The sequence below is a fragment of the Lygodium microphyllum genome, chromosome 14 (assembly GCF_053477565.2).
Source record: "Lygodium microphyllum isolate KBCC chromosome 14, Lygodium_microphyllum_v1.1.10, whole genome shotgun sequence".
NCBI lineage: Eukaryota > Viridiplantae > Streptophyta > Polypodiopsida > Schizaeales > Lygodiaceae > Lygodium > Lygodium microphyllum.
In genome coordinates this window covers 45,351,006-45,495,184 of record NC_141148.1, presented here as the reverse complement: position 1 = coordinate 45,495,184, position 144,179 = coordinate 45,351,006, and the positions used below count along the sequence as shown (strand labels likewise).

At 40.8% G+C, this 144,179-nt stretch overlaps 1 protein-coding gene across 6 annotated transcripts; it reads right to left on the bottom strand.

Annotated features, from left to right (window-relative positions):
* Nucleotides 1–41,585: 41,585 nt before the first annotated feature.
* LOC148025557 (SET domain-containing protein) lies at nt 41,586–122,119 on the bottom strand. 6 transcript variants are annotated; one of them, XM_087692775.1, is made up of 12 exons: nt 121,969–122,119; nt 121,814–121,888; nt 121,475–121,597; nt 87,762–88,041; nt 78,586–78,704; nt 73,830–73,962; nt 73,629–73,705; nt 73,346–73,543; nt 73,030–73,219; nt 42,503–42,708; nt 42,285–42,370; nt 41,591–42,186 (listed from the first exon to the last, which is right to left on the bottom strand). In XM_087692775.1, exons 1-12 carry the CDS (start codon nt 121,978–121,980, stop codon nt 42,057–42,059), a joined length of 1,629 nt encoding a protein of 542 aa, XP_087548901.1. In that variant the 5' UTR covers nt 121,981–122,119; the 3' UTR covers nt 41,591–42,056. The 6 variants fall into 6 exon arrangements, 5 of the variants coding, with proteins under 5 accessions (XP_087548904.1, XP_087548901.1, XP_087548902.1 ...); XM_087692776.1 differs by having other exon boundaries at nt 121,814–121,883; nt 121,969–122,084; XR_015693120.1 differs by lacking the exons at nt 41,591–42,186; nt 42,285–42,370 and adding an exon at nt 43,539–43,986 and having other exon boundaries at nt 42,572–42,708.
* Nucleotides 122,120–144,179: the final 22,060 nt, after the last annotated feature.

The following is a 144,179-nucleotide window of genomic DNA, read 5'->3' as shown; positions in this document are numbered from 1 at the left end:
TATCGAGAAAGTGAAGGAATGGGTAAAAGAGGCCCAAGAGCACCTAAAAGATGCTGAGCCCATCCTAGAGGACGAGATCAAAGATCTCTCTAGCATAAGCATGCCAGTCTCACCCCCTCTACCAAAATCAAGAGATGCGACTACGCCACAAGCGGTATCGCTCAGGCAAAGCCTTAACACTATAGGCTAGCAAATCAATCACGGCCATTGAACAGGACAATCCGGAATAGGAGAAAGACGAGCAGCCAATGACTTCCTTACCATGCTAGTGACCACCCCTAGGACGCTGAGCGTGGGAGACCTACTTAAGCAACATCCCACTCTATGGCAAGACTTGAAGCAGTGGGTTGAAGGATCACAAGAGCAAGCTGCCGCAGACCTGCACCACCATGATGCAGAGACACAAATACCGAGTCTGACGATGCACTCATTGCCTAAGTCCTTGCACGTTAATGCTTTCTGGGAAGGCACCGAGATGCATACGGTCTTACCTGTCTTAGCCCTAGGCGACACAATGAGAAAGAGGATTATAGACGCAAGAGCGGGGATTAGTGTCCTGAGCCACACAGTGCTTCAAACTTGGGGAAACCCGGTCGCCTGTTGAGACCACCAAGTTCAATGTCACACTAGCAAACGGTATGAGAGTAAAACCATTCGGGGTACTTAAAAACTGGCCAGTGAAAATCATAGGCGTCCAATTCTCGGTTGACTTTATAGTCATGAAGGGAGTGGACTACAATATCCTATTAGGCCGACCTTGGATGCGCAATGTCAAAGTCATCGAAGATTGGGGTAATGGCTTAATCTTCCTTGGCAATAGAATGGAAGCTGTGAGGGTAGAGATGGGCACATGGAAGACCTCACCAGTCGACTTGGATGCCATCTCTGCGATGCTTAAAGGTAACACTTAAGTTAAGAAGTCCTATGGGCCCTTAACCAAGTATATCCCATGCCCAGAGGATGAGCGAAACTGGATGCATGTCCTTGCTATGATTGACTTGCCATTCTCAGATCATGAGGCATATGAGCAAGCCATAAAGACAATTGGCAGGTCAAAAGACACACCCTCCGTACACCAGTTTGCATGATGGCAGGAACCCTTCATGGGCGACCTAAACCTGTCACATTCCAAATGCCAAATAACAAGAGGAAACTCCAAGAGATTCTGGAGTATTTGACTGATTTGATTGGTTCTTGGTTCTCTCCTCCTAGACCTCTGCTCTTCCCCTGTCCAACACCATCATTAGTGCTGGTGTAAAATCCATCAAGATGGGGTTACCCTCTTCATTGTATGAGATGCAAGGGTTTATGAATGTTTTATCCTTGTTTGGCTCCTCTAGTAATGTAAATGAGCATCGTACAATGGGTGATCATGATGGGTTCAGGTGGTCTAGGTATCCCCATGGGGTTGATATCCATCCTAGGGACAACTAACTTTGAATAATTGGGTACTAGGAGAGCTAGTGGAGCTCCCCTTTCTGTAATGTAGCAATCTATTCCCTAGGTAGTAAGGTTGATTGTATGGCTATAGGTATGGCAACCACCTCGGTAATCATCAGCAATACATTGCATCATAGCCAAACCTACCATAATTGGCACAGGGTTTGGATCTAGGATCCATGCACTCAGATGGAATGTGGTTTCCTATGAAATTGCACGCATTGCACGTGAGGTCATATGGACCTTCTCATCATCTCTTGAAGCCTAGCCAACTCTAGCTTCACGTCCACCAACTCTTAGCTCAATTCCTTGCGAAGCATGTCTTTAAATATAGTGCACATGAGGCATTGAAAGGTGGCTAGGGCATTAGTCAACCCGACAGGCATGACTATGTAAGGAAAGATGCCCCACTTAGTGGCGAAGGTAGTCTTATGCATGTCGGCAAGATGCACTTGCACTTGATTATATCCAAAGAAGCCGTCCAGAAAGTTGCATGCCTCTTTGCCCGCCACTCTTTTGAGCATGTGCTCAGTGTATGTCAATGGGTAGTTGTCTCTCTTAGTGGCAGTGTTTACCTTCTTGTAGTTGACGCACACTCTAGTCTTTCCATTTTTCTTCATCACTATGACTATGGGCGACACCCAGTCTGTGTGCTAAATTTTGTAAATGAATCCTACTTTCATCAGCTTGTCAATCTCCTCTTTGACTGCATGAGTATGTTTTGGATTCATTGGGTACAGTCGCTGCTTGTCCGGCATTGCATCTGGCGTTATTGGTATGTTATGAGTCACTACACTCAGATCTACCCCCTTAAGTTCTTCTAAGGACCAGGTAAACACGTCTATATACTCTCATAAGAGAGCAACAAGACTCGTCTCCTCTTCCTCAGTCAAGTCATCGGCAATAAAGACCGGTCAAGGTGTCTCCTCGTCCTGTGCTAGGTTCACCTCCTGGACCTTGGCTGGTCTCTCGATGGGTTCACTCGTTTGCCCTTTGAATTTGGCACCCAACAGAATTAATACCCTGTCACCCTTCTTGAATTTCGTAAATCTCTTCAGGAGATCTTACGACTTTCTTTGCTCTTCCGTTTGAGTGTCCCTAGGCTATTTCGCCCTTTCTTCCTTCAACCGTCTGCACCTCGGGTGGATGGGTAGGTCCCCCTTGGTGCATCTGGTCTTGGGGGGTCTAGGTATTTCTGGGTCGCTATCTGAGCTTACTTCCAACTCAGAATTAAACTCGTCATTTTCACTAGAAGAGGTGGTTTCTCCTGGTAGTTGCAGCTCAGAGGGTGACTCTGTTCTAAGCACTGGTGTCGTACCTGGTTGGGTTAGGCATGCTTGTTCGACATCTATGGCTCCTATGTGTTCCAACCAAGCATGGTCACAATCCATGCGTATGACTCCTCGCTCTATCTTAAAGACACCCTTTTTTTGTGGCTTGGAGTTCTCTTGTATCTATTCTATTTCTCGTCCCTCAGTGTCGTATTCCACCATGTCTATCTCACCCTCACTTTTGTCACTGAAAGAATGACAATCTTCATACTTGTCATTGGATTCATCTTCATCCGGCTGCTCATCATCTCCTAGGTTTTGGTATACCTATTGTCTTTGATCGGGGACTAGGGCCTAATTGTACATGAGGTTTAAGTCATGCACCCTTGTCCATTGCCACCTTGGTTCGTCTAACAGATCTTGGAGTGGCTTAAAGTTTGCTGCTGGATTGCTAGCTAGCTTGTGTGTTCACTTGACCTGGAGAGAACACTTAGACAAACTCTGAGCAATCTTTGAGCGGTGTTGCCTATATCGTCTCTCCCTGAACCCCTTAAAGTGCCAGTTCTAGGTGAAATATGGATGCATCCTAGGGTATGTGGTGTCGAAGAATGGCATTGCCATTGACTCCTCGAAAGTCAAGGTTATTGTTGATCTTCCATCCCCAATCAACTATAAGGGAGTTCAATGCTTCTTAGGCCATACGGACTACTATCGACAATTTGTGCTGAACTATGCATTGATTGCCAGACCTTTGTACAAGCTATTGATCATCTTCGAGTGGACTGAAGCATGCCAACGAGTGTATAAGGAATTAAAAAAGGCTCTGACTCTGCACCGATTCTACGAGCCCCAGATTGGACCATTACCTTCCACATGCATATTGATGCTTTGAAATTCATCGTGGGGCAGTGTTGTGCCAACCTGGCGAACACAACCCCGACTATCCAATGAGCTTTGCTAGCAAACAACTCACTGAGACTGAAATGAATTACTCGATGATTGAGAGAGAGGTTTTAGCCATGGTATTTGCTGTAAAGAAGTTTCAGCATTATTTGTTGGCTACACCTTTTACTTTCTTTGTGGACCATAAAGCCTTGCTATATCTAGTAAACAAACCTTGTGCTATAGGATGCATAGTTCGATGGCTTCTTCTGCTTTTAGAATTTGATTTCTTCGTGGTTTTACGGAAGGGAAAACAACAGTACATGGCTGACCACATGTCACGCATCCCCACGGGAGAGGCCATTGGACAAGGCATTGTCGATGAATTACCAGACGCCCATCTGTTTAACCTTTCCAATGAGAGAGATTTATTCAAGGCTGATCTAATGCCATATTGGGCAAATGACATCGTCCAAGTGCTGGAGCACGAACTACTTGAGCGACCGATAGAAAAAGCTTGACTTAGGCGACTTATCCTCAAAATCCACCCCTATCAGTTGATAGTAGGCCAACTATATAGGCTAGGGCAAGACGGGTTGTTACGTAGATGCATATGCGAGCATGAGATGCACGATGTGCTCGCAGAGGCATACATCGGAATTGCTAGAGGGCACTTTAGCGGAGACACGATAGCCCGCAAGGTGCTGCAGTCTCAACTATGGTGGCCCGTGCTTTTTCGCGAATCAGTATTGTGACGAGTGTCAGCGGACAAAGGTCCCGATTCGCAAGGATCAAATGGAGTTGACGCCAATCATTGCATGACAACCCTTCAAAAAATGGGAGATTGACTTCATAGGACCCATTAGTCATGCAGCACAATATTCGCAGGCCAAATATATCATTGTGGCCACAAACTACCTAACGAAATGGGCAGAAGCAAGAGCGACACGAAAGAATGACACGAGAACGAATGCCAAGTTCTTATGGGAGTAGGTGATCTCACGATTCGGCTACCCCATCGAACTAGTCAATGACCAGGGCACGCACTTCATCAATGAAGTGATAGCACATCTTCTATCCACCTTTCTAATCATCCATCGAAAATCCTCTCCATACTACCCTCAGGCAAACGGGCAGGCAGAATCCACAAATAAGATCCTTCTAAACATCCTGACCAAAGTAGTCTCTGCTTTGCATAGTGACTGAGATAACAAGCTAATGGCAACCTTGTGGGCTTACCGTGCAGCTTATAGAATGACTGTCGGCCAGACTCTCTTTAGGTTGACCTATGGGACTGAGGCAATTCTACCAGTAGAATTCTTCGTCCCTAGCCTGAGAATAGCACTTCAAGAACGATGGGAAGGGAAGGAGGCATGGACGTAATGCATGGTTGAACTTGAACGCCTCTTGGAAACTCGCCTTCTAGCCACTCATGTGCTCATATGCGAGAAGGCACGACACAAGAGCTAGTTTGACTAGCATGTCAAACAACGCGACTTTGAACAGGGCAACTTAGTGCTCTTGTACTTGGTTAAAGGACACAAGCAGAAAATGAAATTTAGAGGTATTGGGCCTTTCAAAGTTCGTGCAATCAGTCGAACTAACAGCGTTGAGCTCAAGACTCTAGACGGCGAGGGCATAGGCTTCTTCAATGGAAGTCACATTAAGAAGTACTACCCTCCCACGCATCCATTGCATGAGCCACCAATGTTAGAACCCCCTGTCAAGGTACGAGTCGCCACAATCACGGAGATTGATGATGAGGATGAGGAAGCCGTAAAACCCGCATACCTCCACATCATGGTCATTGCCAAGCAAACATGCACCTTCAACACCTTGATCGACGAGGGAGCAAACTTCAATGTCTTAACTCACGATCATTGGACCCAACTTGGTAAACCACCACTACAGCCCACTAATGCCAAATTAAGCCCATATGGAAGCCGCTCATACGCACTTCTCGGCAAGTGCAAGGCCGCTCTTGCTATCGAGTCTGAGACTGTACCTATGATCTTTTACACATTGCCAAACACTAAAGACGCAGGCACGGAGTCGCTGCTAGGGTGAATCTTCAAGAAGAAAACTCACTGCAATGTCGATTATGAGTTGCAGGACATCCACCTCGCCATAGGCAATGTCCGCATTATTACAGCCTTTAGTAAGGGTTATGCAACATCATCAAAGTCCGCAAGGCCACCGATAGAAATATTCGTAGCCAAGTCTACGGAGGGGGGTAGTGCTCGCCCACCATCCACCAAATCTCACAAGCCGCCACTCACAGCAGCAAAAGCTAAGGCCTAAAATCCTAAATTTCAATGGAGACCTAAACAACCACAACCGCCGCCTAGGAGTGGACGCTCACGTCCTCATAACACAAGCAACTCTAAACCCAGGAGGCCGAGACGCAGTTACAGAAATCGAAGCATGATCAAGCTAAGATGGGTTCCTAAAGCCCTCTTACACGTGCAAGGCTACTATGAGGGAAATACCTGGATATGGATCCCTAAGGCCCAAATGGCCCAAGACACTACTCACACACCGCCCTTAAGCTTGATCACCCTGACCCCCATTGAACCTCACAACCAGAAGCCACTCAAGAAGAGCTTTGAGATGAAGGACATGGGGCAAGCCTCACATATTATTGGGTTACGCATCACACACAATCACTTTTGGGAGCTCCTCTACTTATCATATAAGGAATATACAAAAAAGATTCTTAAGCACTTCCATATGCAGGATATTAAGCCTATTAGTTGTTATTTACCTTCCCATGTGAAGGTCAATTAGGGAAATTGCACATGAGTACAAGGATGAGATGGCCAAGATTCCTTATGCACTTGCAGTGGGCAATTTGATGTATGCCATGATAACCACTTGCCTTGATATAACATTTTTAGTGGGAGTTGTGGCATGCTATATGGCCACACCTAGCTACTCATATTGGAATGTTGCAAAGGGTATCATGAGATATCTAAAAGGCACTATAGATATGAGCATTTTCTATGGTGGTTGAGATACTATAGTCGTGGGTTATAATGACTCTGACCATGCAGGACATGTAGATAGTAGGAAGTCCACCTCTAGGTATGTCTTGACTTTTGCTGGAGGTGTAGTTTCTTGGATATCTAGGATGCAAAAATGTAGGTGAGGCTTGCAAGGAGGGCCTATAGTTAGGCTATTTGGTGGAAAACCTTAGTATCTCTCTTAGTCCTAGATTGTATTCAGACTCTATGAGTACTATTCAGTTGGTCAAGAATTTGGACATCCATACAAAGACAAAGCACATTGAGGTACGCTATCACTTCATTAGGGAGGTGGTAGAGTACAAGTCTATTGAGCTTATCAAGATCTCAATTGACAAAAATCATGTAGATCTACTCACTCACTCTCATAATGGAATGTTTTTCCTTCCTTAGGAAGATGATGGATGTAGGATGAGATGATATCTTTCTTCATCCTGTTGTACTTTATGTACATTTATACTTTGTCACTTTTTCTTGTTCTCTCCACTAGAGGCACATTCGCCTTTAAGTGGGAGGTTGTTGGGGGTGAAAACACCTATGCCTATGTCACCTTGTATTTTTTAACTTCACATAGCATGTCCGCACACTTGTACATTGTAAGTAGTGAGCACCCATCATTGTCACTTTATTCTTTATTCTTACACTAACTATTGAATAAGGAAAGACCGATCACACAATGTGAGTATTGGTTCCCACATTACAGTGTCTTTCTCTCTCTTGATCCATGCTCCATCTCTCTTGCTTCTGCTTGCTTGTGCTTTCACTCAAGATTCTCCCTTCAATTAAATATATAAATAAAAGGAAGAGAGTGAAAATAAAGAGTTAGTACCATTATTGACACTAATTTGGCCCTAAAATTAGAGAAAATTGAGCAATTAATAAGGTTTTCTTATTTTTCCATTTTTATCTAGTTAGGATGTGATTAAGAATTAATCTAAATCCTTTCATAGTCCTTTTGGCCTCAAAATTGGCCTTGATGTAGTCTCCTCCACTTTCTAGCCTCAAGACATACCTTTCCATTTAAAGTAGTCCACCATTTTAAGTCACTACTATTTTTAAAACTATCTTTTGTGATATTGTATTGTCTTTTGACTTTAGGATGTACATTCTTAGTAGCCTTTGTTGACTCCACTTGACTTATCTTCTTTCTTCTTTGGCTTGTAGCAATTCATTTTGGGTTAGCATTATCCCCCTTGGTATATAATAATGAATTCCATGGCCCTTGTTGTGGAAGGCACGGTGCAAGAGCACGAATGAAAGATGAGATATATAGGGGACTTGTATAGATGGAAAGGTGATGGATAGGAAGATGAGTTGGTAGCCCTTTGGTAGTCATATTCAATGGTTCTTCAAGTCTATTTAGTGTTTCTTACAAGTACAAAGTGCTCTCTTGAGGGTTATACATATAGGGTTATTGGACAAGTGTGTGAATTGAGGGATGGGTCTAACACTAGAGAGTTGAAACTTTTGAGTATATCTCAAACTTAAGAACCCAATCATCCTAAGGGGTTGATGCAATGCAATGGAGTCCAAGAAGAAAAATCTATTAAGCAAGCTTGAGATGTATTTTCCCTTTTTGCGCCATAGAATGTGAACTAGGGGATGGCCTAGGGACCTAGAGCTAGATTGGAGGCCACCAAATGTCTCTAACTTGAAGACCACTAATGCACTGATAGTGTATGCATCTAATTTGTGAAAGGAGCTTTTACTCTCTTATTATTCTTTATTCTTTTTTAGTCCTTAAGAAGTGGGTGAAATGAATGAGAAAGGCTAGCCACGTGAAAGCATGATATGGTTTACCCATTAGGTAGTGTTTCTAACACTGGAATTTACTATACAGGTTGAGTATTAAATAGAGATCTTAAAACTGATTATAGAGAATTCTAGAACTGTGTACATATGTTTGAGTTCGATCCCATGAATGCTGATTAACAAGTGCATGTGGCCATTGGTAATAAATTTCATTTAGAAATATATGAGTACAATCAGAGATTGAGGAAGAAAAAGATGAGAACAATGCATGAATCAAATCTCATTCATGTCCTTCAACAAGTTTAGATAGTATGCCAATGGGAATGTTGCATGAAGAATGAGCCAAGCCATGGGACTATGATCAATTTTGGCATTGATATCAAGCTTTCTATCTTCATACAAAGTCTTTTTTGACAAACTAGGATAATGAGAAGTAAAACTAGGGAGAAATTTAGACATTTTATGGAAGTTGGAATAAGTAAAAAGTCTTTATTATTAACATTTTGTATCATTAGGAAATCATAGCTTCTATGCTTTGTTGGGTCATATGAAGCTTCATGCTACCTTGGATGAGGAATAAGATGTCAAAATCCACTCTATCTTGTATTGTAGCCTTATAGAAAGCATGGTATTTCTCGTCAAGGTCATTGTGATGCCATGTTGGTTGCTCTCGATATGCATCTTTAGGCTTCAATGTAAGCTTGACTTCCAAAGCACTATATTGAGGTTCTTGATAAGCCAAGTAGTCTTGACTATTTTTAATAGAGACACTATAATTCCATCATTTGTGTAGACTTTCTTCTTGTCCATTCCTAGCATCCCATAGACATCTCTCTTTGGCCTCTTCCCCAGCTTGTCCACTAGCCCCAAGGCCTTCTCCATGATTTCTTGGCTAAGTTCAATTTCCACCCTTCTAGTGACATCTCCTTGTCTGATTGTTATCGTGCCACTATTCTTCTAGGCATCAAAGGTCTTCAGGAACTCAGTGCATTTGCTATGGTCTATGTCTTGGCCCAACTTCTCCAAGTACTTGGCAAGATTGCATTGTTTTATTATCCATCTGACTGTCTCTTTCACCAACTCCCCCAGGTTGTGGATGTTGCAGTATTTCAATTGGTTGAAGGTGTGTATCTCCATGGCTAAGTTGTATTTTCCATGTTTCTCCTCCGAGAATGGGAGCTTATTGATTTTATTTTGTTGACCTACAATTTGGGTTCTTGTCACCACACAACAACCTAAATTAAGTTCTCCTTAAAGGATATTTCTTGCATGGAAGGTAAAGTGATTAGAAAAAATATATCAAATGATGAAATATATAAATCACAAAATGAGAACTTCCACATCAATCAATCCATACATTTCACGCAAGAAGTTCATGGAGTATATTTACTAAAAGAAGAATAAATTTCCATTTATCATTTTTTCTTTTGAAGTTTAATTCCTATTTCAATTTTTCATTCACCTTCCATTTTACACTCTCTCCCTTGGAAATGATGAAAATTCTTCCTAGGATCTCTCCCTTGGAAATGATGAAAATTCTTCCTAGGATTGTGGAAGTAAAAGTTGAAGGGCCTTTAGTGCATTTTTGGTGTGCCTTACTATTTCAAGAGCCAATCATAAAACTTTGGGTTATATTCTAATACCGCATGGCAATCCATATCTTGTGGATGAATGTCCACTTGTGTGATATAAGTCAATACATCAATCAAGAGGTTACCCGAGTTGATTCGGCTTGCAATGTGGAGTTTCTCCTCCATTGGGATCCTATCCAAGTATGGATGTAGCATGATACTATCGTATAATGGCCAATTCTTGTCATGGCTAATACCCTAAATGAAGTTAGGGCCACATATGTCTAGTCATAGTTGGAAGTCTTGATGGCATGTTGTTGATCCACATTGGTCATGATTTGATAACCCTCTTGAGCCCATGAAATGTGCAGAGTATACCAAGACTCAACTAATCATTGGAGCTCAGCAAGTTCCTGTGGTGGCATAGGAAATTTGCTCTTCTTGTAGGATGTGATTAAGTGTTTGATGAAGGCTTATTCTCGTGAGATTTCATTGGCAAACATCTCTTCTGCAATGGTGGAGGTCTTAGTGAAGATGAATTCATATTCTTCCCAAGAACACAGCAAGGAATGTACCTCTTTTGTTATGGGTTTGTCAAGTAGGCCTAGGTCCAAACATTCGTAACTTCTAGCAAACAATGTGAAAGTTGAGTCCAATTGTCACATGCACATTACTAATTCATTCCCTATGTCCATTGCCATGTTGAAAGCCGCTTTAAGAATGGATCATTGTTGATGTGATGGCCTAAGGCCCGATGATGGCTTTGGTTTAGTTAGACTGGACAAGTTGGTACATGGTATTTCCACTTTGGGATTCTCATTGGGTTTGGTGAGCTTGGTTTGAGAAGTTTGGACTTTGGTTTCACCCTTTATCATCGATTTTTGCAGTGTTAATCACATCATAATTATTCAATGGGAGCTCATTAATGATTGGGTGCACATTGACACAGTTGAGAATTTGGTTAATAAACCATTTGAGCACTCATGGATTGAGTACCCTTCCTCTTGGTTTTCTCCTACCCTGTTCTGATTTATATTTCTATGTATTATTTTTTGGAGCATGAGATGGAGGGGCATACATGCCACTTGTGAGTTTAGATAGCCACACCAAGGTATTACCTTTGTAGTAACCTTGGCACACAATAGCGCTTTTGGAACCTAGCCATCCTAGTTACTTATGAACCATAGGAGTGCCAACTCCTCCGTTTAGGTCTAGAATGTGGGGCATGAAAACTATGAGTTCCAAATGATTGACTTTTTTAAGGTTATGGTCTATGCTTGGGGACCCATTGGAATGTTTGGTCCGTAGCTTTGGGTGTGGTCTCTAGATGGTGGTGGGACTTCACAATGGGCATATGTTGTGGTGCACTACCCCCCTCCTTAGGGCTGAGTGGCACTATAGGCTTTTGCATGGCTATGGTATCCTTTTACTGAAAGCCATTACTATTCGTGTGCATGTGAGAAGTGAGCTTTTGGAGTGAGATTTTTTGGCAACCTCAAGTTTTATTCCGCATAGTCCACTTGGTCTTTTTTTTTCTTTTGGGCATATTCAAGCACCAATGCTGCTCCTCTATTGCCACCACCACCTTCACCACGACCACGACCATGACCACGACCACCACCACCATGACCACCACCACCACCACCACTACCACCACTAGCACCGCAACCGCCACCACTACAACTTAATTTCCATCTCGTCATTAGATCAACAACCAATTCTCCTCTCTCTCTCTCTCTCTCTCTCTCTCTCTCTCTCTCTCTCTCTCTCTCTCTCTCTCTCTCTCTCTCTCTCTCTCTCTCTCTCTCTCTCTCTCTCTCTCTCTCCTCGTATGTTGGGGACCAACCATCGACATCTCACTCTCCTCAATAACATTACCACCACTAGCACTGCCACTACACCATTACATCTTACTCTCCTCCTCATTAGAACCACAACCAATTCTCTCTCTCTCTCTCTCTCTCTCTCTCTCTCTCTCTCTCTCTCTCTCTCTCTCTCTCTCTCTCTCTCTCTCTCTCTCTCTCTCTCTCTCTCTCTCTCTCTCTCTCTCTCAACACTAGTAGTTCTCTCTCCTTAATTGCTTTGCATCACTACATTAAGCTTATGTGATTTTTTTTTGTAATAGTATCACAATGTTAGTGGTTGAATTACACATACACAAGCGATATCACACTCCTTATACATTCACATTCCCTTTCTCTCAATTATTTGCATACATGTTATAATTACATTATGATGTATTAGTACTTCAATTGTGCACACATGAGTAAAACCAAATACACTTACACTTATACATTCCTCTCTCTCTCTCTCTCTCTCTCTCTCTCTCTCTCTCTCTCTCTCTCTCTCTCTCTCTCTCTCTCTCTCTCTCTCTCTCTCTCTCTCTCTCTCTCTCTCTCTCTCTCTCTCTCTCTCTCTCTCTCTCTCTCTCTCTCTCTCTCTCTCTCTCTCTCTCTCTCTCTCTCTCTAACAATGCATTAGTAGTTCTCTCTCCTTAACTTATTTTATTTATGTCACTAAGAATTCTTCATTTTAAACTTCAAAATTTAACAATCAAACATTTTAATATATTGATATATTTTACACTATATTGCATGAACTTACTATAAAAACTAGAAAAAAATATGCTAAATTCACAATGCATTTGCGAGTTAGTGAACTACTAGTCAAAGGAAATGAACATATTTATTGCAAATATTGAATATCAATCCAGATGTCCATTGTTGGAGGGTGAAATGGGTGTTCTCTCTAACAAACTCCTAGACTCCCCCGTGAAAACATGCTAGCTCAATCAAACATGGAAGCATGTATTCCAAGACAACAGTATTGAAGGGATTTTCCTCAGTCAAGTAGGGAAGCATGTGTTTGAAGAGGATGGTATCCATGGGATTTTCTTGAAATGTAAATGGATATGTAAAGGACTTAGGTAGGTTACAATGTATCTTCCTTATGCTATCATCCACAAATAGTATCATTGTAGGGCTAAAGTGTGGCGAATCAATATCATCAAAACATTTTCAAAATTGTGGCTTCACCCTGATTCCTTACCAGTCGAAGAATGAGTTACGAAAAGAAATGCACTGGAGGTATCACTTTCCTATGATCAACCATATTCTCTTTAGAAGAAGACATAAAAGTGTGATATATTCTAAAGAATACATGTGAAATTACTTACCAAAATATGGATCCGTATATCTTTTGCACAATTTTTTCTTCGAGTATGTTTGGTATAATGCCTTCTTGTTGGAGGGGAATTCACCTTTAGGTAGTCGATGAAGATAAAACATCTCAAGTACACCTCATTCCACTTTGCTACTCAATCGGGTGATCCTTATATATGAGCTACTCCTCCTTCAAGTGCACCTAATCTATGCATTTTCTTGGCAAAGTTTGCAATATCCCCTTCTCCAATTACCCACACATGAACCTACCATTCATAGTTCTATTATATATAGAGAACACATCGACAAGATACCATTGCAAATATACTTCTATAGAAGACATGCCAAGTTATGCATGTAGAGAAGTCTCCATACTGCTAACTTGCATGACTTTTGAGACTCAATATCATAATCTAATTTGAAATTCTCTTTATCTCCTATGTGAACGAGAACAATAAATCTTTGTCGAGTTGAATTTTGTAGTGAGAATAGGTTGATAACCTCTCTCACTCTTTCCATTGCCTTCAGGGTTGTAGGCTGATGTTAAAGCCAACTTAATACCCAATTGAGCAAAGAAGTTGCGTGCCTCATCAACATCCAACTCTCCTTTATTTGCAGTTACTTTACCCATACAACCATATCTACAAAACACTTCTTCAAGAAAAAAATGACAAACAGCTTGAGTGGATTTTGTTGTTAAGGCTTTGCCTTCAACTTGATTGGTTAGATCCTCCCTTGCAAGCACTAAATACAGCATATTCCATATTCCTGTAGGCACGGTTACAAGATCAATAACCCATCTATAATGTATAGACAAGGGATAAGTCGGTTGTAATCCATCTCGATGCTTAACCATAGAATACATTTGACACACATAACAAGTTTCAACAAAATATGTTATGTCCCGATACATGTTTTGCCACCAATATTTTTCTTTGACTTTACTAAAGGTTCCCCATATGCCTCTATGGCCACCCCAAAGGCTTTCATGAAATTCCTTCATTACCTGTTGTTGCAATCTTTTGTTACCTAAAACTCGGACAGATACTCCTTTCTTCTTCTTTGTGTGCTTCCATAGATGTCCTTCTTTAAGAAAAAAACCATAAGCTTTCCTCAAGCATATCATCCTCATCAGTCCAAGTCTCCTTCTTCTTCATTGTGCTCAAATATTGGCCGATCTTCAGCCAATCTTCTTCAAGGAAATGAACTAGAACTTGAGCAATGCAATGAGCATGCTAGCTTCTAGTTGATCATCCTATTGTTTTCAGCTTTGGACCAGTATATGCAATAACTGAAAATGTATTTTCAGCAGCCATGGAATGAAATTCAGCAAGTATAGATTCTTCAGCTTCATCTTCTTCCATCAGCTCTTCTTCATTGTCATATCTTGCATGTGATAGCATGATGAAAGATCTAGGACAAGCCTCTCATATACTTGGTATGTGCATTACACGCAATAGATCTCAGGGACTCATCTATCTATTCACAAAGGGAGTACATTCATAAAGTCCTTGAGCGCTTCCACATGCACGATGTTAAGCCTATTTCCTGTCCATTACCTTCTCATGTGAAGGTTTCACAGGCTGATTGTTCGCAAACAGATGAGCAGAAGGCCGAGATTGCAAAGATTCCCTATGCATCAGTCGTGGGCAATCTTATGTATGCCATGATAGCCACCATCCAGATATTGCTTTTGTAGCTAGGGTTGTGGCACGTTATATAGCTATACATGGCAAGAAACATTGGGATGCCGTGAAGGGTATCATGAGGTACCTGAAGGGCACAGTAGATATGTGTCTTTGTTATGGTAGCCTGGATACACGAGTCATGGGGTACACTGACTCTTATTATGCAGGACATGCAAATAGTAGTAAGTCCACTTTTGGCTATGTGTTCAGTTATGCTGGAGGGGCTATCTCTTGGATGTCAAGGGCGCAGAAGTGTACGGCCCTTTCTACTATAGAGGCCAAATATATTGCAGCCACAGAGTTTTGCAGGGAGGCTATCTGGTTAGGCCGTTTGCTTGTAGACATTGGTATGACAGATGCTATGCCTACACTGCATTCGGATTCTATGAGTGTCATTCAGTTGGCCAAGAATCCGTTGGCCTTCCATGCGAAGACGAAACATATTGAGGTGAGGTATCACTTCATTCGCAAGGTCGTTGAGGATAGGTCTGTTGACCTTGTCAAGATTCTGACTAAGTAGAATCCTACAGAATTGCTCGTTGAAGAGCCTCACAATCGAGTGCTTTGCCTTCCTCGGGAGATTGATGGGCATTGGATGAGATGACGTCTTTTTTCTCATCCTGTTGTACATGTGTACATGTTGTACTGTCTTTTCTTTTTTCTCTCTCATTGGGGCAGATTCACCTTTAAGTGGGAGGTTGTTGGGGGTAAAGGCGCCTCAGCCTAGCCACCCGTGTATTACTACACTGACAATACCCGCTATTGCACACTATAGGTGGCAAGTGCCTATCACAATCACTTATTCTTTATTCTTTTAGTGATAGTTTGAATAAAGGAAGGCCCGGCCACACACTACGGTTGTTGGAGTTCCCACTTTTGAGTCTCTCTCTCTCTTGGCTCTTGCTCTCCATCTGCCATAGCTCTCACTAACAAGCTTCTTTCTCCTGGGTTCCACTTCCCTTTCACACACAAAGTGCCCTAAAATGCAACCATGCTTCAACCAAAACTAGCACTTTAAGGGGTTCAATGAGAGAACGTATTGCCTACACCGTTCAAAGACTATTCATATATTTTATAAGTGCTCTCCCCAATTGGTGTGGATACACTAGTCATTAACGAATTCTTCCAATCATTTTATGAGCATATCCTTGATGATGGCACACATGAGGTGCTAGAAGATAGCATGGGTATTGGTCAATCCAAATGGCATGACTATATAGGCAAACACCCCCCATTTGGCAGTGAATGTCATCTTGTGCCTATCATCCAAGAATGGACTTGGTTATAGCCACAGAAGCCATTTAAGAAACTATAGGCTTCATTTTCTGCCACTCTCTCTAGCATGTACTCAATGTATGGTAATGGGTAGTTGTCTCTTTTTGTAGCCATGTTGACCTTTTTACAATTCACGCACACTCGAATCTTCCCTTTCTTTTTCATGACTATCACTATGGGTGATACCATGTCTGTGTGCTCTATCTCATAAATGAATCCTACATTCAGCAGCTTATCAATCTCTTCCTTCATCACTACATGTGCATGCTTAGGATTCATTGCATATGGTTGTTGCCTAACTAGTAATGCATCAAGGGTCATGGGAATATTATGAGCCACGATACTTGGATCTATTCCTTTCAACTCATTTAAGGACCATGCAAACACATCAGAGAATTCCCTTAAGAGTTTTATGAGGTTAGTCTCTTTCTCCTTAGTTAGATCATCTACTATGTACATGGATCGAGGCTTGTCCCCTTTCCTTGCCATGTTGACTTGGTTCTTTAATGGGTTCACTCGCTTATCCTTTCCACTTGGCTCCTACTAGTACCACTATTTGATCACCTATTTAATTATTTCTTCTTTTAGCCTCTTGCACCTTAGGTGGACTGTGAGGTTCTCCTTGGTGTATTTGATACTAGGTGGTCAAGGCATTTTGGGATCACTATCATAGCTCACCTCTAACTTGGATTTGTATTCACAATCCTCATTGGAAGAGATTGTCTCCCTTGGTGGTCGTAGCTTTGAGACTGACTCCACTCCAAATAATGATGTGGTGCTAAGCTGGACTAATCCCACTTGCTCATAATCTACTACCTCTAGGCATTCCAGCCAAGTTTGATTGCAATCTACCTTGGTAACTCCTTTGTTCACTCTAAATGTGTTGACCTCTTAGGGTTTTGAATCAGCTCTGATTTGCTCAATTACTCTTCCATCCATGTCATATTCTATGGTCTCCACTTCCTCTTTGCTTTCCTCACTAATGGAACATTAATCTTTGTATCATTGTCAGAATCCTCATATTCAAACCATGTATTGTTTTTAGGATTCCTGTCCATAAGTTTTTTCTCACTTATCATGAGAGTCCAGTTGTATGACACGTTTAGGTCATGCACCTTAGTCTGTTGCCACCCCTTACTCTCCATGAGATCCTTGAGGGGCTTTATGTTTGCAATTGGGTTACCAGCTAGCTCACTTGACAGGTACTCAAGGATTCTATAGAGTTCTAGTTTGTTAGTTGGGACATGATAGGTGATTGGTGTTGGTTGGCTGATGGAGCTCTTGGCCATCATGCATAGGGGCACTATGGGTAGGTTCAAAGTTGTGCCTTTGTTGGGTTTACTAGCTAAGCCTACATTGTGCCTACATTCATCCCAATCATTCGAGAATGGTAGATCGATGGTTGCCAATACATGCATCCAGTCACGCTCATCCTTAGGACAAGGAATGTACTTAGTTTGGAGTCCATAATCACTTCTATTCTTTGAGTCACCCTTTAGCTTGGTAGAGATGGCACCTAGGTTCACTAGTGAAGTTTTCCAAGTATCCATCTCTACTCGGACTTTTTTGGATCTATTGCCTAAGAGTATTAGGCCATTACCCCAATCCTCTATCACTTGAGCATTCCTCATATAAGGTCTACCTAGTAGGATATCATAATCCACTCCCTTCATGACTATGAAGTTCACAGAGAATTAAATTTACACTATCTTTTAAAGGCCAATCCTTTAGGACTTCAAATGGTCTAATTTTCATTCCATTTACACTATCTTTTAAATGCCAATCCTTTAGGACTTCAAAGGGTCTAACCTTTATTTCATTTGCTAGAGTGACATTGAACCATACAGTTTCCACAGGTAGGTTTTCCCAAGCTTGTAGAACTGCATGGCTAAGTACACTAACTCTTGCTCTTATGTCTACTATCCCCTTCTGCATTGTATCTCCTAGGGCAAGGATAGGTAAGATTGCATGCAACTTAGTGCATTCCCAAAAGGCATTCACTTATGGAGACTTAGATATTGGATTCAGCATTAGGCTTGGTATGTGTGTCACAATGTCATGGTCGGGTGAGTCTTGCGATTCATGTCTATTGGTTCCTTCTACCCATTACTTCAACACTTGCCACAGTGCAGAGTTTTGCCTAAGCCATTCTCCTAGTGGCAATGTTAGAGGAGTTGATATAAGTGTGGTGACAAAATTTCCAACCGTCTTTCCCCTCTCTACTTCCTAAATTTGCTGCCAATGCTCTTGGGCAGGTTGCCTATTCCTAGCATCCATGTTCTTCCCATGTGGTTGTGCATGTAGTGATGTTGCCTCTCGTATTCTCAAGTACGTGGGAGAGATTGGTGAGCTCATGGTTGAGAGTTCATTAATCTCATCCTCAGTGATAGGTTTAGGATCTTGCAAAAGTAAGCTTGTGCTTCTTTTATCCACTTTTTGGCCTTATCCACAACTATCCACAACCTTTAGCTACTAGTTGGGGTCAGGGTACTCTCAAACCTTAGCACTTCCCTTCTCCCTTGTCTTAGGAGTAGATTTTTCTGCTTCTGCCTTCACCAACTCTTCTTTCCTATAGAGGTTGCATCTAGCTTGCTAGGTCTAGGTAATGAAATATTGATATGCTTGATTTGGGCTCGTGTCATGACATTTGTGGGGATGGGTGTGGCATTGTTGTTCGGTGACTCAACATAAAAGAGTTTAAATGGCACAAATGGTATGATTGTCAAACTAGTGGAGAGTTTATGCCTAGGGAAATTGGAAAATAAGTGCGTGACTCCACTTTCAGGACACCTCATTGGCCTTCTCTCTATTTATTTACTTCTTTTCAAGACAGCAGCATGAGATATGTCCTGGATGACAACACGTCCAATATGCTATGGGCTCATGGTTCTGACCTCCTCCTACACCTCTGCCTCTCCCTCTACCTAAATCCATGATTAACACAGGCCTAAATTCCATAAGTATGGGATTACCCTCCTCATCATAAGAGATATAAGGGTTCATGTATGAGTCTTTCTCTTGTGGTTCCTCTGTAAAGTGCATTGGAGCATCGCTTGGTGGATGGGTTACTATAGGTCCTGGTGGTGATCTAGGGATTCATGTTGGGTTGAAATCAATCCTTGGAGTGGTTGGCTTTGAATCATTATGTCCATGTAGAGCCAAAGGGGCTCCCCTTCCAAAATAAGGCTGCTTAACTCCCAAATAGTATGGTTGAGCATAAGGTTGCTAGTATGGAAATCATCTTGGAAATTGGCAAAGCATATCATCATGTGCGAATCTTTCTCAATTGGCACAAGGTCGGATCAAGGATTAGGGCACTCAAATGGCAAGTGGTTCCCTCCACAATGTACAAACTGCACTACATGAGGTCGCACTAGCCTTCATATTGACCCCTGTAGTCTGGTTAGCTTTAGCTATCACTTGGGTCTGGTCAATACTCTTTCCTTTATCTTTCTTTCTAGGGGCCAATCATTCACTAAGTGCTACAGTCATCTCGACATTTCTAAATGTGTTGTTCCCTTGTTGCATAGCCCTAGAGCTTCTCTCTCTGAGCAAGTTATCCACTCGTATAGCCTCCTCAAAAACTTTTACTAGCACATCCCTTTTGCAGGTTTTGAGTTGCTCGCTAAGGCCTTATAGAGTTCTTCCTTGTGAATCCTGTTAATGAATATGGTGGAGGTCATTCTCTCACTTGGGTCACTCGGTTGTAGGTATCCTCTTGTAGAGACTCCTCACATGAGTGAGGTAGTTCCGTATATCCTCTTTATCTTTTTGGTTGACATTCATAAGCTTAACAATGAGGTTATCAGAGTATCTTGCCTTCAAGAATATCTTGATGAAGAGATCCTTCAGATCGTTGAAATTATTGTGTCCGGCATTATCTAGCTAGTAAATCAATCCCATCCCTTGTCTCAAAGACCAAATGCTTGTGCCCATTGGGTGGGGTCCATGAGTTTTTTAGCCTTGCACACTTGCTCAAACTACTCAACGAAGATGTAGGGGTCATTTCCTGCTTGATATTTATCAAGTTTCTTGTTAACTATGGGTATCTTTGTTTGGCTCGTGACATTTAGGGTGATTCCTAGCCCAACTAACAATGATGCTGCTAAGGCTGCCCCACTTTGCTCGGTGCTGGTATTGTCTAGCAATCATTTTTTGAGTAGCTCGCTACTTCTAGGGCTCTCTCCCTATCGGCATTTCCTCCCATCATGTTGCTCCCTGAGATGTCTAAGATCATGTGAATCTCATTGATCTCTCTCTCCTAGCGTAACCTATGAGCTCTTTGCTCCTGGCTATAGCTCACTATATGCTTTAGTGCTATTCTTCCTAGTCTTCTCTCCTCCTCAAGGTCGACTATGATATCAGCTACAAGTCTTCCATGATGTGCTATCCTTGTTTGATGGTCATACTACATGATAACTCACTAGATGTCATCCAAGTACCCTACCATGTTGAAGTCAAGGTCAAGGTTGAGGTGATTCTTGTTTGATCTATATCTACCATGCTAGTTGTCTCTTGACCCACTAGTACTTGTACGAGGTTGACTAGGCCAACTAAAAATGTGTCTCTAATCTTGGCTAGTCCTCCATCCTTCCCTCTGTAGTGTGATGGTTCTATCTTTCCTAGATGTTTGTTCCTGGTGTCTTGGGTCACTCGTTTGGTTTTCAATGTTGCACTCCTACTGGTGGGTTCATTTCTTAGCTTAATCCCCCTTTAGTGTGTTCCTTGTTAATACAATTAATCTACAAACATACACTCACTTACATGCATGAGCTATGCGACTCGATGTGAACTATACGAAATCATGCTTTCCATTTTTCACATGCACTTAAGTGTCTATGATGTAGGGTGTAATCTTCAATGAAGTCAAGCACATACAGTCAGTTTCATGGAGTTGCACTTGGATAAGCTTCTCATGAATATTTTCATTTCTAGGAATTAAAAATCTTTTCTCTTTTTCTCTCTATTCCCTTGTTTCTTGGTTATATAGAGTCTTATCTTTTCCTTCTTTTCTCCTTATTTCCCAAACCTTAATGTCTCAAACCTGATCAAAATACACTTCTCCTACTCTAACCAACACATATAAAGCTTCGTAAACTTGAACTAAATGACAAGAGAGATCAAATGGCCTCTGACTCCCTCACTTTCTACCTAAAGCCAAGTGCCATTTCTAGGATTCGCTCAATTCGGAGCATGCAAGCACTCAAGCTTGAATCCATTGTTGGTCCCAACAATGAAACCAAAATGTCAACGCTCTCGTGAGCACACTGCCAAGACCCACTAATTTCTTATTGCTTCAAGCGTTTCAAGCTAAGAGCTATGGCTACCTCTCACATAGCCATGCACACTCTCCCTCACACAAAAATGTAGTGAGCTTACCTTTGAATTTGATTGAGTTGCCTCCTCCAATGAATCTTCCAGTAGCTCCACAATCCAATATGCGCTTTCAAATGAGCTCTATCACCAAGCTCCAAGCTTTGAACTCCATAGCCATCATGAGAAAGGAGAAGAGAAGAAGGAGAAGATGAAGAGAGGAGAAGAAGAGTTTCTCCACAGTCCCTCACTCTCCCACACACACACTCTCCCTCTCTTCCACACACATACTCTCCCTCTCTCACATTCCCTCTCTCTCCCTCTCTCATACACAAGAATGAAGCAAGAGTAAGAAGCAAGAAGAGAGCAAGTTTGGCCACACACCAAGATGGGCTTCTCCATTCACTTTTTGACTTTTATACATGCCATGTCTCCTCCTTGGGTGGCCATTAACTTTTTGGTCCAACCTTTATCCATTCCTCCATCTTTTTCCTCCCCCTTCCTATTAGCATTGGCCTTAGACCATGCCTCTTATTCTTTATGACTTGCATGGAAGAGAGCTCGATGCTCTTTTAAAAAAATAAATTACAATGTTCCTCGTGATCTTCTTGCCAAAATATTAAGGTGTGCTTATTCTTGTGCGCTTACTCTTACATTTAGAAATTTTCATGTGCTTCGTCTCTTTAGACTTTGTTGATTTGAGTGTGCCTTTGTCTTTCATCTTCTTGTTGCCTTGGGACTGTCTTCCACTTCCAATCTTTCAATATTTTTTTTGTCTTGATCTTCCAAGGGTTAACACATTCTTACTTCTAAATCTAAGCATTGTCTCTTTCTAATCCTTTTCATAAAATTTGGTTCTACACATTGCCTAAAACCTTGCCCTCTATATCTAAGAAAATCATCATAAATTATTAGTCCCATTTTCCTCCCCTTTTGTCTCAATAAACTTCACATTCTCTTCTCACCACAAGAAGACATTATGCATGTGATTCAGAATTATCTCAAGAAAGTCCTCTTCAAAGGATTGTATCTCCATTAAAAATAGCTAAGGACTACTTGGCTTATCAAAAATCTCAATATATTGCTTTGGAAACAAGAATAACATTGAAGCGCAAAAAGCATATTGAGAGAAAGCAACATGGCATCACAATAACCTTGATGCGAACAATCATGCGTAGTTTTCTTTCTATAATGAGTATGCATAGCAAATAGTGCTTTCTATAAGCACTATTTGCTACATCAAATCTCTTATTAATACATCATTTGAGACATGTTTTGCATGGTCTCTTAGCACAAAAATCTTCGTAGAGACAAAGCCACCATTTTCTCAGTAACATCTTTATCTTATTGTCCATTTGAGCTCATATCCTATTATCCCAAGCTATGAGTCTCCTTCTTACCTCTAAATCTCAGTATTGTCCCTTTTTAATCTTGTTCATGAAATTCGGTTCTATTCATTGCCAAAAATCCTACCCTTTCTATCTAAGAAATTCATGATAATTATCAATCCCGATTTCCTTTCCTTCTTTTGTCTCAAATAAATCAAACATTCTCTTCTTCTCACCATAAGAAGACATTATGCATAATCATCTCTCTTACATCATGGGTGTTACTCTCTAAAGCATGGCTACACTTAGTGAAAAAATCTTCACAAAGACAAAAGGCATCATTTTCTCACCAGTAGCATCTTTATCTCATTGTCCATTTGAACTCATATCCTATTATCTCAAGCTATGAGTCTCCTTCTATCATTGCTGTTGCGAGCACATAGCCAAGACCCATGGACCACTTATTGCTTCAAGTGTTTCGAGTTGAGAGCTATGGCTACCTCTCACATAGCCGTGCACACTCTCCCTCACACACAAATGTAGTGATCTTACCTTTGAATCCGATCATGTTGCCTCCTCCCCCACGAATTTGTGAATAGCTCCATGATCCAAGATGCGCTTTCAAAAAAGAGCTCCATTACCAAGCACCAAGCTTCAAACTCCATAGCCATATGCTAGAAAGGAGAAGAGAAGAAGGAGAAGATGAAGAGAGGAGAAGAAGAGCTTCTCCATAGTCCCTCACTCTCCCACACACACACAGTCTCCCTCTCTCACACTCTCTCTCCCCCTCTCTCATATACAAGTATGAAGCAAGAAGAAAGCAAGTTTGGCCACACACCAAGAATAAGCTTCTCCATTCACTTTTTGACTTTTATACATGTCTTATCCCCTCCTTGCATTGGTCTTAGCCTGTGCCTCTCATTCTTTGCATCACTCTTTTACAAAGTAAATTACAATGTGCATGGCACTCTTCTTGCTAAAATATAAAGGTGCATTTATTCTTTTATGCTTCCTCTTACATTTAGAATTTTTCATGTGCTTCGTATCTTTAGATTTTCTTGAGTGCGCCTTTGTCCTCCATCTTCTCTTGCCTTGGGGCTCTATCTTCCACTTCTGATTCCTGGATTTTTTTCATTTGATCTTCCGAGGGTTAACATTACCCCCTCCTAGCTGACTGTCAATCCCAAGCACTTGATGGTATGGACTGAAAATGTTGAGGGTTGGTGTGGAATGGTTCTTGGGGTCTATAGGGAGGTAGGTCATGTTACAGAGATGCCTTGTGAAGCAGGTTTAAAGGTCATTGATATTGAATATAGATGGGTGGTTGAAGAAGGCCTCACAGTATGCAAGTGATGGTGGAATTGGGAGATGGGTGACCTAAGGTGTTGTCCCACACTTGATGAACTAGTTCGTGTAAAGAAAAGTGTTGTGAGTGAATTAGGGAGACAAGTCTGTCAAAATGACTTGCCCTTGATGTGCCCTAGGTTGTGAAGTGGGGGAGGGGCTAGGATGGTCCCTAGGTGTACTGGTTGTGATACTCATAGAATACAAATTGTCATTTTTCTTTCTTTTTCTTTTTTCCACTTCTTTTCTCTTCTTTTCTTTTTCTTTTCTTTGTCTTCTTTTTCTTTTTCTTTTTCTTTTCTCTAATTACAGGGTAGTACGTTAAGTGGCATCTCATTTATGGGTAGGGGCCAAAAAGATGCGGGAAGACTTAAGGGATTTGTGAAGACCCTACGTTGTATGTAGCCCTTCAAGTTAATTCTTATGTTGAGGGGTGTAGTGGACAAAACGGGTGGTTGCACCTAGAGAACCTATTGTCACTCATATCTTCTAATAAGCTCATATAAAATGCTGGCAAAATGGTGGCTCTCATCATGAGGTGGGCCATTGCATAGCTATCTATTCATGTATTGATATCAAAAAAGAGGGATGGTAATTACTCTCCCTTTACAGTAGTAGGCTTTTGTTTTAGTAGTATTTGCAAATGGCAGAGATGATTAAGGTGGTAATGAAAGAAGGGTCTAGGCAAGAGGAGAGTTCTATGAGGAAGCTTGCTATGGATGGGTAAAGGTCACTGTCAGTTAATTTTAAGCATTCTTTTGGAGATGCAGCATTCACATTATAGATCTTAGGAAAGTCATACCTACCATGCACCTCACTATTGAAATCAACTCCAATTCTCCATGGGTAGGGCATGTAGGTAGGATCATTTTGCTTGTATGGTAGTGTGGCATAGAATGCTATCCAAGCATCTAAGTTAGAGTCCCACATGTTTCTATGCCACTTAGGTTGTGTCTCAGAACCTTCCACTTTCCTAGGCACCTCTACTACCTTGTCTTCCAAATAATCTGCAGGCTCCTATTGCCACCTTGTGGGGTGTCTCATTCTCTCCTCCAACCATCTCTTCCCTAGCCTCGCAAGAGCTTTATCATGTCCTCTACCACCCTTGGAGATAATACCCCATCTAGCATTCGAGAGGGAAGTTGAAGGCAAATTCGAAGGGGTGGCTGTGATTTTCACATTGCTCCCACATTGCAAGTTCCTGGATCCAATTCATAGGATCACACTCCTCTCCTTGAGGGATTGCCACATGTGGAACTTGTAGCGACTTTGCTTGGAGATTTCCTCATGCTAGCTCTACCTTCTTCCTTCGCTTGTGCCTCATTTCTACCATTCTCTCGGGGGCGAGGGGGGGAGGGGGGAGGGGGGCATGGCTTCCTCCCCTTGCTCTTCTAATTGTGTTTGTGTTTGTAGAGGGGGGCTTGGTTCATGCAATTGCTCTTCCTCCACGTGGTCATGCTCAAAGTCTGGCCCCTCTTTATGGATTGGCTCTCTTGGCTCTTTAAGGAGAGGCTATGCTCCTTGCTTTGGCTCCCCAAACACTAGCAATTCGAGTTCTTGCTTGGTTAATCTAGCTATGATCAAATGGGCTCTTTGTTCATCCACTCGTAAGCTAGTGCTAGGGTTGGGTGCCTTGGCATGGGGTCCATGTCTAAGTGATCTTCTTGCTAGATCTAATTTTCTTTTTACTTTCTCAATTGCCTCTTCCTCTCTTGAATGGGTTACATTTAGTACTATTTTCAAGAAGGCCTTGTGCTACTTCAATATCCCTATCTCTACCATGCAACTTTACATTCTACCATGATGTGCTCACTCTCTGAATGGGCCAATCGGTAAGTTAAGTCTTTTAATTATATCCTCATTCTTGGCTACCCATTCTTCTAACTTCTCTTTCATATGCTCCAAACCTTGGTTCTGGTATTGGGCTAGGGTAGTGATGACTTGCTCTTGCTCTCGCCATAATATATTCAATTGTTTCTTTTCTTAGTTTCGATGCTCTACTTGTTCCTTTAGGATTGCTTGCTCATGAAGAGCTACATGGAGTTGGTTATGCAATTATGCCATCTTTCTCCTTGCTTCCTGCTCACTTTATACCTTTGCTTCTTGTAGTTCTTTTGATAGATGTTCTCTTTTTTGCTTCAACCTATCGGCCTCTTCTTCAAGGCATTGCTTGCCCTTAAGATACGAGAGCACACTATGTCTCTAGAGCAACGTGACTCTCCCTTTCTTCATCATACAAGTCTTTTAGACTTTCTTTGCCCTACCTTGCCTTTAAATATTCTTTTAATGCCATCACCTCCCTAGTTACTATGGTCATCTACCTTTTTTTTAAAGGCGATAGGTTACGAGGGCATTCTTTTCTTCTTTCAACTTGGTGATTGCGGTCTTTTTTTCTTCATTCATCTTGTCAAGTTGGCTCTATTTTTCTTCTACTAGCTCATCATACTCTTTTGTACTGTGTGCATGGGCTAAGGGCATTGAAGTAGTTGATGCTTCCAGGAAAGGTACCTTTCGGCCCTTGGCATGATTCAGCATCACAATTGTTGCTATTGCTAGGCCTTTAGTTCCTGCAAGTGGGGCTCCTTCGCCGCTTGGTGCAGATGCAAGTTCTTGCACTTTGCTCCTGAGGTACTACACCCAAACCATGACATTGCTTTCATTAAACTGCCCCCTCGATGGTTCCTTGTGTTGAAGTGGGTGTTGGGGCCATGACTAGTGGAATTGCATGCAGAGGAGCCTTTTCCTTGCCTTCCTTCCACCACTGGTCTTTTTTCCACCTCTTCTACAATAGCACTTGTGCTTGGCATGTCCTCCCATGTGGGGCTCATCATAGTTAACTCTTAAGATTGGGAGGGTTGCTCCACTGATCTTATAATGGCCAAAGCTATCTACTTCTCCTCCTCTTATTCAGTCTTTCTTCCTCTTTCTCTTGTCTCTTTTTGCACTCCTCTTCAAGTTTCCTAGATTCCTCTTCTACCCTCCTCTGTAGTTCTTTGTTTTCTTCTATAGCAAATTTGGTTCTCTTGTTAGGGATTTTCAACACAATCCTTTTTCTTTCTCCTTGGCTTGATGGCTTTGAGCCCTGCTATTCGTTGACTATCCTTTCACTTGAGATTTCTTATTTGCTGAGTGTGCCAGTTGGCTTCTTTCTCCTCAGTAACTTGTTCTGCCTTATCCTACTAATCTATTTTGAATTCTTCCTCCCCCAAATTCCCTAGTGAGAATGAGACAGGGGGGCTCATTGGAGTGGGAGACCAATTCTCCTCTTGGATCGGTGATTGTTTGGGGGTTTCCTCCATTACCTCTTCTCTTTCAACCTCCCCCAAGGCTTCCTAGATTATAGCTGTTAGCACCCCTTTGAACCCTACGGTCACTAGATTTTTCCTTTTTCTGATTCCACTATTTTATAGCCGAAGACTCCCCCCTATTGCCATTGGTGCTGTTGCTAGCACCTTTGCTAATGCCTAAATTGTTTTTCGAACGTAGGTAATCCAGTTCACCTCATCTAGTGCATTTGTTGCAAAGCTTTCAAACAAAGACACTCCTATTCTATTCATGAGGGCATTATATAGTTGAATTGAGAAGAGGGTGTGGACCATCTTCACCTACTGATGGTGGGCTTGAGAATAATAGCCAAGCTTGGAAGAAGTGGAAAGAGTACCCACATCATACCAGATGAGTGATGAGGCCAATACCACCAAAATAATGAAGAATATTGAGATAGAGATGTGCTAATCAAGGCATGTTAGCAAAGTAATAGATGCTCGATATGCTCAAGGAAAATGGAATTGCAAGTGTTGACATAATGTTATTGGACAAAAATTGAGGCTAAAGTGACATGGACCTTGAGTGAATGCCAAGAAGTAAAATGAAGGTGATATGGTCAAAGCAAAAGAATATGATTCAAGGGAGTGATACTTAAGAGGAAGTTGATGAATAATTTCATGTGGCATATCCATACTATGATCCATACTTATCATGAGTAAACAAAGGAGATAGCCCTTTTCATGTGCTGATATAGTTTGCTTAGAGGTAAAGTGTTTTTTAGGCTTCCATATTTCACTTTCAAAAGTAAAATTTCCCCTTCAAATTTGCATAAGAGGAATATGATTCAAGGGAGTGATACTTAAGAGGAAGTTGATGAATAATTTCATGTGGCATATCCATACTATGATCCATACTAATCATGAGTACACAAAGGAGTAAACAAAGTAAAATGAAGGTGATATGGTCAAAGCAAAAGAATATGATTCAAGGGAGTGATACTTGAGAGGAAGTTGATGAATAATTTCATGTGGCATATCCATACTATGATCCATACTAATCATGAGTAAACAAAGGAGATAGCCCTTTTCATGTGCTGATATAGTTTGCTTAGAGGTAAAGTGTTTTTTAGGCTTCCATATTTCACTTTCAAAAGTAAAATTTCCCCTTCAAATTTGCATAAGTTGTGCTAGTGTAACACAGAAAATGATTAACTCAGAGATTGAGAGATATTTTTAGAAAAATATGGTGAGTAAAAACAAATTGTGGTATACTATACCTCATCCCAACAAGAAGAATCAAGTCATTTACTTCTCTCACTTTATTCTTTAGAATTTGAACACAATCAGAGTCCAAAAATACCATATCGGATCTTTTGTTAATATCACCAGGAAAAAAGCAACAAACATTGAATCCCTTAGGGCTAGCCCTTTCAAGAAGGGTAGATAACTCCTCTTCAAAATATGGGAGTTGTTCTGCTTCCTTTTCTTCTTCCTTCTTTCTTTTATACTCTCTTCATTTATATGTGTGCTCTTCTGTGGCCTTTTCCTCTTTCTCATATTATCTTGTGTCCTTTACATGCGTAACATCTTCAACCTTCAAACCATGATTTTTTTTTCTTTCTATATGGAGGCACATTTAAAACATTGAAAGCCATCACATCAGAAAGAGGGACTAGCTCAAGGACCTTTGAAAACTTGTATCTCAATCTTCTGAGAATTATCATGTCTTTATCCATAAGCATAAGCCTATGTGCATGAGCAGCATAGATATAAAAATCTTGAGAAAACTCAATCAAAAAATCTTATGTAGCCTCCTGAATATAGTTGAGAGCTATCCTAATCCAATCTAAAAATGTGTAGACTATGCTTGTCACAAATTTCTCTGACAAGCCTCTATAAAGACAGCTTTGAAATTGCATTATTTAGAGCCTTCACTTCACTTCTAATCTCCTTAAGGCACCTCACATGCTGTGAGAACCTTCTTCTTGGCTTTGATTTCCTTGTAAGCTTAGAAGGCTTGGAGGACTGATGGATCTTTAAAACAATACCTCTAGGAGCAACTTTCTGCTTCCTTGCAGTGGCCTTAGTTCTAGCCATCTAAAACATCCAAATAAATAAATAATACAAAAAAATAAGGAAAGATACCCAATCAGTAAAAAGCAAGCAAACACTAATGTTACCGGAGAAACCACACAGATGTTGCCCATTCAGTGAAACCAGAGTCTAAATTCAATTTCATAAAACAATGCACAAGACATATGAAATGTGAGGAGGCCTTTTGGACCAGAGAACTAAACACCATATCACATTTCATACGTCAAAGGAGAAACGATGCATGCCTAAGTCGTATGGAATGCAAGGAACCTTTTTGACTAGAGTACTTAAAACCATATTGCTTTTCATACGTCAATAGAGAAATGATGCACGCTTAAGTCATATGAAATGTGAGGAGCCCTCACATGGAAAAGAGAAATCTCACACCCATCATGTTTCATATGTCACAAAAGGATAAATGCATGCCTAAGTTGTATGAAACGCGAGTTGGCCTTACGTGGAGAAGAGATCCCAACACAATCTTGTGTTTAATATGTATGAATCATGAAATAGCTCTTACCGATGTGAAGAGCCATGGCTCGTCACGTTTCATACTTTTGGCATTTTTGGGGATGATCTAATAGGAATTCTCAAGTGATTCAGAGGTAACTTATATTTGAGCAAAAACCTTACATTCTCAAGTATTCAATGCATATGTTGGGTGATGAAACCTTCTTTAGTAGCCTTGTGCACGGAAGAATAATTCTATAATGTGATCGAATTAGCATTGTGTTGGTATGCTTGAGCAGAGAGAGAGTTTGTCTTCGAAAAAACTCTTTTATGGTTCAGAAATTGGGTTTATAAGGATGTTTCTTTACACGTGTGGCTGTTGTAATGTGTAATTAATTTCACACGTGCGACTATAGACCGTTTTGCATGGAAAGTTGTGCCATGTGTCACTTACTTTTTCAACATGATAGCACTTTTATTGCTCCGATTTTTAAGTTTTAACCATTTTCTTTTTAAGCATACCTCCTTCGAATTAGTGCAATGTACTTTTTGATCAAACGTGTGGTGACCATTTGCATATATATATGAATACTCAGGTTTGAATTTCGGTTACTATTTCTTTCACATATCTTGTATTGTCTTCAACCAACTATTTATCTTGTAAGCATCACAAGCCATAACAAGCACATTCTTATCAAAAACCATTTATTCTTAGGAGCAAGATATGTAAATATCACGTATCACTTTTCTTAATATTTTTCTCTGCAATCCTGAATTTTATGGCATTGAAGATGTTAGTTGGTTTAAGAGGACAATGTTACATCAAGGACTTAGAAATTCAGTAAGGGTTTTACTTTGTTTTTCTATCAATATTGGCCTGATACATGTTAAATGCGAATTCGTCAAGTTTTTGTAATGTTCTTGATGCGTTGTTTTGTTTCAAATTTTCGGTTGTATAAAACACAAATTCATCGTGTTTTTTTATGTTCTTAATGCGTTGTTTTGTTCAAAAGTTTTGGTTGTATAAAACACGAATTCACCTTTTTTTTTTGTCAAAGTGACGTATGAAACACGATTTTGTGAGCTACGAGGCCATCTGAATCATTGTTTTCACGTTTCATGTCGTGAATATTTCATGTTTTCTCTACTACATAAAGTTTCAATTCATTTCATTCATCATGTATATTATAGATTTTAACTAAATTTAATTTCATTCATTCATTTCAATCATTTCATATTGTATATTATAGGTTTTGTAAGGCTAGAGAAAGTTTCAATTCATGCTAAATTTTTTTAGCACTTTCTTTAATCTACTGGATATAAGCGAAGGTTGATTTGTAAATTATCCCCCAAAGTCAATTTTTTGTTTTCTGGATTTTGTTTTGTGAGCAATCAAGATGACTAAAAGGAAGTTGTCTTTAGAGGGAATGGAGGAGGAGGATCTAGAGGATACCTGTGATAAAAAGTTGTTTGATTTTCTTCATACAATTGGAAATACATCTAGATTTATTTACATCAGAGATATGCTCAATGTTTCCTTTAATTTATAAGAGCTTTTAAATGATCTTGAAGATAAACTGAAGGATTTCAAAAAAATTTATGATAGACATGTGGAAGGCCTAGAGATTGAGGGATTTGTCCATTATAGCGATATAATGGAAGCTTCCAATGCTGCTAAAACAACTTTGTAAACAAGGTTTAGCCTTATTGATGGAGAATTCAAGAAGTGGAAAGCATATTGCCCTTTTCATCAGAATCAGTAACAATGTCTTCTTATACAGAAGGATGTTGGATTTCTTGTATATCTTCAATATACGAATAGTTGTTCTTCAGATACAATACAAGAGAAGAAGATGGAGGATATTGCATGCAAAGAAAAAGAAGTTGAAGAGAAGGGTGAAATGTTTTAGGAGGATATTGAGAACCAGTTAGTGCAGGGATTTTATGTTGCTTTGTTTAAAAATGAGAAATTTACAAAAGTGGAAGAAAAGGAGATAGAATTGAGTGGAGAGATTGAAACAAGTTCTCTTGAATGTGTCCCAACATTTCCCAGTTATCTCATCAACAAAAAGAGATATGTATTGCTAAATGATAGGAAATCCTTGGTGTATGGGGTCAAAATGATAAGAATTTTATAGGTTATGAAGAGGTATTGCCACCAACTCTTGATGTTAAGGGAGAGAATTTTCAAGACAGTTCTGTAGCCTTGCATTCTTGTATTAATCAAATCATGGAATATGAAAAGGGGGGGATACCTACAGAGGAAGAATACTTACAAATTCAACAGAGACTTGGTATTGATAACATGGGGTATGAAGAGAAACTGAAGTCTCCATTAGAGGTGAAACCCAAAAGTTCAATAAATCTATACGATGATAGTCTTCTTGAAGAAGATGAAAACCTTAAGGTATGAAAAACAATTCTAAGATATCCTTTGTGATTTATATTAGAGTATGTTATGCATATCTCTACTGACATCTTATACTATTGTGGTTTATTGTGCAGATAGAAATTGAAGATGTAGACAACTTTCTCGGAAGAGCCAAGGACTCAAGACCATTGAAGCTTGGCAAAAGTCAAGGTCTTGGTCATTATATTGGAAGCTTAAATAATCAAACAGTTGCAATTTATCATAGCAATTTGTCAAGCTCTCCAAGCTTACCAATAATGGCTTTGAAAGCTATCTCCAAGGTGATTGGATCCCAAGCTTTCAATAGAGGTTCAGACAAGATAATTTTGGTACAGAAGGAAGAGACTGTAAGAGTTTTTGGCTTCATGCCGGGATACAGTGGATCTAGGGCAGGATAGTTTGGAGTTCTTGCCTCTTATTTGCTCTCCCATGTAGGATTTGCCAAGAATTTAAAGCTCCTTCCAGGCTGTAGGAAACAAGAGTTCCTGAAATGTAGAGGTCTCATCGAGTGGGATGAAACAAAAGATTCCTTTAGAGGACCTAGTGAATTCCTTGAAACTAAAGACTCTTTTGCAACAGAGTCAGACTAAAAGATGTTAAGGGTTTTGGGAAACCCATCTTTTTCCATCTCTTTGTCTAGTTTGTAACCATTCATAATATCTTTGCTTTGCACAAGAGTTTAAATATCCCTCTTTTCTTCTTTGGGTAACAATGGATATAATCCTTGCCAAAGATGATGTATTACGTGATGCAATTGTGCCTTTGAGCTTGAATTTGTGGCAAATTTGTCTATAGAACCATTGAAAGATCTCTAATAAATTGTGTGCTTTGTATCTTTCACCTCCATGTCTTGTGTGTCTAAAGTATTTTGTTATTGCTTAATAATGTGATTTTTTCATACCTTGGGTTGACCAAATAGATAGAGATCCATATTTCTTGATAAAAAAAGGAGCATGGTTGTATAAAATATGCTGCATAGATAACAAATAAAAAAATTCAATTAGAAAATCCTATATGTGTCAAGCAATAAGGAGACATACATATTCAAATTTCTTACCATATAGTGAGTGAAGTGTTGATTACCCCAAGCTTCTTTATTGTTTTTTAAAAAAGATTCAATTGGTTTTTGAAGTCTTTGAGATCATCATCATTCCACTCTGTTTTATCACAATAAAAGAATATTTTGTCTAGTGTTTCCCAAACATTGGCTTTTCTATTCTGAGCTTGTCCATTATCAGCATGATCCTTAACTGCATTGTGTAGGAACTTCCATTGATTGTATCTAATAGTTGAGCCACCATTCCTAGAGTTTACCTTACCAATTCTCCCATAAAAGTCTAGGAACCTTCTAGCCTTCACTCCACCAATAGATGGCTTTTTGGGGACACAATTGCCATCCTTAGATTTTTGACGATCCGATTCAAACAATAGTACCACCATGCAAACCAATTGCATATAAGACTTTTTCAATCTTTGTTATAGCATCTATTCTAGCTAATAATGCCTTCAGCTTCCATGTAAATCCTATATAAAGATGAACAAGCTTTTCAATTATCCTAGAAAGCGCATGAAGTGTATAGATATGGACATTCACTAAAGGAATATCTAAGACTGGCTTAAACTATGGATCCTTGTTGTGCCTAGAGGGTGCTCTATTCCAATTGCTTGAGTTCAACTCTATGACTGGGGACATGCAATATAGGCAAGGAGTTCTAGATTTCGCTCCCTTTGATACATTGTACATACATTTAAGTGTCTTTAAGTTACTAGCTATGTGCCACTCAATCTTATAGTTTCCAAATCCTTCAACAAATACTTATTCTCCTACTTGTTGTCTCTTAATAACATCAAGTATTGGTGTTCGATGAAAAACCCAATACAATATATCAAAATCCTATGTATCTACTTCGAATGCTCCTAGCCACCAGATGTTATGTTCCAATTGAACACTAAATGGCATTGAGTGATTGTAATGATCTGATGAAAGTGCTCTATTCATCAAGGTAATAGAGACCCTCTCTAGTTTTGTACATTTTAGAATCTCACTTTCATCAAGTTTAACCACAAATCTAGCTACTCCTTGTGTCTCTTCTAGTGACAAGTCATAGAATCTAATCACTAAGCATTGTAGGGTGGGCAAGTCAAGGAAAATATTGTTAAAATCATTGAATACAACTTCATTTTTCTTATCCTTAAAGCTAGCCTTGATACGGAAAGGCACACCCAGAATCTCCATTACTTTGTTATTCACTCTCTGTCTAATAGTTCTAATCACAGATGGCCTTAGAAGTATGCAATTACGTACTTGTCCTTGCTTCATATTTGACTATAAAAGCTAGAAAAGTTGTATATAAGCATCTCGATTGATACCAATATTATCTAGTGTCTTCTACCGCGCCCTAACTCAGTATCCAAAGAGAGATCCTTTATAAATGACTCCAAGCATTGTTTCTTTGCCTTTTTAAATTTCTTATTCTCCAAAATATCTTTTGAAACTATTGAAGGAAGAAGATGATAATAAAACTAAGATGCTTTCAAAGAATCTCTTTCACTTACATTCGGTTGAAGAAGATACCTAAACAAAATCAACATCACAAATCAATACAATTAATTATAAACAAAGTCATATTTCATATTTTCAAAGTGAAAAACAATATACCTTGTTGCTTGGATTCTTTTACTACAACCACCTCCTTCTCATCTGAGACTCGCAATATTTCTAAGAGACTTTTGTCGATTTCGAAGTCCTAAAATAGTTTGCTTTCATTGATAAGATTTTATGCATTTCTCCAACAAATGAATCCTCTGTTGATAGCCTTCTAGCTTCTGCAATAACTCATTGTTATGTTTTGATAAAAGATGGTTCTCCAATTTGAGGACATCCTTTTCTGTAACCAAGTTAAGTGTATAGCCTAGAAACCCATTATAACCATCACCAATGAACCTCAACAATGAAGAGCTATTATAGAAAGGCGGAGTGTTATTTTTGCTAGGATCTTTGGGATATAGCCTACCATCTAACCAAAGATCAAGATTCTTCTTTCCTTCAAACCTAAGTATATGTTTCGTAGACTCTGTAATAGTAATGGGTTTTGTTCTCTTCCTTATTGATTCATATTCACTATCCAACTCAATATAAAGATGATAGAGAGGCCTTTTACTAGAGCTACAAAGATCATTGGATGATTGATCCATAGCTAAGGATATGATTGGAAGATTGGATTGAAAAAGTATGCGAATTAGAAACAAGAAGGAAAACAAAAAAGAAACTAGTAAGGATGGGAAAGAAATAAGAGAGTGAGAATGGAGGGAAGCAATCAAACGTCGAACAAAATTCAAATTGAATATTAGTTTTCACTTTAATGAGGATGAGTAAGATCTTCATTATGACAATCTTTGTTGCCTTTATGGCAGCCTAGATTTCTAGGTTTCATGTGACCATGGGAATATCACAACAATGACTTATTAACAATTTTTTATATATTTACTTACCAAAATATAAAAGTTTTTAAAAATATAATAATGCTTTTATTTCTTAAAATATTTTCTCTCTCTAGGATCGCTTACAAGGCATTTTCGAGACCTCAAAACCCCCCTATTGTGTAACCCAACCCTTGTTTTTCAAGAAAAGAAATTTCGATTAATAACACCTTGGCAAGAAGCCTGAGGTAAAATACAAAGGACAAGGAACTCTGTGAGAAGCAACTAAGTATATCACAAATACAATGGTTGTGTGAATAACCAATCCGATGGGTTATAATGCCAAATCATATGAGGGGTAGTATGGAAGGAAGAGTCTACATCCCATGTCCATAAGAAAGCCTCTCTTCCGGTCCCCATCCTCTTATAGCTACCTTGCATCATCTTCCATCTCGTGTGAAGAGTATGTATGATTTTTGTCCACATCCTTGATATCGGCTTAGTTATGGATACATCTAGAATGTCAATAACATGACTGCATCTTATAGTCCACGTATACTATCCTATGATATTGGCAATCAACTCCAATCTATGGCCATGTTCCTAGATCAACTACGCCTACGAGTAATTTGAAGTGGGGATCCTGCCAAAATGTTGTCTAATGATAAGAAAGTAATAGTTCCCCTAAACATCCTCATAGCCACATGCAGTCCCTCTATCTATTACCCATGCCACATCCCCCTAGGTCACCACCGTGGTCTTTGCTATGCCATGAAATTTCATTTTTAAGTCTCTCCTTCAAACCTCAACCCAACTTATTCATATGTACAACACATACACAATATGAACTTGATATTCTAGACTCCCCTCAAGCTCAAGTAAGTTGTATTTCAAGTAGCCCTCTATAGTACATAAGGTTTTCTTTATCTTATAGCTTCGTAAAATTATAGACTACTTGGTCTTGAGTCTCCACAAGGATCAAATCAATCGTGCCCATTAGTACCATCTCACTAATAAAATAATAATATGCATGAGTATAAACTCATTTATTTCCAACTCCACACCACTCTTATTGTCACACTAGAGTCTAAGTGGTTGATCCATATCCAATAAACCTCTTTGTAGTGTTGTTTTTAAAAACCAAATGGCCATATATTATCACAAGACTTTGCCAAAGCACCATCTCCCAAATGGTGGTAGGTGCCATAGAGGCTATGTGCAAAAGCTAGAAGGAATTGATCTCACGATCAGTTGTATTGCCCCGACCCAAAAATCATGCTCTTCTCAAATGTGATGCTAAGCAACCCCACCAACCCAAACGTTTGCAAATCTCATTTCTACCTCATTCAAAACCATAGGACTAAGATGCCAACACCCTTCATGACATGTACTCACATCTGACTACTAGACTACTAATTGATGCAAGACAAATCACAATAGATAAAAGATGGACTTAAGACCAGACATAGAGGTGCAATGCATGGACTTAGATGTGATGGAAAGTAGCCACAACAAGCCAACTTTTGTCTATTCACATTTCTATCTTATTCCAAATTATACAACCAAGATGTTAGCACCCTTCATGTCATGTATTTGGGAAACCTCTACCAATTGGGCTACAACTAATTGGCAATCCTAAACCTTGTAATAGCTTCATCGTCTCACATCCAACAAATGTTAGCCTTTATAATTTGTCTTTTTACAAGGTAATTCCATTATGGGTTGCTTCTTTTGCTCCAAATCAACAATGCACTACCACACCTAAATCCATTGCCACTAATGGATCTCTTATCATAAGCACATCCTATGAAACCTACATCTATGTATCAAACAAATTCAAGCCTCATCCATACTCGTAGAAGAGTCCATACATGTGTGTATCCCTTGACATATCTCATGATCCTCTTGGCCACAAATAAGTGAGTCTTCCATGGCTTTTTCATAAATGCGTTGATGGGACCTATAATATTTTCCAAATCAAGTTGTATGATGGTCAAGTAGATCAAGCTACCAATCATTTACATACATAGAGTTACATTATCCTATCTTAGCTCCACTTTCTACCATAAGCTTCAAATTCTAATCCAAGGGTATATCCATTGGTTTTCATTCCTCCATCAAAACCTTGTCAACATATCCAATGCCAGTTTCCTTTCCATGAGCCGAATATGTTCAAATGTTCTCAACAACTCTACGCCACACATGAACTTCAAATGCCCCAATCCTTCATGTCAAGTCTCTCTATAACATCCTCTTGTCTTCATTGGTCCCATGATCATCATTGCCAACTAGAATCACGTTACCCATATAAATTACTCTCACCACATAACATATCTCTATCTTCCTTTATGAACAAACTATCATCACACTTCCTGATTGTAAATCAAAGTCTATGTTAAGTATGTGCATGATCGCTCATTCCAAGGTCTGGGTACATTCTTTAACACTTATAGAGCTTCCTTTAACCTACAAATATAGGCCAAATAGTTATAGTGTACATTTCCTTCTATTTGCACCATATAGACCTCTTCCATCAAATACCAAAATTCAAGAAGGAATACTTGACATCCATTTCTTGCAATTTCAATCCTTTTGTAATAGCAAGGCAATGGTCTTCGCAATTCCTAGCTTGATAATAGGACTAAACATCTCCTCAAAATCTAAACCATAGCTACTGAGTAATAGCCTTTAGCAACCAATCTTGCCTTGCATCTCCCTATGGGACTATCAAATTCACATTTCAACTTGTAAGTCCTTTTGTAACCAATTTGATTCTTACCTCCATGTAGTTCTCCTAAACTTTAGGTTTGATTAGATTAAATTGCATCCATCTCCTCATCCATAGCAATGCACCAATGCTTTGTCCACAACCACCTCAAACCTACTAGAATCTTCATACCTTGCATCATGTAAGCACAATGTCTAAGAATGTATCAATTATATGTCAACCTATCAACTAGATACCTTAACCTTTGAGATCACCTTACGTCTAGTATGGTGGTTGATTCTCATTCTTGTGAGAAGGTATGTACATGGATTTCTTTGCCCTCATGTGCATAGGCAAACTCTCACAAGAATAAAGCCTGTTAATGCAAGTTGGATGTTGAATCAAACTGAAAAGGGCTAAAGAGGACCAATCAAGGTGCCAAAAAAACTACTTTTATTCAAGAACTTTACCTTTAAGATATAGAACTTTCCATGAATTTCAAAACATCAAGGTAAAGTTATAGAACTTTCCATGAATTTCAAAACCTCTATCCTCACATCACTAGGCTTCTATGTCCAATAAAAGGAAGCTAAAGCTAGCTCTCTCTCTCTCTCTACATTCTCTCTTTTGCTACCCTCCTTTTGTTTTATTCTTTCATTATAACTACTATAGGTATTGCTACTTCCATGTTTATGTAATGGCATGCTTTCTTGGGATTTACACTTATTTGACCCTTTGAACATTTTTGAACTAGAGCATTACATCATTACCGTTCTTTAACCCTAGTATGACCTAAGCCTTCCTAACTAATCATTATCCCCTTCACGTTTTGCTAAAATTTTCTCTAATGTTCAAGCATAATGAGCACTTGCCTCTTCTTTACATTACTAATACTCATAGGCATTCATGTAAATTACTACAATAAATTAGTATATATAGTACTACAAATCTTAGAAAGAGTGCACTCTTGCAGTTATAACTCTCATCACTAACACAAGTTGTAAGGAATTGAAATTTGTTTTTACAAAAGTGGAGTGCAAGAACAATGGAAAGGAAACAACGCTTGGATTGAGCATCTCATAGAAACTAGGCTCTTGGCCATACATGCACTACGCTAGCAACCACTCAAATATTAACTGCAATGCAATGTCAACTCTATCAAGAAACACATCCACTTTACTTCCTAGAGCCACGATGATCTTTTCCTTCAACATAAGAGAGAGCCGCAATCAATCAAGTCAACTCCATCACCTACACCTAGCAAGAAGGGAACTTTTTTACCGAAACTAGCGAGTAGCAAGAGACCCATTCTCCAATCTGAAGTGCAAGATAACCACCAATAACACCCAAAAAAATGAGTTTAACTTACAATAGACTTGACCAAAACACATATTTTGAACCTAACTTTGAACATAATCTTCTTTTTTAACTAAAAATCTGCAAATGAGTGCTCCCTTCCATAACAAAGGCTTATTTTGCAACATTTGTAATCTATTATAGAGCATCATATTTTTAAACCCTTGCATGGCTATCTACCTTCAACACTTTGTACTTTCAAAGAACAAGAAATAATGTTCAAACTGAGACGTCAACATGAAACCATGACAATAGTTCACAAAATTCATTGTATACCAAATTATAGAAAATAAGAGAGGGAATTTTTTTATTGTGTCTTTTGTACAATTCATGTATTGCTTTGGATCATGGTAATTACATTCAAATCAATACATTATTACAACCTATGGAGCAAAATCAATTTGAACTAGCAAGTGAAGAGCAAAGGCAGAGTAGGTAGCACCAACACATTGATTGGTAGCCATAAATGGTTATGATGTATGTTGTGCAAATCTTTAATTCTAATTGTTGCACCTTCAATTCTAGTTGGACCAAAGTTGTCATTTTGGAGACTTGGATCTCACGTTGCCTCCACATTGCCCATAAAATTTTAGGATTAAAAGCTCACATACTAGTGTTCAATGCATTAACGCAGTTTTGATTGCATGTGGTTAAATTAAAATCCCACTTAATTCCATGTTTGAACCTTGATGTACTTTACATTGCTTGTGGGGATGATAGAGAATTACACTCCAATCTTAACTAATGTGGAGCAGTATGTACAATGCTCACAAAAAACATTTTCGATGCCGATACAAAAACCTTCAACCTTCACGGTTTGAGAAATGCTGCTTTATTATAACTATAACCACCCTAGAGTGTAGAATCAAGACACTACCAGTCAATGATCTCTTTAATGTTGCAAGCACATCCCAAGATGCCTTTGATTAATGCATTCTAGATATAAACTACTTGAGTTTTCACCTCATTACCTACCAAGTGACAAAGTATTGCCAATTGATAAAAGGAAAATAGGTTTAGGAAAATAGGTTTCGCCTTCTCTTAGTAGCTTACTTGCCACAGTAGTAGATCATTTCCTTGTACCTGCTCTTGAATAGCTGAGCATGTTCCACAGCTGCTAAAACATTCGGAGTGCAAAAGAGTGGTGATTGATTTTTCAGTTGGAAGTAGATGGGTGTGAAGAAGTATCACCATTATCACCTGCCTGCTCACAGCCAGCAAGAGTGTTGATCTGTGAAAAACTTTCACCACCATCATCACATTATGGACAACTTCTGGCATGGAGAAGGGATTAATGAGCTCTGCGACCACTGCAACCATGTAGACTCTTTGCATTGTTTTCCAATGTATTTGCTTCTCTCAAGCATTCTCTACAGCAAACTCTTTGTTACCACTGGAGCAGGACACCGCTTGTAAGCAATTGGGAGTATTTCCAACTGATAAGGATTTACTTTCAAAATAAGAGTCAGTTCACAAAGAAACTTTATCATTTGATATACAGTTCCGAGTATTGACTTCCATTGCTCTAGTATGTTACTTAAACCTGGAGGTAATCGAGATCCGAAGGAACATAATTGAGAAGAAACACTAATGTTTAGTACTATAATGTTGAAGCAGCTTATTGAATCAGTTTACATCAAGGGAAAAGCTGTTCTATGGTACATATGGCCTTGGAAAATTTGCTAGTCTCTGCATGATGATCTAAGGCATCCTTATTTGTTCTTTGGCCTAAAGATTTTAGATACTGGAACAACAAAATAAGATGCCAGAAAATGGGGATCCCTGAAAGCATCAATTGATGTTAAATCATCTTACGTAAATGTAAGAACGTTGCAAAAAAAACTAAACTGGTGTGAAATCAAGAATATTGCGATAGATTGTTCTGTTGTATATATGGCCTTCTGAACTTTATTCAGTCTTTGAATGCACAAGTTTGAAGTGAAATATTCGCTCGCAAATCATCTATGGAGAAAAAATCAGAAGTCGTAAACTTGGGGTCTTTGAAAGTCTCAAGAGATGTTGAAAGGAGACAACAATGTTGATTGTAAGAGTCTATTTCAGGACATATATTATCACTGGTATATACAACCTCATGGGCTTGATTTGACAGGTTACATGACTCAAACCGAAATCTTTGGACACAGACTAAATCAACAATGTTCACTCTCGGGAAAATAACCAACTGCTACAACCAGTTACCTTGTCAAAAATGAACCAACAAATGTAGGAGGCATTGACTGGAGTCACCAATCATTTTGTCTGTCAATTCTGTGATGAAAGTGAGAAAACTCCACCACTGAACAGATCATATCAAATCTTTCAGCGCCAACATGCAGGACATGCAAGCAGATTGCAGCAGCTTCCTTTGACTCTGCTTGTATTCCATTGCTAAAGTGGTGTCCCATGCTTGTAGTGCATCTGTATCCTCTTTATCACTGGTTAAGAAGAGAAACAAGGCTACTTCAATTTACTTTAAAAACAGTCATCGCCTATTCACAATTACATAATCAAGCTGAAATTTTTTAAATCTTACCTTGAAGATTCACCAAGGGTATCTAGCATGCTTGTCAAAATTGACAGAAGCAATTCATACACATCCTTTTCATTCTTAGAACCTATCTGTAAATGTCAGTAAAGATCATATATGTGATAATTGTCTTTATTCTCTGTAGATTAATTTCTCCCCTACAAAGGAGTATTGCACAGTGGTTACAGCAAATACATATAATGGAGCTAGGGACTAAGTCTTACCACAGCATCTCTCGAAAGAGTAGATAAGTCATCCACTTCAATCTCTTCCATTAAAAGAATATGAATTGTGGCAAGTAAGCGGGTTGGTAATCCATATGGCCTGCTTTGACTGGGTGAATGCCAGCTTCCTCGTATCATGTGAGCTGCCCCTAATTTGAGTCTATCCAACAGCACAAGACGGTTCGGATCGTCTGCTAGGTCAAGGTCTAGATGCGAAAACCAAAAATGAATAAGCTGAAAGCCATTGGCACATAACAGTCTTGCCCACCAGAGATGGGTTAATAGGTGGCTCAAGCTTAAAATCGATCATGTTGCAAATTTTTCCTCCAGGAAATGTGCTACTAATTGTGCATACAGATGAAAAAGACATAATCGCAAAAAATGGCACATCTTCAAATTCATCTTAGATTAGAGACTCTGTATAGATTTGGTGAAGAATCTTATCCATAACATCATCTGGTTAGGAAGAGACAGACTAGAGTGAAACTAGCCTTGGATGTTACTATCTAGCCAAGATTCAGAAGTGGACTTGGGATAATTGACCTGGACTGCCCAAGTAGAGCTTTCCTTGCCCGGCTCCATTAAATGTAAGAGATTTGGGGAGGAGCTTTGAGGTCGGACTTGCAACAGTTATCATTCATGCCTGGAGGCTTGTTTCCTCATGCTTGCTCTAGAGAGCTATTTAGTGTTGAAGAAAGGACGAGCCAGCTTCTTGGTTTCAACAATCCTATTAGATCACAGACTGGGGATGGACTAAAGCATAAGTCTCATTTTCTTGGGGAAATTTTCTGTCAAAGATTGCTGGCACTATTGGAGAGTGATCCACCTGGTAGACCTCCAGACATTCAGAGACAGATTACGACGACTCCAAGGAGATCAAATGATTATGTGATCTACTCACAAGGGGTTCCAAACATGCCAAGGACATCTTTGCCTACCTTACAAACTTTCATAAACTCTCCTCTCTAGATAGGTGGTTCTGAAAAGCCACTCAAGGATCCTTCTAAATCAAAATTGAGGAGGACAGCAGCCTTACGAGGAAGGAGGTTGGTGTTTAATTGATCCTTTTGATTTGTGCCAAAAGTTGAAAGCCCAGAAATTGGATAGCACAGTGGACTAACTTGTCCTTGGTTCCAACTTTGGCAAGCAGATATTTCATTCCCTGGAGAAAAAAAGCCAGACCTTCTGTAGCAGTTGGCAGAGTAACACTGGCAGTGAATGATGCTTCAGTTCCAGATGTTCCAAAAGTGAATATGGTACCATTAGTTCTTTCGGCTGGCAGATTCAGAGATTCCCTCTTTGACTATCCAGATGCATGGGAATCTCTTGAACCATTTCCTGTAATGTAAGATTACAAACTGATGGATAGCCCAAAGACCCAATAACATGACCCTACAGAGGAATTTCACCCAACCAAAAAAGGTGATGCTACAGTTGTTATGTCATTAAAAGCATCTGAGATTTGAGAAAGTAAACTTGTAAACCTGCAATCAAACCAAAACCTTCAGAGCACACACAAGAACGTGACAATATCTTTATTGTTTTGGGGTATACAAAAAGGAGTCAGCAGCACACTGTTTTTGCCAAAGGAAATAAAAAAAGGAATAGTTTGAAAAAAATAAATCTTTGAATTCAATTTTGTCATCTGTAAGGCTTTGACCATTCTATTCAACCACTAAAAAGCTCTGGAAACACTAGAGTATAAAAAGAAAACACCGAGATGAAAACACTCTAAGAACCACATCCCGTTCTTCTTAGATAGAGGATTCACCTTATCCTACGCCATCATGTGAAAGTTGTTTTCATAGTTTAAAGGATGTGTGGCAACTACATAAAACAAGGCACTCAATGTGCAGCCTTGATTAACCAATTTGGCTAAGAACCATAAGGCAGATAAGCCATTCCCCATTTTCAAATGCATGCACGAACACACAAACACCCATGATATCAATGCACGCTCCCACACACAAACACACAATGCCCTGAGCCCTCCATAGTGATAACATAGGTCTCTCTCTTATGTATGCACTCATTTTTCTGTGTAGATAGATATCAAGACAAACACATCTATAGACAGCAAATATGTCTCACACACATTTTTTGTGAAACCACTTCAACACAAAGTCTATTCAAAGGCACAAATGCACACATGCACATATGCACGTGCACACACAAGACGTTCCCCCGACTATAAGCGTGGGTATCATGAAGAACAGAATAAACTAGAAATATGGATATGAGTAAGACTCAGAGATAATAACTAACTGGATTGAATTCTCAATGATTTGTCAGTATAGCATGTTTGTCACCCAATGTGAGTGGCATACTGACTTTGACATCATCCCCACCTTCCTTTGGCTTATCACCAGCAGTCTATTTAGGTTCTCATTTGAGTAATAGCAACCAAGCACAAGGTTGCTACAACATTTTTCAATTGAAGCATCTCTTATTACTTCTATTAAGCATAATATGCTGCAACCTGTCCATCATGTAGTTCCACTTTCTAAGCCTGAAAGGTGCATTCAAGATACTAGTTGTATCCAAATTATCATTAAATTTCATCCATACGAGGAGTTATTATTATAGTCTGTCCACTACGACTGGACTTGTACCAGTCCCCATACAGGATTCTCGGATAGGAAAAGTGCCTTCTTAACCAACTTAGCTTAATCTAATCCAAGCACTAAAGAAGAAAATCAACTTGCTGCCCAGAGTTTGCAGAAATTAGGGTTTCAAAACCCTAATTTTCAAAATTGCAGCAAATCAGCCCTTTTGTATATGGTTGAGGCACCTGGTGCTTGTAGTTTTGTTTCAATGAATTCCTATAAAGGAGGAGGGGTCAGTTCCCCTCTCAACGTGGTGTCGATTCTTTTCTCTCTCTCTATCTTCTAATTTTCATGGTGATAATTGATCGAGTTGGTTAAGTTCAAAGTATTGTTATTCTAACGTTCTCCCGCGCTTACATTGGTATCGGATCAAGGACTTTTCCTTACCGAGAAGGATCTTGAGACAGATGGTATTAAATCTGTAAAGGCCTATCTCAGTATGAAAGGTGTCAATGTTATTGATACAACTAATTCTATGAAAGGTAACATATCGCCTATCATTTGATGATCCATCCATGCAATGACTTCAAAGTCTCATCATACACAAGCTGCCTCCTCTTGTTCCAAGAATCCCTCCATGAAGAAGGGCATAGAGAAAGTCAAAGACCAGCTATTTCATGGTAGTTGAATCTCCAAAGATGCTTTTGGCAAAGGAAAACGATGCTAAAAGAGACTTCAAGCCTAGAGAGAAAAGCATCAAGTTTGACATTTTCTATGGTAAGGGAGATACTCAAAAAGCTGTCTTTTACTAGACAGTTTGATGCCACTTTTGGTGGTGAAGATTATATTAAAAAATAAAAAATTAGAATGGTTAAAATGCATCTGAAGGATGCGGCTTTGAATTGGTAGCTCAAAGTTGTTTAAGGGGAAAAGGAACCCAAGTCTTGGAAAGAGCTTAAGGAGATGTTTAACAAAGAGTTTTTGCCTTCATCCTTTGAAGTCACTGTGCAACAAGAATGGGATGAGCTAAAGCAAAGCCATGGAGAGAATGTTGAAACATATATCAGTAGATTTGCAACTATTTCTTTTAAATTTACATTTCTTAATGAAGTTCCTTCCAATATGGAGATAAGAAAGTTTACCCATAGATTACATCTGACGGTACGACGAGTAAAGCCTCAAAAGAAGAACCACAAAGGGAGAATATCAAAATGTTTGACCAAAAGAAGTCAGATAAACAAAAACCAAAGCATAAGGATGGAGGTAGACCACCTTTGCCATCCAAAAAGATGGCTAACATATCAGCAGTTAGCAAAATATACAAGAGAAGAACGATGTTTCTCTTGTGGGGAAAAAAAGGACACATTGCTAGTTAATGTTCTACTAAAGCAAAGAAGGAAAACCAGCCCCGAAAGACACCTCAAGCAAATGTTGTACCTAAGGACTCCTTGCAATTGGATGAAATCCCATCAAAGAAAAGGAAGCTTTTATGGCTTGGGGTAAGATTGCTAGTCAACTTGTTCTCATTCATTTTGATACATAGGCTACATATCATTATATCCATCCTTAATTATTGAAGTTGTACATCTACCAAAGGAGAGGTTTGGAACACCAAAAATGTCAAGTGTTGCTTTTCAAGAAATGGAGTCAAAAGTTACTCCCATTCTTGGAAAACTATAAATTAAGATAGGAGATTATGTAGATCATGAGAGTTTTCTCATGGGAGATCTTGGTCATTGTGATGTTGTATTAGGAATACCTTGGCATGGAAAAATAGATCCAGCTGTTGACTGGAATCAAATAAGTTTAGATTTCCTTTCAAGGATAAAAATATATCTTTTGATGTGGGAGTAAAAGGAAACTCTATTCCCATCTTATCCCATGTACAAATTTGTAAAGCAATGAAAATTTATATTTCTTTGTACCTGATTTTTGTCGACGATTCTAACAAAGAGTCTAGAATTGAAGAGTCCATCTCAGATATGAGCGAGGACTGAATGAGTTTCTTAAAGGATTATAAAGATTGTTTTGCAGACACTTTACTTGACGAGTTACCACCAGAGAGGCTAGAAGATCATCACATTGATCTCATTCTTGGAAGCTTACCTCCAAATAGACCACCCTATTGTGTGGGTCCAACACAACAAGAGGAGATCATAAAGCAAGTGAATAAGCTCTTGGAGAAGGATCTAATAAGACTCAATTCCTCACCTTTTTGCTCTCTACCACTCTTAGTGTAGAAGAAAGATGGATCTTAACATGTGTGTGTGGACTACACGGCCCTCAACAAGATTACAATTTGGAATAGGTTTCCCATTCTAAGAATTAATGATATTCTAGATAGATTAGATGAATCCCAAGTATTCAGCCGGATTGACTTGAAGAGTGGCTACCATCAAATAAGAATTGCTCCTCAAGATATTCATAAAACAACATTCACGATAACTTTTGGTTTGATGGAAAGAATCTTTAGCGCACATCGCAAGTTTACAGGTACTTTCTTTAATGATACTTTGGTTTATTCAAAAGATAAAGAAAAGCATAAGCAACACTTGAAATAAGTGTTTTAAGAACTCCGCAAACAAAAACTATTGTAAAATGGCCAGAATTGACTAGTATTCATGGAGTTTGAAGTTTCTTGGGATTATACTCTTATTACAAAATTCATAAAAATGGTTTGTAGTGGTTGTTGGACCATTGCATGATTTAACCAAGAAAACATTGGCATTCCGATGGACCAAATTAGAGAATAAAGCTTTTAAAGCTTTAAAGTTCTATAGCAACAAAGAACCTGTTTAGTTATACCTAAATTTATCGAAACCTTTCTTTGTGGAATGTGATGCTTCACGAGACTACATTGGTCCAGTATTAAACCAAGAATAACATGCAATTGCTTATGCAAGCAAAAGATTACAAAATGCAAAAACGAATGCTACTACCTATGAAAAGGAGTTAATGGCCATAATTCAAATTTTAAAAGATTGGCGATATTATCTTTTAGATGGAGAATTTCTCATCAAGACGGCCATGACAGTTTGAGACATTTTCTCAACCAACCAAAGATTTAAGAAAAGCATATTCGATGGGGCCAATTATTTTGTTCAATTTGACTTTCAAATCCTGTATATTCCTAGAAAGCAAAACAAGGTAGTTGATGCTCTACCAAGCAGACCTTAGATTCATGCGATATCCATGATTCATCATACAAATTTTATTAGTATGAGGAACATATATGCTTCTAATGAAAATTTTAAAATCTGGGAGAGTTAACTTGAAAAAAGAGTGAACTTCTATGTTATCAAAGATGTATTTCTTTAGATGAAGAATAAGTTATACATTACTGAAGATTTTAAACCTAAAGTTATGAAAGAATGTCGTACGACTCCTTACATGGCTCATCATGGTATTTTGGCCACAACAAAGGCACTTGAAATGTATTTCTTTTGGCCAAGTCTTCGCGGAGACATTAAACAATTTATCAAAGAATGTATTGTGTTAAGTTTGATCGCAAAAAGCCAACAGGGCTTTTGCAACCATTATCAATTCTGAGACAACCTTGAAAAAGCATTGCTATGGATTTTATTTTTGGCTTGCCGAAATCAATAAAATACAATGATAGCATATGAACTATTATTGACAGATTTAGTAAACAAGCTCATTTCATTCCAGTCAAGAAAACTATCAAGTCTCAACATATGGCTAGAATATTTCTTCAACAAATCTTTAAGTATCATGGATTACCACAATCCATCATAGATCATAGAGATCCATGAACTGCTAATCTTTTTTAGTGCGCTCATTTTGAAAATTTGGGTATAAAGCTTACATTTTTTTCTTATCATGCTCAAACAGATCGCCAAAGTGAGATAGCCAATCTCACAATATTAAATATACTGAAGTGCTATTGCTATGAATTCAACCAACAATGAGAAAAGTATTTAACTTTGGTAGAATATGCTTATAACAACACAATTCATATTTCTACATGTAAAGCACCATTTAAGATCATATATGAAAAACCGCTCTTATTACCTATTCTCAAAACCAAGGAGGAGATATTTCATGCCAATGAGTTTGTGCATGATACGGATATAGCTTTTGCCCAAGTTAGACGAGCTATCCAAAGATCTCAAGAAAAACAAAATAAAGCAGTGGATAAGCATCCTAGGCAATTGATTTTACAAGAAAAAGATTGGGTATAGCTAAAATTTGACAAAGCTCATCTAAGAAGCCCTAACAAGCATTCATCCCAAGTCACTAAGCTCGCAACAAGAATTTATGGGCCATAATGTCATTGAAAAATTAACGATGTTTGTTACCGACTACAACTCCTAGAGCATTGAAAAATTCACGATACTTTTTATATCTATCTTTTGAAGCCTTATAAAAAGTCTCCACCTTTAAAACTTGTAATAGAGAATCCACCTGAAGTAAATGAACAAGAAAATATACTTCAACCAAAGCAAATAGTCTTTCATATGATCAAGAAACGAGAAAAAAACATTTTTAAAAAAGAAAATTTAAAATTTAAAAATTACTCTTATTTAGATTTTAAATGGATACCAAAAGAGTATTTTAAAGACTATCTAGAAATACTTGTGACTTATGAAGAGGCTGTGAGATCAGAAATACTTCAAGCTACGTTTTGAGGACAAGATGAATTTCAAGAGGGAGAGATGTAACAAACCTTTTGTATATCAATTGTTACCAAGACATATTGACTCAATGATTGTAAATTAATATGATACTTGTGTACTTTGAAAGGTGATTTGTATTATTAAAGTATTTTAAAATATAATTAAATGTTCATTTTTCTATTTAAAGGCGGCCAATGGCCAGAACGCCTCATAGTTATACTTGGGTTGTTATTGACAAGATGCCCAAGAGAAATTAAAAGTTTAGTCATGTGGTCAAATTGACTAGAAAGCTCAGATGATTAAGACTTTTACACTCAGATAGTCACATTGACTAGAAGCCCATATAATGAGTGGTTTTAGAAAGTGAAACCAAATGCTCATAATCAAAGAAACAAACCATGAACCGGTGAGCCTATATAATGAAGCTCTCCAAAAGCTAAATTTGGCAACTCCTAAATTTAGAAGGTTACTAGGCTACTATTTTTAAAAGTTGCTCAAATAGAAATTTTGCTCGCATTAAAGGCCCTAGAACTTTGCAAGGAACAATTTTGTCTTCAACAGCTATCTCAAATTCTTAACCATTAAAGAGATTTTTAGAGTAGAAGGTTTGAAAGTTTTTTTCTCTAGAAAAGTGACACGTGGCATCTAGATGAGAACATGTGTCATTTTGAAGAGACAAGTGTCCCTACACTTGTCATTTTCAACAAACACTCGTCATTTGTAGCGTCTACTTTTCACTTTTGAGCACCCAAGCCCCACATCTATATATTGAAGGTCTCTCTCTTCAGTTGGAATAAGCTCTCATGCTGAAATTTCAACCACATGCTTTGTACTCTCCTATCTATCTCTCATCTAAGAAATACTTTCTACTTAGATTAATTTGATCCAAGCACTAAAGAAGAAACTCAACTTGCTGCCTGGAGTTTGCAGAAATTAGGCTTTTAAAACCCTGATTTTCAGAATTGCAACAAATTGACCCTTTTATATATGATTCACCTATCCGGTGCTCGTAATTTTGTTTCAATAAATTCCTATAAAGAGGGAGGGGTCATTTTCCTCTCAACGTGGTGTCAATGGATACCCACCTTTCCCATGGGATGAGATGCACTATTGGCCAGTTGCATACCTCCTCACATCAGCTAGAGATTGAGACTTGCAGATATAGATCCGTCCCATCAGAGGAGCGCATATGCCAGATATGCCAATTAGAGCCAGAGACAGAGGAGTATTATATCTGCCGCTACCCAGCGTATTATGAGATTCGTGGTCGTTTTCACTATCTTTTTAGAGACGGATTTGGACCACTATCCAGAATCATGGATTTCACCGATCAGCGATGCCTTGGCCTCTTTCTTCTTGAGATACGACGGCTTCATGACATGCGCCTCAGGAGTACAGCTGCTCCAGGACACCGAGACCTCCACAGAGGCAACTCACAGACTTCTTTGCAAAGGAGACTCAGAAGACTTCGATACAGTTACAGCCACAGTCCACACGAGAGTCTCTCGCCGCCACAATCTTTACACAAACAAGGAGTATTGATTGATCGAGCCGTTCAGATTAGCAGATCCAGATGTCCTAGGCCTTGACACACACACCGGCAACAGCTTCATAGGCCAATACAGGGGATTATTGCTCGGGCTAGAGCTAGGCCCTCCATACCCACATGAGATTGTACCATTTGGAGCTCGTTGTTACTAGATAGAGATCTATGTTTTAAACATAGCCATAGTTAGTTTCCTTTCTTATCTTGCTTTGTGCTACATATTTTGCCCAGACAGTTGTACCATCATACAGGAGATTATTGCTCAGGCTAGAGCTAGGCCCTCCATACCCACATGAGATTGTACCATTTGGAGCTCATTGTTACTAGATAGAGCTCTATGTTTACACATAGCTATAGTTAGTTTCCTTTCTTATTTTGCTTTGTGCTACATAGTTTGCCCAGACAATTGTACCATCATACACATGATTGTAACTCATGGTCTCATAGGTCATTTTGGCATTTTGTAGACGTTAATATATCATTTCATCTCTCTCTCTCTTTTTTTTTCGTAAATCATCTCTCTCTCTCTCTCTCTCTCTCTCTCTCTCTCTCTCTCTCTCTCTCTCTCTCTCTCTCTCTCTCTCTCTCTCTCTCTCTCTCCTAATTTTCATGGTGATAATTGATTAAGTTGGTTAAGTTCAAAGTATTGTCATTCTCACATTCTTCCCCACGCTTACAATTGGTAACGCTCCGATCAAAGTATATGATCAGAAATCTTCCAAAAATTCGCTTCCTGTCAAGTCACATTTGTGAAGGTTGTTTACATGGTAAGATACATTGATTCTCCTTTCCTAAGGATTCTCAATACTCATTCGCCATCTATTTTGCATCTCCTATATACTGATGCTTGTGGTCTTATGCGGACCAAAATCTATTAGTTGATTTCTATATTTTGTCACATTCAGTGATGACAAATCTCAATTTACTTGGGTACATGGGCTGAAAATCTTTTCTAAATTCTTCTCTTGCTTAAGACTTTTATTGCCATGGCAGAAAATCAAAATGACTTTCACATTCGGACCCTTTGTACCAACAAGGAGAGGTGATCATCTTTCCAAACAATTTTCACAATATCTTCCATATGGAGGTATTCATCATTAATGCATTGTTCCTTACTACCTACAACAAAAAGAAGTTGCGGAACGTAAAAATAGGTTACTCATCGAGATGGCAAGGAGCATACTAAAGAGTAAGAATCTACCTAATTCTTTTTTGTTCGATGCTATTCTATGTGCCACTTATGTTTTGAATAGGCGTCCTGTAACTAGCCTTCCTTCTGTGGATGGGTGGTAAATCCTTGATTACAACTTAATTACAGCAACAAACAATTAATGTAAATCTGAAAATACAAATTTACCTACTGACCATGGACAATGCACACCCAATTGGCCTCGAAATTGGCACCCCCTTTCAGTATTTTTGTAGCTTTATTGAAGAAAAAGTTGATTTACAATGGGATTCTCCCGATCCCCTTCGCAATCCAAACTCCCCTTGCTGTCCAAAATGACCAGGAAGTCTTCAATCTAATTTACTCATTGATTTAAGCACTTAATTGGCCTTTACCCACTTCATAGATGATGGAAATACCCCAAATTCAATGGTTGGCTAGTCCTCCAGCTGAATATAGCCGAAATTCACCTTCAACCCCGAAAAATCCAAGTCTTGGAGCTTCCAATTTCTGGCACACTTCTCGAGGCTCTACTAAACCCTAATTATGCTGTAAATTAGGGTTTATAGTAGAGAAATTTGTAATTTCTCAACCTCCAAGGGTCCAAATGCTGAGATCTTCAGAGCAAGGCTATGAAACGGCTGGAAGATGAGAGAGAAAGCTGTAGAGAGAGAAAATTCAGAGTTTCTTCACGAAAAATTGAAGAAAATCTGTCATTTACTGCTGCTGCCTTGTCCCAACAACTTGTAAATGCAAAGAACTGAAGAAAATCAGTCATTTAATACTGTTGCCCTATCTCAATAGCCTGTAGATGTTGTCACCTGCTGTTGATTGATCTTCTCCAGCCCTTGGCTACATCAAAAGGTCCTCCAATGGCTGCAAATCAGACCAGCAGCATCTCCTCCCTCTCTTTTGCAAGCTGAATACACTAAAAATGCTTCTCTCCAACCTCTAAAGACGTTTTTCAATCTTGCATTGGCATTTTTGACAAGTGGCAACCTTCCCAAATGGTTTTTCCAACATTATCCATAATTAAATATTAGTTTTCAGTCTTTAAATACTGAAAATTAATCTAATAATTATTTTAATGCCTTGAAAAATAATCTGACTGGCTGATAATTAAATTGGCTAGGCAACTTCCATTCCTGAGTGTCTTTGTGTCATCTTTGACCATCAGATTGGCTAAAACGCCACTTCTCTAGTGTCACTAATTGACACTTATGGCCAAATGAATGATCTAGGCTAACAACTAGCACCAGATACCACCAAGTACCTGTGGGGCATAACTTATAGTAACTTTTACCTTTGACATCCTGTGATTTCCTCACGTCCCAGGCTCGTAAATTTACTCGAACCCCAGTTACACCTCACATGTGCAATATTTACTTAATCATGTGATTAAAAATTAATCCACATGTTAAGTGAGACTTCAAAAATACATCTCCTCACGTCATGTCCCACAAGAGCTTTACGCACCATCACTCCTTTTGAGACATGGACTGGCTCCAAGTCTTCTCTCTCTTATATGAGGATTTTCATATCATTAGCATATGTTCATGAGGCTCCTCGCAAAATGCATAAACTAAATGATAAGGTTGTTCGCTATATATTTATTGGATATAGTACTGAAAGTAAAGGGTACCATCTTTATCAACCCTCTACAAGCAAGGTTATTGCCAACCGAGATGTTATCTTCACTGAAACTGCTTCTCACCCCCTGCTCGACTATCAAAACAGCCTATTATTGACACTTCACAAATCTTTGACAGTCTACTACCACTTTTTCATAATGGTTCCATGGCTGATTCTTCTTCTCACCCTTCATTTCCACCACCTACAGATACATTACAGCAGTCCACTCAGCTTAATTTATAGTCACAACAACATCATGATACCTTATCCAAAGAGCAGCCCCCTATTCACGATTACTTGGAGCACACACAGGCTGAAATTCAGCAACCTAAAAGAGTCCCTTGCTAGCTGCTAGACACTCTTCATGATAGCAAGCAACCTCTTTCTTTGGCTACCTACACACGAGCCTCCACTTGTAAGAAATAAGGTAATTTTGGTGGTTGTAGCATGCAATGAAGAACTTCTATGTTATAAATATGCTTTTTCAGATGATCGTTGGGTGGAAGCAATGAAGGCAAAGATCAATTCCATCCATCAAAATGACACTTGGGAGCCATATTAAAAGAAAGTCAGATGGTTCTATTGATAGATACAAAGCCCTTGTTGCCAAGGGCTATGCCCAATAAGGAATCGAATTTGAGGAAACTTTTTCCCCTACCTCTCGTGTTACTACCATCAAGAGTATTCTTGCCCTTAGTGCTCACTTTCATTCGGAGGTGCATCAGCTGGACATCAAGATAGCATTTCTCCATGGATGTCTCACTGAAGAGGTATATGTTTCTCACCCTCCAGGATTTGCACTCAAAGGTTCCAGGCACAAAGTTTGTCGTCTCAAGAATGCTTTGTATGACTTAAAGCAATCTCCACAAGCTTGGTATGCCCGCATACATTCTCATCCATTACATCTTGGATTTCAGAATAGCCCTATTGAGGCTACTCTTTACATTCGGCATCAAGGATTTGAATTTATTATTCCTATGCTTTATGTTGATGACATGCTTGTCACTAGGACCAATGGTGGCCAAATTGTAGTATTTAAGGTTGATTTACAACAAAAATTTGCCATGACATATCTTGGTCTACTTCACTATTATTTGGATATCCAATTTGCTACCATTGAGAGGGGCATCATCATGACACAATCCAAATATATTGGACAACTTCTTCAACACTTTCACTTTGAGGATAACAAGCCCATGTCTACTCTCTTGGAGCCTAGTTTCAAATTCACTTCTGATGATAGTAGCATATCCTTTGATACTACTTTATATCACCAATCTATTGCATACTTGATTTATCTATGTCACACAAGGCCTGATCTTCAATTTGTTGTCTCACAGTCGAGCAAATTTATGCACAACCCTTCAGTACTTCATTAGCAGGCAGTGAAGCATGTCTTTCAGTATTTTAAAGGCACCCAAGATCTTTACATTTTCTGCAAAGCTGATTCTTCACTCTCTTTGTATAGATTCTCGTGTCTCTCACAGTGTCAAGTGCTTCTTCTTGGTACATCTCTTGTTTCTTGGTTCAGCAAGAAACAAACTATAGTTGCTACTTCTAGTTATGAAGCTTAGTACAAAGCAGCGTTTACAACCACAGTGAAGTGTATTTGGCTCCACAAGTTACTTGTTGATCTTCATGTGCACTGTCATGAGGACATATATTTTTGAAGTCTCACTTAACATGTGGATTAATTTTTAATCACATGGTTAAGTAAATGTTACACATGTGAGGTGTAACTGGGGTTAGAGTAAATTTACGAGCCCGGGACGTGAGGAAATCACAGGATGTCAAAGGCAAAAGTTGCTATTAGTTTAGGCCGCACACGTACTTGGTGGTATCTGGTGCCAATTGTTGGCCTAGGTCATTCATTTGGCCATAAGTGTCAATTAGTGACAGTAGAGAAGTGGCGTTTAATGGTATCTAACGCCAATCTAATGGTCAAAGATGACGCATAGACACTCGGGAGAGTAAGATGCCTAGCCAACTTAATTATTGGCCAATCAGATTATTTTTCAGGGCACCAAAATGATTATTAGATTAATTTTCAGTATTTAAAGACTGAAAATAATATTTAATTATGGATAATGCTGAAAAAACCATTTGGAAAGGTTACCACTTGTCAAAAATGCCCATGCAAGACTGAAAAACGTCTTAAGAGGTTGGAGAGAGGCATTTTTAGTGTATTCAACCTGCAAGAGAGAGGGAGGGGATACTGCTGATCTGATATGCAGCCATTGGAGGACCTTCTGAGGCAGCCAAGGGCAGGACAAGACCAATCAACAGCAGGTGGCAACATCTATAGGCTATTGAGACAAGGCAATAGCAATAAATGACTGATTTTCTTCAATTCTTTGCATCTACAAACTATTGTGGCAGGGCAGCAGCTGCATTTGACTGATTTTCAGTCATTCTTCGTAACAAAACTCTGAATTTTCTCTCTCTACAGCTTTCTCTCTCATCTCCCACCCATTTCACAGCCTTGCTTTGAAGATCTCAATATTTGGACCCTTGGAGGCTGAGAAATTACAAATTTCTTTGCTGTAAAACCTAATTTACAGCAAAAAATAGGATTTAGCAGCAACCTCGAGAAGCGTGCCAAAAATTGGAAGCTCTAAGACTTGGATTTTTCAAGGCTAAAGGTGAACTTCAACTAAATTCAAGTGGAGGACTAGCTAACCATTGAATTTGGGGCATTTCCATCGTCTTTGAAGTGAGTGAAGGCCAATTAAGTACCCAAATCAAGGGGTAAAGTAGATTGAAGACTTGCTAGTCACTTTGGACAGCAAGGGAAGTTTGGATTGCGAAGGGGATCGGAAGAATCCCATTATAAATCAACTTTTTCTTCAATAAAGCTAAAGAAATACAAAAAGGGGTGCCAATTTTAGGGCCAATCGGGTGTGCATTATCCAAGATCAGTAGGTAAATTTATATTTTCAGATTTGCATTAATTGTTTGTTATTGTAATTAAGTTGCAATCAGGGATTTACCACCCTATCTGAGGAGGAAGGCTAGTTTCATGGTTCCATTGCCAGAATACCATCAAATCCTTTGAATTGGTGGGCTCATGGTACTTGATTGCAACTTGGGACTATTGCATTATTGCTGAAATTGTTCTCAGCAGTGAATTACAGCAAGCATGTTTTCACATGGTGATATGGGATCAAGTAGAGAGGATGCAACACTCCTTGGTCAATCACCTGGTGAAGGGAGAAATGCAATGACTGATGTTGAAAGGTTCTAAGCATGGACAGCATGCTGAAAATGTGGGAAATGACCCAAACGTTGGCACTTCAATGCATAAAGAGGCTGATGACCAGCAAGGGGCTGAAGAATTTGATGATAGCTTCAAGGATCGAATGCGTACAGCAGCAAATCTTTTTGCTGAATTGGCAAAGGATCCCCAGTTTACTCGATTCTTGAATACCCGAAAGAATGACAGCAAAGGCAAAGAGAAGAAGACACCTTCTACAGCTTTGGGACAGCCACAAGAACCGAAGGAAATGCCCAAGCCTTCTTTAAAAGAGCCCAAAATGCCTGATGAGCACAAACAGTTGATATCCGTGGGGCAGCAAGTGCAAATGCATGGCCAACTTGGTAGTGCCAATCCATGGAAACATGGGCAACAAGGCAATTATGCCAATATTTACATCTAATTCCATGGACAACAGCATATGTTATGATGCCATTGATGTTTTAGCCATGGTTTATGCTTGGTTATGCTATGCTATGGTTTGGTTTTGCCAGATGGGTTGAGCTCATGAGAAATGGACATGTCACATGATAATCTGGCAATGTTTTTGAGATTCTTTGTGAGTCTTATGTTATGGTATGTTGGCTGGTAATTTTCAGCATATATTGGACATATGAAATGGTTGAACAGCAATGCGCAATGTTGTGTTGACTATGATGCCCTATGGAAATTCCAGTGTGGTACTTTGCTTTTGATGCATTTGGCAGTGCAATCGAGGACGATTGCAAGGATTTCAAGGCAGAGGGCTATCATGAGGACATGTATTTTTGAAACCTCACTTAACATGTGGATTAATTTTTAATCGCATCATTAAGTAAATGTTATACATGTGAGATAAAATTGGGATTAGAGTAAATTTACGAGCCCGAGACCTAAGGAAATCACAAGATATCAAAGGCAAAAGTTGCTATAAGTTGTACCGCACAGGTACTTAGTGGTGTCTGGTGCCAGTTGTTGACCTAGGTCATTCATTTGGCCATAAGTGTCAGTTGGTGACAGTAGAGAAGTGACGTTTAATGATACTTAACGCCAATCTAATGGTCAAAGATGACGCAGAGACACTTGGGAGTGGAATATGCCTAGCCAATTTAATTATTGGCCAATCAGATTATTTTTCAGGGCATCGAAATAATTATTAGATTAATTTTCAGTATTTAAAGACTGAAAATTAATATTTCATTATGGACAATGTTGGAAAAACCATTTGGGAAGGCTACCACTTGTCAAAAATACCAATGCAAGATTGAAAAACGTCTTTAGAGGTTGGAGAAAAGCATTTTTAGTGTATTCAACATGCAAGAGAGAGGGAGGAGATGCTACTGGTCTAATATGCAGCCATTGGAGGACCTTCTGAGGCAACCAAGGGTAGGAGAAGACTAATCAACAGCAAATGACAGCATCTACAAGCTGTTGAGATAGAGTAGCAGTAGTAAGTGACTGATTTTCTTCAATTCTTTGCATCTACAAGCTGTTGTGGCAGGGCAGCAGCTGCATTTGACTAATTTTCAGTCATTCTTCGCGACAAAACTCTGAATTTTCTCTCTCTACAGCTTTCTCTCTCATCTCCCACCTATTTCACAGCCTTGCTCCGAAGATCTCAGCATTTGGACCCTTGGAAGCTGAGAAATTGCAAATTTCTCTGTTGTAAACCCTAATTTACAGCAGAAATTAGGATTTAGTAACAACCTCGAGAAGCGTGCTAGAAATTGAAAGCTCCAAGACTTGGATTTTTTAAGGCTGAAGGTGAATTTCAACTAAATTTAGGTGAAGGACTAGCCAACCATTGAATTTGGGGCATTTCCATCGTCTTTAAAGTGGATGAAGACCAATTAAGTGCCCGAATCTTAACCAATCACATCCAAGGAGAACCATGACACAATGGCAACAAAGCCTCAAGAGAAATATGAAAACCCCGAGAACATAAGCAATCCTAGCATTAACCAATCTTAATTGACATGGAAATACCCTTGAGTATGTAGCAACGCTTTGGATATCCATCGCGGCATTGTGTTGGCTCTCCATCGATACCTTTGTCTATGAGGCTTGTGCTTCTTTTGTGGTCTTCTATGATATTTGTAAGTCCAAAGCCTATCCTTGGCATTGTCTCCTGACCTTCTTGTCTCAAGCATGGCCTTGCTCACTGGTTTTCTCTGTTCAACATACACTTGTATCAACTCTTTCAACAAGTCCTTGCTCTCGTTACTAGGCTTGTCTGGTATATTGGAATGTTCATTATCTTTTCCCTGAGGTTTGATAAGGTCGCCCTTACTTAAGGTTGTGATTATCCTCACACCCGGTAGTGTCAAGTGTATCCTCTATGCTACATAATCAACCTCACACTTCGTCGTTCTTTTGAAGGGTCTTCCTAGGAGGGTTTCCTTTCCACAATTAGCACTATTTGAAGGAATATAAAATAGGATAGGCAAGCTTTCAGTTTCGATATTTACAAGGATTTTGCACTTCCTTATAAGTGCTTATAGGTGTCCCCCGTAAGGACTAAGAGTTGCATTAGTCGGTGTGAGCTCTAGTTGGCCTAGTAGGGTCCATGCTTCATAGGTCAAGATATTAAAATCAGCTCCTTCATAGATGAGAGCATCGACACTATACTCTCTTTTTGCAGTGAGTTTGACCCTAAGATAAGCAAGCGGTACTATGTCTTCATCTTCCAAGTCTTGGCTTATAAATTCAAGCCTTCTGATACATGCCTTTGAGTCCCTAACTACATAACCAGATGTGGATTCTCTACTGTAAAAGAGTGGGGATGGACGGGTAGGACACGAGTTAGCATGGGAATACCCAGTTATACTGACGAGGTATATAAGGTGTTGAGAGACCCAGGGCATTAGTTTTATTAATAATCAAGCCTCTTTTTTCCTTCCTTCCAGCTTTCATGGCTTCCCTCCTCTTTCTCTCTATTTTCATGTCTTTCTCTCTCTTCTCCTAGTCTTTCTCTCTCCTCTACTCTCTTCTTCTCTCTTTTCTGCAGTCTTCTTCCTTCTCTCTCTCTCTTTTAGTTAGATTAGATAGATTTCCTTCATTACAGTTGGTATCAGAGCTTAGTTTTTAGATCATTCCTTTCTCTCTTCTTTTAGATTTAGTTCTCTTTTCAGTCTCAGGAAACCCTAAATTTCTCAAGTACACCAAGACAAGTACAACATTGAAGACAACAGCAATCAGGGAGTACTATAGAGATGGCAGCCTTCTTGGGAGTTTGAAAAGAGGTCTTCTCTTTCTTCCTTGTAAGCTTCCTTTTGGAGCTTCCATGGAATACCAAGCCAATATCATTTCATGTCTCTTAGACCTTGTTCCTCCCTTGCAAACGGGTGTTGTCATGGCTTTCTCCACTTCATCCTGAGCGTCTGGAGTACCTGAGCGTCTGGAGTACCCTACAGCCTTGGCATAAGCTGCACCTGCATCATCTGTCAATATGTGCAAAATGATGTTGGTCCACTTGAGGGATGCGGGAGACTTTACATGGGGTCAGGTCTCCTCGGTTTCATCACAGAGCATCTCAGCAGTTCTAAGCTTGAGGTGAGAATGGAGAAGGAGAGCCTGGTCCTGTCCGGCCTTGTACTGAGGGTGCAGCGAATGTGAGACCTCTTCCGGCACCAAAGGCACACTTGTAGAACGAGACCGCCTCAAAGGCGTGTGGGGGGTGGGGGGGGGAACATCCACCACGAGGGGAGGTAGGCAGGCGCAGTACAGAGAGGAACTTCATAAATTTTTTGTTCAGAGCAATGCCTGCCTTTGCATCAAAGATGCTAGACCTCTCATCCCCAACAAAGTCAGTAGAGACCACATCATCCTCAATATATCCAAGGATCCCCTTCATTGAGCTTTCAGAAGCAGCTTTGACTGCTGCCTTAACTTCATCGTAAGAAGCATCTTTTTCCAGTCGGCAAGTCAAATCAACAACTGAAACATTAGGAGTCGGAACTCTAAATGCCATGCCAGTCAACTTGCCATTCAGGGCAGGTAGAACCTTTCCCACTTGCCTTTGCGTTGTCCAGCCCGTCAATACAGGGTGCGATACCTGTAGAGAAAAATGGAATGTGATAAGCCTTTTGAGGCTTTACTCCAGCCATGGTATTCACGCTGATGTCCAAGGGCGTGCAGACAGCTCACAGAGCTGAGCGGCGTGCTGCAGCTCCACTGTCCCAGAGCTTCTCTCACTTGCTCAGCAAGGTCTTTACAACATTTTTCGAACTGCAATATCAAATCTGGAAACATCATAAATCCTTGTAAAGCAGCCTGCAACACAGCAGCAAAGCGAGAGAAAGAAAACTCCCCACTGTCCGACAATTCCTCTGCTGAGACCAGCTCCAGGAATAGCAGGTGCCCTGAACGTGCTAGCCTGGTTGAGACTGGTTAAGACCAGTAAAGCCAAATGTTAAGACCAGTAAAGCCAAATCTTCCAGGTGATTGGATTGGAAGATGGATTCAAGAGGTGTAGCCTTCCTGGAAGCTGATCGAGTACCTGATCTCTAAGACTTGATAGATCAGAATGTCAAGGGAAATCTTCTGGTGTCTACGAATCCAAGGATGCATCAAAGTCTATGTGACAGTCATCTTTTGTGACACACAAAGGAGATTACTCATCTACCTCGTGAAAAAGTCAATGAACACCATGCGAATGTTCCAGAGAATCTGCCTTTCTTGTCTCAGGAAGTTCAAGTCCCCAAATCCATACAGTTGGCCCAGCATCACTAGCAATTGGTCTATCAAGACTGCAACTCTGCTTCAAGTTCATCTATTGCTTTGTTTATAAGCATTATGATGCTTGGTATATGGGACTTTATTACAGACTTGGGGTGCTTTGAAAGTATTTGGCCCAAATATTCAGATCTTATGGGCAATCTTCTCCACCACTTTTGTCAGCAAGTCTAGTTGCAGCTTGTCTAGCCAGGTCCATTCCTCTCAATTAAGAGGATTAATGCTTTTCTGCCTGTAGACAATTTCTTTTTGTGTAAGGCATCAGCACAGAGGGCAATTGTCACCATGGATGACTGAGATTGTCAGAGGTGAGTAGAGATCTTCTTTGCCACTGAGCACAGGCAGGATCTACAGATATGTAAATCTTCTATTGACTGCCCCAATCCAGCATATGGTGCTACTGCTTCTGTGTAATCTTGATCATCAATTAGGAAGGGGATTATCAAGCCTGTCCTCTTCTTCAGGGTCAATATATCTGCGTGTAGCAGGAGACATTGAAAAGAAGCTACTCAAAATTTATGAGGAGCGCAAGGAGTTGTGCTATCTAGTTCAAAGGGGTATGCTGTGATCTCGATAACTGCAATCTGAGAAAAGCAATGCCACTCTTCTTCATGGGCTTGGGTTGTGGACCAGCAATGTGTACCCCCCCAACCATGTTTTAGGTATGCAAACCTTCATCATCAATGCTGTGGCACGTAACTAAGCTCAGAGATTTCAAGCGTTGAAAGGTGCAATTAGCCTACGTGATGGGATTGCAATTCCAGACACTATTGCTAGCATTTCAAATCTCTGACTGATGAGATTATCTGTCTAGATAAAGTACTTGCTACTAGCTTTCATGGGACTTATTTTAATGTGACAATGATGATATTTCTTGGTTGTACACATTGTGAGATTGCCCCATACAACCTGCAAAACAGAATACAGAATTGAAGCTTTCGATTGACAACCTTAAAAGGGAGTGGGATTTTTAATTTATAAAGCTGAGGCATTGAAATTCTGTGCTAAAATCCTGATTTGGAGGGCTATTGATTTTGATAGCCATATCAAGGGTGTTGTATGCAGTGGATACCAACCCATGTATGAGGGGATTCTTAGCATGACATGCAAGACATATACATCATACAATGTGGATTATTCCTATGATAACACGAAGATTGCTCAAGGAGAGCAGATGCCTAGGGTGAAGTCAACAATCATTGGAAACATGGCTACATTGGTTTGCAACTTGCAGTAGCTTGGGTCATGGACAGGAAGGGATTGACCCTCTTCTGAATATTTGTGTCACGTTGTGTCATTGAGATCTGACATCAATACTAGGAACACCCAAGGAGCTTAGTTGTCGTTATTCAAAAGGATTCCAGCAAGCCTTTGTAGTGTTGACTCCAGAGGGTACGACCAAATCTGAGTTAACAATAAGTGAACTTGACAATGGTACTCATAGTGGCATGCCTATGCCTTTGATTGGCAATCTTGGTAATGATGCTTATGATTGGTCTTGAGATGTCATGTCTGGTAAGGTTATGCTCTTGTTGGCAATGTATTAGCCCTAATCAGCAAGGATTTGGTTCATATTGGCAATGATTCCCGCGCACAGTGATGCATGGAAGTTGCAAAGTATTGCAGGGATGCAGACTCAGGGAACTGCTGACAAAAGTCAATTACAGCAAAGCCTTCTTGTGTGACTGAGCATGGACCCCATAGCTCGATTCGAAGAGGGCATCGTCTCCTTCGATTTGAGCCAAAAATCTCCCCATTCCGCCCTAAGGTTTGGGAGATACGCCCAATTTTGTGCTCAGAGGTACTGTGGGACAGGCAGCAATCTTACACAGTCAGCCCACAAAAGTCAATTACAGCAAAGCCCTGATCATTTATTGTCAAAGATATTTTTACATAGCCTCGTAGAGGGGATCGAGAGCTTTAATTTGAATCAGAAAGTTTGGCGGTCGGAGCTTCCTAGCTCAAGATATTGCCATTTCTGTAACAGGGGGTCTAGTGGACTGTACTTAGGATGGCAGGCCACAAGGGAAAAGCAAAGGCCCAAGAGGACTTCCAGCCTGAAATAAGGGACTCCCGTGCCTCAATGAATGATCCTAGCTCAGCCCAAGAAGATCATGAAGACATGTTTAAAGATGGTACCCCCGAGATGGACCGCTTGGCTATGCTTAACCATACTCTATGCCAACATGAGACCCGTCATGCCGACCGGCATCAAGAGTTGGAACAACGCCATAGGGAGATGGAAACCCGCCAAGATCAGCGTCATTCCGAGATGATGGCCAAGATGGACTTACTCATCGAGCGCATGGGCACCCTCATCCCCGCCATCGCACCCTCCTCGGCTCAGCCCAAGGAGCATGTCCCTCCCCGTGAGGCCAACCCCCCTCCTACCTTGGAGACCGGGCGTAGCCCACAAGGTTTTGGTGGCATCCATGGCTTTCCCCATAGCACCTATGAGCTGGGTGAGCCCTCTATGCAACATGATGAACCCATTCTCCCATCACCCATGACGAACCCTTCTAACCCATCCTTGGGACAGCAGCTCCCCCGTAGTGGAAGCTATATGCAAGGGCAAAATGCAAATTTTGGGCAGCATAGTATGCAAGGTGCACATGGGCAGCATGCACATGGTAGTTATGGGCCACAAGGACCCAATGTTCAGTTTGGTTTACATGTATTGCATGGGCAGCATGGAAATTTTGGGCAACAAGGCCCTAATGCACGTGCACATGGGCAGCATGGAAATTTTGGGCAGGAAGGCCCTAATAATCAGTTTAGCCCACATGTAATGCATGGGCAGCATGGCACCCATGGACATTTTGGTCAGCTTCTCACGGACATTATGAGTACCATGACCATTGGCATGGGTTCAATGTGCAAAGGCAAGTGCATGCACCTACTTACGGTCAACATACATATGATGAGTGTGAATATTTTGAGCAGCATGCATCTGATGACTATGTATGTTCTTATGAACTACATTCTGGTCACATACATGGACAACCATCTAGACAGCATTATGTACATGGATAACATCATGCAAATGTATATGAGTATGTACATGGGGAGCAACAGCATTATCAGCAATGGAGAGCTCGATATCATCAGCCACTTGATCATTACTATAAGCGACATGCGCATCCTTATGAGCCACATGATACTTCTCAAGAACCATGCCATGATGAGAGCATCTCACTGCTGCAGGCTCATGAGCAGATGCCCCATCAGCCCAAGGCCCTTAACTTTGAATGCCCAGTAGTAGCCACGCATGTGAAACTCATGGACATGAAATGCCTAGGGATTGATGCAGTGAACGTTGTACTGATTGCAGCCTTATCTGCTCCAGTCCGATTTGACCTAGTGGTTTCCAATGAGTTTATGGACAAGTCAATGCATGCTACCATGTGGGTCAGTAAGGATCTTGTGCCACCATCAGTGCTTGACGATGACACCATGAATTACTTCTATGATACAACGGATGCATTGGATCACAATTCTCCTTTAGACCCCGGTGGTAGTATGGTGACCCATGCTTGTATGGATGACCCTTGTGCTCTTGATGCTTATTATGCAAGTTATCCATTTGATCCCGGGGAACGGAATGGTCTTGGAAAAGCCCTATCCTGATCAGCATTTCACCAATGCAGTTCTTTCCCTACTTCAAGGATGCAATTTTGATTAAGCAGTAGCTAAATTTGCCCCAGTCTGAAATGTAGACAACTTATAGACAGCACACTATTTCAGAACAGTTTTTGCCCTGCATTAATGACAGTCAAGTGTCACCTATATGGCTTGAAAGTACGCTTCATGAGCTTCGTTTTGACATGTCACACGCCTCAATCGGAGCTGCCCATAGGAAGTTATGACCAGTTTTCTCCAGCAGGCCTGTTCTGGACAGCATGTTGTCCACTGTTTGTCAGCCCCTAATTGTCAAGAATTGGAGGCCAAACTCATATGCTATCAACTTGCACATGTCATATACATCATATACACAATTCTATGCCCTAATTCCACATGAGATTAAACTTCCCCATACATATATTCTCCTTTGTAATGCTGAGCAGAGTAGTATTCTGCAAACCCCCCCCCCCCCCCCCCTTTTTTCGTTGTGAGCCATAAGTCCTTTTTTGTTTTGTAGGGCAAAAACCTTTGGGATCGGGATGGAATGTAAAAGAGTGGGGATAGACAGGTAGGACATGGATTAGCATGGGAATACCCAGTTATACTGACAGGGTATATAAGGTATTGAGAGACCCAATTAGGGTATCAGTTTTATTAATAATCAAATCTCTTTTCTCCTTCCTTCTAGCTTTCATGGCTTCCCTCCTCTTTCTCTCTCTTTTCCTGTCTTTCTCTCTCTTCTCCTAGTCTTTCTCTCTCCTCTACTCTCTTCTTCTCTCTCTTCTTCAATCTTCTTCCTTCTCTCTCTCTCTTTTAGTTAGATTAGATAGGACTCCTTCATTATATCTACTGATGTCTTCGGTCGTCTATGCAGTGCCGCTCAAGGTGCATCTATCGTCAGGACTGTCATATCTAGTCATCCTCGTAGCAGTTATAGCTTGATGTTGTTGCATTCTGCTTTGACTAGATGCAATCTGAATGTAATATATACATGTTTTTGTGGTGTGGTCTTTTTGTCCTTGTTGACTAGATTGGCCCATTGAGGTTCTAGGGTCTCTGTTTGGTATCGGCTTTTGGTTGTTGTTTTGCAAGGGAGAATCTATGCTTATGTAGAGCCATTACTACACTGGGATCTAATTTGGAGGGCCTGTCACGGCGCGTGTTTTTTCTCCAACCTACTTGGGAAAGGGGCAGAGGAGCCCCCTCTGCAAGGGTCCGGGGGAAGCAATCCCCCCTGGCCCACAAGGTCATTATGCTAAATACCATGCACAATTTGAATGACCGTTCGTAGCCAAGTTTTGAACTACTTGCTCTAGATTTCAGCCCAATGATAGATCTATAATGTGCTTTCGGCTCTATATGGTCTCTAGGTCAGTTTCGAGGTCTACAAGTTAAAATTTTGAAAAAATCCAAATTCGGCCGAGCAGGTCCGAAATGTAGAGGCCGATTGTCCAATTCGGCTTGTCCAAATGGCCAAGGGCCGAATGTAACTGGTCCGAATGTCAAATTCGGCCAACCCAAATATGGTTGTCCCAGGGCCGAATGGTCGAACGGTAGTGGGCCGAATCAATCGGGCCGAGAGCCGAGTGGTTCATTAGAATGGGTTCGGATTGAACGGCCAAGGACAGAGTCAGGTCGGCCGAGGTCCGAATGGTGATATCCGCAAGGCCGAATGTTAGCTTGTACGAGTGGGGTTGGGCCGAGTCGGCAAGACTGATGACCGAATCAGGTGGGCCAAATGCCTAGTTGGTCCGAATGCTCGATTCAGACAAGCCGAGAGGTGGATACATGAGGGCCAAGGGCCGATTCTAGGACTCGATCCAAAATCGCCGTCACTCGAACGGACCAAACATGGTGCGATTTTGACCAACGCAACAATAAATCACTCGAATCACATGATTTAGGTCACGGCATATCGCACACACCTCCAGATCAAAGCTATGGATAGAGGGAAAAAGTTGTATATACCTCGAATCACAAAAAAAACACCTACATTACTCCAATTTACTTTTCCAAATCCAAAAAATCCAAAACTTACTTGCTAAGGAGATCAAATACCTCTTCAAACTCCCTCGCTTCCTACCTATCTACCTCAAGCACCAGTTCAGGGATGAAACCCTTACTTCGATGCTCGATTTGAAGTGCGCAAGCGCTCAAGGTTGAATCCGTTGGTCCCGGCAATGGAACCAAAATGTAGAGGCTACGAGCTCAAGCTCAACCGCCAAGACCCATGGGCTGCTTATTGTTCAAGCGTTTCAAGCCGAGCATTAATGGCTACCTCTCACATAGCCAACGCACTATCCCTCTCTACGAGTGTAATGAGCTTATCTCTATGCCCGATCAAGTTGCCTCCTCTTCCAAGCACTCCGGTAGCTCCACGATCTAAGTGCAAGCTTCAAGCAAGCTCAATCCTCAAGCTCCACGATCCAAGCTTCATTGCCGCGAGCAAGACAAAAGAAGAGAAGAGAAGAGAAAAAGAGAGGAGAAGATGGAGAGCTTCTTCACCACGGTCCCTCACCCTCACACACTCACTCTCCCTCTCTCAAGCACAAGCTCATGCAAGCAAGAAGAAGAAGAAGAGAGCTACTTTTGGCCACACACAATAATGAGCTTCTCATTCACTTTTTAATTTTATATACAAAACCCTAAATCCCTTTTGGGCGGTCATCCCCTTATCCCCTTTTGTACATGGGCGGCCGTGGCCTAAGCCATTTTTCCCATTGTCCTCCTATCTTCCTAGCTTTCTTCCTACCACCCATCTACCTTTACAATTTGCACAGGTGAGAGCCTAGCGCTCTTAAAATAAATCAAGATGCGCCTTGCGCTCTTTTACAAAAGTATTGACTTGCACTTTTTCTTGTGCGCCTTTCTCCTTGATTTAGGACTTTTCTGCACTTCTTGTGTTTCCATATTTTTCTTGTCACGCCTTCGCCTTCCATTTCACTTTTGCCTTGGCCTTGTCTTCTGCTTTAGATTTTCCGGATTTTCCACCTTATTCATCTAAGGGTTAATATACACTGACAACCAAAGTGCTTTGACCATTGCGCAGAACCTAGTGTTTCATGCCCATACAAAGCATATAGAAGTTTATTACCACTATGTTTATGCCATTTGGAAATACTATAGTCTCAAGCAATTCCATTGGATGCTTTATGAGAGAATAACTTCAGTTCCTAATTTCTTTGCCAAAGTGCACTAGAAATATGTTCACAAGTATTTGTGCCTCACGGTTTCTCATAGTCTTATGTTACACAGCCAAGATAGTTCTAAGCATGTGAATGGATTTAAGATTTTTATTGATATTCGTAAGCACGTCATGGAGACGTGTAGTAGATTGGGTCCATGATCAAGCGACACATGATTAGCCAGCTATATTGGATGAGGACAATTTGAAGGACAAACTGGAGGGTGTTATTTGTATCTCCTTATAGAGAGAGACCTTGTTGAGATGGTTTGCCAAATGAACTACTTAGTGCTAATGTAGAAAATCTAAAAGCTACTCTTTCTCTCATGTGTCAACATGTGCAATGTGCAAAGGATTGACACAATGCCTAAACAGTATGCTCCAATGGTGTCAAAGCACTAGAAGCCAACGTCTATGATACGTGCATTATATCAAACACTATGTAAGTTTTGGTGCAGCAAAAATACTTCCCAATTGTATTCACCTTGAACGATATGGGTATATTGAGCATTAGGATAGTTTGGGCAAACTATTATTAAGTATGCAGCTGAAATTGGTCATATAAATACAACTTTACAAGAAGTGGTAACGGTCCATGTGGGTCATAATAATATGCAACTGAAATCAATCATGTAAGTAAAACTTGACAAGAAGTGGCCACAGTCTGTGATCAAATGCTTTCTTGGTATTGTTACTTTGGAGACAAATATTTAAATGAATTGATGCAGCCTAAAATTCAGGCTATGGAAGAAACAATAAAGCCATCCTAATCAAACGTAGGTGCCTTGTAAACATGACACTATTTCAAAAGCATACAAGTGGGGCTGCTCTAGCGAGACGTCCATTCACAACACCCCCCTTGGATAGATATTGCAAAAGCTGTTCTTGAGGAGATATGGATATTCCATGGCAATGCACAGATTCAAGCCTCTTCGTGGCATGTTCTTAATGCTTCTAGATCAATTACGAGTCCAAACAGTCATTTAGTGCATTTCATTGTTGCTTGGAGGGCTTTATTGTCTTGTTACCTTTGATCTTTCTTCCACAAAAAGAAAATTCTCTTGCTGCTTGGAGCGCTTTGTTGTCTTGTTGTCTTTGATCTTTCTTCCACAAAAAGAAAATTCTCTCAAACAAACTTCGTTCTACTCAGCACAAGGTTAGTGCCCATAATACGAAACGTCTGAAAGGAAAGGGATCAATAGGTCCCTATCTATTCGAGGGAGCTATCTGGTATATGGCTTATCTAACACATCAAGCCAGGTAAGGTATCCCTAAGTGAAAGAAGACACTAGATTCCAAAGCACATAAGGCATCATCCCTCTTCCCCATGCACTCTAAATCACCCTGCAATCTCTCCCATCTTTCTCTAGAAATGTGAAATATCTTTGTTTGAATATAGATGACGGTTGTCAGAAGTAGAGATGTCTTGCTGCCTATAGCCACACTGCATCTCTTTCTCCAAATGCACAAAGCAATGATATTACTGATGACCTCTCATCTGTGGCAGGGTCCTGTCGCCCAATTTGTCTGAGAAACATCAAGAGTGGGACAGTTCATCAATTGTTGGTCTGATATGTGGAAGGTTATGCTCCCCTAGGAGGCTATGCTCTGCACTGTGTCCTATACAATAAGAAAATCTTCATTCGAAGGCCCATGTTGCTGCTTGCCTGGTTAGTGTCACCTTAATCCTGTTCTCCAATACCTTCCAAAAACCTATCAAAAAGGGCTAAGCAATGCCATATCTATTGAAATGATAAGTAGCTACACTGAATCATCATGATCTTGCTCATTTGGATCCTCCCCCCAACCTAAGGAATGTTCAAATCCTTCACCTGAAAAAGATTATACACAAGCTCTGGATCTCTATTTCATCTTCTATCACAGTGAGACACTAACTCTATTCCTCTGACAATCCTCCCTTGTAAGTCTTCCATCCTCCACTATAACCAGCCTTCCTCCTCGGATAGGGTGGTAAATAATCCGATTAAGCACTATTTACAACAATTAACAAATTCACAAAACTAAAATGCACACTTCACCATATAATCTTGGACATTGGACACGCTATTGGCCCCAAAATTGGTGCCCCTTTCAATATTTATTTAACTTAATTGAAAAAGAAGTTGATGTACAATGGGATTTTCCCAACCCCTTTCGGTATTCCAACTCCCCTTGCTATCTAAAATAACTAGCAAATCTTCAATCTGATTTGCCCCTTGATTTGGACAATCAATTGGCCTTCACCCTCTTTGATGGAGATGGAAAATACCCCAAATTCAGTGATTTATTGGTCCCTCCACTTGAATAGGCTAAAAACAACTTCAGCCCTATTGAATCCAAGTCTTGGAGCTTCCAATTTTTGGCATGCTTCCCGAGGTTCTGCTAAACCCTGATCTCTGCTGTAAATTAGGATTTATAGCAGAGAAATCTGCAATTTCTCAGCCTCTAGTGATCTCAATGCTATAATCTTTGGAGCAAGGCTCTAGAAAGGCTGGGAGATGAGAGAGAATGCTAAGGAGAGAGAAATTTCAGACTTCGAGAAGAACTGAAGAAATCTGTCACTTACTGCTGTTGCCCTGTCTCAACTTGTAGATGCAAAGAACTAAAGAAAATCTGTCATTTACTCTTGCTGCCTTGTCTCCACAGCCTGTAGATGCTGTCACCTACTGTTGATTGGTCTTCTCCTACCCCTGGCTGCCTCAGAAGGTCCTCCAATGGCTGCAAATCAGATCAGTAGCATCTCCTCTCTCTCTCTTGCACGTTGAATATACTAAAAATGTCTCTCTCCAGCCTCTAAAGACATTTCTCAGTCTTGCATGGGCATTTTTAACAAGTGGCAACCTTCCCAAATGGTTTTTTTAGTATTATCTATAATTAAATATTAATTTTCAATCTTTCAATATTGAAAGTTAATCTAATAATTATTTGAGTGCCTTGAAAAATAATCTAACTGACCAATAATTGAATTGGCTAGGCAACTTTCATTCCCGAGTGTCCCTACGTCATCTTTGACTATCAGATTGGCGTTAGGTACCATTAAACGCCACTTCCCTAGTGTCACCAACTGACACTTATGGCCAAATGAATGACCTAGGCCAACAACTAGCACCAGATACCACCAAGTATATGTGCGGCATAACTTATAGCAACTTTTGCCTTTGACATCCCGTGATAACCTTGGGTCCCAGGCTCGTAAATTTACTCTAACCCCAATTACACCTCACATGTGCAACATTCACTTAACTATGCGATTAAAAATTAATCCACATGTTAAGTGAGGTTTCAAAAATACATATCCTCATGACATCCACTATGGAAGTAAAAGCTCTCTCTCTGTTGGTCACAATCACCCAAAGCAAGATGTCTCCTTTGGAAAAGATAAGCCATTAGGATAGTCTGGTACAGTACAACTGAGACTACGATAGTGACTTGGATACAATAGCTTGGGTCATGAACAGAGGCCCTACATGTGGATACAAGGATTTCCAAGGCAGCTAATCCTTTCTCATTTCTGGTCCAGCACTTCGGCATGATTTCCCATGCCAAACTTGTCACAGACAGAGTGGGGCTTATTTTGTATTTTTACCTCAGGAACTTTTTTTGCAGTGTTAATGATAGATTTCTCATTTCTTTGCAAAAAAGGGAGGGGAGGTGTAAGGAGCAACTAGAAGCGACAATTGATAAAATACAGAGAAATCAAGAAAGTATGTAAGCACTCAGACAGGTCTGAGAACGTGCACCCATATACATCACACATCTTCTCAAACAAAGAGAATGGAATTTAGGCTTTAAGGAGACTAACAAAATATACATCACTCAGATAGGTCTATGAACGTGCAACTGCATGCATCACACACTCTAATCAAATAACAAGAATGAAATTTAGCCTTTAAGTAGAGACTAATAGAAGAAATCTTTGTAATGCAAAACCATTCGCTTCTCAATTCTGCAAAAAGAAAATGTTAAACTACTAACCAAGGCTGTACCTTCCTTCCATGCTACAAAATTTTCAGACTAGAACAGAAACTATCTGTCCATTATATCCTGCATACTCTTGCAGTTCAGGGACAGATACATACTATTGCCATTAATTGCATCCAGATGAACATAAATTTTTCAATCCAAGTATTAAATTTTGAAACATCAATTGGTGATTGGAGATTGAGATGCAAGCAAGGAATAATTTTAAATGAGGGAATCCCATTAAAGGTAAACTAACTGTCATACCGATTGGAATTGTGTCAAAAGGATTATCGCTGTTAAGCAAGAATCCATAGAATTTCAATAGATGTGAATTTGGGAAAGCTCCATAGCTTAAAAAACACTGTTCTCCAGCTTTGCATGACCTGACTGCACGCAAAGTTAACATTTTCTGCTCTCTGCCAATCTTACTGTAACGTGTGATGTGAGGATAAACCTGAGACAATGAATTGCATCTTTTCAAGACTAAAGTTCAGAATAGTGTATAAAAACGAATAGACATTGGTTTTTTTAAATGAAAAACATAAACAGATATTGGATAATGGGCATAAAAAAAGCATACGCTATGATTCAAAAGCCCTGCCATGGGTACTAGGCAAACTTTGGTTGCACCATCTGGGAAACTAATTGTCAGACCATTGGAGTACCAGAGCTCACATGCCCAAAGGTACATTTCCCATGTAAAATACTCTGGTGGAAATACTCGGGGATAACAATCACTAAGATTAGGAAACAGAGCTCTATACTCTGACTGAAGATGCTGCATGACTCAAACAAGATTGCAAACTTAGTTAGCAGGATCCATGGCAGATTTATACATGCGAGTTACTGAGCATACTGGGTACCTCTTTAGCATGTATTAATTCCTCAAACAAAGTAGTGCCATCAAGGATTTTGAGTGCAGGTAAACCAAAGCTCAAACCTGCAAAACTAGTCATACAACAGATAAAATAAGACTTCTGCATTACCAACAGCAGGATGTCACCTTTATGATTGCTATTTCATGGTATAAGGCATTAATTATGAAACTGGCCTGCATCACTCACCAGTATCAAAAGAATCTGGCAGAGATGCAAAATATGGTGCAAACTTTGATTGCGGATTGTGGCGTTCTCTCATGCTCCAAAGAAGGGTCTTACATTCTCCGGTTAAACCTTCTATATCTTTCAAAGGCAGAAACTGGATAGCAAATGTCTTCAATAAGATATAAACTTCACTAAGCATCATGCAAAACATTCTCAATGATTAGTCAGGATATTGTTTAAACACACTGCCATACTTTAAAGGTACATCATCAATTTTCCAACAAGGAATTTAGAAAATAAAAGTAGAGCCTATACTGCACTCATTCTTCAGCAATGTTGTGTCGAGCATAGTTTTTTCAAACAGCAATCATACGTTGTACGCAGACAGGTATGAAAGTATGATTGGGATCTAAGTAACACCATGGGGCTGAATCATACGTTGTCCTCATTTTAATTTTTAAAAAACAGTAAATATGTATCTAATTCTCATATTGTATACTAAATTGAGTAAGCAAGCTGATGAACTGAATGAAAACTAGAATTCCATTGTTTCAACAGCTTTAGTCTACCAGCAAGGCATTCAATGATCAAGACACAACATTGACTTGTCCAGATCTCATTTCCAATCATTTGAGTCCAGATACAATTAAACCACTGATGGCTACAGCCTACAAGTGAACGAAGTCTAGAAAAGAACATATAGGCCAAAAAAGACTGCCATAAAATCCAAAGGGTTGCATAACAGTAGAGTTTAAAGTCTAAACTGTAATAGAAGGCTAAAGCAAACTATATGGGAAAAAGAATACAACTTCTCAATCATATGATATGTTAGCTCATAAACAAGCCCCGCAGTTGCCCCTTACCTATTTGCAAAGCAAAGGCTCTTTAGAATAGGTCCACATATCTTCAAAATAGTCTTTGGATCCTAGCAAACAATGACCCCCAAAATGATACTAGCCACTTGCATTGCTTTATCAGTGAGACACGCTCTTCTTGTTCCAATCTTCACTCACAACTATGCGTCACCAGCCATTATAGCACCTTTCGTCTAGTAAGTTTACACACATAATACACACGTAAGCAAAGAATATTTGAGCTAGCTTTACTAGCTCCTTTTTGTTGAATTTGCTACATGCTCACAAATACAAAGCATGGAGTTGGGGGGAAAAGGGAGTCGGGGGAGTGCAAGAGAGAGAGCTATGCATGTGTCCTCCTCCTCCTGTGCATGAAGACCAAAGAGTCCTTCACAGGTCCCTAAGATTGAACTTATCAAAGCTTGGACTCCAATACTCATCCTCCTCAATGATGCCACCTTGAGGCTCATCCACAAGTTGCTCTCCCTAAATGATCTCACCTATGACACAATACTCAAAAGATGCACATAGGTGGCCTTGTTTTAGTTTTGACCTATATAATCAATGTTGTAATGAACACATCTCTTGACCAAGCTGGCCCCACCATCACTACAAAAGCACCATCACCATGTGGCCTAGATGTTGTTGAGCTAAGAAATGCATTCCATACTGAGTAACCTCTTAAACAGCCCCAAAACATACTTATTTAATGAAAAATGTAAAAATGGTGCACGGTTCAAGAGCATCACTATCCAACCCTAGGCAACTTGTTTTCAGCCATCGTCATGCTATTTGGAGGTCTCCATTTGTTCCGTCATCATGGCACATGATCAGTCTACATTTTCAGCATCTAGTGCCAAGCAATATGCTACTACTATCTTTCCCACCTATCGATTGCTGCAACACCTACATTTTTGGTGTCCAACAGGCTGCCTACGTCAACAAACACCTCTCCTGTTGTCAACAGACAATTCTTTGCCTTGGGTGACTAGTTTTCAGCCTTCTCTAGTGGTACACTGCTGCATTTACTAAATTTCAGCCTCTGACTGCTGTATTTTGGTGACCAGCCTGTTGTCCTTCATTCAATTATATTTTCATTTCAATTATTTTTTTATTAGAGCATCTCACTACTAACCTCTGTGCTTGCAAATCTTCATCTCTTTGTAGAATTTTGTTTTCTATGTAGAGCTAGCATGCAAGTTTGCACCACTCCTACCTAGACTGGAGACTTGAAACGTGCTCCATTCCATTCATGGTTTCATCATCCTCGGAGTTTTGCTCTTCTACCAGCATGGAGACTTCCCCTTCCAAGGCGGATCATGCAACATCTTTCTTGAAGCTATCATGGCAATGCCTTCTATCTTATTCTTCCAATTGGAATGCTTTCTCACATCATGGTTCTCGACACCACCCAAAGACCAACATCTAGCTCATCTTCCTTCGCTCAACCTTGACATATACGGTTGACAGGGGATTACTACCCCTCTTGATATTCTATAGGTTTTGGCACTTGTCCTCAACATCGGCGTTTCCGCCACTATTGTACCTTCTCCTTTTGCATTGCATGATTTCGTGATCTTTGTAAAGGGCGCTTGGGCAAGTAAACAATTTTCCTACGAGGGACACTGTCTAAGTGGCACCTGTTGCATGAGCATTTCACAGCATATAGCATTCTCATTGTGCAAAGCCCCACTAGATGGATCCTAAGTTGTTTTCACCAACGGTCTCTACACCATACCACCCTTCCCTCGTCATAGACACCCTCGAGTGGATGGGTAGCTTGTCTGTTGTCATGGGTTGGACTAAACCATCCCTTCTCATTCTCTCTTATGGTACCGTTACTTAATCAACCACAAACCCTCTCTCCAAACACCTTTTAACCCAAACCAAAAAAAAAAAACGACAACAAGAAACAAAGTTCATTGTGGTTCCATTCACCTTCCAAGACTTGATAGGCCACTAGGTAGCCGACATGCATCCTTTATCCAATGCCCTATTCCCTCTGGGGTGACTACTTGGACTCCCTTGGTAAAATATCCAATGCCTCAGTAGTCTTGGTAGGCCACTAGGCAACCACCATGCACCCTTTGTCCAATGCCCTTGCTACTTTAGGGTGGGATGCCTTGAGTAATCCTCTGTTGGCCTCCTTTCTAGCCCTCTTTGGAACCTAACATGGGGTGTTAAGCTAAGAAATGCATTCCATGCTGATTAGCCTCTTAAACAGCCCCAAAACATATACAATGCACGTTTTGAGAGAGTTTCTAAGCGAGAGATAGGAGGTACTTCCAAAGTAATGAGTTGTCCACAAATTGTAAGTAAAAGACTGTCAAGTCAGTAGTACACTACTGCTTTTACCACATTTTAGCCTCTAAGTGTTGTATTTTGATGACCAGCCTATTGCCCTTCATTATTCAACACTCTCTCATCTCTAAATGGTGGTTACAGCACTCAGAATCCATCTCCGATGGACATCACTCTGTGACAATACTGCTCTGTCCTTGGGCACTCTATACACTCTTCGCTCATTTACAGTATTCATTCACTTTAGAGTTGTTTTCTTTCTCTCTCCTTTTGCTTATGTTTGTTTCTGTGTTTTTGAGTTTTGAGTTTTGCATTTAGGATTTGAGTTTTGTATGTTTGTGTCTGTATCATTGTGTTTTTGTCGTGGTCGCACACTGAGTTTCCTCAGCGCAAATCCTAGTTAGCTGCTTCACAGTTTTCTTCACAAGTGCTTCCTCTCATGTTTTGTTTTCACTACAACAATTTCACCATGTCATCACCCTCATGTTTATGATGGCCCACCAACCACATAGCAGTACGTATTTACCACATTGACTAAAGGCCACATCAACATGATGGACACACTCATGTGTTCCTCTAAAGGCCTCCTAGAGGCCTTTAGATGGCCCAGCCCAAACCAATGGGTGCTTCCAATAATATCATCACTACATCTAGTACATGTTCTCCTCTATGATGTCCATGATTCTTCATGAGGTCTTATTGTTCCACATTATTGTGACATTTTCTCAAAGAATGACTTATGTAAGTGTAGTGGCAATAGCTAGTACATACTCAATCCATCCCGTCACCATTGTACTTCATAGACATGAGCTTCATGCCTCCAGACTACGGAATCCAAGCTTATGACGATGCACTCCAAAGCCATGATCATATAAGCAAAGGGAAAATGGAACTTTGCCAAAAGGGTTTGTATGCCTCGATCCCTTTAGTGGCACTCTACACTCACCAAACTTGCATCCTTTCACCATATTCCACCATGATCCTCACCTTTCTAAACCGGCACAATTGAAAGCTTCCGATACATTAGACTTTACAAAACTAGCTCTATCCATGCAAGACGCTCCTTCATAGCACCACAACAGTTGATCAAAAATGCCAGGCTCATGAGGGTACAAGTTTTTGCATCCGTCTAGATCCTCAGCCCTTTGGTTCTCTGTGGTTTACAAGTACAAATAAATAGAAGTATGCTCTGCATTATCAGTCTCCAATGTGGAAACACATTACTTCCTCATGCATAACATGGATCAAGCATTTGTAAGTTTCACTTAATTGTACAATGTACTAACAATCAAACCAAACCAAATATTCATCGATTCAAAACTCAATTAAAATGAAGGAAAGGCTAATTGAAGTATGAAAAAGGGAAGGAATTTTTGTCTGTGGCAGCCAGTTTACACAAAGGGAAGGCTACTCAAACTACAAAAAAGAGAGAACTCTCACAATCAACAAACTAGTAGTAGTATAATAGTAAATGTCTCGGTGTAATATACCATATCTGATTTTTGCGCTGTGTTTTCCCAAACTGAATTACAAAAAAGGCAAGATCAATTGGACTGTGACAAAGGGAGAAATTTTCTTCAACCAAAAAGGAGAAAAAGCGTAACAGTAAGCATCTGACATACCATATCTGATTTGTCAGCTGTGTCTTCACATATTATCATATCTAGTGGAATCTCTAGAACAATATCACCCACAGCTATGGTTTCAGTTGCCCTTCCACCTCTTCCTGTTCCTTCAAACACTGTTGTAAACAAGTTACATGTCAACACTAAAGTAAACACATATTCTTATTCTTTTTTTTAAGAAAAAACACTCTCTTTGTTTAATTTAGCTACCACAAAATTAGCCTAGATTATTCCTTAATTACTGGTTAATTTCTTCGAATCTTATACAATCCCAAAATACAAACTTAGATATTAATCCAAAATTGACAAAAGCCTAGGACTTTGGTAGGACAAATGGCTCATCGTCATTCAAGCGCCATCATTTATTATCAGATTGATTCCATTGCCACCAATCTTGCCGTCCGTCACCATCAGCCTTCATCCCATTTCAATGTCTGTGTCATCCTCTACATTCAGTGACTGCACCTTGGGGAGTTGCTGTTGTTTGCTTCCCTTATGTCATCATTCATGCTTCCACATCATCTTTGCTGCTGTGTTTTGGCCTGGTGCTGTTCCACAACATCTCCACAGGACTCAGCTGCTGCTACATTTGCTACCTCACAGTCAACACTGCTGTTGTTGCCCTGATAGACTGCATCCCAGACTTGCCACATCATCAAAACACAATCTACTGCTGCTGTAGTCTTTCCAGGAAGTGTTGCTGGTGTCACACCTCGCCACATCACCATATCAGCCAGATACAGCTGCACTTTAGCCGTCTGCACCTGCCAGAACTGACCAGCTAATTATGCATTCTTCCTTTGGCATATAGTTTGGCTAGTTGCTCACCCTTGAGATCCATCCCAGTACAACACCGTCATGCTGTTTGTGGCCTCATCAATGATCCATCAGCACCCCCTTCAGCCTGCTACTCAAGAGACAAATGCCTGTTCTCTTCCGCCTCTGCTCCTGCTTCATTGCAAATGGTTGGGCATTGTATCATTCACTTGTTCATAACATTATCATTTCATTTCCATTCATTCTGAGCATTCATTTATCAGTTGTGCTGTTACTACACTCTTCTGCGTTCTCTATTATCCCTTGTGTTCTCACATGGTATCAGAGCAGGGTGCTCTTGACATCTAAGCTACCATAAGTATTAGGGTTTTTTTTTTGAAGAGGAGAAAAATTTCTATCAATAAGACTCCTTGGGACAAAATATCCCAAGGCAAAATGCAAAATACAAAGCAGCCCTGTAAGGGACTTCCATATCAAAAAATAAGTAAGTAGGGGAAGTCTATTGCAAAGCATTAGGGCTTTCAAGAGCACATGCTACCATTTAATGTCTCAAACTTCCATAGCAAAGCACTCACATCAAAGCCAAAGCCGTCTCATCCAGTTTCCCCATCTATAGAAGCTGTAAGGAAGTGGTAGCTCCATCCATTAACTTAATAGCCATGGATCATCTCCATATCCCTTCTTCCTCTTGGTGCACTACCCGATGACCTTGTGATTTCAGCATTATCACTCCAAGGTCTAGGGAAGGTACATCTCAGTCCACCAGCCAGCTAGTGAGGGAGAATGTACCATCAAGATTCATGTGCACATTTTGGTCCATGCGAACCAAGTTCTCTCTCTATTGCTCCTTCTAATGTGCAGGTAATGGCTGTAAGTCATTGTGCAGGACCAAACCAATACCAAATGTAAACTTCAATGGCTCAAAAAAGAAAAAGTTCCTATATATGTATACATCAAAGCTTATATTTCATGGCTTCTTGCCCCATCCCCCCCAGACCACCTTGAGAGGCTTGTATACATGATGTATTTGTGATTTGCATCAACTCTAGCTAGTCTGTTGAGCATGAGCAACCCGTTGTAATCAGCCTTCTGAGTAATATATTTAGCCACATTTTAGAAGCCAAAAAAAAAGCATATATTTCACTTCAAATGAGTTTATTATCAGTGCCCCAATCTCAACACCCACCCCTCCCGCACTTTCAGAGTCCTATTCTAAGTTAAGATGTAGACCCATTCTCTGATATACGTTGAATTTTGTTATCATAGGAGGCTTCGGTCCTAACATAGGTTTTAGGTTACCTTTATGTTTCCTCTCAGGTGAGTATCTAACTTATGATGTTGCCATTGCCGGATAGCCCCCCATGCAGTCTACATTTCCCATCACCCTCACTTGTACCAATCTAATTCTTGGTCCCACCGTGCTTAATCCCACTCATGAACAATACATCACCCAGAACACAAGGATTTTACCCCTTCCAACTCTCACTTGGACACTCAATTTGAACATGTACCGATGGCAAGTTGGCCTCATTACACCCACTCAGCAACAACTCCTCCCATTTTATATCAGAATCTTCATTTTTTTCATGGATCCATTGTGCCAAGAATCCCTCTTTCATATGGTGGGCACTTTATGGTGGTCAATCCCCAAGTTTACTCCATTCTTAAACCCAAGAAATCCACCAGGCATATCATCCTCAAAAAGAATAGATTTTGCAGCATTGCCAAAGCCCAGCCATGTCTACAACATATATCATACAAGGTGAGTATCCAAAATGCAACTATGACCAAACCTCAAGCACTCCAAGGGGCAAGTAGACTGGCCCCCATTGGTAGCCAAGAGCACATTCTAATATTGTACATCGTAAAGCCCCTCAACAAGCACCTTTTGGGACTCCCAAAGCCTTCACTAATTGGTATGTTGGACCTTCTTGCATCCTTGATCACTCACAATACACATGATTGTGACATCCTCCTCTCGCCACAACCTACAGGAAGCAAAGTCCAATGGTGCCCCTATGCTTAGGCTAGTCATTTTTTAGGGTCCTTAGGGTAGTTGGCCTACTCATCCAATAGAATCCATCAGCTACTTAGGCATAACGATGCACTAGGATTTGCAAAGAAAAAAGTTGTTCATACGACTAACAAATGAGCTTAGACATGAAAATAGATTGATTGAAATGAAACTCAATCAACAAACCGAGTATATGGAGATATGTGATACAAGGAACCCTGAAGGAAGGGTTGTTGAACTAGCTACAACTATTGAGAGGATATGCTAGGGTTTGAAAGAAAATTGTTGTTTGTAGGACTAGCAAATGAGCTTAGAAATGAAAAGAGATTGAATGGACTGAGACTCAATGAATGAACTACCTATGGAGGTATGTGATACGAGGAACTCAATGCAGAATATGAAGGAATGGTATCGGCAGCAAAATGCACCCAAAGGCATGTAAAAAGATGATGTACCAGCAAGACAGTGGGTTTGCGAGGAGGAACACGGAGTGAACTCAGTAAACACTAAGTAGAGAAGAGGAGGAAAGAAACTCTGATGAATGGAATGATGAAGTTTTGAATCATGGAGTGAATGTGATACAAGGGAACAAGGGTGCCATAGCACAAGGAAGATGATGAAGACAACCACGAACCACGAGCCGAAATGTCCTCCTGAAGGGGTGTGAGGGTAGTGGAGAGGCTAGAGAGAAGAAGTGACGGACTAAATGAATCAGTTGTAAGGAATGAATGAAAGAGTGGCCTATAAATAGGCACAATCAGTCTAGGGTAGCGCCCCTTTTTGGGGCTGCAAACCCTAAACGCAAAACGCAGAAATGCAAAAACGCAAACTGCAAGTGAAGGGTGAAGGGTTTCTCAACACCCCCTCTCAGGCCCAAAAAGAAGGAACAAGAGAAGAGTGAGGTGGAGAAGCAATGCTACATGTTGAAGAATGCTCATCCAGTAGGTACCACTTGGACAGTATCCCTCATGGGAAAATTGTTCACTTGCCCAAGCGCCCTAGTACAAAGATGATGAAATCATGCAATGCATTGAAGGAATGTTGGACTTTGTGTGGAGCCAAGAACCATAAGGATATACCCGTACCCGATCTCGAGAGTTGGCTCCATGCTGACCAAGTAACCAATGCAAGAAAAAGAGGAGAAAGAAGATATAGAGGATCCCTAAGATCCAAGATTTCTACCTGAAAGATAACCTGCAGTAAAAAACAGTAGACAAAGTGAACTAGAGAACTTGAAACTCAACCTCCGAAGAGAACCCACTAGCTCCGTGCATCCATGCAAGAAGCAATACGAAGGCTTCATCACCAAGTTGTTGGCTGAACCTCCAAGGCTCCGATCTAACTAGATCCTCAAGATCCTGGGTATCAATAGGTGAGATGACCGCTGGAAGGAAGCCACCCCATCCAAGTATAGAGAAAGAAGGTAAAAGGCCTCCGCCAAGGAGTGCGAAGGATTGAGTGGGGGGGTGGGGATCCCCTTTGAAATTGGAGAAATAGGAGCCCCCTCTGAAATCGCAGTAGATGTAGATGCCCCCTCGGAGGGCAAAGAAAGATCATCCCCCTCTGAGGTAGATAGAGAATCCAAAAACTCATGGATTGCGGACTCCGAAATGTCTGAGGGTGAAGAAAGTGCCGCCGATCGTGCTGAAGAAGGTATCAAGGGTGGTGAAGAACTCCCAGAGGTGGCCTCTCAAACTTTAGTAGGCAAGGGTGAAGGGTGGGCCTTAGATTGAGCAATGAGTGGACAACAGTCCCTGCTTCTCAATGGAGAAGCACGGGAAGCCAAAGAAGAGAAAGGAGTCAAGCAGCCACTGTCTCTCAAAAGAGCAGACAGACAAGGAGACGATATCAAACAATCATTGTCTCTTGATGGAGCGGACTCCAAAACCGTGGGCCGTGGTAGCCACTATACCTGAAAATAGGTGGGAGAAGACTGCCACTAGCATTGCGATGATCTCCAGGAGGTCCTAGCGCCAATCGATCCTCCATTTGCTCGAAAGGACTTAGTGCACATCGGATGAGTCTTATTGCCTTAAGCATAGTACTTTGATAGTCGATACAGAACGATCTCTGTGGCCCAAAAAGGAGAGGTGGCACAAGAAGTGCCAGGTGGGAGATGCATATACTCCGGGGTGGAGAGCAAAGGTCGAAATTTGCAAGTATTGGTGGTGTGTCCGGTGATGTCATAGTAGAAGCACCCAGTAGTCTGGTCATCTGTTGGTAAAGAAGCCATGGGTACCAATGTGCATTGCTGAAAAAGGAAGAGGTGAAAGAGGTCAGCCACCACGAACCACGAACCGCAATGTCCGCCTTAAGGGGGTGTGAGGGCAGTGTGAAGCACGAACCGCAATGTCCGCCACAGGGGGTGGGAGGGCTAGAAGTGAGCTGCCAGTAGGAGGAGGATGTTACCAACAGTAAGAGATTGCAACTAGTAGAAAAACGCAAGCGAGGAGAGAGAAAGACTAAAAAAGCAGGAAAAACCAGCAGCAGCAGTCAGTATGCTGAAATCAGCTCCGAACAGTGTGTGGTAGGCTGGAAACAAGCACCAGACTGTTATAGATAGCAATGGCCAGCTTGGACTGCGATGTCCTCCGCATCTGGGATGTGGGCAACAAGCTGAAATACCTGAAATCTGCAAAAACCAGATTATTTTCTGAATGGAGAGTGATCAGCAATAGTTGCTCTACTGTAAACAACTGCAAACTGCGGGTGGAAGGCTGAAAACAAGTGGCAGACTGTAGATGACAGCAAGGGACAGTTGAGACTGCAATGTCCTCCGCAAAAGGGGTGTGGGCAGCAAGCTGAAAACACCTAAAACCTGCAAAAACGAGATATTGATACAGTGGAAGAAGAAGAGAAGTGGATGCCGAACCCACCACCGATCTTTGCCATCACTAGAGTGGAGGATCTTTGTCGCTGTTTGAGCAGATCCAGCTCTAATACCATGTCAAAAGACGACATACCAACGAGACAGTAGGGTTTGCGGGGAGGAACACAGAGTGAACTCGGTAAACACTGAGAAGAGAAGAGAAGAGAGAAGAAACTCTAATGAATGGAATGATGAAGTTCTGAATCATGGAGTGAATGTGATACGAGGGAACAAGGGTGCCATAGCACAAGGAAGATGATGAAGATAGCCATGAACCACAAACCAAAATGTCCTTCTAAAGGGGTGTGAGGGTAGAGGAGAGGCTAGAGAGAAGAGGTGATTGACTGAATGAATCAGTCGTAAGGAATGAATGAAAGAGTGGCCTATAAATAGGCTACAAACCCTAAACGCAAAACGCAGAAATGCAAAAACGTAAACTGTGGGTGAAGGGTGAAAGGTTCTCAACAAGGCAGCAGTCCCTAGAGCAATGAATGATGCCAAGGCTGAGGAGAAACAGTGTAGGTTAAAGACATGGCACTTTGATCCTTCAGTGACGTTGAGGCCAAATGCAGCAGATGTTAACAACAAACCAGAAGTTTGGCAGTGGCTGACTGCAAACACAGCTGTGAGCAGGTTGCTTGGCACCTATAGGATGTCACCTGGGTGGAAGACAGAAACCAAGCAGCAGGTATAAAACACTCAGCAATCTAGATGATGTAGTGAAGAAAAAAATAGAACTGATAAGACCACAACCCTGAAGCTTAGAATAAGACACTCAATCCATGGCCACAAGATAACTCATAATGCAAAAACCAAACCACAGTGCAAGATAATCACCAAATAGCTACTCACAGATAAGCTTTCATTGGTTTAGCACTTAAACCACATGTCTGGTGAAGACCGTCCTTGAACCATAAATTCATTTGTATATCAACCCAGAAACATCAAATATTCTAACCATCAACACTTGAAACTATCTGTTTCTCTGTATTATTTGAGACACTTTTACATGAGTTTGACATAAAAAAGGCAAGAAGAGACAGTTTGCTAGTTGAAAATATACATGAGGAAACAGACAGCAATTGCAGGCTGACTCAACCCACAGGACATTCAAGGTGCACCTGCATCCCATATGCATATGTACGAGAAGGCCACAGTAAACATGTCGCTTTATTAAAAGATATCATACTCAGGTCACTCCAGGTGATATATGTGTTATTCAATTGGTGGATCAACTATAACTCCTCACATGAGCTAGATTTCAAAACATGATCTATGTGCCATAACGTGTTTCAAACCCCAGAAGATCCTTATATTCAAAACCCTGAAAATATGTTATAGACACAGGCATCAACAGTAACTGACAGCATCCTTGAGTGGCGGTAATCATACATCATTGTCCAAAAGCATTGTTGTGCAGATGAACACATATCAGCATGCTTAATTGAGCATGGTCATGGTTGCTACACACTGCACAAAAACCAAAATGACAGCAGCCTTTCGTACAATAAAGTGATACTAAACTTAGAATGTTCAAGTCCCCCATGAACCTTGAGAGAGAAAATCATCGAGTCATCTTGAGCAAATTGTGTACTCAACAATTTGCTTTTGTTTACTAAAACCGCTCCATTCCCAAAGACAAAAACACTCAATATCTTGTTTGGTCCAAGCCAAAAGTAGAAATAGAACTGAAAAAACATGATGGCGATACCTTGAACAATTTACAGCATGCAGTGGCCAAGAATACCAAAATCTTGTAGATTTTCTCATTAAAAGTCTCTTAGGAGAGCATTTTGCCTTCCTTAGGAAGGTGATGGAGGTTGGATATCTTGTTGTACTTTATGTACATTTTTACTTTGTCACTTTTTTCTTTCTCTCTCCTCACTAGAGATAGTTTTCCTTTAAGTGAGAGGTTATTGGGGGTAAAGGCACATGTGCATATGCTACCCTTGTATTCACTGTGCTAATAGTACTCACACACCTATACACTATAATGTGGCGAGTGCATAGGATTAACAAGATCTGCTTTATGTTATTCATACGTCAACTCACTAAGCGAGGACAATTACATGGACTTTGACTTGGTGATAGCAAATTGTCTTTGGCACAGGCCCATGTTGTTGACTCTTTCTTCTTAACAGAAACACCCAAGCTGACGTTCAAGTTTTGATGGAGACACTCTTGATCTTTGGTATGGTAACTAAGCTGCATATGAATTTTGCTAAATCATCAATTGCTTCCATTACTTCACTATAATTTGCACAATCTTTTCTGGCCAAGTCAAATCCAAATGCAAGTAATTTCTTGGTAAACTTTGCTGAAGTCCATCTTCTTTTTGAGAGTAAGTTGTTTGGATTCTTTTTCCTCAAAATGTCTCTGAGAGAAAGTTTTGAGAGCAATTTGTCCAGTCCCATTTTGGTCACAATCATTTGGACTTCGCCAACTAGATAGTCAGCCTGTGACTGGCCAGAAAACATTCATGGTCAGACTTGCACTATTCTTTGTACAGACGTTAAGCCATTCCTTTCCAATTTCTTCTCTATGAATTCTTTGTTGTCCACACCTTTGCATCTCTATTTCCATTAGGTGACATGGCTGTAGCATGAATGGATGGACCATGAAACGCTGCATGAGCTGCATATCTCATGTAGGTGAAGGAATAATGGATGGGCACACATAGGATTCAGGACAAGTGGGCTAGGCGACTTAGCATGCATTGCAGGAATGAGCCCATGTGCAAGCATCCAATGTGACACTACAAATGGGTGGGTGCAGCATACATTAGAGTGCAATCTAGGAAAACCAATTTGGATGTATATGGAGGCTATGGCTGGGCAGAGTAGTCATTATTGATCATGATCAGCTTCACAAATGTTTGGTAAACTCTCATTCTCCATATAACTTCCATCAATGTTGAATAATTGCCCACATAAAAATCATCCATCAACATTGAATAACTGCCCATATTACTCATGGAACTTATATGAGTTTGATGTAGGCCATGCTTGCCTATAAAGTTCAGATTGTTCACCATGCAAATTTACTGCAACCTAAAAGAGAAAAAAGTGAAAAAAAGCATTCCTCGACATACTATAGCCACACACATGTAGATGGTAGAATGAGTAGCATTACAATCATATTAGATTGATTGACTTCATCTACATAGAAAAGTTGAAAAGGATTAATCGCACTCATCTTACTTTTTGTCCACAAATCCTTGATGTCAGCATGTGCTTACTGTTTTTGTAAGATTGCCTATAGACTTTAACAGTGTGATTTCACATTAAAAGATTAGGAGAATTAAGTCAGTGCCAACAGCCTAAACATGTGACCATTAATGCACAGAAAAAAGATGGAGTGTAATAATGCTAAATCATTTGTGCCCATACTGAGAAGATTCAAATTTGACTCTTATTAAAGCATTTTTCAGCCATAGAAATAGAATACAACAAATTTTTGACCAAAAACTTATTCCAGCATAAAAAGCACAGATTATGGTTAGAATTGTTTAACCTGCCACATCCAGCTTGCTTTTAATACCATGTGTCTCCGCCCAATCCATGAGTATCCTTTCTTTAGGTCCATTACAAGAAATGTTGTGTCTTGCCACATCCTCGCAATCAGAAGTGTCAAGTCTCTTTAAAGCTATTTCTATCAAAGCTAGAATTGTCCCTTTAGCTTCTTCAGCAACAGTACATTTTTGAAGAGTTGAAAGCACTAAATTGAGGGCCTCGAGCTCATTTCTAGGACTGAAAGGACCAACACAATCCTTCTCCAAGAAGTACCATTCCACCTATAAATGTCAATGAAAGCAAATTATATCTAGCCCTTCCTCCCTCTCTCACTCCCCTCCCTCTTCCTCTCCCTCACCCTCACTCCCTTTATCACTTTCCCTCTCCCCTTGTTCCTCCTTGTTTAAGCCTAGTACTTTTTGCCCAGGTCACCACTTTGCCATAGTGATCCACCTTTTGTATTAGATCAAAATGATTCACAGACTGAGACTAAAGATTGGACCCACCAATCTATCCACCACCATTCTTAGTCCCTGTCTCCACATCACATCTTGCCTTCCTCCTTTCTCTACATCCCTTTCCACTCATCCCCCCCTCCCTTTGTTCCTCCAATTTTCATGTTGTTGGAGCTCCCACCCACCCCTTTTCCTTCCTCCCATTATAGCATGCTAGCTAGGGATTCAGTATTCCTTTGACTTGAAACAATAGGAGAACCAGGAGCTCTTATACGCTTTGGTGGCATCATCACATTGGTTTTAATATAAGCTCTTATTTTTATTTTGTTTACTCATCCAATACCTACTACTATTCCCACTAAAGCAAGGTAAGCGCTCCTCTGATTTTCCATCTTCTAGCATAACTGGGTGTCTGTCAATGTTACTATATGTTTCAAAGAGTTAGTGGCACCACACCTCAGTCCTTTTTAACTACTGATGGCATGCTTGATGATGCCAACATGTTAGGCATCATTGGGCTATGGTCATCAATAACAAATGCAGTGTTTGGCTTGTACAAGTGTCAAGACATGTTAGAGGAACTGCCCGACCCATGCTTTTATTGGTTATCTAGTGGCTTTTCTTATCTTTGTGTGGATTGAATGGAGGCGAGAAGGAAGAGAGATAGTACATGCTAGCCCTTTAATATGATAAATAATAAATATGTAACCTACATATCGAAGATTAAATATTCGAGGGACCAAGATAAGACATATCATGGATCAGTTGTACTTATCATTTTGGTCTCATACGTAATTTTGATCTCTAGTAGAGAATGATATGATTTTCTTTCTTTCTTTCTTTCCTTCTTTCTTTCTTCTCTCTCCCCCTCCCTCCTTTTTTTTACCTCACTCCCTCTCCCCTATTCCTTCCACGTAAACCACCCCGTTTCTTCCTCTACTTTGAAGTGAATTAAAATAAAATGAAGTGCACAACAAAACTCAAATGGACAATGATGACTCTCATGGAAGAGGCAAAAGTGAAATGAACTTGAAGCCTATTGTGAAGTAATAAGTTTGCTTTTCCATGAGAAATTTGATCCATGTCATCAAGCTAAGCCAATGGCTAACCAAATATGCCTAGGACTCTTACCATTAAGATATCAACTGATACTAAAATGCATATTCAAGACACATGGGATTGTGCAAAGTACTCCAAATTGGATATGTCCTTACGTTACAAACCATCATTGAGCTAGGAGTGCCCATGGTCAAAGGATCTATTGTTGTTTGTGGACTTCTGCAAGGCTTCTAACATTTCCCCTATTGAGCTTACATCAAGGATCCGTGAGAAGCTTCTATGGGAGAAGCTTGCCCCACTTGTTTCACAGCATGACGAGCACGCCAAAGAGGTAGCCAGTGAAGCCACCTCCACCAAGGCTTTCGTTGCAAGTCCGGGAGGGGGCAAGAAGAAAAAAGGGAAGTCAAAGGCTAAAAGACAAGAGAGTTTTTCAGGCTCATCCTTGGGATCCTTGGCATGTTACTATAAAAATAATTGCCATGTGCATCACATGTGCTAAATAACCTTGCACATTTAATTAATAACATAATCAAATGTTATCGGCAAGATTAAAGCATTTTAAAATTTCGTGTCCTCGTGATACCTATAATGCCCAATCTTTTGAATATCTTCCATTGCAGACCCTCACATGGGATCACAACCTAACGAGAGGACAAAGTCGACATTGTTGCAAACTTTACCACCCCAAGCTGAAACACAAATATTTAAATCTATGTTTGCTGAAAATGCAGTATCCTCCACAACAAGTGACCCCTTCTGGCTGTAAATGACAACACTTCTACCCTAGGCAACAAGGTTTCTAGGCAAGCAACAACATATCTTGGCAAGGCAAGATATCTACACAATGATTGTAGCTGATTTCTCCTATCTATTATAGATTTCGAGAATATCGAAGATCTTTTATGACCAGTTTCGAGGCTTCGATGATTCAAATGAGGAGCATTCTCATCACTCCTTTGAATGGTGGCAAGATTATCGTGAAGACCATCGTGACAAGCATATGGAGATACCACGCGACAATGATCGAGAAGAAAGATAAAGGTCACCTAGCCTGTTTGTATGGGATCCCCCTCGTCCCTATACTCTCCATGTTTCATAGAAGGCATGTTCTACTGCCTTAAATGCCACCTATAGCACCCTCTATACAAGTGCCCGTACTCCCTTCTTTGGTCATGTAAGGTGGAGTGCATCCTTGATACCTTCGATATTTGGGAGTTTGTTACCCACCCTGTTCCCTGTCCAATGGAGGATCCCACAATGGGATCATGCAATCCTATGGGAACGGCTCAACTCTAGAGCTCGATCTTTCCTCTTTATGAGCTTACAAGGTTCTATCCTAATGCATATGCACAAGTTACGACACATAGTAGAGCTATGGACAAAGCTTGCTTCTTGGTACCATTAGAAGGCATTTGCCCACTGAATTACTCTCAAGAAGAAATTATGGATGCTTACTGTTGATGATTCTCCAACAATGAAGGACCACAACAATAGGTTGGAGCATATGAGGGATGAGCTTGCATCTCTTGGCAGGATGATATCTTCAGAGGATATGACCATGATTCTTCTGACTCAACTACCATCTCCTCAGTTTGATATCTTCTACACCAGCCTTCTTACATTGAGGACCCATGAGAAGCTTCTATGGGAGGAGCTTGCCCCATTATTTTTATAGCATGACGAGTGAGCCAAAGAGGTAGCTAGTGGATCTAACTCCACCAAAGCTTTTATTGCAAGTTCGGGAGATGGAAAGAAGAAGTAAGGAAAGTCCAAGGCTAAAAAGCACGAGAGTTCTTCATGCTCTAACTCCAATTCGAAGAAGCCTAAATGCCCATACTGTGGGAAGGGGATACATCCAAAGGAGAAATGTTGGAGTAAGTACCCTCACCTTCATTCGAGAACAAAGGATGGAGCTAAATTGTTTAAAGGGGGGGCTTCCAAGGCTCATGAGGAGCTTCTTCATCAGCATTCTACATCAACAGACCTCATCGACATTGGCATTCTTCTTGCCACCCTAGGATCCGCTTCTTCTCTGGCCTTCCACCATATACAAGATTGGAGAGGGGGTATTAGCAATCATGCTAATCATGCTTTGTCATCTCCTACCTGTGAGCTTTGATATGTCAGTTACTTGTTTTGACGGAGGAGGTAGCTTACTCTAGAGCAACCATTTCATTGCCTTTTTGTGCATTTTCTCCTTTAATAAGTTTCTGTGTGTATTTCCTACACAATTTTTGCATTTTCCAATCTACCTTCACCTACTGAACATTGTCCATCCCTGTCAAGATTTTTCCTGCCCTAGTGCCACGTCAAGATATTGTGACTACATTTAATGCAGTCAGTCCATATTTGGGCCCCTAGGAGCAAGTCAACCAGTATTTAGGGATTTAGGCTATTTATAGCCCCCAATCGGCTGGTCATTTTCATCTTCTTGTCTTCCACTTGGTAAGTGCACACTCCAACTTCGGTATTCTCCTCCGTCTCAAGTAATGCCTTCATTATCAATTTGATCTAGTGCCCTCATTGACGCTATGGGCTGCGTGTAGCAACTGATCAATCCTCTTCTTGTATTCAGCATTCCTTCCTTGTTCAGTGCACATTTCTTTTCTTCTTTTATTCCAAAGTTGTTCTCTTTCTCAGTCTCTATTCATGTTCCTTCTTTCGTTGCGCACTCTCATACAACCATCTACAGCTCTAATCGACCAAATTTCGTCCATCTAACAATGTATTTGCTACAAGCAACAAATTTTCAACTTGATTTTATCACCAAACAGCCATAGCCATCAATCTTATGGCACCTAACCATTGTGTTTATTGCTCCTAGAGCCTCTCTAGGCTGTGTTTGCAAGTTTCTACTGACAACTATCACGAGGATGTGAAATTTTGATGCCTGACTTAAGCATTTGATTAAAAGTTAATCAAATGTGCAAATGCGACTTGTACATGTGAGGTGCGAGTTAATTATTTCAAGGGACATAGGACTAGAAGATATCAATTGGTGCCAATAACAAAAGTCGTAATAAATTATGCCTGACAAGTACTAGGAGGTATATGATATTAAATTTTCGCCTAGACCAATTTATTGGCCGTTAATGTCAATGGTAACATTAGAGACTAGGCCTTAATTCATAACTTAATGCCGGTCTAAGGTTCAATAACTACTCATGGATACTTGGGAGACAAATTGGCCTTATTGCCTAGAGAAACTATTATTTTTATACAAAAATAATTATAAAATTAATTTTTCGGATTAATATTCTAAACATTAATTTAATAAGCTAGATAATGCTCAGAAATGGGATTAGAAGGCTGCCCCTTGATAAAACTTGCCCATGCAAGTGGGAAAAATGTTTTTGAGGCTGAGAGAGAGAGAGAAGGCTGCTATTGCTGCTACAACAGTTGATAGACCATTTCCAGCCAGCAAGAGACCCTCCAAGAGCTGGTGACATACCCAAAAGAGACTACAATTGTAGATGACAACGGTTTGAGGGTTGTTTTTGTGTGAGTGCGCAACAGAAGAGAACCACAAACACAAAGAGAAAGAAAGAGAAAGATAGCAAGAGATGAAGGAAAATTTGAGGGTTATTTCAATAAGAGTGTGCAACAAAAGAGAACCACAAACACGAATAGAAGAGAGAGAGAGACAACAAGAGATGAAGGAAAGAAATCTGCACTGATTGTAGAAGAATGCTGAATACAAAGGAGTGGACTGATTAGTCCCTACATGCAACCCGAAGCATCAATGGCACCAAATCAGGCTGAAATGATAACAGCAGCACCAACAATGATGGAGATGGTGACGATGACGATGACAGAGACCATGAGTATGCAGCCTGCTGTCCATGCTGGAGACAGAGGAGACTGCAGTCACCAATAGAGCACCTGAAAAAGCAGTGATCTGCCTAGCCAACCAATCAGCTATATATAGCTGAAAACTCATAAAACTAGCCAACCAGCTGATCAGGTGCCCAAAAAATCTGGCCAACCTGCATTAAATGCGTTTGGCAGCAATTGGACTGGGTGAAAATGCCAGCGTGGCAGCAATAATGCTGACATGGCCATCCTGGAGTAGTCGGAAGGTCATCAACATACAAAATGACCAAGACATACTTATCACCCTCAACCTTGTAGCAAAGGTTGGGGTCATGATCCAATCAATGGAAACCACTTTGTAAGAAGAATCAATCAATCCTCTGGTACCTTCCACAACCTGTAAACATGGTTCTCCTTTCCTTGCACAAGAAAACACAAAGGATGTGAGACATAAATCTCCTCCTCTAAGACACCATTCATAAAGGCCGACTTCACGTCCATCTGACAAACCAGCCAATGGTGATGAGTAGCAAGAGCCAAGATATCTCAAATAATGGACATCAGAGTTATAGGCACAAAGATCTCAAAGTAATCCAATTCTGCCTATTGAGAAAATACCCCGGCAATAAGCTGAGCCTTATGCTTGTCCAAGGATCCATCAGCAAGATACTTGGTCTTATAGACCCACTTTACACCAATCACCTTCTGCTTTCTTCCAGCATGCAACCAACTCCCAAGTCTTGTTCCGCTCAATATAATTGAGCTCACCCTACACAGCATTGTGCCAAACCACTTGTGCAAGAGCCGCATCGACTGTAGTAGACTCGTGGCCCTGAAGAATTTGAGACATAAGGACATAGTTCATACAAAGTGAACTATCCTATTGGGCCTAAATCCTGGCTGATTTGCATGGGCCAAGAGGTATCTTAGGGAAATGAGTAATCCTTGAACTCCTACATGAGCCACTAATACCACCTAGGAATGGTGAAAGGCTCATCCTCCTACCAAGGAGACCGAGGAGCTACCAATACTTGTAATGCACTTGTCTCTAAAAGGGACTCCCCCTCACTAAGGGAAGGTAACCCCCCCCCCCCCATCCGATGAAGAAGGCTCCCTCTCTGACAGCTCAATCCCCCTAAAAGAAACCTAAGCAGACAAGAAAAGGATAGAAATACTCGATGATGAGGTAAAATAAGGAGTCGTCAAGGATCGAAGGGGAGAAGGACAAGGAGATGAGATAGAAGAGGAAGAAGAGGGAGGAGCCATAAACAAAGAAGGGGTGCTAATGGATAACCTGAAAACAAGAGGAGGGGCTAATGGTCAGGGGGAGGGTCGATTGATGATGAAAAAACACCTGCAACAAAAGAACTATCAATCAGGTCTTCAGAGACCACAGCCTCGTCGAAGATCACATCCCTGCTCACCTCGATCTTTCATTTCTTTGGTCACAGAGCTGATAGCCCTTTGTGATCATGCTGTGGCCCACAAAGATATGCTTCGACTTGAGGCCACGACTTGAGGCCGAGCTTGCTCCCTTGTTTCTTGTTGGCCACATGGATATATGCATTGTACCCAAAGATGTGAAACTGGGATACAAAAGGCTTTTTCCCAAAAGAAAGCCTCATAGGGACCTCAAAAGGGATGAGGTAGACTCCTATCCTCCACCATAGATCAAGCCATTTTGAGCATGCTCCACCACACCATTCTCGGATGGTGTGATTGGATGGAAATACTCCACCCAAATACTGTGATCCCTGCAAAACCAAGAAAATAGGTTAAAACAAAACTCAACATCATGGTCTACTTGTACACCGTGAACATTGAAAGATGTTTGTGTTTCCGCAAACACCTTTCACTGGCAACTGGCAGTAGTGGGAGTACGCCTTGCTCTTGTACTCCAAGAAGTAGGACCACACATAATGGCTGAATTTGTCAACAATCAGCATGCGATACTTGGCTTTCCCAAGGGAGGCCTTGCCCATAGGTTTGCAAAGGTTGGTGTGAACCAACTCAAGCGGTGTAGAAGCCCTCCAAGAAGCAAAGCAAATGTACGAAGACAGACTTTGGGATAGCCTTTGAATCCTTAGATCCCTCCTTGGGCTTCAAATGGAGGTACTTCTGCCAACGCTTCTCCTTCGAATGGATGCCCTTCCGACAATGTGGGCACTTGGCCTTTTTCTTAGTATCCTTTGTGTCCTCTTCCTTGTTCTCTTGTTTCTTTGCCTTTGGCTTCACCTTCTGCTTCCCTCCTCCCAAACCTACTGTGAAAGCCTTAGTGGAGCTAGATCCACTGGCGCCAACCTCCTTCAGTCGCTCGTCAAGCTCCAAGACCAATGGGGCAAGCTCCTCCCAAAGAAAAGTCTCTCACGTGCTCGATACTATAAGGCTAGTGTAGAACATATCAAACTTTGGAGATAGCAATTGAGTCAAGAGAATCATTGACATATACTTTGAAGAAATAGTCTCCCCAAGGGATGCAAGCTCATCCCTCATGCCTTCTAATCTGTTGATATGATCATGGAAAGAGAGTCATCAATACTATGCATCCGGAGTTTCTTCTCAAGAGGGATCCTATAAGTGAACATCTTTTTGTGATACAAAGATGCAAGCTTTGACCATACTTCCACCATTATTTTCAACTTGTAAACATGCACTATAACAAAATCCTATAAGCTTATAAAAATGAAGAATTGAGCTCAAGAATTGAGCCGATCCTAGAGGGCTGCATGATCCATCATTGTTTCCACACAAGGATCCTCCATGAGAAGGAAATAGATAGAGTAACAAGCTCCCAAAGATTGAAGGTGTCAAGGATACATTCCAACTTACACAACCAAAGCGAATAGTTGGAACCATCTAGTCAGTCCTCTTTCAATAGAGAAAGGAGAACAAACACTTGAACCAGTGGTGCCATATGAGGCAATTTAAAGCCAATAAGCCCTTCAATCTTCTCAATGATCCCATCGCCTTTCAGAGAAGAGAGGAGAGATCTCCATCAAAGCCAGCGAACCAGTGATAAGACATCTTCAATACCTATAAACACCCACAAAAATTTATGTTTTATTGTAGATGGTCCCAAATAGTGAACATCAACTACATCCCCATGATAGAAGGGCTTTAGATGCTTCGTCTATCACGAGGATATGAAATTTTATTGCTTTTCTTAGCATTTGATTAAAAGTTAATCAAATGTACTAAGAAAAGCAAAAGTTCTAATAAGTTATGCTTGAAAGGTACTAGGTGATACCCGGTCTCATATTTTAGCCTAGACCAATTTATTGGCCACTAATGTCAATGACATTAGAAACTAGGCATTAATTAATTAATTAATTAATGCCAATCTAAGGGCTAATAACTGTTGAGGAATACTTGAAAGATAAATTGGTCTAGCTAATTTAATTATTGACTGGTGAAATAAATTTTTTGAGCACTATAATAATTATTAAATTAATTTTCAAAATTAAACTTCTGAAAATTAATTTTATAAACTGGATAATGCTAGATAATAGGATTAGAAGACTATCACTTGGCAAAACTTGCTCATGCAAGTGGGAAAAACGTCTTTAGGGGCTGATGAAAGTTTATTCCAGCCATTGTAAGAGAGAATAAGGCTATTAGAGAGCAAGGATACTGTTGATGTTATTTGTAGTCACAGATCAATCCTACAGCATGTGACGGCAGTTTAGAGCCCTCCAAGAGTAGGTGACAGCAGCCCGAGGTCTTTTTGGTACAGATGACAACATACAAGAGGAGGCAGCAACCTTTCTAGTGGTCCTAGGCTGTAGGTGACAGTTTTCATGGCTGTTTGGGAAGAACAGCAACGATTTTTCAGCATTTCTCGCGATGAAACTCTGAAATTTCTCTCTCTAAAACATTCTCTCTCATTTCTCAAGTTATTGCAATATCTTCCAGTAGTTTGAGCCATCAAAGGAAAAGATTTCAATCAATCCCTGCTATAAATCCTAATTTACAGTAGAAATTAGAGTTTTAACAACCGCCTCGGGATTCGTACTCAAAATTGAGAGCCTAGGACTTAAATTCCAACAGCTGAAATTGATAAATTTTAGGGAGATTCAAGAGGCCAAGTAGCCAATATCAGGTTTGGGGTTGAATTTGTCTTTCAAGGAAAAGGATAAAGGCCAATCCCCAAGCAAACCAAGGGGCAAATTAGTTTGGAGGCTTGCTGGTCAATTTTGACAACAAGAGGCACTTGGATCAGTGGAGGAGATCAAAGGATCTCGGTTGTATTCTTTCCATTTGCAACATAAGATAAAGAAATACCACAAGGGGCGGCAGTTTTGGGGCCAACCAAGTGTCCAATGTCCAAGATTAAAAGTGGTAAAGTGTACATTTTCAGTTTATGTGAATTTCATGCTTGTCGTAATTAGTGTTAAATCAGGTCATTTACCACCCTATCGGAGAAGGAACATCGGTTTCACCATCTATGTTGTATGGAGCAGTAGAGCGCAAAAAACCTGCATTTTCAGCAAGGGGTAGATGGCTGAAAATCTGCGCTTTCAGCCCAAGGGGTTCTCTCGATGGATAACTCCATGTACTCACTTTGGTGATGATATATTGTGTGAGTGTGCAATGGAAGAGAACCACGAACATGGAGAGAACAAGAGAGAAAGACAACAAGAGATGAAGGAAAGAAATTTGCACTAACTGAAGAAAAATGCTGAATACAAAAGAGTGGACTAATGAGTCTTTGCACGCAGCCCGAGGTGTCAAGGAGGACACCAGATCATGCTGAGATGATGACACCATCACCAACGGTGATAGAGATGATGACGAAGACAAGGAGTTTGCAACCTGCTGTCCACACCAAAGACGGAAGAGCCTACAACCACCAATGGAGCAGCTGAAAGCTCAAAAAACTAGCCAATCAGCTGACTAGGAGCCCAAAAAATCTAGCCAACCTGCATTAAATGTAGCCGGTAAAGCTAGACTGGACACAAATGCTGACATGGGAGCAATATTGCTGGCATGGCACTCCTAGAGCAATCAGAAGGTCACAAGATCTAGAAACTAACATGCAAAGGCTGCACAAACTCAAAACTGCCTCACAAACCTAAGAAAAACACGATCAAAGCTTCTGTCTCCGTCTGACTCTAACAACCGTTAGACTCTGACAGAGCTCACGACCAAAAGATGACTGACTAACTGACTAAAATAGATAGGCTAACAATTTCAGCTAGGCAACATCATGAGAAGAAAGCTATCCCCTCTCAAACTAGAAGAGAAAGCTGGAGAGAAACATAAGAAATGCCCTAACGCAAAAAACACAAATACAATCGTGTGACAAAGCACAAACTGATAACAAAACACAGTTAAGCTTAGGGTAACTGAAAATGAATCAATCTGACTAATACAATGCTCATACAACAACCACACTATGCAGTGAAAAATATTGTACCTCCAACTCTCGTGGCTCAAGAACCGAGGCAAAGATAATAAGCTAGAGAGTATGTCGTACTCTGACAGATTCCGAAACGCAACAAGGCAACCTCTGAAGGCATCTGGCCACAACAAATGCAATAGTGTACATGCCAAATCTGCGTCAAACAAGCGGAGAAGAGAGAAAAACTGCAAACGCAGCCTCCAAGAGATAGGTGACAAGCAAGAGAGCACCAAGGAGAGAGAAAATGCATAAAAATATGATAAACACAACCTTTTGATGACAATCGCAATGTGTGATGTCACCAATGTCAAGATTGTGGGAGAGAAGGAAGGAGTCTCACTTGTAGCTTACTTGCTTGCACAATGGGGGAATACACACAAGGGTGGAGGCTGAAAACAGTTTTCCTCTTCTTAGTTGTGTAAGCCAAAAGAACTCAAGTACAAAGAAATAGAAGAACCCTATATATGGGTCTCAAACCAAACTCAACTAACTAAGGTGGCATACTAACTGAGCCACGAACTAGAGTAGATAAGGATAGCTATCATGTAGCTATTATTCATGGGCGGTGTACCAACCGCGTCTGCAAACTGACAAGTCGGTGACATAAATACACAACGGTCACCCTGGCGTATCACGAGTGGAGCTCGATATCTCAACACTCCCCCTCGAGCTCAATCCCAATTCCTGCACACCAAGTAGGTCTCTGAACTTGCGCAGCTTCTCTGCACCCAATGCCTTCGTGAATATGTCAGCTACCTGATCCTCTGTGCTGACATAAACTAGATCAATAAGACCTAGTAAAACCCTCTCTCGCACATAGTGATAATGCACCTCAATGTGCTTTGTTCTAGCATGATAGACTGGGTTATTTGCCAAGTGTATGCTACTCATGTTGTCACAATAAATGACATCTGGCCCATCTGTAGGCTCATGCATATCATAAAGTCGCTTATGCAACCAAGCTACCTCACATGCAGCCATTGCTGCACCCCTGTACTCAGCCTCTGTGCTCGACAAGGCAACTGTAGGCTGTTTCTTGCTACTCCAAGTGACTGCAGCACTCCCAAAAGAGAACACATATCCACTGGTAGATCGTCTATCAGAAATACTACCAGCCCAATCAGCATCAGTGTATCCATGCAACTGTATCTGAACCCCAGTCTCATAAAATAGTCCATACTGCAATGTGGACTTCACATACCTGAGTATGCGTCTAGCCGCATCCAAATGTGGTTTCCTTGGAGCCTGCATAAACTGACTTACCAATCCAACAGCATAGCTCAAATCTGGCCTAGTAATAGTCATATAAATCAAACTTCCTACTATGCGTCTATACATAGTAGAGTATTCTAGAAGCTCACCTACATCTGTGCTGAGCTTCACATTCTGCTCCAAAGGAACTGAAATAGGCTTACAGCCTGTCATCCCATATTTGGATAGCATGTCCAATCCATACTGCCTCTGCAAGAGCTGTATCCGACTTTGTGATCTAATCACCTCAATGCCCAAGAAATAACGCAGCTCTCCCAAATCATTCATCTCAAACTTCTGCTTCAATAGCATTTTCACATAAAGGATATCTTCATCACTGTCACCTGTCATAATCAAATCATCAACATAAATGACAAGTAGCATGATACCTTTCTCTGTTTTTCTCACATATAGTGAGAAATCTGCCTTGGAAATCTGAAAGCCAATAGTGACAAGATACTGTCCTATCTTGTCAGACCATGCTCTAGGTGCTTGCTTCAAGCCATACAATGCTTTCTTCAACCTGCAAACACACTCAGGATGAACAGCATGCACATAACCTGGTGGCTGCTCCATATATACCTCTTCTTGCAAATCACCATGCAAGAAGGCATTCTTTACATCCATCTGATGTAAAGACCATCCCTTTGATGCAGCCATAGCAATGACTGCTCTTACGGTTGCCATCCTTGCAACCGGACTGAATGTTTCTTCATAGTCAATGCCATATGTTTGTGCATACCCCTTGACTACTAATCTTGCCTTGTATCTATTCACAGAACCATCTGCATTGTGCTTCACCTTATAAACCCACTTACAGCCAATTGCATTTTTACCTTTAGGCAAAGGTACCAATTCCCATGTAGCATTTGCTTCCAAGGCATCCATTTCTTCATCCATGGCTTTCTCCCATTTTTCTTTTCCCATGGCTTCCTCAAAAGAAGTGGGTTCTGGTTCCTGTATCACTTTAACCATATATGCATAGTGAATGGCTGTAAATCCATCATATTTCAGCCTATCCACAGGATACCTAGCTCTCGAAGACCTGCGCAAAGTAGGTTCACTCCCAAGTGCTCTCAAAACATCCCTGGTCTTCCTTACTCCAGGTGTAACAATAGAAGGAATACCCAACTCATCATCAATGCTCTGTTCTGAGCCACTAGATTCACCATCCACATAAGAGTGACCTGCATTCACATCAAACATGGGCTGATCAACCTTCTCTTTTGCTTTTCGTGATACCTGCATAGCACTATCTGCATTACTTTGAGAAGATTCTCCTGATCTCAATCTGCCTGTCCATGGCGAAGAATGTGAACCACTACTAGAGGACGCTCCAGGTCCACTAATATTTTGTGACTGCTGCTGTGAATTTTGTGCAGCATTACCATTTTATGCATCTACATCATCAATCACATTTACTGGTTTATACCAGCTACTCATCTCATCAAAAACAACATCTCTGCTCACTGTAAACTTACGAGTAGAGGGGTTATAGCATCTATACCCTTTCTGCTGCAGAGAGTAACCAATAAAGATGCACTTCTCAGCTTTTGGATCCAACTTGGATCTCAACTCATCTGGCACATATACATAGGCAATGCAACCAAAAAATTTCAAATGAGAAATATCTGGTTTTCTACCAGTATACATCTCCTTTGGAATCATTCCATGTATTGCTGCAGTAGGAGTCCTGTTCATTATGTAGATTGCTGTAGCAACTGCTTCAGCCCAATAAAAATCTGGCAAGTCTTTTTCATTGAGCATGGCACGAGATACCTCTCCAATATGCATGTTTTTCCTTTCTACAATTCCATTTTGTTGTGGGGTATGACTGCATGAATATTGCTACTTTATGCCATGCTCCTGCAGGAACCTTGCAAACTCATTTGAGAGGTACTCTCCCCCTCCATTTGACCTTAGGCATTTTATCTGTAGGTCTGTTTCTTTTTCAACCATCGCTTTAAGAGTTTTGAAATGCCCAAAAACTTCACTTTTCTTTTTCATAAAATACACCCAAACTTTTCTGCTATAGTCATCAATAAAACTGACAAAATAATAACAGCCTCCAAGAGATGCAGCTTTAGTTGTCCACACATCAAAATGGATTAATTCCAATGGCTTCTTACTCTCTTGAACATGTCTGGGAAATGGTTTCCTTGCCTGTTTTCCAAATTGACAGGCTTCACATACCTTATGCATTTCTGCAACCTTGAATTTCGGCAAACCTGCAACAATATTTTGGGCCTGCATTGATTTAAGTCGCTGTACATTAACATGACCAATGCGTTTATGCCAGATATCAATATCTGCAACTACACCGGTCCCATGTGCAAACATTGCTGCACTCAATTCAGACATGTCTGCATCCAATGTAAACATTCTGCCCTTCTTCTTTCCTTTTGCTATCAAGCGACCTTTATTTTTCATATCCTCAACAAAGCATCCATGAGGATTAAATCTGACCTGCAAGCCCTGTTCAACCATTTGACCAACAGAAACCAGATTCTTGGTGATATTCGGGACATGAAATACATCGGACAGGTATTTCTTTTTCCCATCCTGCATAGACAAGGGAATTTTTCCAATCTGCACAATAGGATGTGCAGTATCATCACCAGTCTCCACAAATCCTGGTTTTTCCATTTTCCTTGCATCCTCCATCCATTCTGCATGACCTGTCATGTGGTTTGATGCACCTGAGTCAACATACCATACATCGTTGCTTTCTTCTGCACTTGTCACAGAATTGTTCATGTGCTGCACCATAAACAGATGCTCATTTCTGTCATCACCCTGTCTACTAGAGGATGCATAATTTCCTTGTTGCAGTTTTCCATTCATGATGTCATTCTGCTTTTTATAGCAATCTTTAGCCATATGACCCATTTTACCACAATAGTAGCATTCAACATTACTGTTTGCATTTTGGCCTCTTTGCCATCCACCACGACCTCTTTGACTCCCCCTACCTCTAGAGTTACCACGTCCTCCTCCATAGGACTAGTTTTCTTGAGTTTGCTGCATATTCTGATTTCTACCACGGCCTCCATATCGGCCTCTTCTACCTCTGCCTCTACCTCTTCCAGCATTTGAGTAGAAGACAGCTTCTTTTGAAGTTCCTCCTGAAGAATATACACCACCATTTCTTTGCTCCTCAGAAATTAGAAGAGCAATCAGCTCCTCAAAATCAGGAAATCTTTCACGAACTGAAATGGATGTCCGAAACTGTGCATAATCCTTTCCTAGACCATTCAAGGTCACAGAAACTAAATCATCATCTTCCACTGGTGACCCAATGGAAGCAAGTGCATCTGCAATCTTCTTCACCTTCATGTGGTAGTCGTTGATGCTCATATTTTCTCTTTGCACATTGTGCAACTCTTGCTTGAGCTGCATTTTCCTAGCTTACGTATTTGTGCTATACATTTTTTACAAAGTATCCCATGTCTCCTTTGGCATACTTGCATCCTGAATATGCACAATCATAGAGTCTGAAATGCTGATAGACAGCCAATACATAACTTTCCTGGCTCTCTCATGCCATGCTTTAAATGCCTGCATTTGCTATTGATTGGGAACATCAGGAAGAACTGGTTCTTCTTCATTTCCTGCAACAAATTCCCAATATCCTTTTTCCATAAGGAAATTCGTCATTCTAAACTTCCATGCTTGGAAGTTGTTCTTGTCAAGCTTTTCAGTGACAATCTGTGAAAGAGAATCAGATACCATTACAGAAGACTGCAAAAAATTATGTCACTGCAAAAACCACAGCTTCACCCTCACAAGGGAAAATCTGCAAAACTGGCGAAAGTGGTATTTGACCACACAGTCACTTCCTAGTGACGATTTTGCATCAACAGGCAATAGGGATGATTCTGTAACTCCCAATGTCTCTGCGCACAAGCATAATTCAAGGGGAGGTGGAATGACTACAGTTCACCTTTGCATTTAGCTGCCTTTGTTGTGGACCCTAAGTTTCAAGGTAGCGATCGAGAAAATAATGTTGAGGTGAATCTACAGATAGCATAAACTTCCCCTAACACGGTGTCGGTGCGTTTAGTGCGAAAGTCACCACGAGGGTAAGAGACAGCAAGGTGAAGGTAAATTCAGGGAGAGGAGTAGACGGAAGAGAAGCGATTCGAAGAAAAAGAATTAGAAAATGTAGAAGAATACTAACAGAGATGAAGCCTGTCAGTTTCTTTCAACATTATGAGAAGATATAACTCTAATAGACAAAAACGTGTATAAAATAATACCTTCCTCTATACTACTCACATCGCCAATCTGATGCTTCCATTGGCTCCAAAAGGGGGGTAAATACTAGCACACCTGCCTAGAATATTGCCAAATCACTCCTTCATCTCCCCCTTTGGAGTATTCTTCATTGTCTGAAAACAGCGATCGAGGCTTATTCTAGAGCACATGGTACCTGATGTAGATATCAAGCATAAGATCAGAGATCAAGTTGCTATGTACATGAGAAGATGAGGCTCTTATGGTTGTGATAATGTTCAATTGGACCGATACAAGATTTATGTTGGGAGAACTTTGGATTAGATGGACCTAAGTTACAGAAGTTGGCTATCCGCATCTTAAGTTAGGTGGTAAGCTCCTCTTACTTGGAGCAATTATGGAGCAACTACAGTCATTGTCTCAAAGAAGAGGAATTTCCTTGGAGTAGTTTTCCCTGCTTGCTTAGCTTGCCTAGCTTGCTTTCCATGCTTCTTTTTTGCCTCTATACATACCCAACATAGTTGCTTCACACACTTAGACTCTTTCCTTTACAATTGACACCCAGTAGTGGTCAGAATAGTGATATCTATTTTGTGAAGGTCTTGAGGCTAAACATCCCTATCTCCCTTTGAGGCATTGTTACTCAATCAACCAAAAACTTTCTTAAAATCCTCACTTTATGCTAAATCTTTTTAAAACAAAACAAAAGTCCATCATGTTTCCATCCACCTTTGCACGACTTAGTAGGCCACTAGGCAACTGACAAGCACCCTTTGTCTAATACTCTATCCTCTCTAGGGTGAACACTTGGGCTCCCTTGGTAAGATAACCATCGTCTCTGTAGTCTTGGTAGGTGACTCCACATTGGGCAGCCGACATGCACCCTTTGCCCAATGCCCTAGTTGCTTTGGGATGAGATACCTTGGAAAAAACAAAAGAAGAAGAGCTTCGGCTTATTTACAATCCTTTTCTACTTCAATTTTGGGTACGAGAGGGGATGTTGAGCTAAATCATCATTAGCTTTCATTAAACAACCCCAAAACTCAAGATAATAGATGCATTTTAACCATTTCTTTTAAATAGTCACTTTTGAGAGAATTTCAATGTCCCACATGTAAACCCTAATTCGGGAGGCCCCAAACATTCTAGAAACAGACAGCTTGCCCTCCCACTCAATTCAATCTCGTTTTTGTAGATTTTAGGTATAGAGCTTTGTTGTCATACCTTGTTCACAGAGGATATCCCGGCCCCATGGCTACCGCACACTGTCTACACCCTTCTAGGTTTTGTTTTTAGCCTTTGCCATACTGTCCACATCTTCCACTATTATTCCCAAATGTCGCCTATCCTGGAACGAAATAATTGGTACCTTGAGAGGACTATGTGTGAAGTGTTATATATGTTTAGCGATGCATCAAGGGGCCAATCCCCAAGATGTAGGAGAGTCACAGTGAGGTAGCGACAGTCAGCCGTGGGAGGACCTCCTATGTTTGTACTTCGTGCTATTTAACAATGTGTTGGGACTCTGTCTGAGGAGTGTTAATTGGGTTAGAGTTGGACTACGAGACGTGATACAAACGCAAGATGTTTAGGAAGATGATATATGTGTCATCAACGCTCCTGGCCGCGAGGCCGTAGGGTTGTTGAGCACATGATAGAGGTCTGGCTAGTGCATGAGCCAGTGCCGGCCCGTTTTAGGTCCCATCAATTTTTTAGCGGGTTTATTACTGTTTTGTACTCATTCTATGATATAGAAATGATCATAATGTATGCAATTCCCTATGTTGGGTTTAGATGTGGTGAATATCTCTTTTTATTGAGTGCACCTATTCTCAGTTACACTTAGTGACCATGATAATATCTTCCCGTTGGTGACCCACACACAGGTTGTGTTTTCACCTTGGGAGCTGCATTTGATCTCTACTGTTATTGTCACCATCTTCTACCTATGTTTTGATCTTTCTCAGCTGCTGTTAGACGTCTTTGGAGGCTACCTTGCTGTGTTTCAATTCAAGAGATCTAGAAGGACCCGCATTTTGGTCTAAACCAACCTTATCAACTTGTTGCCCATGCTACGTTGGTGTGTGAAAATGCTTAACCGTAGGCATGTCACTACATGCAAACAAATTAGACAAGTAGTGTAAATGCCGTTCGTTTGACTTTTCAATGCTTACCCACAGCAAGAGTCGCGATAATAGATGGGAGCCTCCAGTGGTGGTAACTCGCAACATGTGATTGAAGCTTGCGCGGTTTTAGAGCTTGATGGCGATGTGTTGAAGATGGAGTTATGCAATTAAGTTTGCTGCTGAAATTCCTTTGTTTTTTGACTATGATAGGAAGGGTTTGCTTTCAACTTCTCTTTCTCCTTCTCTTGTTATAGGAAGCATGGTGAGTACAGTCATTCATCACTCCGAAACTCTTTCCTCTCCATACCACTGCTGCCTATACCCCTATTGGAGGACGTCGCAGTTCGTGGCCACCCTCTTCCTTCCACCTCTTCTCCTTCAAGCACCCTATTCTCTTCATGCTTCAGGCTGCATTTGGAGGCTTCCCTCATCTTGGCATCAAGTTTTCCCACACTCAGGTCGACCTTCTTTAGTTGGTATCTGTGAAAGTGCGCAACAGAAGAAACACAAACACAGAGAGAGAGAGAGAGAGAGAGAGAAAGCAAAAAATGAAGGAAGAAATACTACACTAACTAAAATGAATGCTGAATACAAAGCTATGGACTGGTCAGTCCTTGCACGCAGCCTGGAGCGTCAGTGAGGGCACCAGAAGGGTGATGAGATGACGGCAACACTGAGCGGAGGAAGATGACGGAGTCGGAGTGTGCACCTGCCAAGGAAGGAGGGAAGATGATAATACAACTCATTGCCAAGTGGGAAATGGCTATAGCCCAAAAACCCAAGAACTGGCTGACCTGAAATTTAAGGCCAAAAATATGTCCAACCGGTAAAAATGCCAGGAATGCACAGAAAAATCCCGAAAAGGGTAAACAATGTCCGACAGGTGATGTAGGCTGAAGAATGCAGAAACTGCCCCAAGAAATGCACATAAAATCCTGACTAGAGGGAAAAATGCACTCAAATGCAATAAACTACGTGCTCTAGAATAAGCTACCTCCACCGCCAAAACAAGTGATAGACAAGTCAGAGCTCCTCGTCTGACTCAAACTGAGGCTCACACGCAGGAGATAACAAGGCATGACAAACATGACTGCTAACATCCCCTCTTAGATCTTGGATGTGGCGGAAGGCCAAGGGAGAAACGGATCCTGGGGTGGCAAGAGGAATGCCAATGTCGATGAAGATTGCCGATGAAGAAGCTCCTCACGATCCTGGGTACGAGGGAACCACCGGAGGAGAGAGTGGGGGGTGGGAAGGAACCTGTGGAAAAGAGGGTGCACAAGTGGGAACGGGTATAGCAATAGACAATTGCCTCGGAGAACCCTGCATAAGAGAAGGGGAATGGAGCTTGTAAAGCCCGCTCTCTTGCCAACCTGTCATGATAACAGCCCCTGTAGAAGATTCCTCAATACAAACGGCCTGCTCGGTGAAGAGAACCTAGGCACCAAGCCTAGTAAGGCCATAGACTGAGAGAAGTGGAAAGCCCAAGTCCGGAACATAAAGAGCCTAGGAAAGGGAGCTCAACGCGTGGTCGGAAAATAAAGGCAAAGTGCCAACACCACAAATAGGCACCAAAACAATGTCACCAAGAGTGACTGAACCCTCAGAAGGGCATAGATCCTGCAACAAATCACCTTGAGGAGTCATATGACTAGAAGCTCCACTATCAACCAGCCAAGGCCTCTCAGAAGATGAGAACCACTGAAGAAGGCTCCTCCAAGTCAACAATATGAAGGAACATTGACTCATGGGTAACCGCCAGAGTAGAGGTAGAAGGCTTGGATGTTTTAGCTCCATCCTTCGCTCCCAAACGAAGGTGAGGATACTTCTTCCAACATTTCTCCTCTGGATGTGTCCCCTTCCCACAGTATGGGCATTTAGGCTTCTCCGAGTCGGAGTCAGAACCTAAAGAACTCTCCTATCTTTTAGCTTGTGACTTCCCTTTCTTCTGTGTCCCCCCTACTGAACCTGCAACAAAAGCTTTAATGGAGACGGATCCACTCACTACCTCTTTGGCATGCTCGTCATGCTCCAAAACAAGTGGGGCAAGCTCCTCCCAAAGAAGCTTCTCACGAGTCCTCGATGTAAGAAGGCTGGTGTAAAAGACATCAAAACGAGGAGATGGCAGCTAAGTCAAAAGAATCATGGCCATATCCTCAGAAGAGATCATCCTGCCAAGGGACGCAAGCTCATCTCTCATGTCCTCCAACCTGTTGATATGATCCTTCATGGAAGAAGAAGCATCAACAGCGAGCATCCGTAATTTCTTCTCGAGAGTAATCCGATGGGCAAATGTCTTTTGATGGTACGAAGAAGCAAGCTTTGTCCACACTTCCGCTGCTTTTTGCAACCTACGCACATACACTAGGATAGAATCCTGTAAGCTCATAAAGACGAAAGATCAAGCTCTCGAGTTGAGCTGATCCCATAAGGCCGCACGATCCATCAATGATCCAACAGTGGGATCCTCCACTGGACGGGGAATAGGGTGGGTGACAAACTCCCAAAGATTGAAGGTATCAAGGATACACTCCACCTTACATGACCAAAGCGAGTAGTTGGAACCATCAAGCCGGTCTTCTTTGGGCAAAGAAGGGAGTACGGACACCTGTATAGAGGGTGCTATGGAAGGCCTATGAAGGCCAACAAAACAAGCCTTCTGTGAAACATGGAGAGAACAAGGAATAGAGGGATCTCGTACAAATGGGCTAGGTGACCTCCGGTCGTCGCGCGAACTAGCACGAAAGTCTATCCTTCTCTCGGAGAAAGAAATAGAGACCTCATCCTCTCAGAGAAAGGAATAGAGACCTCATCCTCTGAATCAGCAAAGAATTGGTGATAAGACATCTTTGTATATATCTGCAATCACCAAACAATCTGCAACCAACAGACAGTTAAGATGGAGCCGCCTATGTCACAAAAGACCCACAAGATGTTGTCGCCTACAAGAGGAGAGAGAAAATGCTACCGCCTGGAGAGAAAAACTACCACCTATCCTCCAAATGATGACGCCTCCTCCTCTACTAATGTGGACGACCTCTTGTTGGCTGCGTTTGATGCAAACGCAGGCTGCAAAACACCTAAAAAACTGTCGCCTACTCCTCCCGATGCTGCAAAACAGCAAAACGCAGGTATGGAAGGCTGCGTTTTAGCCAGGACAACACCGCCAAGGGCTGGAAAGGAGGGAAGAAGGGCTGCACTTGATGGTGTCCTCCTCTGCAATTGAAGCTCTCCTTTGTGCTCTCAGGTAGCTCTAATACCATGTGAGAGTGCACAACGAAAGAAGGAACACAAACACACACACACACACACACACACACACAGAGAAAGTAGAAAATAAAGGAAGAAATACTGCACTGACTGAAATGAATGCTGAATACAAAGCTGTAGGCTGATCAGTCCCTGCACACAGCCCGGAGCATCAGTGAGGGCACCAAATCAGGCTGATGATGACGGCAGCACCAAAGACGGAGGAAGATGACGGAGTCAAAGTCTGCATCTGACAAGGAAGGAGAAAAGATGATAATACAACTGACTGCCAAGTGGGAAATGGCTATAAATAGCCAAAAAACCCAAAAATTGGCCAACGTGAAATTTGAGGCCAACAAAAATATGTCCAACCAGCATTTAATGCTGGTAAAAATGCCAAGAATGCTCAGAAAAATCCCGAAAAGGGTGGACAATGTCTGACAGGTGATGCAGGCTGAAGAATGCAGAAACTGCCCTAGGAAATGCACATAAAATCCTGACTAGAGGGAAAAATGCACTAAAATGCAATAAACGAGTGCTCTAGAATGAGCTACCTCCTCCGTCAAAACAAGTGATAGACAAGTCAGAGCTCCTAAAGTCCTCGTCTGACTCAGACTGATGCTCACAAGCAGGAGATGACAAGGTACAAACATGATTGCTAACAGTATCATCATTCACTGTGTTTTTATCATCTAGAGGCTCTCCACCAGTAGGTGTCTACTTCCATCTGCCAGGCATCACCTCGGCATCTGCATTTTATAGTTTGGAGTCCTTCCTCTAGGTGTTGTCATCTCCTACGTTGTCAAAGTCTGGCATCAATAATTTCATTTGTGTTTGCAGCTCATCTCTATCAAACATTGTACTTGTCAATTGGGGCGATCACTTGGGCCCTCTTGGTAAGGTAATCATCGCCTTTGTAGTCTTGGTAAGTCACTGAGCAGCTGACCTACACCTTTTTAAAAAAAACACAAGGGCTTATTTCTCATGGCTCAATTTTGGGCCTGAGAGGGGGTGTTGAACTAAAAATGCATTAGTCTGACTTCATCAGCCCCAAAACACGCTTAATTAATGAAGAAACCTTATTATTTTAAAAAGAAACGTGATCCTAGAGAGTTATTGTGTCCCACATGCCAAATCCTAATTTGGATGCCCTAAACTTTCTATAAATAAGCATGCAATCCACCACTCTCCCTCAATCTCATTTTCACAAATTTCAAGAGCCATATCTTTGCTGCTCACATCCATTCACGGAGGACATTGTAGTCAAACCTTCCCCATGCTATATGCTATCATCTGGTGTCTGATTCCAGTCTTTGTCTCCATCTATGAGTTATTGCCTGCATCTAGGAGTTATCACCTGGTATCCTAGAGTTGTCACCTACTGTCTACACCCTACATTTGCTACTGATGCCGTCAATTGGACCTGTCGCCATTAGTCAAACACTGTTGCCATCATCCAAAATCTGTGTTTGCGCTGAGTTTCTCTCTCCTCCAGTTATCACCTATACTTCTTGCATAGTTGTCTACTTTCTCTCGCTATCGCCTAGTTTTTCTCTCTCCTCATCCAGCCTCTCTGGCTGCATTTGTTGTTGGACACATGGAGACTGCCTCGTTGCATTTCAGGACCCATTCAAAGTACGACACTCTCTCCAACTCATAACCTCTGCCTTGATCCGAGAGATACAAGAGTTCGAGATTCATTATTCACTCCATAGTGTGTTCGCTGCATGAGTACTATATATTCAGTCATCGTTCACTTCATTATTCATTGTATTCATTGTCTCTGAGTTACCCTAACCCTAACTGTGTTCTGTGTTTATCAATTTGTGCTTTGTCGTACGATTGGCTTTGTGTTTTCTGTGTTTAGAGCATGTCTTTATCACCGAGAGACAAAGATATCCTTCTCTTCCTCTCCCTCCCACCCTCCCTTTTTACAGGCTAACACTTCAGTGCTATGACTTATCCACATGCAGTTGGAAAAACCACTAGGTATTCCTCTTCCAATATCACCGAAACCCCCACCAATGCTTGCCAACAAGGACCTTTGCTCCCTACACCGCTGAAGTATACACATCTACGCCCACACACTCATTGTGCCCCCTCTCCCTTCTAGGCCACAAAGTTTATTCTGCATCAGCTTTCAAAATTCTATGCTCAAGGCAATAAGACACATCCGATGCGCACTAAGTCCTCTCGAGCACAAGGAGAATCGTCAACTACCTCGACCTCCTCGCGATCGCCGCAATGCGCTACAAAGGTTGCTTCCACTTCTTCTAGGGTTTTAAAAATACCACCTTGACAATCCGCAGTTAGTCCACTCTCACGAGAGCCAACGATTGTTGGATACCGTCTCCTCGACAGTCTGCTCCTTCAAGAGACTGGTTGTTCAACACCTTCCATTACTTGGACTCTGCAGTCCAAGCATTCCATTGAGAGACACCAAGTGTCGTCCACGCTTAGCTCCACATGAACCTAAAGTCTGCGTTTTGCTCCCTTCACTGTGCAAATTTCCATGAGTGCTATTGTCTGATTCAAACAGGACAGTGCAATCATCTTCTAAGCTTCAGCTCCGCCGTATCAACTTTTCTTCTCATAGTATGATTCAATGCATCATCACCGTGTTCTGTGTTTTTGAGTTTCTCTTCTCTATCAATGTTTGCCATATACACTCCGTGTTTCTCCCCACAAACCCTACTATCTCTCTGGTCTCTTAGTCATTTTTTGGCACCAGTGCCCTCTTGATTAATTAGGGATAGCTCTTTGACAGTCCCCAATGGTTGAAAAATTGCAACAATAGCTCTCTCTCTCTCTCTCTCTCTCTCTCTCTCTCTCTCTCTCAATCTTTACAAAGTTGGAATGAGGCTCCACGAGCCTCTAATAGCCTTTACCTTACTCGCATGGGAAGATTTTGCCAAGTGGCAACCTTTTAATTGCATTTTTCAGCAATTTTCAGCTCAATAAATTAGTTTTCATAATTTTATTTGTATTCAAAAATAACAATTCTACCAACAACCAACAATTAAATTGGCCAAACCAATTCATTATCCAAGCAATCTTGAGCATTTATTAGCCCTTGAACTAGTATTAATTACTTAATTAATTCCGGTTCCTAATGTCACCACTAACATTAATGGCTAATAAAATCTTATAGGCCAAAATCCAACGCTAGGTACCACCAAGTATAAAACCAACCTTCCTTAACATCCAGCTTATTCCAAGCTATCATGATATCCACCTCAGAGATAGTTATCAACCAATTTGATGCAAACATTTGCTTGAATTGTACCCACGTTGATGGTACTCTACCTTGCATCAAAAGAGTGGACCACCACTGCAATGCCTTTCCCTTCAAGAAAGTCACTACCTTTCAAATCTTGGAGGACTCAATGAAGTTTTTCCCCTCATCATAGTCTTTTGCTACCCCTTTGGGTATCAAGTTATCATACACAAGCTGCTGCAAAAAGGATGCATTTGCTGAATTTACATTAAGACCAACATCGAGCATTTGCATGACCAACACTCATTCCTTAAGCCCCATAAATTCGAGAGTGCAGATGCATTACCAAACATGCTACTTTGTACCCCAGACATCAAGCCAATACTACCATACATAGGATTTTGTACATTTCCAGTCATCTCCAAATACATTGGGCCTTACACACCGTGCATTGGTTGTTGCATACCATAGGAATTTGTGCCATACATTCTTATATACAGTCCATGTCCAACCATAGCATGAAAAATCATGCTATCACCAAAGTATCCCGATTGCCCCATCATAGTATGCATGCCCGACTGTCCAAAATCCATTGGATTGGCACTTCTATCCTTGGCCTTGCATTTGCATTCCTTGCCCCGTAGGTACTAGTTGTTTTGCTTCATTAGCTTCTTTAGAAGCTTCAAGTAAAGGCTTTGGCATTACCTTCGGTGCACCTTGCTATCTCAAAGGTATAGAAAATGACTTCTTCTTTTTGCCCTTACTATCCTTCTTCAGAGCATTCAAAAATCAGGTAAACTAAAGATCCTTTGCCAATTCAACAAAGATTTGCCATTGTTCTCAACCGATTCTTGAACTGGTCATCAAATTCCTCTTCACTTTGCTGATCATTAGTCTCATCGTGCCTTAAAGGCCCTGTATCTTACCCAACAACAACATTTTCAACTTGTTGTCCATGGTCTGAGCCTTGTCCAAGATTAGACATTGCATTTCTACTATTCTGAAAATTAATTTAATAATTATTCTAATGTCCAAAAAATTAATTTCACTTGCCAATAATTAAATTGGCTAGGCCAATTTGTCTTCCAAGTATCCTTGAGCAATTACTCACCCTTAGACCATCATTAATTAATTAATTAATACCTAGTTTCCTATGTCACAACTGATATTAGTGGCTAATTAATTAGTCTAGGCCCAACTCTGACACTGGGTACCACCTAATACCTATCTGACATGACTTATTACAACCTTTGCCTTTGGCACCAACTGATATCTTGGGATCCTAGGTCCCACACTGTGAAATAATTAACTTACACCTCACATGTGCAAGTCACATTTGCATATTTGATTCTTTTAATCAAAAGCTACGCAAAGCAATAAAATTTCATATCCTCTGACAAAGTACTTAACTACTATAACTTATTGCAATTTTTGCCTTTGATACCCACCATTGACATCTCCAGGTCCTTAGCCTATTTTTATGGAATAACTAACTTGCACATCACATGTGCTATATGGAGATAAGCTAGGGTTTGCAATGAGAAAACACAAAATGTACAAACACAACCAAAACAATATAACTCAAACAGTAACACAAAGACCATAATGCAAAACTCAAAAATGCAAAAACACAAACACAAACAAAGAAAGAAGAGAACTCTGAAGTGAATGAATCAGAACTGTAAACGAAGGAAAGAGTGTACAAAATGCTCAAAGGCAGAGCAATGGACGCAGTTGGAGTGTGACAATCACACCAGAGAAATTCAGAGTGCTGTAACCACTAGTCGGAGCTACTACACCCCTTCCGGCATATACCCTAAATTGTGAAGACCATGGCGTGCTGCCACTTGCTGATTACAGGTATCCTGCTGCTGGGCAATCTGTTTGCAGCAGGTAGCATTTCCGGAGCTGCTGGTCATCATCCACAGCCTATGTCATCAATCCCAGCTGTCAACAGCCTGCCTGGGTGATATGATAGCTTGTCCACTGCAGATCAGGCTGTGTTTTCAGCTGGGAGCTGCTGCCCAGCCTTCTGTTCATCTACAGCACCTGTCGCCTAGTCTTCCAGGTCTGCATTTCGCTGCCAGGGCCTGTTTCAGGCTGCTGCCACCTGCATTTTTGCAGCCAGCAGGCAGCCCTGCTGCCATCTCTGCCTGATCCTGATTCAGACAAGTGATACCACACCGATCTGCATTTTCAGCTGCTGATTGTCAGAGAGACTGCTTGTTGCTTATTTGGGATCCATTCAAGAAAGACACATTCTGATACCCACTCCTTCAGCCACCTCTGCCCCAGTCCTAGGGACAGGGAGGTTTGATGCCCCATTGATTGTATCATCTTCAGATTCAGTACTGATTCATCCACATTCCACATTCTACAGATCATGTTCTCTACATTGTCATACACTTTTGTGTTTCAATGTTTGCAATACCATTTCTTTATGCATTGTTGTTCAAAGTAGTTTTCTCTTCTATTCTCCAAAACATGGAAGACAATGCTGAATATCTAGCTGAATGCGCCATAAACCAAGTACCTACTGCTAATTTCAATTGAGTGCTTGTTGTGTATGACTCTATGACTTCAAATTAAGAATGAGGCTGTTGATACTCTGCAGGAATAGCCACCATAAATAGAAGTCCAGGGCTCAAATATGTTGGTGCAGTCACCAACGTTGAGAAACTCTATAAAGGTCTTCATCAGATTGCCCGTATGTAGAAGGTCTTGCTATTGCTAATAAGTGAAGTGAGCCATACGCAATGGCGATGCAATGTCCTTCGATGAAAATGTCAGGTAGAGAGCAAAACGTGAGCAAGAGTAAAGAGTGAGAGTCAAAAAGAGATGCACGATGTTCTTGGGTACAAAGACTAGTGTACCTCTTTAGGTTTTAGATAGATATATATGAAAGTACAAATGTGCTAAGGGTGTGTTCACACCCATGCACATATAAAAGGCACGATGGCCCTTTATTCCCAACAACCTTCCACCTAAAGGCAATGTCTTAAGAGGAGAAAAGAATCGGCTAAGTCTAGGTATGTACAAAGCTGAAATATATATGCCTATCCAACTCCCATCATCTGTCTCGGCAATGAGCAAACCGCTCTGCTGGAAGACCCTTCGTGAGAAGATCTGCAAGATTATCATCTGTATACACTTTGACAAGCTCAATGGTCTTGTTGTCAAGTACATCTCTAATGAAGTGATACTTCACCTATATGTGCTTCGTCTTTGCATGAAAGACGGGATTCCGTGCTAGTATGATAGCACTCTAACTATCACAATGGAGAACAGGTAACTCTGTAATACCAAGCTCTCCCACCATACGTGAAAGCCATAAAGCATCCTTGCATGTCTCAATGGTAGCCACATACTATGCCTCTATAGTAGAAAATTCAACACACTTTTGTAGCCTGGAGATCTAAGAGACTGCTCTTCCTATGAAGATAAACACATACCCAGAAGTGGACTTTCTACAGTCTGCATGAGCAACATAGTCTGCATCCGTAACGCCAGCGACATATGCCTTTTGCTTTCCAAAGCAGATGCACAAATCCTTAGTGCCTTTGAGGTCATAATACCTTTCACTGCTTCCCAATGCTTTTTACCAGGGTTTGCCATGTATCTGCTAACCACTCCCACTGCAAAGGCAATGTCAGGACATGTAGCAACCATAGCATACATCAAACTGCCAACAGCTGAAGCATATAGTATCTTGGCCATTTCAACCTTCTCATCATCAGATGTAGAACTGTCCTTTGCACTAAGTTTCACATATGGAGGCAATGGAACCCCAATTAGTTTCCCCCCCTCCATATTGAAACACTGCAAAACGTTGGAGATGTACTCCTGCTGAGATAGATAGAGTAATCCTTTTGATCTATCTCTGAGTATTCGCATGCCAAGAATGTGATTTGCATCACCAAGATCCTTCATGTCAAAGCTGCCATGAAGACTTTGCTTCAATGAGTTCAAGGCATGAGTATCCCTGCCAACAATCAACATGTCATCAACATACAGAACCAAGATAATCATAATGCCATCTGCTACCTTCTTGGTGTACAAGCAGTGATCCACATGACTTCTATGAAAACCTTGAGACTGCATAAATGTATCAAACTTATGATACCATTCTCTTGGTGCTTGTTTCAACCCATACAAACTCCTTTTGAGTTTACATACCATCTTCTCTTTCCCTTTTGCCACAAACCCTTCAGGCTTCCGCATGTATATATCTTCATGCAGATCACCATGTAAGAATGCAGTCTTTACATCCATCTGTATGAGCTTCATATCTTCAGCTACAACCAAGTCCAAAATGGTTCTCAATGTAGTCATCTTGACTACAGGAGAGAAGATCTCATCAAAGTCAACTCCATGTTTCTACTTGTACTCCTTCGCAACCAATCTTACTTTATTTTTTATGAGGAACCAAAAGTGACCATCTTGTAAACCCATTTGCATGGAAGGGTTTTCCGTCCTTTAGGCAACTACACCAAGTCCCAACAAGTGCAATTTTTCTCAAGCGATTCCATCTCTGACAACATGGCTTTATACCATTTCTTGCTATCCTGTTTGTCCATTGCTTCCTTGAAGCAAGATGGTTCACCACAGTCTGTCAACATGACATAATCAACCACATTGTTTACACCAGGAACGAATCTATCAGGTTGTCTAGTAGCCCTAGACGATCTCCTAACCAATGATCATTGTTTGCCAGTTGTTGAGCCTACAAATTTTCATTTTCAGCTTATTGTCCTGGCATTTCAGCCTGCAAATCAGCATCAACAGCTTGCTATCCTGGTTGTTCCTACACATCCAGTGGCTCATCATTATGGGCAATGGCTGGCTGATCATTTCCAACATTGTTTTCTGCATTTGTAGGTTCATTTACAGCAAGTATTTGCTACTGTACAGTGGGAACATTTTGCTGTCCAAAAGGTATTTCTTCCCGAAATACAACCCTATGGACCTCCTCAGTCTTTTCTGGTTGTTTATGCATGAGATCTTTCCAAAAGATAACATCATTGCCGCACACTATTTTCCTTTTCTCAGGATCCCATAATCTATATCCCATTTCATCCTCGTCACCATATCCTAGGAAAATGCATTTACAAGACTTTCGCTCAAGTTTGTTGCGTTCTTCTTTACGAATGTGCACAAAAGCCTCATAGCCAAATACTTTCAAGTGAGCATATGAAGGTGGCTTGCCCGACCATGCTTCCTGAGGGATCCCCCCCCAAAGACCTATTCGGTGACCGATTAATCAAGTGAACAGCTGTCATAACAGCCTCTATCTAAAAACCATGGGGTAATGCAGCATGAGACAACATAGTACGAATTTTATCATGTATGGTCCGATTCATACGCTCTGCAACTCCATTTTGGGGTGGATTATGAAGGGCAGTGAGCTCCCTCTTTATTCCTTAGCTGACACAAAATGCCTGAAAGGCCTTGGACACAAATTCCCCACCATTGTCAGAGCAAAGACATTTAAGTGTCTTATCAATCTAATTTTCAACCAATGCCAAGAATTTTTAAAACTTGTCAAGCACTTCGTCCTTGCTACGAATGGGATAAACCCATACCTTCCGTGTAGCATCATCGACAAAGGTGACAAAGTATTTCTTTCCCCCTAAAGATAACCCTGGCATCTGATATACATCACAATGTACTAATTTTAGAAAAGAAGATTTCAACGAAAGAGACTTCTTAGGAGACATCTATGCATGTTCACCATAAACACAATGATCACAATGCTCAAAATCAGCATAACAAAAACAAGGCAAGTAACCCAAACGAGAAAGCACTTTTATTCCAATTTGACTCATGTGTCCCAACCGGCCATGCCACAAAGAAACACTTGGCTGCTCAATCACAACAACAACATGGTCACGCACACTAGATACATGGAGAGAATACAAGGTATTACTTTTACAACCTCTAGCAATCACTCTAGATCCCTTACAAATCTTCCATTTCCCATCACCAAAGGTGATATGAAATCTATCGTCATCTTGCTGCCCTGTGCTAATCAAGCTCTTCTTGAGCTGAGGTACATGCCGTACATGCTAAAGTGTGAAGACAGAACCATGCTGAAACTGCAACTGCACACTATCAATACCTGCAATGTCACATGCATAGTTGTCTTCAAGATGGACAACACAGTATCGACCCGCTGTATAGTCATAAAACCACTCACGATAAGGGGTGACATAAAAGAAAGCACCTGAATCTAGAATCCAAGTGTACATGTCATCACCCATATTTACAAGTAAAGCATGTGTACTAAAGTGTGAAGAGACAAAGAGTACGTCATTCCCACTATCACTATCATGAGTGACTACATTTACCTCTTCAATTTTGACACTGCTCTTCTTAGGTTGACTCTATTTCTTCTCTTCCTTGCTATCATTTGTCTTCTTGTCCTTTCCTTTCTTTTTCTTCCATTTGTAGCAATCATGTTTAAAGTGACCCTTCTTGCCACAATGATGACATTTGATATCCTTACCACGTGATTTACTCCATCCCTTGCTATCAAATTTGCCTTTCTGCTGCCCTAGTAAGCAAAGCACTGGAAGACTTACTGGCTGCATTGTTCTGCCGATTCATTTCTTCCATGAGTAGAGCGCTCTCTACATCAACATACAAAAGTATCGCATTAGAATTGCTTATAGCAGTCTTGAATGTATCCCAACTCTCAGGCAAAGTGCAAAGCAAAAACATAGCCTTAAATTCTTCATCAATCTTGAACTCCAAGGCAACTAGCTCGCTAAAAATGGAGTTAAACTCACTCAAGTGAGTGGACATTGCTGTACCTTCTTTTATACGCAAATCCATAAGCTCTTTGAGCCAGTAAACTTTGCTTATGGCACTCTTATGGACATACAGTTCTTCCAATTGAGTCCAAATAGCATAGGCAGAATCCAAACCTTCAATGTTAAACAGTAAAGCATCAGAAATCGATAGTGCGATGGTTGAGTGTGCAAGCTCATTTAACTCATCCCAGTCTTCCAATTCCATATCTGCGGGCTTTGCCCCTTTGGTCTTAATCGGCCTTGCCTACTTCACTTCTTCTGCAACAGGATATTATAGCATTGTTTTTGCCCGATTGCAAAGTTATGTGCTCCTTCAAGCTTCTTAATGTGCATGAGATGACTGCTATCACTACTCCCAACCATGATTTTCAGCCCAAATGTGAACAACAAATTCAGCAAATGCAAGCCCAAACTGTCACACAAGTGACCAAGGTACAAACAAGTACCAACTAGCAATAAATAACTACGTAAAGGCCGAGATTTCAGATCTGCAAATAAATTTTCAGAAGCACTAAACCTTGTGCTACAGCACTCCACAACTAATTACAGCTATTTCAAGGACAAATACATCACATTACATGAGAAGTCCCAAATTTTAGCTGCAATTTCTGTTGTACATGCACCCATGGGCACAAAATTTGACACGTACGGTCAAAAGCCCCAAATTTTTTATGCTCAAAGCATCAACCATACATCTGCACTGTCTCTGACATGCATAGAATAGGCCAATTTTGGCAAAATAGAACAATTTCAGCAAAACCCTCAAATTTTTCAAGTGCTAGGTGTCCAAATTGCATGGAATTAAACCCGCAAGTACATAAAATGACCAAATGGCGCACAAATTTTCCCCAAACAGCAAAAGCCCTAAATTGCAAAGGGGTCCAATGTGCATCAAAGTTGAGAAATTGGGTAAATTTCAGCCCAATTCTTGGATGTACATGAAAAGCCCCAAATGTCGAAGACAAAATGTCACAAATTCTTGCAAATTCTGAGACAAATATCACTGTTGCGTCTTGCTCCCATCAAATCTGGACAAATCCCTAAAATTTTGGCACAAATCTGCCCAAAATTCTGAACTGTGCTTACACGCACGAACGCCCATCATTGAGCAAAGGGCTTGCTTGCAGGGAACCTTTGAAAATTAAAAATTTTGCAAAAGAAAAGTGATGAATCTGCCCCCGTTTACAGCCACCAGCCCATCGCTTGCTTGGGTGACCTGAAAAAACGACGTTTTGACCTGCGCCTGAAGTGCGTGACCTGCGCGTGATTGCGTCTAACCGGGAAATGACAATTTTGACCTGCTCATGACCTGGAACTGTCGCCTAACTGAAAAACGTGGCCTGTTGACATGCGCCTCACTGCACAAGCTATCACCTATCTAAAAACATGAAAGAACAATGAAGAGCTGGCCTGCACCGGCTCTGAGAAGCACGAACACCTTAGCCGCAGCTCTGATACCAATTTGAAGTGAGTAATGTGCAGTGGCAATGCAATGTCCTGCGATGAAAATGTCAGGTAGATAGCAAAACGTGAGCAAGAGTAGAGAGTGAGAGTGAGAGAGAGAGAGAGAGAGATGCTCGATGTTCTTGGGTACAAAGACTCATGTACCTCTTTAGATTTTAGATAGATATATATGAAAGTACAAATGTGCTAAGGGTGTGTTGACACCCATGCACATATAAAAGGCATGATGGCCCTTTATTCCCAACAATAAGAGTCTCTATCTGTTGTTTTGTCTCATGCCAGCTCAGATTCGTCTATAATATAGCTAGTTATGTGAATCTCCTGAAATTTGAAGGAATGGGATCGAAGTTGCCCGCTTAAACAACTGAGCACATAGCCTATCAAGTGTGCCAAATGAAATGCAGGCCAGTCAGATTATGTGGCAGGTTTGATGCAGCAAAAGCATTTGTGATGTGGCTGATCTTAGCCTGCCATTCGATTCCATAACAACATAATAGTATGATGTAGTTCTTCGAAAGGCTAACAGCAGCTCACCTCACTTTCACTCATGATTCAAAGTGTTACCATTAAAAATTTATCTAGACATGCAAGCGTACTTCTTTTCAAAAATTACATAAAGTTTTACAGATACCTCATTCAGACTCAGGACTCGTGCAGCCTTGAGCATTGAATCAAAAAGCTCAACATACTGTGCTTCTGAACCGGCTATCGGCGCTGGAAACGCGAGACTGAAACCCCTATCTGCTAGTTCATCCTGAGAGAGTGTCATGCCATTATTAGTCTTTCACAAAAGCATAAAATAATAGAAAGCTATTCTGCAATTTAATTAACTGCTCAGCCAACATTGCCTGATGTGGCAGAATGCAAAAGAACAGGGTCGTGTGATTCAATCAAAGTTCTGAGCTACAATCGCCTATTCCCAATCCTCAGAGAGAGAGAGAGAGAGAGAGAGAGAGAGGAGTACACATACGGATATCTCCCTGAAAAGGTGGTCTTCTGTCGGTGCTGGAAGCTCTACCAGGGAGGAGTCTGAGAGATTTCTATCCTACAAAGAGACATTGAAAACAAAACTCAGATAGAAGAAGTCTCGGCACGAGTCGATAGCGAGGACAGTCTGAGCATCACCATAGTAGCCATCGGGGCTTCTTCTCGGCTGTTGTCGTCGTAGCTGCTTGTCCCGTCATGCACATTCGTGCGTTCACGTTTTGTGTCTCTAAGGTGTAAACTCTTGAGGTTTATGGCCGATGCCTTTTGTTTGTATTCTTTGGTTTGCTCTTAAGGCCTATTAGGCATTCTGCGTCTAGATTATCCCGGTGCGCGTACAATTAAAATACACATTACTTTATGAGGTAAGAGGGTTCACACAAAAGTATTGTACTTTTATTTTATAGCTTGCATATGAAATCACATCATATACCTTCCTAGTCATTACAAATTGCTAAATATTGCACCTAAATTCTACTAATGATTCACATCAATGTTAGGAACACTAAGGGCACTTACACAATCTAAGGCATGCTTTGTGTGAAAAAGAGGGTTCAAACAAAGGTATCGCATTTTAGCTCTATGGCTCACATACAAAATTTATGCAATATGCCCTCATGGTTGTTACAAACTACTATGTGCCCAAGCCGATGCTTCACACCAGTCTAATGTCATTTTGTTCTGTGAATTAGGGTTCTTGTATGCATCCTATATATGTTTGTAGACCTTTACTTGAGATATGCCCATGATTCTTACATATAATTGTGGTAAGCTTCATTTGGCTTCACCTCTACCTCCACTCGATAAATAGTAACAATACGGTAGTCATAATGGCCATCTCCATCATCATGCTAGGCATAGTCAAAATATGGCTTAACAATGGAACAATGGAGTTAGGCCCTTGAGAGGGAACCTTAAATGTAGAATCCATGCCCCAATGCAATGCATAAAAAGAGAGACATTTGAGAAAGAGAGAGAGAGAGAGAGAGAGAGACGGATTTCTGTGTGTGTGTGTGTGTGTGTGTGTGTCTCCCTTTCCAACTGGCCTTACGATAGAAAGTTCTAATATATGATGTTTGTCCTTTGAATCAATATATTCCTATTCAAGATATATTAGAAATGTAGAATCTCAGTATTCATTCTGCATCACATATTAAAATAATATATTCATACTACATAACAAACACTAAATCGAAAAGAGAACAAAGTTGAAGCAAATGTGCTTGAAGGGGATGCAATGGCAGTGGAGAAGGAGAAGAGGAAGATGCGGGAGAGAAGAGCACACATAATGTAGGTGTTGTCCAATTGAACTGACAGCCTTATTGCACTATCATATTATATATGAATAAAGAATGGGCGGTCACAATGTACACGGGCAGGCCCAGAGGCCTTTTACCCCAACAACCTCCCACTAAAAGACCAATGTGGCTGGGGAGTGAAAACAAAGAAAAGAAAAAAAAAGACAATGCGAGGAATCATGACATCTCACCCAACGCCCAATCGAAAAGCGAGATGTGCAAGAAGTGTCGGAAACCTCTGCAAAAGAAGAGTCAAGCATCCCTGAGTCCATAACATCCAGGAGATAAGCGATCCCGTAGCTCCATACAATGAAGCAATCCAAGAATGCTTCTCATGAAGCAAGCACAACTCATCAGTGCAGGCCTGTAAAGCATCAGAGTCACGCATAGCATCACCGTGGCACATACAAGACAGCGGAGAGCAACCAAACTCTCGAGAGTCAATCACTGAAAGAGAGCCAACATCACGGACACTCGTCCAACGGGGTCTCAAGACTACATGTGGCCTCAGCGAAGCGGAAGACTAACATATGGCTGGTTGTCTAGCCTGCAAAACTACAAGAAAACAGCTCTCATGAGCCTGTAGGGGTCTAGCAACCGATCACCAACATCCTGACCCTAACTGCTATGCATAGTTATGTTAATTGGGCCAATAAGTGCCTCATTTTCAGCATAAACAGCTTGCTATAATGGCACTATAACTGCTGTTAAATCAGCCATAAAGAGTACTAAACGCTCATCAAGAGGCTTGAGAGGTGTCTGCATCTCATAGAAGATAACTTGACAGCTACATATGACTTGCTGGGTATCCAAATCCCATAATCTGTAGGCCTTAAAGTCACCATCTCCATAACCAAGGAGGATACATCTATGTGACATAGGCTCATGTGGCATATGTATAGATGCCTGGCAGCCAAACATCCTCAAGTAATCATAGGAGGGTTGCATGTCACTCCGTGTCTCATGGGGTGTAATACAATCCAAGGTCAAGCACAGCGTCCTATTAACCAAATAGACTGTCGTCATAAGGGCCTCAGCCCAAAAGCCATAAGACAACCTAGCTATGGTAAGCATAGAAGCAACCTTTGCATGTAAGGTCAGGCACATGCCATGAGCAATCCCATAATACCGTGGGCACAAGAAATCAATGCCATATTGCTAACAAGAGGTTCGAAATCTAGGAGAGAGAGCATGACTCTCATAATCCATTTGCAAGCACCTATGCCTACTACCAGCAGAATCCATAAACTTGTCAAGCATAACTGCAACATCCTCAATCTACACCAAGGGAAAAGCCCAAACACAGTGGGTAGCATGATCAACAAAGGTCACAAAGTATGATGCTCCATCAAGTGAATGGGAAGGCATAGATCCATATACTGCACAATGGAGAAGATCTAGAGGAGCATGCTTCGTACGATTGCCATAAGCCAAGGGGTCTCTACAAGGATCAAGAGTACAATCAGGGCAAGCATCAAGATCTGTAAGTGACATAGGAGGCAACAATGAGTCTAAATGAGACAAGATCTCCATCTCTTTGTGGTGCATATGGTCTAGGCGATAATGCCATAACAATGCATGTGGTATCTGAATAACTACAACCATAGAATCTCCCACATGAGAGACATGCATTGGGTAATGAGAACTCTAGAACCTCTGGCCAAAACCAAGCAACCATGGCATATCTTCCATGACCTATCCTAAAGAGAAATAGTATATCCTGCATTATGCAACTGACTGACAGAAATCAAGCTCTTACTGAGCATGGGAACATGTAAAACATCCCTGAGTATAAGAGAAGTCCCATTAGGCAAAGCCAGGTGTATATCCCCTATACCAACAATAGCATAAGATTGCTCAAGGCCCAAATCAATACATCCTTCAACCTCCGTGTAAGAAGAGAACCATGCTCTATGAGGGGTAACATGACAAGATGCCATAGAGTCCAAAAGCCAATCAAACGCATAGGCCTGATCACTGAGCAAGTAAGCTGTAGGGAAACAAGATGACAGGAGTTTATGCTCAACTGCATCATCATGGGTAATTGCATGTACCTCACCACTAGTAAGAGTGGTAACACTTGCTGCATCTATTGTATCTCTGACTCTCTGCTCATGTCGAGTCCGTCTCTGTCTCTGCTACTCTCTAATCCATCTAAAGCATTTTCTTTGGATATGCCCAAGCTTCCCACAATGGAAGCAAACAACATCTGAAGTAGAAAAACCTATAGAAGATGACAAGGAATCCAAGTCATCATGAATAGGGCTATCCATAGCATCCACGGAGCTCAAACAGTCAAGGGCTATCCCAACAGAGGAAACTTGCTCATAAAGACAATCATCTGCAAGTACATCAGTTGGTAGAAGCATGTTGCAAAGGCTCGTGAAACCTCAATAGACGGGAGGACATAAAGGCATCAACCAAGGATGCAAAAGCTCCCACATGACGAAGAGTCGTAGCCAACTGCATGACATAACCAACCACAATACGGTAAAGCATAAGATATCTGTCATAAGAGCATATGGTATTCAGCCATAAAATCAGCCCATAACCATAATGGCAAATATGACTCTGCAGTACATCAAACCACATAGTAGCATCCAAGTCAATGCAAGACCGGTAAATGGCATAAGATCCTGCAATGGTCAAGCTCCAGGAGAAGCCCAAGTATCTGTACAACAACATCCAAATAAGTGGCTCTATAAAGTACATGATATATAAAGACTAGTAAGTGGCATAAGATCTTGCAATGGTCAAGCTCTAGGAGAAGCCCAAGTATCTGTACAACAACATCCAAATAAGTGGCTCTATAAAGTACATGATAGTAGAAAAAGTGCATAGCCGGGTAAGCATCAAGAGCAACTGCTCTCTGACATGTATGGGCAAAAGCAATCCAACTAGCATAGAAGCTAGGCAACACAGAAGCAACAAAGCCATAATTGCTAAACCCAAGCATTGTCAAGAAGTCTAATGATCAAGGAGTAAGCCGCAAAGAACCAAGCATCAATGAGCAATGAAAGCTCAATAACCAACTGCCAAGACAATGGAGCAAGCACAGCTCAAACATGTATTTGCATCCAAGTAAATCCAAGATCCATAATTTGGGCATTAAGGACCAAATAGCATCCAAGCTGCATAAGTGATAAGCCAAACGAATGCAAACTACTCCACAAAATTCTCAAATGCAAGTCGATTAAGCCCAAACATCTGCCATACTGGAGCCAAACCCAAAAGCATCCACATCAGACATCATCCATAATGGATAGTATGGGACATAAACCTTGTTAAGTGAAATGTCAGCTGCAAAGAAAATGACAATGAACCAAGAATTGAGCTCTACTCTTTGCTCAAGAAGCATCCATGAGCATAAACATCAAAGTGGCATCATCCAAATACATCAGCATATCATCTCGAGTAGTCGGGAGCACCCATAAACCATAGGCATAACCAAACTGGAGGTAAATAACCTGTCAACCAAGGTAGCATAAATCCCAACCAATAATGAAGTGTCAGTATCTGAATTAAGGCTCAATAGCTCTCAAATAGCATATCCGGGCATAAACCATGATGACCAAGCATCAATACATCCAAGAGGACACCCGAATGTCAACAAAGAGTATTATGCATAAGCCGTCCTTGATAAAACCTTGTTGCTATCCAAACAATGTACAACAGTAAATCCCTATATAAATCGAGCTATGGAAGCTCAAACCAAGTTCCAAAGCATCTCAAAACATTGGGCAAACATCCCCAAAGCATTTGGGCATAAAATACCAAGCCTCGAGAGATCACGTAAGCTAAGAGCATTACATTTTCTTGTTGTAAATCAACTCAAATCTATTACAAAAAATTCTGTGATCAGAATTTGGCAAATCTGACATCACCATTGGATCCTGAGTGTGTCAATGCCCCAAGTTAGACTCTTACCTTGCCTAAATTGGGTTCCAGATACCCGAGATATGAGAAAAAATGGAAATTTTTAGCCAGATTTTGAAACAGGTGTAAAAAAAACGTGAGCTGCTACTGTGGGGTATGCTGGTTATGCTAAGGATAAGGGGGTAAATGGGGGCATACAAGGTGCCCAATGAAGCCAAGGAACATGTGCAAAGAGCCTATGACGGCCGGGGAGAGGCGGGAGATGAAATCTTACCTTGGGGGGAAGAAGCCATGGCTGGCATGGAAGCTCCCAGCTCCAAGTCTTCAATCCAGGCTGAAGTAATGTCGGGCCAAGCTCCATGATCAAGCTCTTATACCAATCGAAGGGGATGCAATGGTAGTGGAGAAGGAGAAGAGGAAGATGTGGGAGAGAAGAGCACACACAATGTAGGTGCTGTCACACTAAACTGACAACCTTATTGCACTATCATATTATATATGAATAAAGAATGGGCAGTCACAATGTACACGGGTAGGCCTAGAGGCCTTTTACCCCAACAATGCTTCCAGCTCTACTTGTTTAAAGTTCATGATTGTACAACACATTAGAGTAAGTAAAGCATATTATCCAAAACATAGACATTGTTGATGGTAGCGTGATCCTATGTATTCACTTAAGTAAATGGGCTTAGGTTATTATCAAAGCCACAACCATAACAATATACAAAGATTGAATGCTATGAGAACTCCAATATAATGATGAAAGCCTTAAAGGTATATACCATTATTGTAAATATTTTCTTTTGATCACTCCTTGCTTCACACATCTTTTGTCGTCAGATATAACATGCCTATGACTCCCTCCAAGCTCCCTATGCTTGAGATTTTGACTTGCCCAAATGACAATACCTACCAAAGCACACATGATGACCGATCAATTTGCAAAAGCATGACTATTGTAACCCAACATGAAATATGGCTACCATTAAACAAATTACTAAATGCCTCAAGGGCGTGTCATAAGTCCATGTGAGAAGCTGCAAGAAAAATCCTATTAGAGATATAGAGGCCAATGGGGAGGACTATCTCTTTCATTCTATGGCTTGAAAGTCAATTTTGTGATGGCTTCCTATCTTGCACAACCTTTCCACCCAAGCATCTCACAAACCCAAGCCTACGTAATGCATCCACCCAAGCCTACTTAACGTTAACACATCATTTTATAAAGTGTCTAAATTTTTTCCAATACATTAGCACATCATGATTGGATTTTTCAAGGCATCTAGCTTTTGTTTAATCACATATTGAAGATTTGCTCAGCCCAACATATTCCTACCTTTAGAAATTAGTAGTCATGTACCTTGTAGATTAGCTTGGCAAGCATCATCTACACCTTGCGCTAGGTTGGCAAGTGGCCCAACTTGGCCTACATCCAAAAATGAGAGAGAGAGAGAGAGAGAGAGAGAGAGAGAGAGAGAGAGAGAGAGAGAGAGAGAGAGAGAGAGAGAGAGAATACACAAAAAGAAAGATTTAATCTATAGGTGAATAAGAGAGAGAAAGAAGGGAAGAGTTTTTACACACACACACATAGAGGTACACACGTATATATATAGCATGTTCTCTCTCCTTCTCAATTCACCACTACTCACTCTTTCTCATATTGTAAGTGCCACGTCTAAATGTTAAAAAGCTTTGCATAGTATATAGTATATATGCTCTTATGGTTTATCCTTGTTTTGTGTTCTTTAAATCCATAATGATTTATGCCACTAGCGAAGTGAGACTCAAGTTTTGAACTCACTTACCCACAATACTCAATCCACACTCAAACCACTTAGGCTGTGACCCCATTTACTATTTTTGTATCCTTAACTAGCATTGTCATGAGACAATGGTTATGTTGATGTGATGTTTGAAAATATGATTAAATTTGTAAAGACTTGTATCGACATAATTATCATTGATTAGAGTTGCAAACATTGCATATTTGTGGTATTTCGTGAGTGCTTTCCATCTTTAAGTCGTGGAACATGTACATGGATCAAGGTTTTGGGACAGTGCCATACCTAGCTCTTTAGACTTTAGGGGAAGTCTTGAAAGTAAAGTGAACATGATGCAACATGTTTTTTTCCTCTTTACTATAAATGGGATTATATTTACTTGCTTGACTCTCATTTTCTTCTTAAAACAAATGTCCATAGTGTTTGAGGAATGACTACCAATGTTATTATTGGGTTTAAATGCTGAAGTTAACTAAACTACCATGGCTAAGTTCATCCTTTGTGTAATTGTTTGCCATTATACTGCCTAGAATTACTAAAAGATATGACAAAGAGTTGTTGGTTTGCTACTAGTGGCTCTCAACCATTTCTCCCACAATCCCTATCCAAATTTGGCCAACCATCAAAGAATACTTGATGAGTAAGGCTTGGCTTGTTCAAACTTTAGAGCCACTCTCAAAGGCATAAAAATGTAAAAAAATATAATAGAAAAATAAAATAAATTAGAAGGATAAATGAAGAAAAGATAGGAAGTAATAAAAGAGTAAAAAAGCTCTCACCTACACTACAAGGATATACAAGTATAGCGACGGCCATTTCCGACGCAAATTAGTGGCGTCGCTATTTGCATCACATTTGTGATGCAAATAGCGACAGTACTTAGGTGAAAAAAAGTGGGTCGAAACCCGAGCGTGGCATTTTGCGCGAAAGAGCGAAAGAGGGAGTGAAAGGGAGAGTGGATTGCATCTTGCGTTTGAGAGGGAGAGGGAGAGAAAGAGAGAAAGAGGGAGAAGGAGAGCTTCTCACCACCGCTACCATTTGCGAAGAAGAGGAGGAAGTGCACGTAGGGCGAAGAGGAGCCGCCGAATCCATCCTCGGGCCTTTGCGGTAAGTGCATTGTTCCCTCTTGGTTTGTTTTTGTTTTTTCTCCTTTTCTTTTGCTTGTTTTCGTTAAAAATGATGTGTACTGAAAGAGAAAGAGAGGAAATGAGAGAGGGAGAGGAAGAGAGAAAAAGAAAGAAGGAACGAGAGAGAAAGGGAAAAAACATGAAACATAATAAAGAAAGAGAGAAAGAGAGAGAAAGGGAGGGAGAGAGGAGAATGAATGGATAAAGAACAAAGAGAGAGTAAGATCTTGTTCTTTAATTTCTTCTTTTTTTGTTTGTAGTAGTAGTAATAGTAGTAGTAGTAGTTCTTTAATTTCTTCTTTTCTTATTTGTAGTGGTAGTAGTAGTAGTGGTGTGTGGGAGCTCTCGCTCAATTGCTAAGACCCACAGACCACTTATTGCTTCAAGCATTCCAAGCGAGCTCTCATGGCTATCTCTCACATAGCTGATGTGCCGTCGATCCTCTCGCGGTGTAGTGAGCTTACCTTGATGCCGAGATGAGTTACCTCCCCTCTCGCACACACCAGTAGCTCCACAATCCTAGATGCTAGCTCAAGCATCCTCAAGCCTCCTCCATCTCCAAGCTCCATCCACCATAGTTGTGCGCACGACAAAAGAGAAGAGAAGAGAAGAGAGAAGAGGAGATGGTGAAGAGCTTTACCCTCTTGATCTCTCACTCCCACACACTCACTCTCTCACACTCCCTCTCTCAAGAGCACACACACAAGCAAGGAGAAGAGAAGTGAAGAGAAGAGAGGACTCTTGTTAGCCACACCAAAGAATGAGCTCTCATTCACTTTTTGAACTTTATATACAAAATCCTAAGTTCCCATGGGCACCCATCCCTTTTTACATGACCGACCATTGTGGTAAGGTTCCTTTCTCTAATTCCCTCTTCTTGCTTCATGCCCTAAACCTATACTCATCTATTCTTTTACAAATGGCACAGGAGGGAGCCTGGCACTCTTTTACAAGAGTTTTTAGAGTTTTTTGAGGCGCCTTTCATTTAAAATTGCGCTTTTTGCCCTAGCCTAGCTTTAGGGGCCACCTCTACGCCTTTGCCCTTTTTCCATTATTTTTCAAAATTTTTCTTCATTTTTTCACCATCTCGAATTGGCAAATCGGGGTTAACATTACCCCCCTCCGAGACAGGTGCCAATCCCATGGCACTTCTAGTTATTTGTTGGGAAAGGGTAGGTTTTGGCAAGTTGTTGGTTAGGTGATGGTAGGGCCACATGTGGACTCAGATGCTTTGGAAGCTTTGGCAATGATGGTTGACGGAGAAGCCAATCAGATGTCAAGTGGATGATGGGGCCTCCGAAGTTGGTGGTTTGCCGCATTGTGTAGTACCTGAAAGGAGAAGGTGCGATGCTCTATCTAAGGGGAGTGTCTACCTTATTGTGTGGTGCATTGTGCTCGTGCTGGTGGAACGGGGAGCTGGGTCTAACCACATGCAGGCCTGGGTGCTGTCCCACACTTGAGGACCCCATTTGTGCGGTAGGGAGGTGCGGTGTGTGTAGCGTAAGGTGACATGTCTAATCATAGGCGAGTGTTGTCTCCCTAGGTATATCTTGCCCTTGATGCGACCTAAGCATGAAGTGGAGGGTGAAAAAGGGGCTAGGGAGTTAGGAGTGGAGCCGGCCGACCGAAGGCACTGGACACGCCTAACTTGAGGACCCCTAGGTGCAGGGATCGTGTCATATGTGGTCCTAGTTGTGTAATGCGAGTCTTTCTTTCCATGTCTATATATATATATATATATATATATATATAGCCCAGATGATAGCCAATTTCTAATTTTCATCGTCAAAGTGAGGTGGAGAAGGGGGCTGGATAGATTTGCTCAAAAACTACTAGCTCTGGATGTATCCCTTGAGATTCATGTGAACATGGAGTGAAGTGGTGGAGAGGAAGGGATGGTTACATCGGGTGAACTGGCTATCGTTCATATATTCAAGAAGAGCTAGGTAAAAAGAAGGTAAAAGGATAGCTATCATCATCAAGCGCATCATGGCGCAACTATCGATGGCATTAGGATAAAAAAAGAGGGGTGGGAGGCCACACTCTTGTGGGGTAGGGTCTTGCTTAAGTAAGAGTTTAAGAAGCCTAAGGTAGTTACAGGTGGTTACGAGTGCTGGATCGGGGCAAGAGGAAAAGTCGGTAAGGAAGCAGGTCATGGAAAATTCTAGGTGGTGAAGGTGAGAGCTTGTTCAAAAGAGGTACAATTAGGATTATAGATAATAGGGAAGTCATAGCGTTCATGGAGGGTAGCGTCAAAATCCACTTCTACCCTATGAGAGTACGCCATAAATATAGGGTTGTTCCTCTTGTAGGGTAAGTTGTTGCAAAAGGCCATCCAGGCGAGCATGCTAATGTCACACACATGTCTCCTCCACATGGGCTGGCAGTTATAGCCTTGTACAGAATGTGGCACTTGAAAGACCTTATTCTACTAAAAGTCTGTCTCTTCGGTCCCCCAGAGTGTGGGATTCTTTTCCCTCTCTTCTAGCCATTGCTGGCCTAGTCGGCTTCCAATCGCAATCACTTCCTCCACTACTTTAAGTGGCATGACTCTCCTCAGGCTGTTGGGCAGAAGGAAGCTAAAGGAGAAGGGTTTTTTGTCCCTTTCCTATCGCTCCCAAACTATTAATTCAGCGTGGAACCCTGCTCGGAGGTCATTGGGGCATGGTGGTAGGAGTGCGGATGGTTGCACGATTAGCTTGGCTCCCATTTGTTTCCTGGTTTCTTCCACTAGTTTCTTTCTCCTTTCCCTGAGGGCAGCTTGTCTTTCCGCAGATATGTCAATTGATGGGCTGCTCTTGGGAATATGGTGAGGGGGGTTGTGGGATAACCTCTTCTTTAAATTTGCCCATATCAATTTGGAGTTCAGCTTTATCCCTCTGTCAATCTGCTTACTGTGGTTCCTCTTCAAAGCCTAGTGCATTGACCTCTTGGGGGGTTAGGTTGGCCATCAATAAGTACTTTTGTTGATCATCCAGGCTTAGCCCCACGACATTGGGTTGGGGTGGCATGTGCAGTCCTGCTTTCAGGGCCTTGCAAGCTATGTTGAGTTTCTTCTTCACCACCTTGAGGGATTCCCCTTCCTTTGAGTGGGTGGTATCCATTAGTGTATTCAAGAAGGCTTTCTGTTGTGTTGAAGGCTACTTGGGCGGCCTTTGCTCTGCTCTTTGCAAGGATTTTCTCTTTTTCCACTAGAGCTAGGCGACGCACCAAGGTCTTCATCCTCCGTTCATTCTGTCCCGCCCATTCTTCGGCTCTCTTCTTCATTTCCTCCATGCCTTCCCCTTGCCTTTGCACCAGAGCTATGAGCCTTTACTCCTGGTCTTTCAATTCTTTGCTCATTCTCTCTTGCTCTTTTCTTTCTAAGTTCAGCTTATCAGTCACAGTCTCCATCTCCTTGTGATGTTGTTCTTCCTCCTGCTTCATCTCCTCTTCCTTGGTGGAAAACTCCTTCATGCCTCGTTCGATGTGATCAATCTTTACGGTTAGCTCTTCATGTTGCACGATCAAGAGTTTATACTCCCTTTGCATTTTTACCAACTCTTGATTCTCATCTTCCAGCCACTGCCTCTAGCTTTCCTCCCTGTCACCCTTAGTCTTCAACTCCTGTTTGAGATCAAAGATCTCCTTTTATTGCATGGCTATCTGTCGGGTCTTTTCAAGCTAAAAAGCAGCTACCGACTCTTTTTCCATAGCTAACTCGGTCATAGCTATCTTCCTCTCCTCTTTAGCTTTCTCTAATTGAGAGAGCAATTCAGCAACGTATTCGTCGTAGTTAGCTGGTGGCATTATCGTCGTGTGGATTGGAGTGGTTGAGGCCTCCACTTTCTGGCATTTTGGATATTGTCTAGATTCGGCATATGTGGCCCGCCTCTTCTACCCCGTGTTTGTAGTTTCCATGCTCTTCCCTTGGGCTAATTCTTTATTGATGAAATATTGCATCTAGGTCACCAAGTTTGAGACGTCAGTACTAGTGGGGATGCTTGGGGTGAGGGTGGCTGCTTCGGTGGTAGGCACCAGGAGGGTTAGGATAGGATGGATGGGGGCTTTACCCTTGCCTTCTCAGTGATGGCCGGCGGTATGATCTTCGGCACCTAAGTGCTTGAGCCTAGCCCCTTCTCCCTAGGCAAGCTAGGAGCTCCTAGGTCATCTGCCCTGCTTTGTTGCTCTATAGACCGACATGTGGCTCCGGCCATGTCTTCCTCCTCCTTCCTTCTCAGCTCTTCCTCTTCCTTAGTGGCCCTTCTCTCCCTCTCTTCTTCTGCTTTCCTGGATTCTTTCTCCAATTTATATGCTTCTTCTTTTTATTTTTTCTTCCTGTCTTTGGCCTCCTGTTTTGACACCTTCTTGACTTTCTTGGCTTCTTCCTTTGACTTTTCTGCTTTCTGTTTCTTCTTCTTCTCCCTCTCTTCCGCCTCTTTGAGGGATTCCCTTTTTGCTCTCTCTAAGTCCTCCTTTTCCTTTTTGTGGCCTTCGTCTTGCTTATTCTTTTGTGTTGTCCTCTTCTTAGGTTTCTTTGCTTGCTTTTTGCTTGACTATTCCTTTTGTTCTCCCCCTTCTTCGTCACTTTCGGTTCTATCGCTAGATAGCTCTTAGTCCTAGTGAGGGAGCGATCTGTTGGGTGTTTCTTCTTCTTCTTCCTCTGCATCATGTGCCTCTTTTATTGCCTCCTGGATGAGGGCAGTCAAAACACTTCCATAGCTGATGAAAGAGGCTTTGGATGAGGCTTTCTTCCTCTCAGTGCTTTTGGAGGCTAGGGACTCCCTGCCCGCTAGCTTGCTCCCCAAGGCTAGTGCTTTTGCTGCCTGGTCTATGGTCTTGCGCACATAGCCTTTCTAGTCAACCTCATCCAAGGTGCGAGCTACCACGTTCTTCAGCATAGGCACGCTGATCGGGTGCATGAGGGAATTGTAGCGCTGGCTGGAGAACAGTGCATGCACCAGTTTTGCCTGCATGCGGGCTTTAGCATCAGGGATATCCTGGATACTAATGCCGTCGTTGGTCAGCACCTCTTCCTTCTTCATTTTAAGCATGGCATAGACATATCTTTTCTGCTTCTTCTCCACCTTAGGCTCTAACCCCAATACCTTCTCCACCAAGGCTGGGTTCAAGGGTACATGTACCTGTTTGGCCTTCTCCCCCCTTCCCACTGTTATAGCTCCACATTCCTGGTCCGAGTTGTAAGTTCTGAGAAATTCCACACACTTTGTGTGGTTAGGATTTTGTGTGAACTTCTCAAGGTACTTCGCGAGGTTGCACTACTCTACGACCCTCTTGGCTGCTTCCTCCTTGGCCACTACTTCTTCGATGTTATGGATGGTTTGAAATTTTAGTTGGTTGTATGCACGACTTTCCAAGGAGATGCCATACTAGGTCCTCTCCTCTTTCATGAAGAGAAGTCAGTGGACATGGTCTTGTTGCGACATATTTCATTCCTGTCATGAACCATAATTTCCATTAGTGCTTTTAAAAATAATAATTTGTTGAAAAGAAAGGTTTTATGTTTGTTGAATGAAAGCGTTAAGATCCAATATAGATTCTTTCCTTCAGACTTTTTACCTTTTATTTCAAAGCTTTTGTGACATTCCTCCTATATCACCCGTTTCTTATGTGTTTATGCATTTGCTTGATCTTGATTGGTTTTAATTTGATTTGATTCACCTTACCCCCTCCCCTTTTAGATTGAGAAGAATCCTTCCTAGGATTGAAGGTTAGGAGGTCAAGGGCATTCAACATTCCGATATAAGGGTTACTTGCACATGAGCGAAGTATAGAATTATGGGTTATACTCCAGCTGAGCCTTGCGGTCTAGATTCAAGGGTTGGGTGCTTATGTGTGTGATGTAAGTGAGAACATTCATTAGGAAATCGCCAGAATCGACACGGCTAGCGATGTGTAGCTCTTCTTCGGTCATGAGACAATTAAGATATGGGTGTCCTTTGACATGCTCTTTCTTGGGTCGGCCACAAAGAGTGGTTAACACTCTATATGAGGTGGGTGCGACATAGGTTGGGTCATACTTCGATGTCTTGATTGTGCAGTGCTGGTCGGCATTGGTCATGATTTGACATCCTTGAAGTTCCCACTGCAATCGCAGAGTGTTCCAGTTTCGTAAAAATGGGGACTCGGTGTATGCTAACGTGTCTAAGCGTCTAAGACAAGCAATAATGTCATCCCATGTGTCTTCGACTAAGACAAGCGTCTAACTTAGAGCCAACAACATGATCATGGCATCTAAGCGTCTAAGACAAGCAATAATGTCATCCCATGTGTCTTCGACTAGGTCTGCGATCAGAGTTAAGAATGATTTCTGCTCGTAGGAGGGTTTAAGGCTTGCAGGTGGCTGAGGTTTGATGGTGCTAAAAGACTTGGCGGCAGGTGGTGGCAGTTGCCCATGAAGCGGTGGTTGAGTCTCATGGATGAGCATCGGAGTAGTAGCTAATACAGATGGGCTATTACTCTCGGATTGGGTTTGGCAAGTCTTATCGGCACTAGTAGGGGTTGAAGTGTGTAAAGGCGAGGTTGAAGTGTGTAAAGGCATCTGTGGTTTGGGCCGATAGGTTTGTTCGTCTCTTCTAGGCTTATGCATGGGGGAGCTGGTAGGAGGCGAGTCCTGGAAGCACTGCGGTTTCAAACCATCCAACTTATCATGAGCTCTCCTAGCAATCAACTTAGCATCAACATAAAGCACTAACATCATAAGACTGCCATCACGAGCCTTCTTTATATAGAGACATGGATCCATATCACTATGGGAGTAAGACTACAACTACATAAATGCATTAAACTTATGATACCATTCTCTAGGTGCATGTTTAAGACCATAACGGCTCTTTCTCAACTTGCACAATAGGTGTTTCCCACCCCTTTTTTGAAAGTCCTTAGGCTATTGCATATAAATATCATCATGTAAGTCCCCATGTAAGAAAGCCATCTTAACATCTATCTGATAGAGATCTAGATCTAACTAACCAACCAAGGCCAACACCAAGCATAGAGTAGTCATCTTAACTATAGGCGAAAAGACCTCATCAATGTCAACACCATGCTCTTGCTTGTTTAAAATCCTTAGCTACCAATTTGGTCATATATGCTGGCTTCAAGTATTTAGGGGGTACTCTTTAACTTATACACTCACTTACACTGCAATCCATGTTTCCCATTGGGTAAAGTGTTGAGAAATAAAGCATAGCCTACGCCTTATCCTATGGTTGTATTAAGTAAGTGTGTGAGAGGCTGTGTAAAGGGTCCTAAAGGTCAAAGTGTCTATCTCTTTGTGAGAGACTTGGAAAAGTAGACGATAGAGAAGATAGAATGAGAAGAATGAAGAAGAAGAGTATGAAGAAAGCTTGAGCCTCCATATCCGTGTCTCAACCACCTTCCGTTGTGCATCCTCATCGAATCTCTCATCTATTTTCAATTGGTATCATAGCATAAGTACTGGAGCAAAAGATTGGAGCAAGGAGCTCACCGAATCAAGGTCTACATCAGCTTGAAGGCTTGCTGTCTGCCATTAAAATTAGGTACAAATCCCTATTTAAATCACCCACAACAAGAAGCAGGGGGTTTATGTTTGTGATAGAGAAGAGAAAGAGGAAACCATTTGCTCATTTGAGAGAGCTTGAAGCTCCAGGACCTGTTTTTTGAGGACGAGAGGATGTGTTTGATCAAGATGACTGCTTTGGAGGACATGCCGTGGAGTAATTTGGAAAAACGTCTCCATTTCTGGCCGCTTGCAGAAAACACTTTTTTTCTTCTTCATAAGGCTGATAGCCTTATCAATAAGGCTTAAAATCTCCCCTACTAAGTTGTGTTCATAGTGGACATTGAGAAACTAGTTATCCTGAGGATCTGCCTTCACACTAGAGAGTGCATGAACTGATTATTCTCTGAGTTGGTTCATAGTTAGAGATTTCACATTGCTACAGAGCTGAACTAGCTGTTTTTGGAGGCCTAGAATGCTAGTTTTATGCCATTTTCGGGTGCCATTTTGGAGGCCAAAAAATTGTAGAAAAAATCCAGAAAATTTTGATAGCTTTAGCTTGATTGGGACTTCATTCTTGGTGCAAAAAATGTAGAAAAAAAACAATGAAATTGATCGATTTTAAGCCCGTATTTTGATGCTTTTTGGATCATATGAACACCATTTGAGCTCTGTTTTGGATGTTTCTTGTTGGACAACCATTGTATGATGTATAAGCATCATATATGAATGTATATGACTACATTTGAGCTTATGTATAGCATCCATTCTCTTGGAAAAGAATTTACATGAAATTTTTGGACTATTTATGGTGCATTTTTTGTCTTGGTTTGACCATTTGAGGCAGTGGATTGGTTCATGTTGATGAATGCTTGATCGGGACAACACATATTTCTAGTTTTTCTGAAGTTGCAGCCATCAAAATGTCAGACACATCTCAAATTACCCAAGTTGTTGGAGATAAATTGACCAAGGACAATTATAGTGTATGATCATATAGGATGGAGAACTTTCTAATGGGGAGAGGTCTTTGGGAACTCGTTACATGTGATGATGCATGTCTAGAGCTTCTTGAGGAGCTCAAGAGGAGGAAAAGAAGACATACAAGGATTGGATTGGAAAGAACATGAAGGTTTTGCATTGGATCTCTATATGTATATCAGAGACTTTGATTCCTCATATCAAGAAGGCAAATACTTGTAAAGAGGCATGGGAGATCATTGAGAAAATGTATGGGACATGTACAAAGGCAAGGAAGATACAACTTAAGCAGAGATTGCATGGATCGTGGAGAGGAAACCGCACTATCAATGACTATGTTGCAGAAATCCAATAGGGTTGTAGAAGATCTTACATCTATAAATGCACTAGTGTGGACAATGATGACTTGGTTTCAGTCACACTTAATGGACTTGGCCCAGCATATAAATATTTGGATACCTCTATTTCACTTAGAGGAGGCTCTATGCCAAAATCTAAAGAATTGATTGCCTTGCTACTCTCACAGAAGAAATAAAGGTGGGTTTGAATGCATCTAGTAGTAGCAAGAATGCAAGTGGAGATAGTGTCTTTTATCATCAAAGAGGGCATGGCAACCCATCTAGAGCTAAAGGCTCATCTTATGGCTGTGGTGGTGATAGATTTGCACGTGGTCAAGGTACCTTTGGTCATGGTGATTTCATGCCTAGAGGTAGGGGGAGAGCTTACTCTAGAGGTAAAGGACGATCTACTCCTCCACATAGAGATGGTGCATGTAATTATTGTGGGCAGTATGGACATTTTGAAAGAGAATGTTATCACAAGAAAAATGCTATGTCTAGGGGTCAAGGAAGGACTCAATATAGCCATTATGTAGGTGATTATGGAGGTGCAAGTTATGGATCTAAAGGTGGCTCTGGTAGAGGCCATTTATTTGCTATGGAACATATACTAGGGAGCATGACACATCCTCTCAATGAAGATGATTGGTTTTTGGACTCAGGGGCTACAAATCACATGATTCATCATGTTGAGTGGTTTAACACAAAGCAAAAAATGCAAAATGAAGAATGTGTGGCTACTGGGGATGACAATTTGCATAAAATTACTCATATTGGTAGTGTGTCACTTGTCACTATAGATGGAGTGGAAAATAAGCTTGGGAATGTACTTTATGTACCTACCATCACTATGAACTTAGCATCAGTTGGTCAAATGGCAGAACAAGGAATGCAGGTGAGATTCAATAGATATGGATGTTTCATTGAGAAATTTCAAAATGGAAGGCTTGGTAGATTGATTGTAGAAGGCAAGAAGAAAGGTAGGCTATTTGCATTGGATGCAGGTACTCTCGTCATTCAAAATTCTATGTATGTTGAAAGTAGGCATGGTCAAGATAAGGATGTTGAATTATGGCATAGGAGAATTGGTCATGTAAACATGCAAAGACTGAAACAAATGCAAACTAAACAAGTGGTTCGTGGTTTGCCTCATTTTGGTTATGTTAATTATGATCATGTATGTGAGGCTTGTCAGTTTGGCAAGCAAGCTAGATTACCATTTCCAAAGAGGGGGAGAATCAGCTGTTATCCTTTGGAAATGGTGCATTCTAATATTTGGGGTCCATGTTAGAATGTTTCATTGAGTGGGAGATGTAGGTTCTATATCATCTTTATTGATGACTTTAGCAGAATGACTTGGGTATATTTCATGCAACATAAAAGTGAAGCCTTTGAAAGATTTTTGGAGTTTAAAGCTATGGACACTTTGGTTGTTATATAAAATGCTTGAGGTCTGATAATGGAGGAGATTACATGTCATATGAATTTTCAAAAATTTTGAGAGATCATGGAATCAAAAGACAGGTGACATGCAAGTACACACCTCAGCAGAATGGTGTGGCAGAAAGAAAGAATCGTATCATTGCAAAGATTGCTAGGGAAATGATAAACCAAATGAATATGCCATTGACATATTGGGTAGAGGCAGTGCATACTGCAATGCATATCATGAACAGGACACCTACAACATTGACTCATCATGTATCACCATATGAAAAGATGTATGGTAGGACACCCACTGTTGCTTACTTCAGGGTTTTTGGATGTGTTTGTTATGTTCATGTTCCTGATGATTTGATGGAAAAGATGGAGCCAAAGGCTATAAAATGCATCTTTCTTGGATATCCTGATGAGAAGAAGGGTTATAAATGCTATGATCTAGTGACTAAGGAAGTTTACATTAGTAGGGATGTCAGATTCAGTGAGTTGAATCATGGTACAAGCCCAAGATTGCAATGGACTTGAATTTCTATGAGAGTATAGTGATGATGATGCTCATGGAAAGAAAATTTCAGCAAATAGTAAGCTTGGAAATCAACACTTAGAAAAATTGAAAGCTTCATTGACAACTAGTTTCAAGTTCAGACAAAGGTATTTTAGCCAAAGTATGGATAACAAGCAAATAGATTGATTGAGGTAGACATATAGTGAAAAACAATGATTGAGAAAATGGAGGAGCTCAAGGAGGAAGATAAATCACAAAAGGATCAAGAGGTAAAATTGAATTCCTCGCTAACATCAAAGCTAGTTTTAGGTTTTAAAAATTGTATTTCAAAAGCCATGACGATTTAGCACCAAAAGATGAAGAACTAAAGTGAAGAATCAAAAAGAATATAACAAGTATTGACTTCAAGAATTTTCATTTCATGAGATGAATAGCATGCGAAAACAAAGACAAGCTTATCAAATTTCTATAAGATTCATGTCCAATCTTTCTATAGAAAGATGTGTGGAAGAAACTAAGCAAGGATCTTTAAAACATAATTGAACCATGGGAAGTTTTGAAAGTATATGATAATTGTTTAATAAGTAGACAAGGGTACATTGCAATTAACAAGGTGGTACCGAAGAACCTTCATCAACATCTTCAAAGGACTTTAGTTTTTCATAGGCCATATATGCTTGTAAAAGAGAGATAAAAGCAAAACCTTACAATCACAAAGCTCCTAAGTGTCTACAAGCATATTGAAGATTCAATGCATTTTACAAAGGGAAATAATAATGAAGTCAACAATGTATAGGTGGATCTAAAGATCATGCATGTTTTGCAATGGTATGTACTTATGCTATGACTGTAGAGAATATAGTGGGGAGACTTGTATTTGTAGTGAAATTAGATAATGCACAAATATTAAAACACTAAAAGATGGAATGTATAAGTATTGCACTCATGATGAACATGGCTCTGCAACATGCAAGGGATTTATCATCATAGGGCAAGGTTAAAAGCATCCAATTCGAGAATGATATATGGTGGAGAAGTGTATCTCAAGTGTCCAATGAGAGCCGTGAGACCCTCAAATGTCTTTTCAATCACATAAACATCCCAAGCATTATAGAATCACAAAACAAAGGAGAGCTACTTGAGGTAGAAGGTATTGGATCATTGAAGTAGAATGGCATCTAAGCACTAACTTGAACGCCTTAAAATATATGTTTGGCATTTCTAGTGAAACGATAACACCACATCTATGCTTGTATGGATGGAATGGTCGGACATAAGAAGCATAGGAGTTACCCTGTCAAGGGACATGACGAATAGTCAGTGGACTTGATGCATTTATTTTTGTGATGTAGATTTTACTAAAGTATGGAATGTACTTTGTTAACTATAGACCATTATCTATATGGAACACACAAGGCATGGAGAAGTCTCACTATCATGCAAGAACATTCTACTTCAGAACTAGAAGACATGGTGGTGGGCTAAGAAAAGAAAGTTTTTTGTTTGAAATATCCAACACTTTTTAAAGAAAATAGCTTTGAGGCATAAAATCAACCAACTCTACACAAGAAACTGACGAAACCACATAGGATTGAGAAGAACCTTAGAAACAAGATTCTTGTTAGCTAAATGAGAGTTTGTACATAATGTGATTGTCACCATACTTTTTTCGAGAGCCTTTATTCTTTATAGCATTATATATATATATATATATATATATATATATATATATATATATATATATATATATATATATATATATATATACATACATATATACATATATACATATACATATATACATATATATACATATATGCACACACACACATATATGGCTCAAAAGTTTATCGAAAAGCTATCTTCTTTTATTGCTTTCTACTTCTCCATGTTCCTCTTTGTCTTCTAACAAAAAATTACAATTTTTCTTGTGTAGGATATATCTTTGCCTTCTATACCCTTGCAAAGGGGGATTCCTTCAGGGATTGGTACCCAAGGCATAAGCACCATAGCATAGAAAGTATTCGCTCCTTTAGCCTTTGTACCTAGAAGCATAACCAAAAAACCTTATTGTTGCATTCTTATTAATAAGTATGACTATTCTTTTTTTTTTTGCATATATGTGGAATAACCTAAATATGTGGACAAAGTCTTTAAATTAGTTATTATCATACATGGCTCTACTTTGTATGGTAGATTTGTATAATGTTTGGATTGAGCCTAGGAAACTGACCCAAACTTGGTCCTTGTGCCATGAGAATGAGCCAAGAAACCATCATCATTGTAAACTAATACCCATAAAACATGTGACAATGTGCTATTTCAACTATTGAATATTTGAGTAGTTAAAGGAATGGAAAAGAAGAAATTAAAAAAGAGCTCACGTTTTGAGGATTTTCTTCCTCTCCAACCCTGTCTTCTACCCACCACAAACTAATAGAACCTAGCTAAGGTTCCTACATGGTGACCTTCTCCACCTCCCTACCCATTAACTCAATACCAACTCATGTTTGAGTGTCTAGAAACGCCTCTTCGATTACTAGTGTCTTTGAGTGTTCAAGGGCCTTTTGCAAGCATAATTTAAGAGCTTCATTTTCCTCAACATAATTTGAGGTGTTGGTGTATAGGATGTGGATTTCCTCATTGGAATCTCAATAAGGTCGTGATCATCGTCTCACAAGCCTCTATAATTACTCCAATGCAAAAGTCCTCCCTGAGCCCTATGAATTTTTTGATATCATTAAGCAATGTGAACTCCTTCTAAAGCATCGGAATGGAGGAGAGATTGGCAAGAGGGACTCAATGGACATGGTATGTATTTTTGCTCCTCTTCCATAAGATTACCAACTTTCAAATTAACTATGTCAAGATCATTGTCATTTTTTCCTCTTGCTCAACAAGCAAGACCTCTTCCATATCCATGTCACATTCTTCGATATCTATGGTTCTCTTATAAGAGAAAGTATTCTCTTGAAGCCTTGTTGGGTTAGCATGCCCTTTCTATGAATCCAATAAGCTCAATAAACTAGAGTACAATTTATAAAACTCACAATAGTTTTTATAAAATGGATAGTCCAATATTTTCTTGTAATCATTAAGAAGCTATTGGAGCTTTTTTTCTTATAATTCTCTTAGGATTATACTTATTTCCCCAGTATGGAAAGTGTATGAAGAACCTAGAAGCTTTAATAGATTTTTCTGACTCCACAAAAGTCTTTAAAGGTCTTGAACTCATCTTAGATGAAATCCATGTTTGATAAAATGACCTCCTTTAAATCTAATGGAGCATTGGACATTATCCTAGCATTATGAAAGCTTGAACTATGACTAGCTTTGTGAAAGAAAAAGAATATCTGTTCTCCAGGCGACTCATCTATAATGCTCCAACATAGATGTCCTCATCAATATCAGTATCTTCTGATCTTTTAAGAATTTCTCTAGCTGCACACTCTCCAATCAAAAGGGGTTTTTCATTAGACAGTATCTCCTCTCCAATATATACAATTTCAGATTCTAGGACATT

Coding starts and splice junctions, on each gene's coding strand:
- LOC148025557 (XM_087692775.1), bottom strand. Junction 73,544..73,628: donor AATTAATACATGCTAAAGAG/GTACCCAGTATG, acceptor TGAGTCATGCAG/CATCTTCAGTCAGAGTATAG. Junction 73,220..73,345: donor CAGGGCTTTTGAATCATAGC/GTATGCTTTTTT, acceptor TCATTGTCTCAG/GTTTATCCTCACATCACACG.